The 117,401-nt window shown below is 41.8% G+C and overlaps 8 protein-coding genes across 12 annotated transcripts; 2 read left to right on the forward strand and 6 right to left on the reverse strand.

The window, feature by feature from the left end:
• Positions 1-3,522: 3,522 nt before the first annotated feature.
• tada3l (transcriptional adaptor 3 (NGG1 homolog, yeast)-like) lies at positions 3,523-7,602 on the reverse strand. The gene is made up of 9 exons (XM_030729203.1): positions 7,449-7,602; positions 6,923-7,166; positions 6,546-6,793; positions 6,259-6,364; positions 5,966-6,101; positions 5,745-5,848; positions 5,523-5,629; positions 4,694-4,885; positions 3,523-4,590 (listed from the first exon to the last, which is right to left on the reverse strand). The coding sequence occupies exons 2-9, from the start codon at positions 7,130-7,132 to the stop codon at positions 4,398-4,400; spliced, it is 1,296 nt and encodes a 431-aa protein (XP_030585063.1). The 5' UTR covers positions 7,133-7,166; positions 7,449-7,602; the 3' UTR covers positions 3,523-4,397.
• A 343-nt stretch (positions 7,603-7,945) lies between these two features.
• On the forward strand, positions 7,946-10,670 carry arpc4l (actin related protein 2/3 complex, subunit 4, like). Its single transcript, XM_030729204.1, has 6 exons — positions 7,946-8,098; positions 8,739-8,857; positions 9,165-9,276; positions 9,368-9,463; positions 9,877-10,047; positions 10,126-10,670. The coding sequence occupies exons 1-6, from the start codon at positions 8,096-8,098 to the stop codon at positions 10,129-10,131; spliced, it is 507 nt and encodes a 168-aa protein (XP_030585064.1). The 5' UTR covers positions 7,946-8,095; the 3' UTR covers positions 10,132-10,670.
• Positions 10,671-15,117: 4,447 nt separating this feature from the next.
• On the reverse strand, positions 15,118-29,347 carry LOC115780083 (6-phosphofructo-2-kinase/fructose-2,6-bisphosphatase 4-like). 4 transcript variants are annotated; one of them, XM_030729054.1, is made up of 14 exons: positions 29,177-29,347; positions 22,294-22,410; positions 22,053-22,149; positions 21,895-21,961; positions 21,719-21,793; positions 21,585-21,641; positions 21,370-21,491; positions 21,056-21,263; positions 20,798-20,944; positions 20,601-20,705; positions 19,760-19,889; positions 18,542-18,604; positions 18,381-18,445; positions 15,118-16,148 (listed from the first exon to the last, which is right to left on the reverse strand). In XM_030729054.1, the coding sequence occupies exons 1-14, from the start codon at positions 29,229-29,231 to the stop codon at positions 16,089-16,091; spliced, it is 1,368 nt and encodes a 455-aa protein (XP_030584914.1). In that variant the 5' UTR covers positions 29,232-29,347; the 3' UTR covers positions 15,118-16,088. The 4 variants fall into 4 exon arrangements, with proteins under 4 accessions (XP_030584914.1, XP_030584912.1, XP_030584913.1 ...); XM_030729052.1 differs by lacking the exon at positions 29,177-29,347 and adding an exon at positions 23,464-23,791; XM_030729053.1 differs by lacking the exon at positions 15,118-16,148 and adding an exon at positions 17,622-17,729.
• Positions 29,348-32,765: 3,418 nt separating this feature from the next.
• On the reverse strand, positions 32,766-47,022 carry mapkapk3 (MAPK activated protein kinase 3). The gene is made up of 10 exons (XM_030729257.1): positions 46,714-47,022; positions 41,371-41,510; positions 38,277-38,341; positions 37,987-38,066; positions 37,752-37,878; positions 37,499-37,574; positions 37,256-37,380; positions 35,719-35,804; positions 35,554-35,634; positions 32,766-33,347 (listed from the first exon to the last, which is right to left on the reverse strand). Exons 1-10 carry the CDS (start codon positions 47,020-47,022, stop codon positions 33,192-33,194), a joined length of 1,245 nt encoding a protein of 414 aa, XP_030585117.1. The 3' UTR covers positions 32,766-33,191.
• Positions 47,023-47,755: 733 nt separating this feature from the next.
• LOC115780317 (dynein heavy chain 1, axonemal-like) lies at positions 47,756-83,714 on the reverse strand. Its single transcript, XM_030729445.1, has 78 exons — positions 83,596-83,714; positions 82,477-82,647; positions 82,291-82,372; positions 81,969-82,152; positions 81,597-81,747; positions 81,401-81,515; positions 79,370-79,540; positions 79,002-79,257; positions 78,710-78,867; positions 78,387-78,598; positions 77,297-77,595; positions 76,992-77,142; positions 74,992-75,188; positions 74,633-74,855; positions 74,405-74,524; positions 74,232-74,314; positions 73,998-74,139; positions 72,650-72,805; positions 72,338-72,536; positions 71,974-72,227; positions 71,533-71,745; positions 71,262-71,426; positions 71,049-71,170; positions 70,745-70,850; positions 70,487-70,666; positions 70,269-70,409; positions 70,003-70,166; positions 69,785-69,898; positions 69,512-69,700; positions 69,305-69,410; positions 68,915-69,028; positions 68,677-68,826; positions 68,462-68,548; positions 68,170-68,356; positions 68,001-68,092; positions 67,771-67,925; positions 67,505-67,682; positions 67,221-67,415; positions 67,002-67,121; positions 65,332-65,490; positions 65,121-65,219; positions 64,893-65,033; positions 64,622-64,782; positions 64,358-64,515; positions 63,937-64,110; positions 63,373-63,551; positions 62,902-63,132; positions 62,613-62,809; positions 62,275-62,410; positions 61,928-62,136; positions 61,663-61,834; positions 60,345-60,536; positions 60,132-60,242; positions 59,693-59,878; positions 59,395-59,586; positions 59,097-59,264; positions 58,779-58,970; positions 57,322-57,453; positions 57,085-57,210; positions 56,759-56,878; positions 54,944-55,093; positions 54,682-54,842; positions 54,255-54,480; positions 53,915-54,110; positions 53,648-53,799; positions 53,359-53,555; positions 53,100-53,244; positions 52,815-52,973; positions 52,146-52,277; positions 51,799-51,969; positions 51,475-51,654; positions 51,119-51,295; positions 50,335-50,505; positions 50,058-50,188; positions 49,304-49,448; positions 48,802-49,008; positions 48,369-48,603; positions 47,756-47,999 (listed from the first exon to the last, which is right to left on the reverse strand). The coding sequence occupies exons 2-78, from the start codon at positions 82,645-82,647 to the stop codon at positions 47,878-47,880; spliced, it is 12,594 nt and encodes a 4,197-aa protein (XP_030585305.1). The 5' UTR covers positions 83,596-83,714; the 3' UTR covers positions 47,756-47,877.
• A 10,390-nt stretch (positions 83,715-94,104) lies between these two features.
• On the forward strand, positions 94,105-100,029 carry LOC115780486 (netrin-4). Of its 2 annotated transcripts, none has more exons than XM_030729696.1 (10): positions 94,105-94,563; positions 95,184-95,674; positions 95,751-96,062; positions 96,698-96,824; positions 97,282-97,470; positions 97,645-97,861; positions 97,941-98,068; positions 98,159-98,227; positions 98,342-98,512; positions 98,624-100,029. In XM_030729696.1, exons 1-10 carry the CDS (start codon positions 94,485-94,487, stop codon positions 98,758-98,760), a joined length of 1,920 nt encoding a protein of 639 aa, XP_030585556.1. In that variant the 5' UTR covers positions 94,105-94,484; the 3' UTR covers positions 98,761-100,029. The 2 variants fall into 2 exon arrangements, with proteins under 2 accessions (XP_030585556.1, XP_030585557.1); XM_030729697.1 differs by lacking the exon at positions 94,105-94,563 and having other exon boundaries at positions 95,181-95,311; positions 95,385-95,674.
• A 1,180-nt stretch (positions 100,030-101,209) lies between these two features.
• On the reverse strand, positions 101,210-105,641 carry LOC115780739 (mitochondrial intermembrane space import and assembly protein 40-like). Its single transcript, XM_030730119.1, is given in 7 exon segments — positions 101,210-101,496; positions 101,499-101,559; positions 101,561-101,631; positions 101,634-101,693; positions 103,740-103,820; positions 103,823-103,837; positions 105,620-105,641. Coding segments are annotated over 7 exon segments (444 nt in total). The 3' UTR covers positions 101,210-101,362.
• Positions 105,642-107,314: 1,673 nt separating this feature from the next.
• LOC115780609 (protein transport protein Sec61 subunit alpha-like 1) lies at positions 107,315-111,882 on the reverse strand. The gene is made up of 12 exons (XM_030729887.1): positions 111,729-111,882; positions 110,797-110,864; positions 110,633-110,698; positions 110,463-110,541; positions 110,114-110,245; positions 109,854-109,963; positions 109,459-109,612; positions 109,199-109,359; positions 108,893-109,090; positions 108,556-108,747; positions 108,397-108,473; positions 107,315-108,309 (listed from the first exon to the last, which is right to left on the reverse strand). Exons 1-12 carry the CDS (start codon positions 111,733-111,735, stop codon positions 108,123-108,125), a joined length of 1,431 nt encoding a protein of 476 aa, XP_030585747.1. The 5' UTR covers positions 111,736-111,882; the 3' UTR covers positions 107,315-108,122.
• Between the last annotated feature and the right edge of the window lie 5,519 nt (positions 111,883-117,401).

Below are 117,401 nucleotides of genomic sequence, written 5' to 3' on the forward strand. Positions count from 1 at the left end.
GGAAACAACAGAGGGAAAGATGGGGAGAGCGGTGGGTGGTGAGACAAGCATTTTTCATTGTGTCTACTTTGCTCCTCAACAACTATCAGTGACACTGCCGGTGATGTCCTCTCGCTGCTGCACAGTCTCGCAGCTCGGAGGAAGACCTAAGAAAGCGGTACGTTTGTTTTATCCAAGCCCACTAAGAAGGAGAGTGGCAGTTCTCTGAATCCCATCTCTATAACGTGGGTCTCCCTATTCCAGAAGCTTTTGTAGTAAATCTCATTGAAAATATGTGCAAATATATCGATACCTGCATACCTCAAAACATATTCCAAGAGCTTTGACTGCTGCTGTTCATGTTTACTGCCAAAGATTTTACCTAGTCCCTCAGAGAAGAGACTCTGAGTATTACCGGAACATTATAGTGAATTGTCTTGTAGGTCTTGCAATAAGAAATACCCTCACAACTTACTGTAAGAGCAGCTTCTTTTGTGGTAGATTGCTCATATTCTACAAAATATCCTGAAGGAATTACAGGAGGCTGGAAAAGGAGCCCAGGAATATTTATTTCTACTTCACCAATGAGCAGACAGGAGCCCAGACAGGTGCTACTGGTGGTGGTGGGGATCAGGGCAGAAGACAGTGATTTGCATATAAGCTACCAAACTCCGGAGTCACACACACACACACACACACACACACACAAAAATCAACTGCCATGCAAATGGGAAGCAAATAAGATTCAAATCAGGCCGAGTTAAAGGAGTGGACAAAAAGAAGAGCGCATAGGAGAGTTTTGTGTACTGGTATGCAGAACACAGGGGCTATTTGCACCACACACCATCCAATTGCTTTTGCTTCTGGCCTTGAGCTAGAAGGTCTTTCCATTTCTACCACAAGAGCAGCAGCAGCCCTCTCGGGAAGGACAAACCATGACATCAGAACAGTGGAAGGAGCACTGGAGACAATAGTTCTCTGTGCAGGAGAAGGGCCGAGGCGTGGCCTGGCTGGACAGAGGCTCTTCTCAGTGGACCAGCCAGCCTCAGCAGCTGTCTCAACCTCTGTCTGTATCGCTGTCTCACACACACACACACACACACACACACACACACACACACACACACACACACACACACACACACACACACACACACACACACACACACAATTTCAATTCAGCATGAAAGCTGACATAGCATTAGGACAAAGGATCAACAGATTTATGTTAAAACCCTCAAGCCCTATGTATTTTTCCCTGTGCCTGTGTGTGTGAGTGTGTGTCTTTGTGTGTGTGTGTGTCAGCCTGTCTCTGTGCATCCTCAGTTCCAGCTAAGGAACGCAGGAACGGAGGTGGAGTAGGAGAGCCCCAGAGAAAGAAACATAGTTTGTACACAGTGGCAAAACAAAGAGGCAATGGAGAGAACACCCTCCTCTGATCTGGGGTGATAGTAGTGTGGATGAGTGTGCGTGTGTTCACATGTAAACACATGTTACACTGCACAAAGTCTGCTCACATAACAGAAATATCTTTATTAGAGTCTGTCTGACCGATGATGTGCAGCAGATGCATATCTCGTGCCAAAGTTATTTACCCACACCCTCCAGTGGCGAGCCCTCTTCTTCAAAGAGCCATAAAACTTTACGGGCCATGACAGAGTGGAGTGAAGAAGCTCACCACGTAGCTGAATTTCACACGGGGAGATGGGGAGAATTGCCGAGCGGAGCTTAGACTGAAGCGGGAGCCTCGCTGATCCGGTGAGCCTCGGGGACACACCACCTGGGTTGTCAAAAGGAGTCTAAATAGCCTTTAAAAAAGAAGAAGAAGGGGGGAAAAAAGCAGCTCAATATGTGATGTGCAAACAGAGGACGAGCATCATTGAGCATGTATGAGCAAAACCCACCTGCCCTTCAGTTTAGGTCTAATGACAACAAATGCAACAAAAGACCCGTGTGATACGCCCAGCCTCGAGGGGCCACCACAGCAATCTATTCAGCCTCTCCTTCACCTGTGGGGACTCAATGGGTTTGCATGTTATTAAAAGCTTTCATACGCAACTGCTGATGGCATTATGAATTTACATGGAGGACTGTTTGCACCATTGTTAGAAACTCCAGCTCGCTGCAACCTCTTACTGACCATGAATTCTTGTTTTTCTCTCTCTCTCTTTTTATCAGTATACCATTTTCTGATTGTATCTTCTAACCTGTATTAATGTTGTCAGTTTCCATTGACGGTCTTGCCATTACAGTATCTACACACAGACACACACACAAGTAAAACATACACATATAAGGAAAAAAGCCATGTTTTAAGATCTGAAATCAACCTAAACATGTTGACGATTTTGAGGTTTTATCTGCAGTGCTACAGTGTTTTTGAATGCTTTGTAACAGCAGAATCAAAACAGTTTCACTGCTTTGATCCCGACTTGACTGACTGACCAAGTTATAGCAATTTCATCAGGAAGTATGTGATATCATAAAATCATACATGCCTAGCAGATTAAAAGTCACCCAGGGGGGCAGCATGATGAATGCTAATCATATTTTATAGAAGTTTATTAGTTTGACAGACAAGTGTCACCTTCAATGTGCAGTTTTTCCTAAAAAAAAAAAAAAAAGCCTAAGTTTGAAAGTCACACGGACAATTCCTTTCTTGGCACAGAGAATTTTTAACAAGAAAGAAAAAGAATCACAGAAAATTTGTGTGAAACTGCTCACAAGTCCTGAAAGGTCTGCACGGCTGGGGACTTTTCAGAAGGTATTTTCAGAATCCAGATGGGTGAACAGCAGTTTGGTAGTTGTTGCTGTGGCCATGCGACAGTTTGGTTTCTTGCTGGTGAAATTTCTTTGGGTAACTGTTACTCTGTAGGATGAACTGATTGACCCTCATACACGGCTGCACACTAAACCACACTCTGACTTTATTCCCAAATCAAGATCTGTGAGGATCTTTAAGCGAAAAATGGAGATATGCAATGACACACACAGTGTGTCAGTTAATTTGACCACAGGATACTAGATTTGTATGTACATCAGAAGGCACAGACTGCCATCTAGTGGCGCTTCAGCACCCAGTTATTGGAAAAGTGAACTACTTTTTACTTGAAATGTGCTCCAAGAAACAAAAAAGGAAATCCTTCCACCCAGGCTGCAGGAAATCTAGACTGGCAATGTGTCCTAGTAATAACAAAAAAAAAAGTCTGTGAGTTGCCTCTTAATTACTGCTATTGCTGGAACAATATGACTGCACAGTATTCTGCTGCCCACTGGGGGCATGTGGGGAAAATCTCTTCATTTGACCTTTGAAGCAAATTTCAAGCCTTCTTTATGATGGATGTGACCACCTCTTCAACCATAATGCATCATGTAATGCGACTGCTGAGTATTCTCAGTATTCTCTAAGCAGAAGCTCGCACTATTAGTGCATCATTAGTGATCAAAGTCAGTCTGGCTTGAAAACATCTGCCAGCCAACACAGAACCAGCTCGCAAACAATTAGGACATAAAGAGAGCAACACAACTAATAAACAGATCTGACAGTGTTTATTATTTTAATAAGCAGCAATGGTCCATGTCCCCCCCCCCCCCCGGTGGAGTCATTGTTAGCACTGAAGGAAGAGATGTTGCTGCACACACTGCAACTTACTGTCTGTTTTTTGTTTTGTACACATACAAAAACTGTCCTTAAATGGTACTGATGCATTCTTTACACAACATTACAATGATAGACAAAATTTAAAATAAAAAAAAACATAAAAAATGAGCCGACAAAGAAAACATTTCAAACAGAGGTATAAAAGTCAATGATGCGTACTGAATGTTACTGAGCTGATGAGCACTTTGCTGTACATCACATAAAAAAAAACAAAAAAAAAAACACTATGATGCAAACGTCTCTACTCAAATCATGCAGAGCTGCAGTAAACGGTCTCTTACATCACCGGCCCCTTTCAGACGTGCACTCCTCTCCATTTATACGCTGGAATCTGAATGTGTGGTTTCATGTGTCAGTGAGGACCCTGGACTGCAGCAGCAGCGTAACAAGGTCAGGCTGAGTAGCAAAAGTGTGACTGTTTGCTGCAGCGTTAACATAAAGAGGATGACTATGCAATGCATCTTTGTGAGTCGCTCAGCCCACCAGACTCGAGAATACCATGCAATAACAGCTACATAACATTTTATACCACCTTCATTTCTACTTTGCAGTAAGAATGAACTATTTTTCTTTGATGCATTTTGACTATTTCCAATTCCCAAAAGTGAGCGCAGTGCGTATTCTATCATGAAGCCGAGGCGTCCAGATGCTGTCAGATTAATAGACAGGGCCTGCCTGAAAGGGGCTACTGATGCAACTTAGCTGACTGCTGTTGCAGCTGTGTGTTAACTTGAAGATGCTTCTTCCAATTTTTCCTCTATCCATCCAATAATTTGAGGATGCTTTCCCGCTCTTTCAGCACTTTCCAGGCCTGATCTTTCTCCTTCTTTGTTGGGGTACGTTTTTTCTGCCTGGCTGCCATGATTCGCCGAAATGCCTCCATCACTTCGTTGTCAGCCACCCTGACTCTCTGCCTTAACTCCTGCTTGCGCATCTCTTCTTTCGCCAACCTGCGACAAAACAGCAAATCAAGACTTTCACGCGACCAGCTTATCTAAGATCTTTGACAGACATACAGTTGCACTTAGGTGGCAAATACAACCACTTGCTCACCGGAGCAGCTCCTGCTTTCGGCCTCGGTTGTGAGCACTCAAAGCTTTGAGTTCTGCTTGTCTCTTCTGCAGCTCTGCAAGCACCTCATCCTCAGAGTCTCCTCCTGGTCCAGGTCGCTCCTCAGAGTCCAGCAGCCCCTGGGCTACCAGCTCCTCTTTGATTCGCGCCTCTAAGGAACGTGTATGAGGAACGCTAAAGAGGGCAAAGAATATATGTAGATCAGGTCGATGCTACCTGATACATACACAACACCACAACAAGAACCAAAAATACCCCCGGCCTCCTGAACACATAATTTTAGTTCTAGAACACATAATTACAGGTCTCAGTAGATCCTAATGGGGTGTAAATGAGCCTCAATGACTTTATTCACCATATCAATTCAAAAGCAAAAGGCTAAGTAAGAACCAGGAATAAGAAATGAAACAAAATAAACCATAAAGACTGGTTTAAATTTACCGCCACTGTCACTTTCTGTGGTGTAAATTTGAACATCGTAGGTCTCATAGTTCTTGAGTGATCATGTTGAAAGTTGGCCACACGCCCAGCGGGGTGACAACAATACCCCATCAGTCTAGGAAATATACATTTAAAATGTTTCTTACCTTAATTCTACAAGCATTGGATGTCTTTAAATATGATAGAAATAAACATGTATGTTTGTATGTTTTGTGTGCCAAAATAGCCTAAAACAGGCAGACCATGGGTTTTTTTATCCTGAGGTTCCTGAGCTCTGTGGTTTGAGTTTAAAAATGGATGCTATTGCAGGAGGTTCTGTATTTATATTGGTTCCTCTGATAACATGTATGTGATGCTGCAAACACTATACCTAAAAGCTTTTCCTTGGCTCCGAGGTGAAGTCCCAGCACCATCGTTAGCATCCTTTCCTGAAATGTCTGGTATAGGAGAATCCTCCATGGGGGATATAATGTTCTCCTGAAAGAAACCATGCTAATGTATTTGTATTTCATTTGTATTTTTGCACGCCATGATGCATTATTGGAAGACTTATCAGTTAGTAAAAGTTGGGTCACAAAATAATGAGTCTGACCTCTACAAGAGCCTGCAGCAGACGCTGCGTGAGAGGACCAAAGGGACAGCCGTCTTCTGGAGATTCATGTTGGGAGTCTGACTTTTTCAGCAGCGAGTCCACATCTACAGTAGGCGAAGATAAAGGTGAGTGTTAAGGTGGATTTACGATTGTACAAGACCAACAGCAAACTGGTTCATGCACAGTCATATTTAGGTGCAGTCTGTCATCTTTCCACTCACCTTTTGCATCCAGTTCAGACAGCGGCCCTCCCATGAGGCTCTTCTTCTTGTCGTTGGCTCGTGCTCCTTCCCTCTGCTCCTCCAGAAGATCCTCTTGAGCCCACCGCTGAGAGTAGTGTTTCCCCAATGCTGGAATCTACAGTCAGCACAAATCAGCAACAAATCTCAATATATATATATATATATATATATATATATATATATATATATATATATATATATATATGTATATATATATATATATTTTTTTAACAGTCTTAAACTTATCACGTACCTAGCGTTTTATGTCATACCTTGAAGTAGTCCGCTTCATCCTCTGGTGGTTTCAGAAGCTCTTCTAACAATCGTATTTCTTCATTTGTTATATCTGCACAATATGGCTCCACTGATGCCCAGAATCTGAAAACAAAAATATTACAAATACAAGAACAAAGTGAGTTTTACTCCCTAAAGTGCATGTCTGAGAATGACTTACTAATGAGTTGAAAAACATAGTTTTTAAAAACTTAAAAAAAAAAGAAACATTATCACCAAAAAGCTAATTAATCTAAACAGATATTATTTGTGAGCTGTTGCTGACCTGTTGGGAGCATCATTCTTTGGAGTGCGGGGAATGTCTTGTGGGTCGTCTGTAAATTCATACTCTTGTACTTTTGGCTGCAGGTTTTTTGATTTGGGTCTGCCGGGACCTGGGCCTGGCCCATGACCTCCTTTGCCATCCAATTTCTGCTTCTTTGGTTTGTGGCGAGATGAGGCAGCAGGGTCTGGCTCTTTTCCCAGCTTCAGAAAGCGCTTATCTCCCTTCTTGTCTTGCCAGTCTGTGAGGATCTAAGATGAATGGACGAAAAAAAATAACCGAAGCAAAGTAACCAGTAGTATTTTTGAATTCTGTATCTTTAATACACAATCTCAGTTGCATATAGCTGATTAGGGATGAAAACCTTAGCTTGCTCCTACCTGTCTCTGCTCTTCCAATGCTCGGAGGCGGCGGCTAGCTGAGGACAGCAGTGTCTCCAGCTCCAGCTGCAGGGTATCCAGTTCTTCAATACCAATGCCATCATCCTCTGAGCGGCCCAGCACAGCAGTGTAGCGGGGACATACCTTGACATGCTCAACGGGCTTAAAGTCGTAGTATTTCAGTGGGGGGCAGTCCTTCAGCTCACTCATGATGTTTTGTAGCAAAGACCTGGCAGTGAGTTTACTGACACAAGACAATAAACATCGTGGTCATTAGACGATTAGATGATTAGACTATCACACACAAACACGTACGTACGGCCGCACGCACAGTCAGGTCTGCTTTAAAGAGCGCAGGCTCGCTGGGCCCGAAACGCTGGAGATTACGTTTAAATTCTAACAAGAGTCACTTTTGTATTCATGATTTTCGCGCAGACTCTTTAAATTGGAGTATTTTAAGCCAACAGGAAACAGACATGATGCACAAATTATAATGTTTACCATGTTTAAGAGCAGCGCTAGTTACCTTCAGTGAATGGCGTCCATAATGGTTGAAATCATTGTGGTTAGGAGGGGTGTGTGAAAATTATTTATTATTCAATTTTATGCATTATAACGATTTTAAGAACGAAATTATAATAATAATTAAATGTCACAAAATCCGGCTTAGCATTTTAAATCGTAAAAGCAAACAAAAAACTTGATGAACTGAATACATAGAGCCCGTGGGGGTCCTCTACTACAATGGTATCACCGGAACAAACCATTTTGTGTCTGGGTTCTGTCTAATAAACAAATTGTTTGTTGCCGGAGTTAGACGGCGTGTTATGTGTCCTTTAATATTATTAATTGACATTTAACTCAAAAGCCTCTCACAAAAGGTCAAACCAACTCGTCAGACAGCGGCCGAATTGAAAAATTGAATAGTATGTCCCCTCCTCACAGTGCGGAATAGGAACACCCGATGGTGTACTCGTTTTACTCAAAACACACTCCACCTGGGCGGAGAAATAAACGCGAACGGTAGCATTTACGTTGTAAGGCGGAAAAACTCTTCATCTGACTAAGGGTTACATCAAAACAAACGCACCCTAGGTTTTCTCGACTATGTAGGATTTACGGAAGAGTCGTGCCAGGCGTGGCTGAGGAACTTCCGTCTTTTACAGCTCAAAAATGGTAAGTCTACAGCGCAACACTTATCTTTATATTTTATTATTTAGCTGTTTACCCCAACTAACCACGGCGACGTTCAAGTTAAGATTAGCTAGCTAGCTGTGTGTTCCTTTTAGACGTGGTTTCTGGTCGGCTGCAGCAAAATGAGAGGACGGGCATCCTTGATACGGTTTGCAGAAAGCAGAGTGACTGAGCTGAGCTGGCTTTTCTTCTCGTTTCTTTTTCTGCTCGTTACTGTGATTGGTAGCTCCCCCAAAGCTTTGTTCTTAAACGGTGGGAAAGCAGCGTATATTGCTGGCATAAACATAGTAAATAATTTAGATGAGCTGCAAAGCATCACATCCCCTCCTGCATTCATTTCCTAGAAAGATCTACATACAGTTACACAGCATTAGTTTGATGCTTGTTGATTTTGCCTAAGATGACAGATAATTATTTTACATTCAGGTGAAAAGGTGACAAAATACATGCAGGTTAATGAGACTTGCACACAGAACATTTTTATGCTTAAAGGGCGGACCCTGCTGGTTGATTCACCTTTATTAAACTGGAAGGATCTCATTGCATGTATCCTGATCTAAATAATAATACTTTATCGGCAGCGACCCTCCCAGGTATTGACCTTTATCACTTTTCTCCTCAGACAGCGACTCTTCGCCCCTACTTAAACGCTGTGAGGGCAACCTTGCAGGCAGCCCTCTGTCTGGAGAACTTCTCCTCTCAGGTGGTGGAGCGCCACAACAAGCCAGAGGTGGAGGTCAGGTATGTTTAGCAACACAGTACTCAGTTGAGTGTCCCCCCCACCCCCCGTGTTTCCTCATGTTTCTCCTGCCCTTACGATGTGTGTGTTATCATCAGCTGCTGGCAGACAAGTTTAATCATGTGCAAACTTGCATAAGAAAATCTAGGAGGGAAGAAAAATGACTGCAAGCAAGGGCAAGGCTTTAAAGTTGGACTGCAAGGACTTGCCTCCGCCTGTTCACAGGTGTCTTCCCCATTCAGTGTTGCGGGGTCTCAAGGATAACACTGAGTTTCACTGTGTTTAGTAGGGCTGCTTTTGTTGTTACAGGAGCAGCAAGGAGCTGCTGCTTCAGCCGGTGGTGATCAGCCGTAATGACAAGGAAAAGGTTCTCATCGAGGGATCCATCAACTCTGTCAGAGTCAGCATTGCTGTCAAGCAGGTCAATAAAACTTAACATGGTTCTAACTGTTTTGTTTTTTTTGGTTCTGAGTTTTCAGAATATTCTAATACTCTCTAAAAACTGACTGCAGGCTGATGAGATCGAGAAGATCCTTTGCCACAAGTTCATGCGCTTCATGATGATGAGAGCAGAGAACTTCTTCATTCTGAGGAGGAAACCAGTAGAGGTAAGGGATAGTGTGGGGTAATCTGGTGTAGAATAACGTAAAAGGAGGCGACGAAAGAGAAGTCAGGGCTTATGAACAGTATCAGAGGAAGAATAAAAATAGAAAACGAGGAAGTGCGTGAGCTTTTTAAATGAGTAATGAAGTTCTTCATGCATGCATCGTGCAGACAATAAATACCTGAACATTGAAGATTTGTGGATGTAGTGAAGGAGGACATGCAGAGGGATAGTGCAACAGAGGAGGATGCTAGGGACAGGGTGAGATGGAGGCAGATGATCTGCTGTGGTGACCTCTAGAGGGAGCAGCTGAAAGAAGAAGAAGATGACAATGAATATCTCAATAATTACAATTCAACAAATTGTGCTTTTTTTTTTTTTTCTTCCTCTTTTCTCTCCCTTGCACTCTCATTTCAGGGATATGATATTAGCTTCTTGATCACCAACTTCCACACGGAGCAGATGTACAAACACAAGTTGGTGGACTTTGTCATCCACTTCATGGAGGAGATCGACAAGGAGATCAGTGAGATGAAACTTTCTGTTAACGCCAGAGCCCGTATTGTTGCTGAAGAATTCCTCAAGAATGTGAGTAACTTGTTCTCTTCCATAGTGGCTCCAGTTTTAATATTGCGTCGTGTTAATTTGATCTCGTCTTCTTTACAGTTCTGATGGAAGTGTCGTCCTTTGTTAAATGCCACACTGGGAATGCTCCAAGTGCCACTCAGCACAGGAGTGGAGAATTAAAGGAGTAAGCAACAAACCCCAGAGGAGAGGAGAGAAACGTGACCAATCTGGCTTTGATTCCCTTTACACCCAAGTGTGTTCCTGTACTTATGAATATCAACAACTGTATATAATGAAATATTTACAGTTTCATTTTCAGCCACTTAGAACAAATCCCCAAACAAAGGCGGGTCCTTAAAGTATTAATCAAGTTGGTAGCCATGAGTACAGGAGCACTGAGACTGTGCTGTTCCAAATAAAATGACCAGGGTTTTGTATTTTGTCTGTGTGAGTCTGTATGTGTCTGTCACTGTCATTTTAAATTTGTCTCCAAAATTTCTCTGTTCAGGACATACGTGTTTGTGGAAGAGTGGCATTGAGTCACACACACACACACACACACACACAGAAAGAGCTCACTGTAAAGAAACTACCATCATTCATGCAAGAAAATATGAAAAGATAATAAAACTCAGTTGTTTATACCTGTTGGTGTGTGAAAGCTCTCCTTTTCACTGTGCTGTTCCTATAAATTGATTTACTCTGTTTCAGAGGAAGTTGATCTTAGTCGCCACTTTGACCACATTTTTGCCTTATGTGTATCTGCTGTGTGTCGTTTGTGCTGCGAGGAAGGGGAAGTGCAGGCAGGGTGTGAATCGTTTTTATCTGATGGTGTTTTACGACTTCATCTAAATCACTCACTCAAATCAAGAGTGCACTGAGATGAAAGTGGCGTTTTCAGAAAAACCTTAAATATATATATTTTTTAAATCCACTTCTATTTGAGCAGCTGTATTTGCTACACACAAACACCCCGCACAAAAGCTGTGACTCGCGGAGGTTGGTACTGCCGTGAGATGAGGTGAGGAAGCTTCTGTGTCTCCATCCTGGTTCACAAGTCCTTGGAGGAGGAATACGCAGCACAGCCTAATTAATGTTACAATGGCAGGATAGATTTGTAAGCAATTTCACTCCAGCTTATCATAAATTTCTAACTTCACACGTCATGTTTGGCTGTACAGTACTGTGCAAAAGTCTTGAGCCACCTCTCATTTCCCTTTTGCTGGGAAAATGTGGAATACGTGCAGCAATTTATTGAAACATGCAAACACATGGAAATACATTGTATAAAGCAGAAACAGAGCTTGAAAGTCTATTTAGTGAGACCATCTTTATTCTTCAACACAGCCCGAACTCTGAGGCAGCTTTCTTTTCTTTAAGTAGTCTTCGGGAATCGCTCTCCAGGCTTCTTGGAGGTCATTCAAAGCTCTTCTTTGGATGTTGGCTGCAATTTGTTCTGTTCTCTGTCAAGATGATCCCACACTGCTTCAATTATGCTTTTTTTTTTGTCCTCCACTTGTCCAGTACAATCCATGCCAAGATGTCAGTTTTTTTGGCTGATAGCACTTTAGGAATCACCTCGTTGGTGCATAAAATATTTTATGCCTGTCAAATTGTGTTATCTTCTTTAGATTCAGCTAAAGAAATGGGAAGAAATTACTTTTTTTTGCAACAGGCTGCTAGTGACAAAGTGCCTAAAGATTCAATTTAAAACTGGTTCTCTAGTAAGTAGTCTCTTATGTGTGGCCACAACACTGGTTCACCGCTTGAGTTTGGTGCCTTTTTATGCTTGAATGATTCATAGATCAGTGTTTAGTGTCTTCATCAAAACAAGCATTCCTCTTAAAATGATGAGGTACAAAGACTGGACTGAAAATGAGTGAAAAACCGGCCGATGTCCAAAGGAAAAAAACTGAAAGACCTTCAGAAAGCCTGGAGAACTATTCAATTCAATTCAATTCAATTTTATTTATATAGCGCCAAATCACAACAAACTGTCGCCTCAAGGCGCTTTGTATTGTGGGTAAAGACCCTACAATAATACAGAGAAAACCCAACAGTCAAAACGACCCCCTATGAGCAGCACTTGGCGACAGTGGAAAGGAAAAACTCCCTTTTAACAGGAAGAAACCTCCAGCAGAACCAGGCTCAGGGAGGGGCAGTCATCTGCTGCAACCGGTTGGGCTGAGGGGAGAGAAAAGACATGCTGTGGAAGAGACCCAGAGATTAATATCAATTAATGATTAAATGCAGAGTGGAGTATAAACAAAGTAAATAAGGTGAATGAGAAGAAACAGTGCATTATGTGAACCCCCCCAGCAGACTAGGCCTATAGCAGCATAACTAAGGGATGGTTCAGGGTCACCTGATCCAGTCCTAACTATAAGCTTCATCATAAAGGAAAGTTTTAAGCCTAATCTTAAAAATAGAAAGGGTGTCTGTCTCCCGAATCCAAGCTGGAAGCTGGTTCCACAGAAGAGGCGCCTGAAAGCTGAAGGCTCTGCCTCCCATTCTACTCTTAAGTATCCTAGGAACCACAAGTAAGCCAGCAGTCTGAGAGCGAAGTACTCTGTTGGGGTGATATGGTACTATGAGGTCTTTGAGATAAGATGGTGCCTGATTATTCAAGACCTTGTATGTGAGGAGAAGAATTTTAAATTCTATTCTAGATTTAACAGGGAGCCAATGAAGAGAAGCCAATATGGGAGAAATATGCTCTCTCTTTCTAGTCCCTGTCAGTACTCTAGCTGCAGCATTTTGGATCAGCTGAAGGCTTTTCAGGGAGCTTTTAGGACAGCCTGATAATAATGAATTACAATAGTCCACCCTAGAAGTAATAAATGCATGAATGAGCTTTTCAGCATCACTCTGAGAAAGGATGTTTCTAATTTTAGAAATATTGCGCAAATGCAAAAAAGCGGTCCTACATATTTGTTTAATATGTGCATTGAAGGACATATCCTGGTCAAAAATGACTCCAAGATTTCTCACAGTGTTACTGGAGGCCAAAGTAATGCCATCCAGAGTAAGTATCTGGTTAGACACCATGTTTCTAAGATTTGTGGGGCCGAGAACAAGAATTTCAGTTTTATCTGAATTTAGAAGCAGGAAATTAGAGGTCATCCAGGCCTTAATATCTTTAAGACATTCCTGCAGTTTAACTAATTGATGTGTGTCATCTGGCTTCATTGATAGGTAAAGCTGAGTATCATCTGCGTAACAATGAAAATTGATGCAGTGCTTTCTAATAATACTGCCTAAGGGAAGCATGTATAATGTAAATAAAATTGGTCCTAGCACAGAACCCTGTGGAACTCCATAATTAACCTTAGTGTGTGAAGAAGACTCCCCATTTACATGAATAAATTGGAGTCTATGAGATAAATATGATTCAAACCACTGCAGTGCAGTACCTTTAATACCTATAGCAAGCTCTAATCTCTGTAATAAAATGTTATGGTCAACAGTATCAAAAGCTGCACTGAGGTCCAACAGGACAAGAACAGAGATGAGTCCACTGTCAGAGGCTCTAAGAAGATCATTTGTAACCTTCACTAATGCTGTTTCTGTACTGTGATGAATTCTGAAACCTGACTGAAACTCTTCAAATAAACCGTTCCTCTGCAGATGATCAGTTAGCTGTTTTACAACTACTCTTTCAAGAATCTTTGAGAGAAAAGGAAGGTTGGAGATTGGCCTATAATTAGCTAAGACAGCTGGGTCAAGTGATGGCTTTTTAAGCAGAGGTTTAATTACAGCCACCTTGAAGGTCTGTGGTACATAGCCAACTAATAAAGACAGATTGATCATTTTTAAGATTGAAGCATCAATAATTGGAAAGACTTCTTTGAACAGTCTAGTAGGAATGGGATCTAATAAACATGTTGCTGGTTTGGAGGAAGTAACTATTGAAGTTAACTCAGAAAGATCAACTGGAGCAAAAGAGTCAAAACAAATACCAGCAGTGCTGAAAGCAGCCGAACATGAAGAATAATCTTTGAGGTGGTTATGAATAATTTTTTCTCTAATGTCTAAAATTTTATTTGTAAAGAAATCCATGAAGTCACTACTAGTTAAAGTGAAAGGAATACTCGGCTCTACAGAGCTCTGACTCTTTGTCAGCCTGGCTACAGTGCTGAAAACAAACCTGGGGTTGTTCTTATTTTCTTCAATTAATGATGAATAGTAAGATGTCCTAGCTTTACGGAGGGCTTTTTTATAGAGCAACAAACTCTTTTTCCAGGCTAAATGAGCATCTTCTAATTTAGTTAGACGCCATTCCCTCTCCAGCTTTCGGGTTATCTGCTTTAAGCTGTGCGTTTGTGAATTATACCACGGAGTCAGGCACTTCTGATTTGAAGCTTTCCTTTTCAGAGGAGCCACAGTATCCAAAGTTATACGCAGTGAGGATGTAAAACTATTGACGAGATAATCGACCTCTAAATTAAAAAAAAACATTACAAGTCTGACTCCTTGGAAGCAAAGTATAAAGAAATGGGGGGGATGATACAAGACTTTTGCACAGTTCTGTATTGAGACAGCTTCCAATGGAACAGAAACAAAGCTGCTTTCTGAAGTCTTCCTTTACCAGCACCATCAGTTGGCACATTCTGAATTAATCCACCAAAAGCACAGTTGCGATACAGCATTTCAACATCCTCCACGTGCTCTAGAAACAGGGTGCAGCTGCTCCGGCCACCGTGGCTAACTAAACCTCCCGATCATTAAGTAGTACACTCGGTATCACTAATTGTTAAAAAGGCCTACAGAAATAGTAATTACAAACAAAAACCATATTGATAAATGCCACCTAATTTGGTAGAAAAACCGATTTGTTAGTTTTTTTGAATGAAAATGCTATAAAGCTTCCAAAATGTGAATATTTGCTGGCTGACTGACAGCAAACCAAATACCATTTGAGTGTTAGACAGCTGGTCACACAGAAAAAGATTCTGAAAAATGTCAAAATGTAACTGACAAGTTTTCATGCCTCTTCATAAACCAAATCACATTATCAAGAAATAACTGCAACATGAACCAATACTGCAGACCCGTCACAAAAACCTGAAGTCAGAGGACACATCAGACAGGTGGGCTTAAAAAAATAACATCTTTATTATAGTGGAGCTGGGATGTACATTTTGAAATTGTGACCCATATCAACACCAACAACTTTAAGTTAATATTGTGGGGCTGGGTTTTTTTTTTGTTTTTTTTTTGCATTTCTAATATTGTGATGTGTTCTTCACACAAACAAGTGATGAAAGCACGTGCTGTGATTTCACTGAAGCCCCGTATATGGAATCATCATTTACATAAAACATGTGTTTCAGCTGACGCTATACAAGAAGATATTCTACATCACATAGCTCAAGAAAGCTATTACACCACCCAGCCATAAAAAAAATGAAATGGTTATTTGTTTACCATAAAAAAAAAAAAAAAAGACTCAGTCCTTTAATCTATCACTGAATCAGCACTATTAAAATAGCAAGCCGTTTTCTGAGCAGGTTTGCAGCCTACAAATTGCACATGATCACTGATGACGGCGTCACATCCGACAATGATTGCACATTGCTGTTGCATATCAAATGTGTAGCAGGGAAAAAAAATAAATAAATCACAGGATTAATACTTCCAAGACATCTCACAGTAACTTTCAGTGTTAGTGCTACTGCTGTGCAAAATCAACACAATGCAACCACACTGAGTACAGTAACAAGCAGGCAGGAATCTGCTGCGTGAGCCAAGTGTTTAACTCCCCGCTGTGCAAGACAATAGTTTGATTCATAAATAATCTGGACCGACTATGCCGAGTACCCCGCTTCCAAATGTGAACCCTGAGGCCCGGACGCTCGTGTGTTCTGGTGAGTGCCTCAAAAACGCTTCAATAAGGGGTCACAGGGAAAGGTGTGTGTGTGTGTGGTGCTGGTGGTGAAGGAGACACATTAACCAGATGGTCACCAGTGTGAGAAGGTTATGCACATTGGAAAGGTAAGAAAACCCAAGGAAGGGGAAAAGATCCAACTTCAGTGTCACTGGGTTCCAGCCAGCACAAGTTATCAGAGATGAGGAGGGACCGTCTGCAGGGCGTCTTCAGAGGTACGATGGACATTCACGTTCTGGAAGAAGGAAGGCAGCAGCGTCAGTGTCCTGAGCACATATACACATGAACATTACATCCACTTTGATTGGGAAACACCAAAGCAATGACTCTTCTTTTACTGGGGTGAAAAAAAAGCCTAATTTTTTTTTTTTCCCCTGTCAGTGGCTGTGAATGTGGTTGGCTGCTGCTGTTGGGATTTCTACATGAGCTGAGCATCCACTGGCACACACAAGCTTTTCACCCGGGCACCATCTAGAGAGCCACATCACCATGACAGTCGCTAGTGTGAGCAGACTGCCAAATAACTGGTGTCTGGAAGTTGGTCGCTGCATGCTTCTCTGAGACCAACGTTCATTTCCAACCTTTGCAGCAGTGCATAAGATTAAGCTACAGTGCACCCAATAACTGCTTACACTGTAACACAAAGCATTTGTTACTACTTTGCCCTCACGTTAAATGTGACTTATTTCCTTCCTTGTTTCATTTACTTTTAAACGAAGAGCCTGTGAACGGCACAAGTGAGCGTTTTGTTTGGCTGTTTTTTTATTCACCCCAGTGGAGTCTTTGCATATGAATGAACGGGAAACTCTCCAAGTCTCCGGTTTGCACAGCAGAATGAGGGCATTTCATCTGTGCACAGAGGAGATATGAAGGAAACGCCGACCTTTGACCTCCATTTGGTATCAGTAAGAAACATCCAGGTCAGCGTTCTACACCCATTTTATGTTTTTACTAACTCATTAATATCAAACAGTGAAGCAGCTTTCTAAAATGAAGCACAGGAAGAGTGTGGTAAAGGTACATGAACTGGAGTGTAGTTTATTTAAAAACAGTAAACAGAAATAGCTTCCTCTTAATTCTGATCAGTGGTAAGAAAAACAGTGTGACAACCTTCACATTGTTTAACAAGAGATGAGTAATTTCATTCTTCCAGGGTCTTCATTAGACAGTGTTAAGACATATTAAACTAAAACACAGTTTATGTTTATGTGCAAATATAGAGAAACTGCACAACTTGGTTTTGTGCTAAGCTTAGAGTTTCCCCACTCCTACCGACAAAAATATAAAGTGATGGCATACTATTAAATGTTCAAGTTGTTAAAAATCAGTTCAACAGACAGAAGAAAATGAACAACATGTATTCACTGATTGCATCTTGCAAAGGTGCTGGAGTGTCGCTGTTTCACAGCCGGGAGTACAGCATCAGTTCAAAAACACTTTCATCTTCTTTTTGTCTCTTTTTTTTAAATTCATTCTCCAAAAACAGAAGAATGTGCACACGTCACAAGATCCGTGACAGGATTAATAAATGAAAAAGTACAAACTGGATTCCAGTCAATTACCACCATCATCACGTCTTATAATACAAGTGAAAGAAGAACAGAAGACATGAAGAGTGGAAAGAGACTCGGTCAGGGATTTTTCTCAAGGTACTTTGTGCGTCTGAAGGGTTCTGTGTGGTTAATGAAGGCTAAAAGGAGGAAGGGGGGGGGGGGGGGATCATGGGGTGGGGGTGTTGGGAGGGGAGGGTACTGCCTCATTGGTGAGATGGCACTGTTAGCAAAGCTTCCTCTGACATCCGCGACACTTCTACGTTCTGTTTGATAAGGAAGAAAAAACAGACAAAGAGGAGGAGGAATCAAAACACAAGGGAGACATGAAATCCACTGCGCACAAACCAGGTCAAAGACTTGGAACAATGTATCAAGCTTAGGTTTTAAATATGATTTTCACAGGGAGAAACCATATGTGTGTTGTTCAGCTGTGTGCTAGCAGTGCGAGTCAAGAAGAAATGAAACTGCTGTATGCATATATTTATATTTTTGCTAATCTAGTGCAAAATTAAAAGAAAAAAAAAATCTGAGGCCTCTATCATATCACATAATTCATGCAGAGCATATAGATTCAGTGTTGTAATATTTCTTATTTATCACTGTTCAGAATCAAGCTGTCTTTAAAAAATTTTTTTAAAAAAAGCTAAAATAGTCCGCTCAGATCAGAGGAATATTTACCTTAAGGGCGTGAGGAAGAATGTGAGAAGCAGTTAGTCATTGTTTCTGTTAATCTGTAATCAACACTTGATCTGCCACAAGAACCTGCTCTGCACCGATTATGAAAACACAGCAATCAGAATACAGAAATATTCCAACAGCAGCACTGTGAGCCCTCTTACCTGCATAAAAGCAGGCTGTGCGGTGTGTCTGCTTAATGTGTGGATGTGTGTGTCTGTGTGTGTCATTATACCCACCGCCGGCCTTTCTCTGTGTGTGTTCACCGCGTCCACGTTTAGGCTGATGGACTCCACTTTACAGCCTAAGCGTGCAGAAAGAGGGTTTGTGGGATTAGTTTAGGTGGCAGCAGATGTATATTTAGTTTGCACGATGCTCAATAACAGGAGAGCGGGCCTACCGTAGGCCACCGGCGTCAGCTTCAGCACCGTGTGCAGCGGGCACTTCAGATACGGCAGCTCCTCTGTATGGAAAGATCAGTTCATTAAAGCACCAGAACAAGCAGGAAGATCCTACCTTACTGTGTGCTGCATACCTGGTAACATGTAAAGCTCTATATAAATATATACAGTGTTTTGTGGTGGGAACAGGTACTCATGCATGTGGCATGTTAAAGTAGGCACATGCACACTTCCTTACGATTCACAAGGTGCTCCTCTGCAAGCACTTTATGATGAATAAAGAATAGATTAATATCATCAGCTCGCTCCACTTTCTTTTCATGCAGATGGACTCCACTGGAGAGGCAGCTGAATGATATTGAGGAGCAAGAGCAACCCGGGCGCTTTGCCAGTAGGGAAACGCACAGCAGAGAGAGCTGGGGATATCTGGTTAACGTCAACTGAACTTTCAAGAGCGAGGGGGATTATCCACCAATAACCCGATCGTGGATGATGTTCTTTTGGAAGGTTGAAAGAAAAAAAAAAAAAAAAAAAAAAAAAAGAGTCGCCAAATACACTAGGGCAGTTATTAATATTCCTACAGTTCAGTGTGAGTGGGAGATACTGACATAGTGAAGAATTCTGAAAGGGCAGAATTAATGAAATAAAAGACAAATCTATTTTTGTGACAGTAATCTGGTCTCCAAAACAGAAATGAGGTCAGTCGGCCACACACACACACGTCTCCATCTGATCGCTCTAAAAATGTATGTCAGAGCTTTCCACTCACTCATCCAGAATAGAATTTAAAATTCTTCTTCTCACATACAAGGTCTTGAATAATCAGGCCTCATCTTATCTTAAAGACCTCATAGTATGTATCACCCCAACAGAGAACTTCGTTCTCAGACTGCTGGCTTGTGGTTCCTAGGATACTTAAGAGTAGAATGGGAGGCAGAGTCATTTTAACTGTTGGGTTTTCTCTGCATTTATTGTAGGGTCCTTGCCTTACATTATAAAGCACCTTGAGGTGACTGTTGTGATTTGGCACTACATAAATAAAACTGAAATGAATTGAACCACGTCAGTGCACGACCTTATTCAGAACAAGGTCAAAATACTTTATTACATTTGCAACATGTGGGATTGTTATGACCTTCATCCTTCATCAAGTGTCCTAAAATTATTTTTCATCTCACACCTCACGGGCTCCTTGAGGTTTAAGTTCCAGGACTGACCTGCGGTCTTATCCAGAAAGTATGCCAACAGGCAGCGCATGACAGCTTGATGACAGATGACCAGCACGTTCTCCTGCCTCTCCAGCTCCATGATGACCGGCTCCAACCGCTGCACCAGGTCCTCATAGGACTGAGTCGCACAAGACAATGAAAAAGGCAAAAAAAATAAATATCAATCAATCAATCACACACATGGAAACCATAGTGCTATCCCCAAAACAATATAAAAAAGTGAATGTATAAATTTAAACTTCCACTTGACATTCTTTACGCAGGCCTCAGAGTAATAAACTCACAGGTAAACACGACGACATCTGAGCAAGTGGAAAATCCACACAGGTTGTCTAGACTAACAGTGGCTTTAACATCATTTGCTAAAGAATGACGTCACTGCCCGACTGGGCAGCCAGCTAATGCCCATATCCATCTTCCTGTTGCAGATTAATGGAGAGGTAATGGAATGAAGTAAAGGTGAGAACAGACCAGCAGGCATTCAGGTCCACAGTAAACAACCTGAACACATATATTTGTCACACTCTCAAACACACACATAGAGGCTTAAACAGACAAGCAGACTAATGTTGAAGCCTTTGTTTACTGTGATCTAGTCTTTAGCCAAATCTGTCTGAGGAGCTGCTGAGGCTCATTAGCAGAGAGCAGCTGCCAGAAGCCATCGGGATGAAGTTAGATTGTGCTTGTGGCTATCAGGGAGGGAAAGAGCACTTCATTACATCCACAAAAGGAAAATCCTCTCTGAATTAGCCAGTTCCAAAATTCAAAATGGAGGCTGTCTGTAAGCATGTTATTTCAGTGTTCAACATGTTAAAAAGCAGCCACTGACCTCTCCTTTTGGATACCGATAGCGATATTTGTCTTGGTCTCTTAGTGCAAACTCCAGAGGGTAGCTTTCCTGGATCTCCTCATACATCAACTCCTCACACACCCCCTAAAATGCACACACACAGGTTAAAACTCCAATTGAGAAGCACAAAAAGGTAGTCAACGCTGGTGCTTGGAAGCCAAGAGAGCACTACCTACAGCATCAATCTCATTGAGGACCTTCCACTGCTCATAGGGCGCATTGAGGGCTTCAGCCGTCTGGATGGTTCTCTTCATCTGACTAGTCCAGACCTTCAGGTCGCTGATGTTCTGCTCTTGGATGAACTGGCTCAGCTTCTTAGCAAACTGCAAAGAAGAGAAAAGGATTTTTTTTTTTTTTATAATAGCTCAGGCAGTCAGGAGGAAGATGGCCAATGGTTTAGAAGACATTTTTCTTGGATTGTAAACATGCTGTACCTCCTTCCCTCTAGTTGTGAGGCCGGAGTCTCCTCCAATACGACCCTTGACGTTTAGCTCGCTCTCCCCGTGACGGCACAGATAGATCGAGCGGGGTGTGATGTGGATGTTCATGAGGTAGTACACAATCCGGCTCTGAATGTGGTCCAACACTCTATTCACTAAATACCGCTGACCCACGTCCATGATTTTAATGTAGGAAAGATCTCTGAGAAGAGAACGTAGATAAATATAATAAGAAAATGTGCTTCTAAGCTGGTTACTCCCATATTTTTGCACTTGGGACATCGCACCGTCACCAGCCTCCACCTCACCTGTCCAGAACCTCATCCAACGTCTCATATGAGTTTTCATAACACTTAATCCTCTTCATGAAATCTTCCACTGCTTCTTCTGTGTTGCAGTTCGTATAGTCCGGGCTGCCCAGCTTCACTTGCTAAAGCAGAGCAACAGTAGAGGAGTGAGCCCTACAAAGACAGACGTGTCATGTCCTAATGAGTCAGAATAGTCCCAACAAACAGACACTCACCACTATGTTCTCCTGTATGACATCGGGGTCTTCACACACAGACTCCACAAAGAACACCTGAGGGAGAGAAGAGGCTCAGCGTGACTGTCAACAGAAGCCGAACCCTCACTCTGAGCTGTGACCCAGCAGGTTACCTTAAAGCCATTCTGCTCGGCAAACTGGAGGATGGTGTCCCTTCTTTCTCTGGTAGTGTTTGTTGCATCAAAGACCTGTAGTAACACACAAATGGTGCACGCTTTTTCAGGGCTGCACCCCATATCTGAACTGCAGGAAACATCTCAGCCTGTGTAACAACTAACATATGACTCACCGCAACCTGGCCTCCTCCTTCTGTGAGGTAGTGTCGCACATCGTTCAAGGCTGCTGAAGCACACTGTCTGTAACAATCACAGATAATCAGCCATAAATATCATATGGTTAGTGATGAAATAACCTGTTAGGATAGCATGATGCCAAAACCACCCTCACCTCCTGATCTTTAACCCCTCCTCATTGTCCGGACGGAAGAACTCAAAAGACTTGTAGATCTTTACAAACTCTCTTCTGTACTGTCCAACATTGAACTCTAAAGGGAGAAAAATGGAGGCAAAAATAATTTCTTTGAATTGCCCTCAATTCCCCCTAACTGATGTTTCTGCTCTTGTGGCTTGTTTTACTAAAGTCTAACAGAGTCCGTTCACTGAAGCTGATAATCCCATGGGGCGAGTACCTCTGGTGGGCACTCCTATCCAGTTGAGATAGCGCGTCAGCTTCTTGGAGATGTAGGTCTTCCCTCTGGCTGGAAGGCCCACAGTAACAATGAGGGTGGGACAGTTGGTCATACATACTGAAATGAAACAGACCAAAGAAGCTTCAGTCCTGTCTGATCACTTATGATACACATGAAATACATATGTCACAGATCAGTGTAAAAACAGTCAAGTTTGTCAACAACAGGCTTTTGGGATTAATAAAGTATATCTGTATATTTTCTTTATGTTCAAAGCTGCAGAGATTGACTCCACCTGTTTCAAAATCTGCCAATGTTTTATCTTTCATATTACACAATTTATAAAGATGTAATTTCAACACTAGATTGGCATTATCAGAATGTGCGTGCGTGCGTGTGTATTCCTGTTATCTTTCATATTGATAAAGTCTCTGTGAGAGGCAGAAGTATAACAGAGGTCACAGCGGCTGCAACATGTGTCTGGGGAGTTGTGAAAGAACACTTCTACTGCACAAGACGTCTACACAAAGTCAGCAGCTCGTTTCCACACTGAGCCACAGCGCACACAGGTGACTGGGTCAGAGAGCAGTCACCCAACCTGTGCTCCGTGCCTCACTCCACTACACCACATGCTCATCATTTCACCGGGATTTTAAACTTTGCTCATTCCAAAATCCTCTCTGACTCAGGCCAGAATGAGCAGACCCTGACAATACTGCGAAGTGACCAATGTGCGCGCTGATTAAGCGCAGCAATACATCCACACGGCCAATCACGCACATGACTGCGGGATACAATTCCTGTTTACACCCGGTGCTCGACTTGGTACAAAGTAACAATGAGAGGGACATCCCTCGTACCAGTCCTTTCTCCTCGATGCGAGCACCCTACGTCTGCAGTGAGCATCATGTGAATGCTTACATAAGCGTGTGAGCCAAATGGCTGCAGCTACAGAAAGACATCTGGACTCAGCGAACTGCGCTCTCGGTAACGTTAGCCGCCACACATATGAATGCGTACTGACCCAGCGTTCATTATTCACGGTGGGCTGGCAGCCTCGACAGACACACAAACAAGGCGCCGGCAAAACAATTACGCATATCTGTTTATACATAACAGCAGTACATTAATGCCTCGTGTAGCTGACTATTGTCGCCACGTCATACGCACCCTTCCTTTGAGAAATGTGTTTTTCAGGAAGGCCGTTTTTATACGGCATCCAAATCTTCTTCAGGGGGTTTTGTGTGAGTTCCCGCGGAATTGATGGTGCTTTGTCCTCCATTCCGTCTTGCGCCGAGGTTGAGGCAGCCGCAGCGGGAACAGGAACACGGGGCCTCTTCCCGTGATGCTGCTCTGAAGGTGACCGGTGTTTCATCCGCGCGGTTGTGAGGCGGTGGAGACCGCGCGACCGTTTTCTTTCTCTCGCTCAGTGCCACTTGTCACGTGACCTGATCTGCCGATACTGAAAACTGACGGGTGGCCGTAAGGACCACAACATAGGCGCAAAACAATTTACCGCTAGTGACATATGCTGTGCGCACCCACAAAACACAGTCGCTGCGTAACTAGCAATTCCGTGAATTTTTGGACTATTACTATCTGCATAACAGCTTTAAGCTCAACAATACACTGCTCAACACTTTGAAAACACATCAGATCTCAATAGGGAAAAATCATACTGGATATCTATACTGAATTGGACTGGGTAATGCATTAGGAACAAAAGGCTGCCCCTTCTTTTGATGGATATTAAAATTATCAACCGTCTGAGGGCTGAATTCAAAGACACCCAGAAAATTAAATTGAAAAAAAAAAAAAAAAAAAAAAACATGCAGCAGGCTAGTCCATTTTGCTGAAATTTCATTGCAGCAACTCAAAATGGTACTCAGTAGTTTGCATGGCCCCCAGATATTTATATGCATGCCTGACAACATCGGGGCACCCTCCTAATGAGACGATGGAGGGTGTCCAGGCAGATCTCCTCCCAGATCTGGGAGAGGGCATTACTCCTGGACAGTCTGAGGTGAAACTTGTCAGTGTCAGATGGGCTGAAACATAACGCCCCAGAGGTGTTCTGTTGAATTTAGGTCAGGCAAGTGTGGGGGCCAGTCAATGGTATCAATTCCTTCATCCTCCGGGAACAGCCTGCATACTCTCTGCACATGAGGCTGGGCATTGTCATGCGCCAGGAGGAACCTGGGACCCACTGCACCAGTGTAGGGTCTGACAAATCTTGTCCAAGGATTTCATCCTGATACCTAATGGCAGTCAGGGTGTCATTGCCTAGCCTGTAGAGGTCTGTGTATAGATATGCCCCCCCCAGACCATCACTGACCCAGCACCAAACCGGTTGTGCTGAACGATGTTAGTAGGGGGAGCATAACATTCTCCATGGCTTCTCCAGACCCTTTCACGTCTGTCACATGTGCTCAGGCTGAACCTGCTCTCATCTGTGAAAAGCACAATGTGCCAGTTGTGGACCTGCCAATTCTGGTGCCGAGCAGTGAGCACAGGGCCCACCAGAGGATGTGTGAATGTCTCTGACATTCACACCAGTGGTCTGCTGGAGGTCATTTTGTAGGGCTTTGGCAGAACTGATCCTGTTCCTCCTTCCACAAAGCAGCAGATACTGGTCCTGCTGATGGGTTAAGGACCTTCTACGGCCCTGTCCAGCTCTCCTAGATTAACTGCCTGTCTCCTGGAATCTCCTTCATGCTTTTGAGACTGTGCTGGGATACAGCAAACCTTCTGGCAATGGCACGTATTGATGTGCCATCCTGGAGGAGTTGGACTACCTGTGAAACCTCTGTAGGGTCCAGGTATCACCTCTTGCCACCAGTAGTGACACTGACCCTGGCCAAATGCAAAACTAGTGAAAAAAACAGTCAGAAAAGAAAAGGAGGGAAAAATGTCAGTGGCCTCCACCTTTAAAACGATTCCTGTTTTGGGGGTTGTCTCATTGTTGCCCCTTTAGTGCACCTGTTGTTAACTTCATTAACACCAAACTAGCTGAAACTGATTAACAACCCCCTCTGCTACTTAACTGACCAGATCAATATCCCAGAGGTTTAACTGACGTGATGCTGTACTGTGATTAAAAAGTGTTCCTTTAATTTTTTGAGCAGTATATTTCTGTGATGTCTTGATTTTAACAGTCCTCCTTTGACCATGCAAGATGATATCATTTGAGTTTAAGTGTTGACTCTGACATTATTTTTTCCAATCATTCTATTATTGATTTTCTTGCTTTGGGTCATTGTTGCACCACCCAACATCTCCTAAGCTTTACATAATGGAGGGCTGCTTTAACATTCTCCTGTAAAACACTGATACAGTTTTAAATTCATTATTCCTCCAGTAATTGGCACAGAGGCCCAGACATAGCAAAGCAGCCTCAAAACATGATGACCCCCCTCACCATGCTTCACTGTTGGGCTGAAGTTTGACACATGCATTGCTCCACAAGTTCTGCTCTCATTTCATCTGTCCACAGTGTCTCAAAAATGATGTGGAACATCAGTGGGGTCTTTTGCAAACTTAGGTACTGCAATGTTTGGCTTCCATTAATTTTAATATTGGTTAAAACATTTGTTTCTTTCAAAGTGTGCTTCTTCAGATATGGCCCTTATTCAGCATTTTTCCTAAAATGTACACATGAACAAAGCTTTAAGAAAGCTATAGAGATTTCTGCAATGTTTCTGAGATGCATTTTTTTTTTTTTTTTGCCTATTTCAGAATTGTATGTTGTGCTCCCGATGTGAACTTTGCAGGACACCCAATCCTCAGGAGTGCAGCATCAGTCCTGAATGTTCTTTAGTTCTACAGAGTTTGCCTTATTGTGGACTAATAAATGCACAGGTCTTTAGAAAAGCTTTGGGTACCTTTATAACAATTTGTGAAAGGTCCTGTAAAAGCTATTGTGACTGAGGCATGCTTCACACCAACCAGTATTTCTTGAGATGAGCGTGCCTTGTCAGCACAAATTTTGTTTGCCTTTATTTATATGGAAGGCAATCTAACCCGCACTTCCAGTTTCACTTCCTTAGCTGGAACTTTTGAATCCAAGGTAGCGTTTGGAAAATTCATACCCCAGAGGTCCAGGTTATATTGTGCGTGTGTTTGTAAAGGTCAAGTGTTTGTGTGTTGATTATTTAGTCATGTTGTCTTTCTTTATAAATGAGACTTAGATGATGACCAGGACACATTTTATAAGTAATCAGTGCAGAAAATACAGCAATTACAAACCCTTATTTTAGACTGCAAATACATACACCTACATCTAATACAACAAAGAAATAACAAGGAGTTACACACATGCATGATGATTTGGAGACGCCACAATACGGTTTAACACATAAAACCACGTTTGTATTTCAAGTGGAATCTCAGTGGAGTACTGATAAGGAAAGAGCACCTTTCTAGACATCAAGTATGTAAAAGTCATGATTTCTTTCTTCTTCTTCTTTTAAGGTCTTGAACTTCTATATAAAGACCATGAAAAAAAAACATTAAAGCAAAACTAAAAATCCTGCTTTAAATGGAAATAAACAGACCTTTTTTTTTTTGTTGCCACATTTCAGTTCCTCTCATCACTGTGTAACCTCACAAACACATTTTCAGCATAGTTCTTCCAACCTTTGACCTGAGCAGGGGTCTAATCAGCAAAAAAAAAAACACTGTGTGCGTGAGTGTGTGCGGAATGTGTGTGTGTATGCAATATCTTTAGGAGACCACATTTTTTAGTTTTTGTCTAAAGACTGCATTACATGACTACAGTGGCTCGCTGTAATTGTTGGTTGAGTCTTGATTATAGGTTTAGTTTTCCTGATTCACAGAAATGAGTTTTCAACATGTAATGTTAACCTTCAAAATAACAGTAAATAGGCCTGGCCCAGTCATGTCATGCATTAGCAGAGTTAGACTAGTTTCTGCTCCACCTCCTGACTCCTGAAGGTGTGGAGCAACAGGATGACGCTGTGTTTTATGTGGAATTAGAAACCTCACCACTGCTTTGAGTTTCGACTCAGCATTTCAGCTTACTTCACCTATTCTCGTACTCACAAGCAGACCACCCTAAAAAAAAAAAAAAAAAGCCACAGAAAATGTGCAAACAATAACAATAATATCTGAACTCTATTTAGCTATTTTTTGTTTTGAGGTTCTTCTGCTGTGTATGCAGGTTTACCGTCATAGCTCGATGGCTTAGAAACTTGACTCAAACCAGTACGTCCCCCGTGTGTCAATCACATAGTGATTTAACAAGCATTTTGCATGGTGAATGAACTTTTTCTACATGCACATGCATTTTTCTCCCCGACAATGTCCATGAGATGGCAGTATTACCCCCCACCGCTCCTCTGTATGTGAAACAACCCAGGTTTGCAATCTGTCAGTATATTAAACTTTCAATAAAACTCTTCAAAATACATTTAAAATTTTTTACAATTTATTTTTTAGATTAATTAGTACAAATCCTTTATATCTGTCCATTAATATGGTGTCCACCTCAGCTGAACAAAGTAATGCAGTCAAGTGCAACACCCCTGCAGTGGGCACAGAAATTACAAAAAGAAATTGATCTCCAGCACACAGACACTGTGTGAACAAAAACTAAACACAGAAAGCTTTACAAAGGCAGAACTTACACAGAGCTGATGCACTGGATTAAAGGCTGACATCACTGCCCAGGTGCACTTTACACTCTCGGATTTTGCTCTTGTGTTTTTGCTTTATCTGATATTCTGATTTCTAAGCTCAGAGTCAGTCGCGATGGTGCAGCAACAGTGCCTGTGACCTACATATGTTGTGATGGAGGATTTCTAATTAAATAGGTCCTACACGCTCAATTTCCCTGTCTGCATAGTAGACTGTATATATGTCAGGTTCGTCAGGTCCACAAAGAAATGGCACAGTAACTCGTGCCTTATTTTTAGATTTTCAGTTGTCACGTAAATATACTGCCCTGCAAAGTTTTGACACAAACTGTGACGCACACTGTCGATCAGCTGCGTAAAAGTCGGTTAGGCAATATTAAATGAGAACACCTGCATAAAGCTGTGCACAGCCTACGAGAAAACAGCCACAGACAATACTCCACAGACAGTTATGCGCTTACCATAAAGTAAGTCACATATTTGTCAGCCGTGCCTTAAAAGCCCAACATGAGAACACGATCAGGAAGCGGAGCAGAGCTCGGCTCCTCCTCCCAGCAGCTGTCAGGCTCTGATTGCAGCTAACTGCCTGTAGCCTGTAACATACTGGACAAGTCATCTCCCAATATAGTAGTGTATGTTAACATTACACCTTGTAGTAAAGTCGACGTTGGCCATGCAGGGGGAGAGCCGTCAGGTTTAAGAAGACGCGAGCGTCCGGCTGTAGTTACAGGGAGGAAAGCGTGAGCTGGACAATCACAACAAACAGTCATAAAACGCCAACCATCAGCCCCGCTCCGACAGCATGACAGGATCAGTGTATGGAAATGCCAACAATAACAGCCCCGATGATAACACAGAAATAACCCGGGAGATCTGACGCACGCGCACACACGCACACGCACACACACACACCAAACCGTCACAGTGTTTATTTAAGATATTATTAGAGCAGCAGCCCTAAAACATCCGCTCGGCTCTTCATCCTCTGTGTAGCTGCTGCTGCTCCAAATAAGGCAGCCAACTATTAAAAAAAACAAAGACTGTCGCCAGCTGATGTTATGTAGGGTAAAGGTGAAAGCGTCAGCACGCCAACAGGCACATCGACTCTTGTTTACGTCTTTAAGGACTGCCCGACCTGCCCCTCGCCGTGCTGCGCTGTCTATTAAAGGAGCGCAATCTAAAGTGCTGAACGAACGCATCCGAACAGCGTTTAAATGGACGCCTCTTACCCGCTCTGTCCTGGTTCTGCGAGAGCTTGGACCTGCTGGAGCAGCCTCTCATCATGGGCGTCTGTCTGATGGAGCGCAGTGCCTGGCGGTGTGTACGTGCGTCCAACAGCTGCCAGCGCCACCGATGCTCACTGTACACACCCCCGCTGCGTGTGCGTGTGTATGCGGGACCTGGAGTCAGGAGGAAGGCTTTGGACAAAAATGGTAGTAACGAAGGAGCAGCCTACCTGCCCTCTGCACCCTCCTACAACCCCTACACCCCACCCATCTATAGGCAGTCGGCCCAGCCCTTACGGGGCTTGACTTTTGCTGTTTTCGCGTGACATTTATGCTTTTACAGATTTAAAATGCACACACTGCAAAATAAATAAATAAATAAATAAAAATTAAATTGTACGGGTCTCCACAGTTCATACCATAACAATAAAAATTGATAACTCATCCAGTTCATGCTTGAACATGCTGTAATATCTTGTTAACCTACTTAAACAATGCAAAAATGAAGAATCATATCACTTATGATCAATCCAAATCCTGAATATTTGACAAAGTTCAAAAACTTTCCAGGAGTAGTCAAACTTGCAGAACCTGTTTTCTGTAGGAATCTTATCCTATTCTGAGAGTTTATCACCAGAATTGGATAAGCGGAAGAGGATGGATGGATGGAAATAAGTACTTTTTTGGTCACCATTAATCAGAACATAATGATTTAAATATCTGTAAATGTTTCTACAGCTTTGTCTGAGGTGTGTATTAGAGTTGTAGTAAAGAATTCTCTGAACTCACATACAAAGCTATGAAATGAAGCACTCATGCACTGAGCTACCTAGCACTGTGACCCTCTGGAGATAATGTAAGCATCATGTGACCTGCCTGTAAGGACTTGAGGCTATTTTGGTGGCAGTGATGATACCCTCACCAGCAGCCTATAATACTGACGATGATGAGAATAATTGTGAAGTAGGGCCTGCAACTGCAGATCTGTGAATTAATGAAGACAGCCGCACATACAAACACGCACAAAAGATGAGAAAGGAAGACACTGGGGAAATGATGTGGTCTACACAGAGGAACACGTAGAAGTGGAAACGGCTGGGGCTCAGGAGGCCTCAGACAACACAGGCTATTCATGACAGAGAGGAGGAAAACAGTGGAAAGTCACGTAGCTCTCCATCGACCTTCAGCACATTCTACCCTAAAGGCTAAAGAGATCAAACCTCCACCCTACCCACCCCATGCTCCTCCTGTCAGCCTCGCACCCAAGCCCTCTCAAAGTATACTAGTTAAACCAGTTTTGTGCTGCCACTGAGCCTGAGCCTAAGCTGAGATGCCATTTCTTAAAAAAACATTAAGCCCATCCCACTTCATGGCACATGGTATTTAAGGCTGAGAGAACTTTAATTTGGGCAGTACTGAGAGAGATACTGTATGTCTTCTATTGCTTTTTGGCTGTAGCAAAACTACAGTAACAGTAGTATTAATGAATCAATCAAAGACGCCATTTCTGATCCCTGGACTCCTGAGTAATCTGGGATGCAGGCATGCTTTTTATGTTATTCTCATGCTTTTGGTGTTTGCAATCCTCTGAGCACAGGCGGATCCCTTTTATTTGCGGAATTACGCAAAAAAAAAAAAAAGGAAGTGTGAAAGACACTGTTATGTCAACATCATATTAGTAATTCAGACATGGTGGTATGTCATGATTGGACTTGTCTCTGTAATATGGCTGACTAACAAAGAAACAATACCTTAGTGAGGGAAAACGTAATTGTGCTGTAAAATTCCATTCAAGGAAAGCTCAGACTTTGTTTTATTCTCAGAGCCTCTAAACTTTTTATGTTCAGAGAGCCTCAGAGAAGAGCCGTGCAGTCATGCTGTAATTATGGCAACATCGCGCATCTAAAACCAGAAAAGCCAAGCAGCTTTTTCTGCTCAGCTTCCTTCCATACGCACTAGGATCACGCGATCAAAGTGGGGTAAAGGTTGCTACATAAACATGACAATGTTGACCTTTTGCAGTTGAATGGCACGTCAGATGGCTGCGTCCCACAGAAGTACTCCACTGCTCCTATTTATAGCAGCCTGACAAAACCTGAAAGACACGACCAAAAAAAAAAAAAGTTGCCACATCCGCAGAAAACATGTTTTAAAAAGGGTTACGTTTAAAAGTGTATTTAGAACCACTGCATGGATAATTCAGCATCTCTGCAGAGTGGATTCACCTAACATAAGAGGTTTCCTGCCATGTCCTGCTGAGGTTGTATTGCAAAGCAAAACTGTAGCTACTATTTACTGGAAGCACCTCCCCACCACAATGACACACAAGAAATTTCTCAGGGAAAGTGACACAACTTGTCTGTGAAACACACCAAACTGTTACCCCACTGCAGCTTACTAAAGAAACACTCATCAGGCCTAACACTAAGGCCACTGACAGGTGAAGTGAATAACACTGAATATCTCTTCATCATGGCACCTGTTAGTGGGTGGGATGTATTAGTGAGCAAATGAACATCTTGTCCTCAAAGTTGATGAGGAGGAAAAATGGGTAAGCGTAAGGATATAAGTCCAAGGAAGGAACACTGGTGAACCAGTGACACAGTCATAGGCAGCCAAGGCTCACTGATGCAGGAAGGTTGGCTCCTTTGGTTTGATCCAACAGGTGAGCCTCTGTGGCTTAAACTGCTAAATAAGTTAATGGTGGTTCTGACAGAAAGGTGTCAGAATACACAGTGCACTGCAGTTTGTTGTGTATGGGGCTGCATAGCAGCAGACCAGTGAGGGTGCCCGTGCTGTCACCCTCCTATAGAACCAACAATGAGCACATAAACATCAGAACTGGAGCACAGAGCGATGGAAGAAGGTGGCCTGGTCTGATAAATCGTGATTTCTTTTACGTCACGTGGATGGGGAACACCTGGAACCAGGACGCACTATGGGAACAAGGCAAGCCGGCACAGGCAGTGTGATGCTTTGGGCAATGTTCTGCTGGGAAACCCTGGGTCCTGCCATCCATGTGGATTTTACCTTGACATGTACCACCTACCTAAGCATTGTTGCAGCCCATGTACACCCTTTCATGGAAATGGCATTCCCTGATGGCTGTGGTCTCTATCAGCAGGATAATCCACCCTACCACAAACCAAAAATGGTTCAGGAATGGTTTGAGAAGCACAACAACGAGTTTGAGGTGTTGACTTGGCCTCCAAATTACCCAGCTCTCAATTCAATCGAGCATCTGTGGGATGTGCTGGACAAACATAGAGGACCAATCTTGAAACTTACAGGACTTAAAGGATCTGTTGCTAACATCTTGGTGCAGATACCACAGCACACCTTCAGGCGTCTAGTGGAGACCATGCCTCAACGGGTCAGGGCTGGTTAGGCAGCAAAAGGAGGACCAACACAATATTAGACAGGCTGTGTGCTGTCTCTCAGCACTCCATTCATGGGACACAAGGCTGATCTGCAGCAGTGATGCTAAGTAAAATATTTTACCTGACTGGTGCTTCATTAAAAAAATAGTCCTTCACATTGAACAGAGGCAAGATTTTATTAATAATAACGTCAATATTAGACTTTGCTTGAATCCTAAAACAAAGGCAACAAAATAAAGATCATATTAAGACAACACAGACAATAATGAGCATTTTAGTTTCACATTATGTCCACAGTTGGTTTCTCTGTGTGCCATCTGCACACATCTGCATAGTTACACCATAAAACAGGTAATCCAGCATTCAAATACGCAACACATACCACTACAAATACCTCATTTCTACACACAGGTTCTCTTACAAACAGGCAGACCCCAAATTTACATTAGTACATAAAATAATCAAAAACAGAGAGCCCTGCGGTGAAAACAAATATGATATCATGTCTCCATGTCCCAAAAATATCCAGCTTTAACGCCAGTGTTCTTATTGTCTCTTATTTCAGAGCACACTTGCTTGAAGTCGAGTCTCTCAGAAGTCTAAAGCAGCTCTTGAATCTTCCACCGAAGTTGTTATTTTCACTGACTTTGGCAAACGGTGGATCCACCCTTGGCCCCTGCAGCGGCCTTCTTGCGCCTTTTGTTGAGCAGAGGGTTGCTGGAGGTGTCAAGATCTTTGATTTTCACCTGGTCATAGTCCACACGCATGGTCGCCAAAGCGCTGGTCATCTCTTCCTGTGAGACACAATGATTAATATTTTTATTGATATCTTCGGACACAGAACAACGTTGTTTACATATACCAGGGCGCAATGATGTCGAGCATGAACATATTGTATACACCATTAACTTAAGGCTGCGTGTTTTCAAGAGAAGAGAACATTAACAGAATACCTCCAAAAAGTAATAATAATAATAAATTAAAAAAGAGAAAAAATAATTAATTGAAAAAAAAAAAAAAAGATTATAAGATTGCAGAACGAGCTTCCACCTCGGTCGCAAACATCTACCGTATTTGGGAAAATCTGCACCAGTCTGGTTTTCAGTAATGACATCTGAATGCCCCATTGAACTGGATCAAACTCAGGCGGGCACATATAGAGGTTTTGTGAATGATTTTCAGGGCTGTTTCCCACCAGTGGTCATCAAAAACCAACCCTAGTTCACGCTCCCAAGCTTTCTTAGTGTTTGTAATTAAACACTCATCATATGATTGAATCGAGTTATAAATCCTTGAATTTAGCGACATTTGGAAGCGACGCCTGGAAGTATCTAAAAAGATGAGAAGGTGGAAGATGGAATTCGGAAGCGAGATCTGTGTTCCTCGGAGATACAAGGCAGAGCGTTGTGTCGAATGATTTAGCAGGTGCTCATGGCGTTTCAAAATAAGGCTGCAAAATATTACTTTTTACTAATGACAATTAACAAAAAACTTCTAGGCTGCTCTTCAGCCTGCTAGTCTGGCTCTCAAGGTAACAAAATTCACCTGCCAGTGCTCTAAAACTCATGAATTTACACGATTTATCTTCTTTTTATTTTCCAAACAAAACACAAAGTGTAAAAAGGAGAAATTGAGGTTTTAGTGAGGAATCTTTGCTGCAGTATGTCTCAGCAGGGTACAGGCACAGGTGATAGCCAAAAAAACTCTGAGGACATAAACCCCAGTGAGCCTGCATTTTTTTTATGTTCACATATCAAGATTGATATGGCTAAAAACAAACAAACAAACAAATGGAGATGGCATGCAACATTAACCAGGGAAGCTTTGGAAGTGCCGATAAGCTGAATTTATTACTGCAGGATGGTCTCAGGCTGTTTCCAGGCTTTATTCCACACTAAGATAATCAGAGCTGACTTTTATCCTTCCATTTGTCATTTTTCACATCTCTCAGCAGGAAAACAAATGAGGAGGTTTCCTATAATGTTCGCTATAAAGGCTTCTGCACAGTGCACAGAAAATAAACAAATGTAGAAATATTTTTATGATTTTAAAGAAGCCAGAACAGGCCTCAGTGAAAACTCTTCATCCTTTTTGCATTTATTTTGAATAAATGTCAGCATAAAGGCCGCACCCCCCTTTGACTCGTTGCTTTTTGATAAACTTTTTTTCTTTTCCATGAGTGCAATCTGACATTTTTACGCAATGCCGCAGCACCCATTGGAGAAATGAACAGCGGCGTATTGTGTACGTATCATTTCGCTGAACGGCCTTTTCATACCTTATCACGTTAAACCCGTTTATTCAGCTGTTGTGAAGGAATGCGCAATTCGACGTGCTACTAAAAAATTGCATGTGACTGACATTTTGTACAGCATTGTTGAATGAACTTGATATGAGGAAAAAAATGGTGTTTTCTTTTCTTGACTGGAAATCAGAGTTTGGAGGAACGTCAAAGGGGACGCTAAGCTTAGGTGTGCGTGTGTTAAAAATTAACCTGTAACTCATACAGTCGTACGGACTGTGACCGCTTCTTCTCCCTGCTGGCTGTGGGGAGATAATCGAGATATAAGGACACAAGGAAAGCAGTGCTCTATATGGACAGCCTCACATGCCACTCATTATAATCATTAAAGGGCCTGTTTAATGATTTTTACACATGAAAACCTGCTTACAGGCCATAACAGTATTTGTTGTTGCATACGTCCTCTGTGACCTGAACTTTTTTATTGATATGACTGTAAGTGGCCTTTAGATGTATTTCAACTTGGACATAGAGGCTTCAAATTTCAGGAGAAAGCCTTACAGAAAACAACAGGACAGACTGGGACATTCTGGAAAATGAACAATCCAATATTTTTGGAGCTTACCTCACGCCGGTCTATAAACCACTGTGCCATTTACTGAAACCCTACTGCAAACTGTAAGTTTTAGTAGCCCATCATTAATGAGCTGTAATGCCAACATGTGGCCAGAGGGGGACAATGTTGCAGTGTTTCTGACCTTCACATCCTCCCACATCTCTCTGTCTTCTGTCAGGACCCGTGTGGTGTGCAGCGGCGTGGAAGGAACCATCATGGACTGCTGCCGAGCCAAAACACACACACCGATGAAGACATATGCAAACAGATGCAGGAGACAGCACACGAGGCGTGTACGGGTGCTTACATTGATCCAGGGGTGGTTCATAAACTGAGTGATGGTCATTCTCTCGTTTGGGTCTGTCTTCAGTAGCTGGTGGATCAAATCTTTTGCTGGGAGACACAAAGAAATGCAAAGATAACAAAATGTGATATTTCAAGCCGACTTTGATGTGCTGTTTACATTTTAAACTTATGAACACTGTTTAGATACGTTTTGATCATATTATGCCTTGTGTCTTTTCATCTGTTTATAATCACGTCACATGACAATATTTCACCTCTCTTCATTAGCCATATTGCGCTAAAGTCTTGAGCCGACATTCATTTTTTTCCCCATTTTTTTCCAGGAAAATGGGAATTAGAGGCAGCGATTTATTTAAACATGTACAACATACATGAAAATCCAGCATATACGGCTGACAAGCAGTTTGACGGCCTGGTGAGGCCAGTTCCTTGTTATTCCATGTCCAATTAATTAAAAGATTTGGAGTTGAACTTGTATTTGGCAGCAGCTCATTGGAGCTTTTGATATGAGACTCAATGAGAGGTCAGTGCAAGTGAAGGAGGCCATCATCAGGCTGAAAAAGCAAAATAAACCTGTCAGAGCGACAGCAGAAACTTGAGTAGAAGCCAAATCATCAATATGGTGGATTCTTTTAAAAAAGAGTGAATGCACCGACCAGCTCAGCAACACCAAAAGGCCTGAAAGACGAAAGACAACTGAAGTGGATGATTGCAGATTTCCATCATTAAGAAAAACCTCTTCACAACATCTAAGCAAGTCAAGAACACTCTCGAGGAGGCAGGCGTATGAAGTGCACAGGGTTTACAACAAGGTTCAAGCCCTGGCTTACACTCAAGAACTGAGCTCAGATTAAATATGCCAGAAAAATCTGGTTCCAGAACGATGGAGAATGATGAAAAGTATGGAGGACATAATCATCATTTAATGAATACTACATCATCTGTCAAACATGACGGAGGCAGTGTTGTATCATGGGCATGGACATGACTGCCGCTGGGTCACTAGTGTTTATTGAGGATTTCACTGCTGGTAGAAATAGCAGGATGGATTCTGAAGTGTACAGAGTTACACTCTCTGCTCAACCCAAGAGTTTCTCAAGGCAGAGAAATGGGATAGTTTTCAATGTCCAAGTCACTTGCCTGATTTCAGCTCAACAGAGCATGCATTATTAAACAGAAAACTGAATTCAGACAGACCAACAATCAAGCAACAAGTAAAGGCTGCAGTAAAGGCCCAGCAGAGACATCTTAAGGGAGGAAAAACAGCATTTGGTGATGTCCAGGGGTTCTAGACCTCAGGCAGTACTTGATTAATGATTAAAAACAATCCTTATATTTAAAAATGATGTTAGTTTGTCCAATTGCTTTTGAGCCAACTGAAAACACACACACACACACACACACACACACACACACACACACACACACACACACACACACACACACACACACACACACACACACACACACACGTTTTGCTGTTTGTCAGAGACTCTGTTCAATCTGTTTGTGTTTGTGCTTTATTTTGAGTTCCTCACCTTCCTGTGACACCTCCGACCACTCGGGCTTAGGGAATTCATACTGGCCCATCCTAATCCTCCTCTTCATCCCAGGAGAAATGGCTTGGCCTGTGTTCGAGTAAAATGGAGGGAAGCCGCACAATCTGCAGACACAAACGTGGCGAGACCATCACAACGTTTTAAAATCCAAATGCAGAATGCATCATACACAAACATCTGTGGCGACATCAGTGCTGCCCTCCACACAAATAGAGTACTCACAGGATGTACATGATGACGCCCAGAGACCACATGTCACATGACTTGTCATACTTCTCTGGACCCAGAACCTCAGGAGCTTATCAATAGGAATACACACACACAGAGACACACACAAAGACAACATACAAATGGAGATTAGGGCAGAGGCAAAAATGGGCTCGGCAGCTTATTGTTTTCATTTTGAAATGTCTGGCTCATCTGTCAGGATGGCAAAAAACAGAAAATCTCAGGGGAATAAAGTAAAGCATCTTACCCACATAGTACGGGGTATAACAAGGGGTCTGCAAGGGATTGTGCAGTGTGGTCTCTTTTGCAAAGCCAAAGTCTGTCAGTTTGAGGATTGCATTTCTCTCTTTGCATGTGTACAACAGGTTCTCTGGCTGGAGGTGGAAGCAGCAGATGAAAACAAATACATCAAACTTTCACTAAACTACCCGCACGCGATCGCGCACGTCGTGATTTCAGCACTGAGCGTCATCTCTGCATACCTTGATGTCTCTGTGTGCAATGTTAATGTTGTGGAGAAACTCGATGGCCGTGCCGATGTCCTTCATAATCTCAGATGCCTCTGGGAGGAAAGAAGCAAACATTCTCTCTCAAACCAGAAGCAATTCCAGCATTAAAACAATAGGAGGCACAAACGGAAGAGAGATTACAACGTTAACGACAGAGAGCGCAGCATTGGTTCAGTCAAAGCAGTGAAAGTGGGCTTGCTTTAGTTAACACATCTGATCCATGACATGTGTCTTCTGTGTTCAGCTCCTCCAACAGGCCTCACCTTTTTCAGTGAACGCCTGGTCTCCTCTCACCTGGATTCTGCTGAACAGCTCTCCTCCCTCCATGCTGGACACAGCCATGAGACAGGGAGAACACAGTGATCAGTGTATTTGTATTAAAGACTGGTAAGCACATTTCAGCTATTACACTTGTGATATATCATATTTGTAAATTGCACATTAACATCATTAAACATCCACTTGCTTTTACTCCTCAATTTTTCAATCAGTAATGAAAAAAAGGGTAATTTCAAAATGGTGAAGTGTCCTGTCATGAGCAGGGTTTTTCCTGTATGCAACAAAAAAAGGTTTTGGTCTTCCCCCAAAGAACACCATAAATATTATAAAAACTTTTTTTTTTAAAGGGGGGTTTCTTGGGTGCCGGGGTGGGTCAGTGGTGGAGCAAGCGACCGTGTTTGCCACGAGGCTGGAAGCAGGCAGCGCAGGTTCGAGTCCCAGCCTGTCACTCTTTCCTGCATGTCTTCCCCCACCTTCCTGTCATATCTACACTGTCAATAAAGTCAGTGTGGCCAAAAAAAAAAAAGTGTTTTTTTTTTTTTTGCTTAATTATTCTAAATCTATTAATGCTAGCAAACTATTTACTCATGCCATATAGATGACATATAAGCCATTAATAAGAATAATGTTTTGGGGCTGCTAGTTTGTGGCTGGCATAGTTTTAAGTCTTGACTTCATTGTGGAGCTCCCGTCACTCTGTCCAACCCTCTGACCTTCTGGAAAATGGTTAAAGAAATATAAGATACACACACACACACACACAGCTTTTTGGGCAAGTGACTATTTTTGGTCATTTCTACTTTATATACGATCCCCATCCCGCGCCTCAGTGAGGTTAAGAAGCAAGAAGAAACGGCCTCATGTTGTATAAAGTTATAATGTGTATGTTGTAATATTCCAAGAAGTGATGTAATGAGTCTGTTGTAATGTTCTAAAATATATGTTCCTTTCACCGTGTATGTGTTTGTCTTGTACTGGCTGATTCTTAACTGTGTGACAGCAAAGGAACAAAAAACAAAACAAAAAATGAAATGATAAAAATACTGAGTAAAAGTGAAACTAAAAAAATGGGAAGAACGCACCAAATTCTTACTAAAAAGAACAGGGTTTATATTAAATGAGTATGTCATAGTTAGTCTTGTAGCATGTGTGATTTAATAACACAGCATGTTTATAACAGCATACACGTATGGTTTCAGCTGAGTAATGTTCAGAGCCTCTCACCACCATAAATATCAGCGTCTTGAACCAGATAATTGTGCTTCTCATGTCACACTTTCATTACACGTCACACAAAATCACCCTTCACCTTCACTTCTATGGAAAAATGTGTTGTCATGTCTTCTCAGTTGCATTAAGTAAGCGCGTGGTTCTTGTGGTTCACAGATGGAATGATAGGTGAGGGAGAAGTGGGAGTGACTGTGTGCTAAACTATCTGCACTGGACCGTGCAGCCGCCTTCCTCTGACCCTCGCTACATACAGGAAGCGGCGGCCATTCTCTCAGTGCGCGTGCTGACAACGTCGCTTCGCACATATAACAAATACCCGCCGTGTCGGGCGATGCAATGTGGTGATGACACTCTAATGTCAGTATTAGAAATGTTGCCTACAAATGCTGGAATACCAGAATAGCTGGGTACTCACCCAGTTTGTAAGGCAACACACACACACACATGCACGCACGCACACGCACACACACACACACACACACACACACACACACACACACACACACAGGGTTATGCATATATTAATCTTAACCATTGCTAGTTTCTAGACCCCAACCTTCTTCAACCTTACAACATGCATTCACCACATGGAGAGACAACATTTTTGTCCTTTTAAGGAAGACATTTCCCCACAACATGAGTAATACCTGAACCACACACACACACACACACACACACACACACACACACACACACACACACACACACACACACACACACACACACACACACAAACAGACACACTGTTTAGCAATGCTGCTGAATTCCTTACAAACAGTTTATTGTGACACATGAAGCCCAGATGGAATTCTGTCTCTATGTTACCATCCGAGCGGCAATAGCACCTCTTAAAACTGACCTTTAACTTGCATAAAGTTAAAGGTTGCTAACACTCAATGGTACAGACCTTATTATTATGTAATAATGCATTTGCTACATATGACATGCAAATGCAGCCACTTGACAGGAAGCAGCTGGCGAGCGCAGGTTGTTACTAATCACACCTAAATAAGACTGCCTCGTTAACGGCACCGGTAACACCTGTTTTATTTTGCGTCAGAATGGCTGCGCTGAAAATGGCCTCACATCTACATAATGTCTGAGAAAATGGCTTCACTGAAATATGATATAATCGCTGACCCAGGATAAGAGCCACAGATGACATAAGCGTGTGTCCAGCTCTAATCTTACAGCGCGTCAGGAAAAAAAAAACTAATGCTGTCATTTGACCATCTATCAGATGGCATCTTAGACCTGTGTTTAGCCAGTCTAACACTTTCAGCTTGGGTTACTGTTATCTGTGCAGTTAGAGTGTCACAGCAGTGTTGACTTGTGGTGTTGACAGTATCTTGTTGGAAAAAACATGCGGGCATGTTGTAAATCTTTATTCACTACTGAACCTTCTTTTCTTTGTTTGTCATGAAGCGCATCTAAAAACCACCAGTAAAAACCTGTAAAAATGATGCAGGGCTACTTTGACCCGCTCTTTCCTAATCTGTAAAGGTGTAACTGTGACACAATTTTATGCTGTCATTCATTCAAAAGGCGCTTGCAGTCAAATAAAATTCACACCATCTTGTTAGAACTCTTTGCTCCTAGTCAGAGCTGTGACTTATGGGAATCTGTACCCACTCTGAGCTCTGTTTTTTTTTCCCACTTTCCTGACATTAAAACAGTGATTCATTGATTCATCCCACAGAATAAAAATCTCTTTAATGTCATGTTTTCAACAAACTAGAAAAAAAGACTTGCTTTAAGTTTCAAGACATAGTTTTTTTTTATATAAATGGTCAAGCTTTGAAAAGGGTGTGCTAACGGGTCGGTGAGATGGTGAAATATGAATCGTACCACTCCATGATGATGAGCAGACACTTCTTCCCATGATACATGTTCTCATACAGGCTCAGGATGCGAACGATGTACGGCCCTCCTGACACCCGCCAGTGAAGCTCCACCTCTCGTCTTGCTTTGGGACTATCATAGAGAATCTAGGCACAGAGACACAGAGAGAAAGATAGACACACATTCTTTATTTGGACGTCTTTGGAAACCTGCATAATGCAACATATTTATATTAATGGATGTGCCAAGCTAACAAATAGATAAATCAATACTAAATACGGTTGTGGACCAAGAACGTGCATCCTCTTTACATGTCCGGACATAATAACAATCATCTGGTGCACAGCAGGGCTTAAGATGAGGTAAATACAACGTCAAATGAACTGAAAACGTGACATATTTCACCGTGTCATTATTTATTTGACAACAACTCAGCCAAAATGCAGAAGCAGTGTCTGCAAAACTAAGCACGCCCTTACTGCCTACAAAGGAATTAAGAGGGTAAGTAGCAGCCAGATGATGCTAATCAAATGTACTCGATAAACTGATCATCAGCAACCGTGAGCACCTCTATAAAAACAGACGTTTTGGCAGGTTGCTGGTTTGGAGCATTCAGGAATGTGTTAATGCAACACCAAGGAGGAACGATATCAGCAGTGATCTTAAAGAAGCACTTGTTGCTGCTCATCAGTCTGGTATTAATCTGATAAGGATTATAAGGCCATTTCCAAATAAACTGAAGTCCATTATTCTACAGTGAGAAAGATTATTCAAGACAGCAGCCAATCTTCTCAGGAGTGGACGTCCCAGCAAATCTACCCCAAGTTCAGACCTTCTCAGACTCTACAGGCCAACATTCAGGACAGTACAATTAGAAAACGACTGAACAAGTGTGGCTTGTTTGGAAGGGTTGCCAGGAGAAAACCTCTTCTCTCTAAAAAGAACATGGCAGCATGACTTAGATTTGCAAAGCTGCATCTGAACAAACTGCAAAACTTCTGTAACAAAGTGGAGATGTTTGGCCATAATGCACGACACCATATTTGGTGAAAACCTAGAACAGCACATCAGCACAAACACCTCATACCAACTGTAACTGTAACAGGAACGATGGTGGAGGGGTGGTGACTTGGGCTTGTTTTACAGCCACAGGAACTGGGTACCTTGCGGTCTCTGAGTCAACCATGAACTCCTCTGTATACCGAAGCTTGGCCTAAATTGGTTCATTTAACAGGACAATGATCTCAAGCACAGCAGCAAATCTACAACAGAATGACTGAAAAAGAAAAGATTCAGGGTGCTGCAGTGACCCAGTCAATGCCCAGAGCTCAAAACCTGACTGAAATGCTGTGGTGGGACTTTGAGAGAGCTGTGCAAAAATGAAGGTAACACTGTAAAGAAGAGCGGGCCAAAATTCCTCCACAATAATGTGAGAGACTGATCAAGTCATACAGAAAATGCTTACATCATGTTATTGTTGCTAAAGATGGTTCTACAAGTTACTGAATCATGAGGTGTTCTTGGTCTGTCACACACTACTTCTGCATTTTGGCTTAGTTTTTGTTTAATAAATAATGACAAGTTGCATTATGTCATGTTGTTGTTGTTCCTCTGAAGTTGTACTTAAAATTTTTTGAACCTGTAAAGGATCAGATGGTTTTTTCTCATGTCCTGTTCCCTGAGAATGGAACAAGGGTGTACTTTCTTTTCAAAATGTGGACCGTTAATTTCAGCTCTAATGTCAGTATTAGAAATGTTGCCTACAAATGCTGGAATACCAGAATAGATGGGTACTCACCCAGTTTGTAAGGCAACACACACACAAACACACACGTATACAGCAGGTGGGAGACTTTGACATAGCACACAGTCAAGGGGTATTTTTGGATGTGACAGTGATGGAGTGATCTCCTGCTGTTCACAAGGCCAGTCTGCTTACAGACTGAGCCTGGAATACTCACGCACAAGCACAAGCACACACACACACACACACACACACACACACACACACACACACACACACACACACACACACACACACACACACACATACACATACACACACACACACACACACACGCACAGAGGTTGATTTGCTGGTGTAAGACAGACACACACACACACACATAAATCTACAGCATGTTACAGCTGACTTTCACAAAGTGAGAAAAGGATCTAGTTAAACAAATTTTTCTTGGAAACTCCAAATGCCGGAAAAAACAGCTCATCCGTGTAGCGCCTTTTTTTCTTTTTTGCTTACTAATGTCAAAGAGGAAGCGAAGAGTTCAGAGGACTGCAGCATGTTAAAAGAAGAAGTTGAGGGTTTCCGGTGTCTGATCTGCTACTATATGCGTCCCATTTTGTTCACCCTCACCCACTTGCATTGACTTTAAGCAAAGCAGTGGGCAGATTTGCTTTTGCTATGTAATTTACAGCTTAATGACTCCAATCAAGAGCGGATAGTTTATGAGCTGGTTTCCTTAATTTCCTGCAGTGAGCCCGAATCTGCCCTAATAAAAAGGGATCGTGTAGATTAAACACACTCACTGCAGGAAAACAGTAAACGGGACACAGCCCAAGGAGTCAGCGAGTGAGACAGTTAATCTTCAAAAGGATTTTGTTCTTATTTGAAAGGCCACATAAACCAGTCAACGATGACTCGACACTCAGACGTATCAGATCTGTGTCAGGGGAAGCTTAAGAAACACTGAGACACACACCTTTAGCTGATAACGCCCACTGAGTTTAACCACACGTTACCTCTCACACAAACCTTGCTTAACACACACACACACGCACACTTTAATTGCTCTAACATGTTTACACTCTATTAAATATTAGTAATTTCAGAGTGCTGGTCTGTATATCTTCATAAAAATGTAGTTTATCTTTACAACTTCTGCCAATAAAGATCTGCTCGCAAAGGCTACAGCAAAGCGGGAAAGTTATAAGCAGGAGTGTGTGTAAATGCTACATGACCAGAAAACATCACAGATTTCATTTTTCCAAAGTGGTACACTGACTGACTGATGCTGACAATCCTAGAATCACAGTTTTTTTTTCTTTTATGATGATAAAAAAAAAAACTCACTCAAAAGATGACAACCTTTGGACTCAAGCAGAAAAACACCATATACATTTTTGTATATGGAAAGTTTAAGCAAGATAGTAAAAACATAAAGTTCCTCTGTGCTGTAAAGGCACAGAGAGAGCAGAGTGATCCCAACAAGACACATCGAGCTTGGTTGGTGAGGTTTAAAACCCTCAGGTCATCCAGAGACCTCTGAGACTGATTCATTTGTTTAACTTGTTGGAGGGAGTCTAAACAAAGGTCATTTTTTCCCACACAGCCTTTAACCACACCAGTGGGCATTTCCTTTATGGTTTGGTCAATTTACACACTGAAAGACATTCATGTGTGCACAAGTGTGCTGTAGGGATAACCACAGGCTCCAGACTCACTGATAAGATTTTAACTATGAATGAAACAGACCTGCGGGTCATACAGCGTAACCTGAAAAGGCACAATGTATGGAACAATCACCGGCCAGATTTGTGCTTCTGTCTTAATGAGAGAGCTCACAAACCCAACCAAACAGCGCAGGTCTCTCTCTCCCTCAACCGCTGTCATTAAGTAAGAAAAACAATCAAGATAACTTTAACCGGATTACATTAAAAGGATGGTTTTGTTCGAGCTCTGCTGCAAAATAGATTAAAGCCATATCCATCCATTACATTTAGCACCGAGAGCAACACTTAATTAAAAACCCAATGGGCCGGCCCCAACTCTGCATCAGATCAGCCGTCATAATTTAGCTTGACATAAAAAAATTAAAATTAGCTTAAATGGCACATCATCCATAACAAAAAATCCGTCACTATGCTCCGCATAATCCCACTCATAAGTAAAGAAGCACACACCAAAAGAAAAACTGCAGCAGCTACAACAGAAAAGACAGACTGTAACATCAGAAGTGTCTCTTTTGTCGTCTCGAACACCTTTTAACAGGATTTTCAGAGAGCAGAAGACGGTCAGAGGCTTAATGTGGTGCGTTTGTGATGGTCCTTTTCCACTTGGGTCACAGTGATCTGCTGAAAGCTTTCCCTTATGGAATAACGTGGTGCAGTGAGACAGCACACACACACACACACACACACGCACAGACACACACTCAAAAAGCCCTTTTAAGAGAACCAGTTTTTTGCGTTTCAGTTCTCTTATTACTTCTGAGAAAAGCAAAAACTTGCTGGATTCAGTTCAGCAAGTTGCCTGAAGATTTTTTTCAGCAATATGAGTCTTTTTGTTTTCAGTAATTCTTTCTGCAGTTATTTCTGAGCAGTAATTGTGTTATTTTCCGGTCCCACCCTAACATGTAATTGTAATTTTCAATTTCCTTCTGATGTTTATCCCTCCTTTTCAAATGTTTGCCTTACTTTCAATCCCAGAGTTGGAGTAAACTCTCCCTTTGACACTGCTGCCTGCTTTGGCAGCTCAGATCCAGATGGATTACTGTAAGCCAGTAAATCTCTCTCTGGGTCTGTGAAGCAGTGGTGACAGGTGACAGCCTGACGACCTGTGCATGTGTGCAGATGCGTGTGAAGGTTTCCACCGCTCCCAGAATAAAGTGTCACCATCAAAATCCGCGTCCCTTTGAAGCAGTGCAACACATAGTTCATGGCTGGGTGACCACACACCCATTAACTTGCATCTGACTGCAATAGGCTGACCTTCCAGGAAACGCCACGAGCCATGATTATATCCAGCCTGCAGACATGTACATGTGAGCTCAAAGCATGTACAGTACATGTCAAACCCAGTATGATCAGCAGGTATAAAACCATCATTACACATGCATGGGCCATATATGAGAACACAAACACTGGTTTCACTGTGAGGAAAATTTTACGTCCATAGAGGTCAAAGTTCTTGATTGTTATCTACGCAAGTTTCCACTCATATATTTTAAACCCACAGGAGAGCTCCTAGATTCATATTCTCAGACCGTTTGGTACTTAATGACCTGTATTAGGTTATCATCAAATTTAGAGAATCAACATGTGATATAAACAAACACACAGACCCACCACCAAAATCCAACATAATAGACTGACGCCTGTTGTTCCAAATAGACTGACCAATCAGAATAGCGGGCAGCTGTGTTTTAATATCTAAACAAATTGAAAGATGAATTTGTATCAGTAACGTTTGCACCTAAAGCAAGTGTTTGTTCTTTCAGCTGGGATGATCTGGATCTATCGTTTAAAAAGCTAAAGAGTCTGCAGTTACGCTGTGAGGGTGTCAGTGTCAGTTTAAGACATAGTCCTGTAAGTGTCTGATGACTTCAATACCTTCAGCGCGCACTTCTCTCCAGTTTTCTTATTAAAACACTCCAGGACTTTGCCGTTGATCCCCAAGCCCAGAACCTGGCTGGAGACCCTATAATCGTCCGTTACTGCGTTTCGTTTTATGTCCAATTTGGGATAAGCGGGCATGGGGAAGTGTGTGGACTCGGCGTCCTTCTGGTCGGCGGCTGGGGGCTCTGCCGGCTGCTGCTGCTGCTGTTTGTCCCGGGGCCGGGGAGCCGGGGAGTCCGACTCTGCCTCGGCAGCACTTGGCGGTTGGGGAGCTTGTTCCTTTCCTTTTCCATTTTGCAGCATGTTTCACACCGACTTGTCGTCAACAGCGGTGCTCAGAAGGAGAAAGTGTGAGTAACTCTCCGGATTACTGCGATGACTCCTGCCGTCCTCCGGTAAACGCGTAAAGCTGAGACCTCTAACGCATCTGCCGGTCCTGTAAGGACCCCACGCAGTGATTCCACTGGATCTTCAGAGTTTTATAATTCACTCAATTTGGTGAAACAACACAACAGTTTTCTTTCATTAAGGCTCTGTAAACGTCACCGATCTCGGGCGGCTCTGCGCAAATTAATCAATTAAAATAAATTAATTAATTAAAAATCATTCTTATTTGGGGGAGAAAAAGCAGTGGCGACGATAATCTGTTGATCTCGGTTTCCCGTTGATCTTGAGTCCTCCAGCTGCATTCACATGGCCAGACACTGTCACAGTAGTTTAAGCGCCACCCTCCTTCAGTCAAGTCCTATTTCTCAAATGACCTATGCGGCCGCCTTAAAGGAGCAGGACGCATATTCAAAAAAACAGTGATCACTGTGGGGGGGCATAAACTGTAGAGGTGAAGCTAGGTAAATGTAATAACAGTATATCTGGCTGTGCAATAAAACAAATACAAAAAAACCGCAGAGATTACTTTCTGTTTATAACCACTGCAACAGGATCCAATTACCAAGTGATTTTGTGAAGTTAAATAAGCACAGAAGAGAATGCTGTTTTAATAATGCTTGTGAAAAGCAGTTTATTAATTAAACAGATTAAGGAAGAGTTTCAAATAACTAATTTCTGGTGCCACAGGGTGCAAATAGAAACCTTGTTTTTTTTTTGATTGGTGTGTTTTTGCATGTGGTTTTGCAAGTACATGAAAAAGTGTGCATGTGCTCAGTAGTCCAGTGCACAGATGAGTGCAACACCCCGTTTGATCCAGTGCTTCTGAGTGTGACGTGTTGGCAGCTCCACCGCGATCACATAGTTGGTAGAGTGGCCGGTAGTAGACAGAGTCCCTGCGAAAGCACACAGAGCAGTTCAGTGACTGAAAGAGGGAACTGTGTTAAACTGTTTCAGTTTTTTCACCGTTACACTGAGCGAAGAGTTTGTGAGTAGTCTAAGGTGCCAGCCCAAGACGTTGGCTTTGTGCGGTGGAAAATACTGAGCTGCACTTTCAGATGCTTCATGAAATTGGACACTCCACTGGAGTCTATTTTGGGTGAGTAATAAAACCAGCAAACAGAGATGCACACAAACGTATGACGGCACACCTACTGACAGAGATCGTAACTTGAGCAACAGTCTCACAAACATGGAATTTTTTACTAACTAATTTTTTCTCTAACTAATCTGAATCCCCTCACTCATTTCCTGTATATACTGACCGGCTCGTGTGAGCGTCTTGTAGATAGGGCATATATAGACCCCTGAGGTCGCAGGTTTTCGGTTGGGTTTGGGGATCAGCCAGATGACGGCCATTTGAGTGTAGAGCTCCTTGGGCCTGGACTCTGTGAGATGACCTGCCTTGTTATCCCAGCAAGCCCCCTCCAGGAATAGACCATGAATGTAGCAGCCTGTGTCTGGCATTTCTGTTATCTTTGACACTGACTTCACTATTACCTGAAAAATAAGGTATTACAAAAAAAAAAAAGAGGGTCAAGACCAGTGGAAACCATCTGCAACCTAAGGTTTCAAAGTGATTACAAATATAACAAAAGACAGTAACAGTTTATACACATACAGATTTGAATCAGCTTTCTAAATCTGTAGGGCTATTCTTTAAAATATCACTGCTAGTGAGGCAGCCTACGGTCTGACCTCAAAGTCAAATCCAATTGTGTCAATTGAGGTGCTGGAGCGACGGGCGTAATTCTGCAGGGTGCCAGTGAGAAAAGCCTGTGGGAAAAAGAAGCCGCTAATCCAGAAGACAGGTGGAATGCCATTAGAGATCCATCCCTGCAGGAAATTGATCCTCTGAAGTAGGTCTGATACCCAGGAGGCCAGAGGCTTCAGAGATGGGTAGGCCTGGAGAAAGAGAGCAGGTGAGGCAAAATGTCGCATAGGACGTACGCTCTGTGCATTCTCAGAAAGAGGAGGACAGAAACGTCACCAAAGTTTATTAGATTTTCTCCCCAGTTTCAAATATTCAAGTCTCAACTGTACGCAATCCAGCGATACAGAAAAACAGTTAATAAAAGGTTGATTCTCGAAAACACACCTTTCTGTTACTGGAATTGAAACAGAGGAGAAAGCATTCAGATGTGTAGCCCATTCTCCAAAGTGCATCACATGTAAAGTAACAGTTGTGTGTGTGCCTTGCCTTGGCTTTCCACATATCAGGCACCACATTGTTGAATAAGCTGCGTGCCATGAGCTCCAGTTTAGATGACATCACCACGAAACCTTTCAAAGCTTTCACAATATCACCGAGACTCCGAGAGATGACCTCCAGCAGCTTGTTATATCTGAAAGATAAAAAAAAAAAAAAATTCCTACTTACTAAAGCACTAATAACTATATGGTTACACTTTTCAGTGCAAACATAATGACTGGAATTATATATTAAACTTTTCAGAAAACCACTAATTGGTGTCAGTTGATGAGAGGCTGCCAGATGAGGTTGATTAATTTCTTTTTGTACATAACTGCTGCTAAACAGATAAGCATACACCTTGCAGATGGATGATGAAATGATGCTGTATGTTTTATTTTTTCTGGATTGTTCTTGAATATAACATAAAACCTTACTTAATGGAAAGTTTAAGTTTTACTATCCCATAGGAACAACAAACAAACTGAATTTTTGTTGATTGATACGAACGACTCTGGAGATACTATGTTAGATTCTGAGATTTCAAGCTTCCAGATTCACTGTGGACAAACTGCAGACATCAGCTACCTCAGCTCATATAAAAATATGATTACAAAGTTATTGTTTTTTTTTGCAGTAAATGTTGACATCTAGTTGAGTGGTATTCCTCTTAAAACCCTTTTTAAAACTTTACAGCAGAGTGAAATCACATTTTTTTGTAATCCATGTCATTTGCTGCCATATAGTTACAGCTTAATGTTACCTGATGACCTCCTGGACAAGTACAGTGTTCATGGACTCCTCATACAGGACCGGGTACTTTTCCACCACTTCTGGAATGTTGAAAGAAGGAGGGATCTTTTTGACAATGACTGCTACTATCTCCTCCACTATCTATAACACAGAAAGAGACACAGATCACAGACAGCACATCACATGCCCTGCACCTATCAAGCTCTATTTAATTAGTAAGCAATCAATAGCATGGTGCAAGTGGTATTAATAAAAACATCAAAAGAGAAGTGAATCTGTATCTGCACCTCTTCAAGAGTTTTACCCCCAGCAGTTGCCACTCGGGGCTGGAGATGAACCACAGCTTCCAGCAAGGCGAAGGCCTCATTCTGAGCAAAGCTGATGTTCGCGTTGTCATGGAGACCAAAGATCTCAGGTGTGTCATTGATGGGCAAACCACGAATGTATGCCAAATAACCCTAGGGTCAGAATTGCCATGACAACAAGTCACTCAGGAAGTCAGTGTTTGACATGATCTGAGTTAACATCTTACAGCAGATTTAAGAAAATATCTTTATTGGACTGCATTTATAGTCCAAGCTTAAATCACAAGCTTTTAGACTTCTCCACAATCTGTACAATGTCACAATCTGTACTCACAGCCTCTCTTGTTATATTCCCTTGTTTGTGAATGGCAGCGAGAAGAGAGAAAACAGTTTCGGTTGTTGTAAACTTGTTAAAGAACAAACTCACACAAAGGGAGACATACTGTGGCATTGCAGTAAATCCTGTGGTAGATATTTTAACTTCTCTGATCCGTGGCAACCTTTTCTGCTCTTTATGGTTGATTTGTATTTGAAGGTTGTGTGACTCATGTCCTACAGGACTGACGTTTCCCCCAGGCTTGCCAAACTGACCCTTACTTACAAAAAATTGTTACAAGTGCAACATTATGTATAGTAAACAGAGAGTTATCCTTTAATTCCCAGGCCAAAAACCCCGCACATAGTTTAACAACAAATGTAGACAAAGGTCACACATCACTCTCATCTACTTATCACATTCTTTTAAATGCTCCTGTGTTTATCTAACCTCGATATTCAGGTTTGTGTCTATTTGCTGGTACACTCCAGACGAAGAGTAGACATGATTACGACTGAGAACAGCAGGACAATAGAAGTCCTCTAGCACGCTGAGCAGGCATCGTCTGTCCCAGTCATCTGTCACACGGCCACCATAATTAATCTCCCCTGCAGTGTATTTTAGAACCTGGACAGGTGGAGGACAGCAATGGGAGACAGACAAATGAACATGCTCAGCACAGGCATATGGACATGCATATTCTCTACCTAAGACCAAAACTTAGTTTTCCTTCTACATGGTCTGTGTTTCTGCTTATGGCTTATACATCAACTCTCTATAGGAAACATTTCACTATCATATTCCACCTTGTACGGGATGTCCTGGTACTCATCCAGGAACATTTTGAGTTGGCTGATACAGATGTTCAGGTCACCATCAGTAAACTCATAGGGAATGTTGAAGCCCAAAGGGCCAAACTTTCGTCTCTCCAAAGCAATGCCGTGGAACATACAGAGCGATAGCAGCAAAGACTTGAAGTCTGCTTTCTAGACAGGAAGGAAGAGAGGAACCACCCATAGCAAATCAATGAACTACATGACAATGCTTTACTATATCTTCTCAAAGCAAAACAGCAGGAGTTAAATATGGGGAGCAGAGCAGAGTCACTGACAAAGAGTTGAGAGACAGACCTTGGTGGAGGAGGAGAGAAAATCATTAGTGAGCCTCATGTAGGCTTTCTGTAGGTTGGCCTTGATGCCCCTCGGAGGTTCAATGGTCATCTTGGATCCATTCTGCAGAACAGACACTGGGAACTTATTGCTGGGAAGACTTGTGAGCCACAGGCGAAAGTCCATGTGTACCTGCGCAGGAAAAGACAGGGTTCCCTTTTACTGTAAAGGAAGCACTCAAATCTGTAAAAGTGATTAGAAAGCTCTGTTCTGGGCCAGTCTAACATACACACACTGAGGATCTGTTTCGTACTGTATTTTGCATCTGGTTTACATTTGTGCCCTTCTGCATATGCTCTTGTTGTCACCTTTAGTGGGTCGATGTTTTCAATAAGTCTCTCCAGTGTAGGCATCCAGCTGGGTGCCAGATGACAGTTCTGGAAAAAGACCCAGTGACCATTTTCCATGGCATCGTGCATCATGCTCTCAGCCCAGGGGCCCTGAATCATACAAATGACAGCATTTCCAATAGGTTTAATCCTTATTAAAGAAGCTGGTCTTATAAGTAATATTTTGACTGTGGGTCTCAATGCATCTCCCTACAGTGAGAAGGATTAGGAGCACTCAATTCAGCGCAGACAGAAATTGAGAAAGGGGTGATACAAAAGCCCGGCATGAGCCAAGATTCTAACTCACGTAATTGCAGGTAATGTGATGCTAATGTATATTGAACGGCCACAGGGAGAGTGTGCTGCTAGAAGAACGTAGCCAGCAAGGTTTAAAGTTTGTGAATACTGAGTCTGGATTTATCGTACAAGCTGCACACGTGGTTGCTTTTTAAGCTCATTTATGGCCCCTGGAGTACATTGTCCTGGAATGGTCATAAATAGTGAAAACAATTAGCACACAAGTATCCATTCTCACCAGGACAAATGACAGTGGCCTGGTTTGGTGTGAAAATGATTTAGAGCAGGTCCTTTGGCTCAGAGAACGCATAAGAGAGAGTGAGAATTCCCAGGTACCATCCCAACACTGACCTGGCCTTGGCCTAGAGAGATGGCACTCATTTTCTTGGAGAACTGCATGACATCAGCAAACTTGTAGAGGTCAGCAGCAGGGTCAGTGCCAGGGGAGAGAACAAAGATCAAGGGAGTAGAGGAAGATGACTCTTTAAAAACAGCAGACAGGTCTGACGTCTGCAAAAGATGGAGAGAGAAACAAGCCATAAATGCTGTTGTCATATACTGTCATATCTTTGTGTCACTGCTCAAAATTGGGTTTTACCATGAACTTGAAAACAGGAGGGAGAAGAAGGACTCTACCTGAGGCTCAATGAAGCGGCGTCCAAGCTGAGCAGAGACAAAATCCTGCAGACCTTGAATGAGGCAGTCAGCCCTCAGACACCGCAGGACCAACAGCTTCTGGAATGAGTCCAGCATGGTGTTCCACGCTCCTGGGAGAGGCTTCCTGTAGGCAAATATACAGACACAAGCACACCTTGTTAGATGTTGACAGCATCTGCAAAGTACAAATGAAAACACAAAGTGTGCATGTGTTAACACGGTGTTTGGCTTTACATGCCTGTGAGGCTGGGAGCTGTCAAAAATTTTCTTGAAGCCCTCCTGATGTTCTGGAAAGCTTTCTGCTAGGTTGCTAAAGTTTTTCAGAGTGCTGAGGCCTAAAATGTCCTGCCAGGCACGCTCTGATAGCCAGCTAACTGGTGGGTTGTTCAGCTCTCTGACAGGCATTCCTCCAGACAGCAGGTAGCGCCACTCAGCCTGTCAAAGACAACACAGTGTCAACAAGCGTACTTGGATTAAATACAGACTGCTTAAAGAACATGGCAGAATCCCTTTACTCAATTACTCACCATATCAATTTTGTTGTCGTTCATCATGATACGAGTACACAGAAGAAACGCAAACATGAGTTTGTGTTTCTCAAACAAGCTGCGGCATATATTGCTGTACAGGCTGAAGGTAAAAAATTCAATGATGTTCCTGATTCTCTCCTTCACTGTATCTGTGTGAACCATGTCAAGAAACACCTGGTTACGTCTGGTTTTCTTATGTGCACATCATAAAACATATCTTCACACACATAGTTCTGTATATAATCTTGGAACTAATCTTGCTACCTGCTCGTTCAGAGTTGGCAATGGCAGACAAAAAGATGCCCAGGAACCACTCCAGAGAGTACTGGTACATTGGGTCAACATTGGAAAGATCTGATACGCAGAAGAAGAGGATCTGTGCACGCACAGCCACAGGGACATACTCCAGACGGGCCGTATCAATGTCCTGCTCTGTCTTTTCTGCTGCCATCACTTTAGCCTGCCAAGAACCAGAAAATGCATAAAAAATAGAGCAAAGGTAGCTTATAAGTTTAATGATGCATTACCAAAATTTTGTAAACAAACTTTTAAAGGAAATTATATAAACATTTCAATGTTCTATAAAGCTCTTCCACTGTCTGACCTTGATTTCTCCAGCTTTGATCTTAGAAGCCTCCAACACTTGGACGAGCTCCTCGTTGTCCACGGGGTTACCCTCCGTGGAGCTGAGACGGAACAATATCTCGTCCTCGATTTCTTTCAGCTCCTGCTTCATCTTGGCATTGCTGGTGATTAGCTGGTTCTTTGTAACCTCTAAGACTTGCTGCTCTTCAGCCACCACCGTCCCCAACAACTGGTCTTGAAGACCTCTGAATATACAGAGAATGCACAGTCACAAAAACTCAGACATTATGAATAACTTTCATTAACAGAAACAGCTTTACAGGAGCCAGGACAGTTACATTAACATCAGTAACATATTTTTTCTTGCCTGATCCTGCCAACCTTATCAGTGACGGGGATGAATAAATTGTAATCACTGTAGATACTAAAATTAAAATGTGTGTTACCTGGGTGACAGGGTGAAGTTAATGAGCGTGACTTTGGCAGAAATCTCTGGAGAGTAGTGTGGGTTTGGCAACTTGGTGGTGAGGTACATCTTGAAAGTCTCATGGTAGTTGATGACTGAATCACCCAGCTTCAGAAATGTACGGCCTTGCTGCTTAAAAGTCTTAATAGTCATAAATGTAAGATAAGCATAGTGATGTGTTAAAAATGTGAGTAACACTGAAATAAAAATGCACTGTCTGCAATAGGTGTACAGGTAATCACCTGTTGTAACAGGACAGGTTCTAGTACAGGATCAAGCTCTTCTCCCACATTCTCTAAGAGGCAGGGTTTACCAAAACAAATTGCATTTTCAAGCCTGCGCAGGAAGTCCCGGTCACTGAGTTTCACAACCTCCAACCTATTGTCCCTTTCCTGGGTAACCACAGGAAACATTTATAGGTAAGCAAGAAATAAAAACTCACTTTAGGGATACATGTGTTCATAACACACTGCTCAAAACATTAAAGGAACACTTTGAAAACAAATCAGATCTCAAACAGAAAAAAAAAATCATGCTGGATATCTATGCTGATATGGACTGGGTGTTAACAATGAAAGGATGCAACATTGTTGGAAATGAAAATCATCAACCTACAGAGGGCTGAATGACACCCCAAAAATCAAAGTGAAAAACTGATGCAGCAGGTTAGTCCATTTTGCTGAAAATTCATTCCACCAACTCAGTAGTTTGCATGGTCCCCACGTGCCTGTGTGCATGCCTGACAACACTGGGGGATGCTCCTAATGTGACGATGGATGGTGTCCTGGAGGATCTCCTCCCAGATCTGGTCTAGGGCATCTCTGAACTCTTAGACAGTCTAAGGTGCAACCTTCATCCTCCAGGAACAGCCTGCATATTCTCAGCACATGAAGCCGGACATTGCTGTGCACCAGGAGGAACCCAGGACCCACTGCACCAATGTAGGGTCTGACAATGGGTCCAAGAATTTCATCCTGATACCGAATGGCAGTCAGGGTGTCATTGCCTAACCTGTAGAGATCAGTGCGTCCCTTCGTGAATATGCCTCCCCAGTCCATCACTGACCCACCACCAAACCAGTCATGCTGAACAGGCAGGATAACATTCTCTACTGCTTCTCCAGACCCTTCTACTTCTGCCCCATGTGCTCAGGATTAACCTGTTCTAATCTGTGAAAAACACAGGGTGCCAGTGATGGATCAGCACATTCTGGTATTTTATGGCAAATGCCAGTCAGGCTCCACAGTGCCAGGCAGTGAGCAAAGGGCCCACTAGAGGACACTGGGCACTCAGGCCACTCTCATGAAGTCTGTTTCTGATTGTTTGGTCAGAAACATTCACAGCAGTGGATTGCTAGAGGTCATTTTTTAGGGCGCTTCCACAAAGGAGCAGATACCAGTGAAGCTGGTGGCTTGACCTTCTACAGTCCTGTCCAGCTCTCCTAGAGTAACTATCTGTCTCCTGGACTCTCCTCCATGCTCTTGAGACTGTGCTAGGAGACACAGCAAACCTTCTGGCAATGGCACGTATTGATGTGCTGTCCTGGAAAAATTTGACTACCTGTGCAACCTCTGTAGGGTCCAAGTATCACCTCATGATACTAGTAGTGACACTGACCTTAGCCAAATGCAAAACAGAAAAGATGAGGAAGGAATAAAATGTCAATGCCCTCCACCTGTAAAACCATTCTTGTTTTGGGGGGGGTGTCTCATTGTTACCCCCTCTAGTGCACCTGTTGTTAATTTCATTAACACCAAAACAGGTGAAACTGATTAACAACCCCCTCTGCTACTTAACTGACCAGATCACAATCCCAGAAGTTTAATTCACTTGATGCTGTACTCTGATTAAAAGGTGTTCCTTTAATTTTTTTGAGCAGGATATTTTTGCAGTTTGTTGCATATCACTGCAGGTACTGTGATGTTGTTAACATATTAAACATGTGCACTGGATACTTTATAATAACAATGCTTGATCCTACAATTACATACTATATACATTCAAATCTCGCAGACGTGCTCTGTAGTTACGGCATGATCACCACAGTTTGACCTCACCATGCTTTTGATCCATTTGTTGGCTTGTCCCTGAGGATCAATGAAGAGGGCCCAGCGCAAAGAGTACTGAGCAATCACACCATTCTCCACAGAAAGGTTGTCCTTGGGCAACCCTGCTATCTATGCACATGGAAATTAAAAATAATATGAATACAATAAAGGAAAACAAAACAAGGCATAAAAAGTAAATTTAATGCTGAAAAGGTACAAAAATCAGTTAAGTCAATCACATAAAAAAATTCTAAAACAGAATTTGAAAGAAAAAACAGTCTCATTTTAAAAGCAGTTGTAATCTGCTTAAGGTCAGCCTATGAACTGCCTCCAACCTGCCAGGAGCGGATCTTGACTGGTTCGCCCAGAGTGCTGATCAGGTTGGGTTCATCAGTGTGTGGAATACTCAGCTCTTTGAAACCTTGCAGCATATTTTTAGCCATGGCTGCCCGGTACTCTCCCTAAAACCAATAACAACAATGACAACAAAAGTAGTGGACATGTTACAATGAGAAATATGGACAGATACAGTATATTATGTGTAGTGCAACAGTTTATTATGATAAACATACAGTGAAGGGTCCCAGGTATGCAACATATCCTGCAGACAGAAGCATGTCACCAGCTACGTTATTGACTTTGTAATCCAAATGTTGCACCGTCTCCGTCCAACGCACTTTTTCATCCGCCAGTCCACCGATAAGCTGGAGAAGATCAAAAATGATTACCGACATTTAAGAACACATAGTAGTTGGTACAGTGAATGTTTCTCTTTGCTTTCTGTCATATAATTGTTTAAAATTTTTTATGTACACTATATGTTATAAACAGTGACGTGCAGTCAGGGGAGGCAGGTGAGGCACGGCCTCACCTGTCATCGTGGAAATATAAAATTAAAAAATAAATTAAATGGTTATATTCATTCAGTGATTTGTATTTTAAAGTTCTTTTCGATTTAACTACACCATTTTTAGATTAGTTTTTTCAAAATCGCTGAATTTTCGCATTTGCCGGTCAAATACTAAGAGACGAACGGTGAGGCACCAGCCCGGCGAGCCGCACCACGGATTGCGCAATCCGTGGTGCGGCTCAGTATAGTCATTGCCAATGACTACTAACTGTGCTGGCATGCTATGCAGTGAGACCGGATTACTTTCCCTTTGCATGTGGCTATTAAAATGTTCTAACACTTTTACTATATGAACTAAATTTCCATATTTTAGCTGGTGTATATAATGCACAGTTTTTTTTTTTGTTTTTTTCATTAACAACTGTATGTGTGTGTAATGCATTCTTGTGTTGAGCGATCATGAAACTGCTGCGAAGAGACACTAGGTGAGGCACGCAGTTCTCGTGCCTCATGGTAGGGGGCGCTGGTGATCCCAGGGACTCTACGACTCCTCGGCGGCAAGCTACCATAAACAGTTAGCAAGGCCAGTTAGTTTTTCCTGTTGCTTGGCCTTATGTTCAACATGGAAGATTACATAACTCAACTGAAAGAATTTTCTAAACTGGACTTTCAATCGAAGCAGAAGATAATAATTAAAGGAAGACCAACACCGGAGCTAAAAGGTTTGCTTCAGACTATGTTAATGTTAAACAAAACAACTGTTGCCAATCAAATGGTGAATAAGCTATATGTTTGTAAATCTGATGTGATGACGTCAGTGCCTCACCAGTCACGACCCTCACCGCACGTCACTGGTTATAAACCAACTTAGCATATATACATGAACAACTGCATTAGCCTGTAAGTCAGAGTTCCTGTGTTATGTGTACATAATATATTTATATTATATATTTCTGTTTTAACTTTAGGTTTGATTTAATGCAGCAAACATCCAATATATCAACTATTTGATGTTTGGCACTTACATGTAAACATGTAAACATGAATATGTAGTTTCTAACTCCAATTTACCTGTTATCTGTAAAGTTTTAACAAAGCCTTTGTTTATTGTTTCTGATTGTTTCTCTTGTCTGTTTGGGTTGTGGCTGTAAAGCTGATTTTTCCTTCTGGGTGTCTGACCTTGTCTGCTCTAATGAGGCGAGCCTCACACAGTTGATACTTGTTGTCCAGCTCTTCTTTCTTAGCCAGACAGTCCTGGTACTTGGCCTGCAAAGTGGCAATGCCAGCTTCCACTCCTGCCAGTTTCTCTTTGGCCTTATCCAGAATCTGCTGGGTTACTGCTAAATCCTCTTGGGCTTCCTCGAGAGCTAGCTGTACACATAGTTACACTTTTACTGTACTGATGACTCTGTCATTTGAAAGACATGTTACTACAGCTACTGTATGTCATGCATGGATAACCAACACAGTATCTTAAATGGGGACTTCAGTTTTTACCCGTTTAGGTTTCACAGCCTTGGCCACAAAGTGATATGCATGCATGGCTCGGACCCACTGGCAAATGGAGGTGCAAGCTCCGGAAATCTTGGCAATGGAAGCTGGCTGAAATTCCTCATTATCTATATACGGCTGGACTAAGCTAATCACATTCGCTGGGATGTTATCCTGCAGTATTGGAGGGAGAAAAAGCTGCTTTTATCTCAAAAATCTCAGACCAGGAACATCACTGAAACTTAAAGCATTAACTCAAATCTGAGAAAAACAAAAATAAAGTTCTCAGCAACATCCACTACACCTTATCATATTTGAAGAGACTTTCCAGAAACTTTCCGGGATCTTGGAGCAGACCCTTCCCAGGTTCCCAGTAGTCATCAATCTTGGTGCCAGGTTTCTCCCCAGGTACCTTTTTGGGTTTGATGCCCTTCATAATGCACACTGCCTCAATAACCAGCCTCACCCCTTGAGGAGGTCGCTGCATGGCTCGCACCTATTTAAAAAAAGAAAACCCCAAAAACAAAGAACATACATATGCTGTACATCTACATATAACCTAGTGATGCATATATTAGCCAGTCATTATCAAAATCCCTGACCTCAGTGACATCATTCTTGTTAAGTGACTTGAGGCTGGCAAGGGCAGCATCCAAGGCTGGCAGAGCCTCGTCTAAGTCTCTCTGGGCATCTGCTGCGATGGTTGCTGCAAAACCGGCCTTCTCTGAAGCTTTTGCTTCCTCTTCTTGCACTGACTTGCGGGTCTCCTCTGCAACCACTGTGTCTTTCTAATGATACAGAATCAATTACAACACAGTGTGTATGGTGTGTACAGTGACAACATACACAGCTCATGCAAATATATGAAAGATATGTGAAAAAAAGAAAAGAAAAGCTGAACAAAAGAAATTGGCCGCAAGCAAGCACAAAAAGCTTGCTTTTAAAATGTACAGCTGGGACATTCATTCATATCGGTGTCGAGTGTTGAGTGAATCAAACTGTTAAGTGAGTCAAACTATTCTAACACTATTGTTTTCTTACTTTAATGGTCTCCATGGTGACTTTAGTGTCCTTAGTGGCTTCCTCCAAAAGAGGTCTCATAGTCTCCAGCTCCTCTTGCATTTTACTCACATCTCCAGCTGTGCGAAGAAGCTACAGAGACACCATATAACATATATTCAGCTAAGACTTTTCATTAAATGCACCAATTTAAACCATGAACCATTAATTTTTTGTTATTATCCAATGCCTTGCCTTGTCCACACCAGTATTCATGCGTTGACAAGCACCAGACAGCTCCTGTTTTTTGCATACAATGAGAGCTGAGAAGATTTTGAACAGTTCCAGGTAGCTTTTAGGTGTGACATAGTTGCGTCGAGACAGCTCAGCCATGTACTGATCACTCTTCCTGGCCACCATCTGGTGAATCCTCACACACATTGTTGTCTGCAGAAAGAAATCAATTACGAAGGGATTGTGAAAAAAAATCATTTAGTCTGATTTGTTTTGTTTTGTTTTTGCTTTTCACACAGCCAGTGATTTCACCTTACACAATCAAAGTATAAAATTGTGCTGCAGAGACCTGGAAGCTGCTGTTGTTGGCCTATCCATCAGCATAGAACTCCTGCTGCTGTAAATGCTTTCAAAACTCTATGACTATGTATATTAATGTGTTAGAAACTTTTGAAATCACTCTAAATTCAAATCAGTAGGACAAGTGCAGATGCTGGCTCAGTAAAACAGAAACAGTTTGACAGCAATTTTTCAGATTTCTATTACTATACATTTTTTCTAATGTTTCCAAACAATTAATTTCCATCTGTTAGGTCTGAACCATTTTCTGTACAGTTCCACACAAACAAGGATTTTAGAACAGATGAAGAACTTTCTTAACTTATTTGATCACTTATCCTAAAAAAGAAAACATAAAGACAGATGCTGATATAAGTGAGAATGACTAGTAAACCAAACATACTATTTTAACTACATCTTGAACTCAACACCCTTAGCAAACTGGTTTCAACCTTAGGGTCATTCCATATGAAGCCAAAATCCTTCCCGGGTCACCGACTCAGATTTGAGTGAAAATTATTTTGAAAGTACCTCTATGTGTATAATGAACACATGCAAAATTATCGGCCTCAGCTCCAAAGGGTTTCTGAGATATGCCCCTCCAAAATTTATGATGCCAGATTCTGAAAGTATGGCCCAAAATTACCCAGGACACCAATTTTCAGGCTAAGCATATTATTCTTGTGGGAGATGTTGCCTGTTGAAATATTAGAAAATTGAAAATCATGATTCACGAGTTTAAATATAGGACAAGGCACCCAAAGTTTGGAGGGCCATATCTCAGAAACCCTTTGGAGCTGAGGCCGATATTTTTGCATGTGTTCATTATACACATAGAGGTACTTTCAAAATAATTTTCACTCAAATCTGAGTCGGTGAGCTGCTGACCCATTGGTTGAGTTCATATGGAATGACCCCTTAGTCACATATCTACTTGCAAAATGGTACTTCCTGGCTTTGGCAACCTGCACACACAGACACAAACACACAGGCTCCTCACCAGCCCACTCATGACAGTTGTGCTGGCTTCCAGCTCGGGTATCTCTTTAAGAAATGAGGTGGCCACATCCAGGAGAGCCTCCTCCGGCCAGGTGCTGAACCAGTCTATGGTACAACATGTCACCAGCGAGGGAAACTGCCTCAGCCGTGCACGAAACACCTCACCAATGGGACTGCAGAGGAAAACATGAAGATTAGAAATATGAGAAGCGGGAAAGGGAAATTAAACATACCAGAGATGGACATTAAAAATCAGCATTTTTAACCTCATGCAGAGAACGGTGTGAATGTTGCTGCGGACTCTCCTGATGTAGGCAGCCATAAGGTTGGTTTTAGTTGGCTGCTGGCCCAGGTCTCGCACCACTGGCTTCATTCCCGTCAGGATACTCTCCTGCTCGTCTGATGTATACAGGTTAGGAACATCTCCACTGTTCAAAATGTTGTTGATATCCTCCAGGAATGACTCACTCTTAATCTGGTGATTGGACATTTAACTTTTAACAGTGAGTTTAAAATTGTATCCAGGTGTTTTGCAGGAAGTAGCGGCACATATCTGTGTATACAGTTTGCTTCCGCTTCTTAAACAGGAATGTCAGATGGTAAGAATGTATACCTGTGTGTCTACAAAGAGGAAGGTGATCTGCTGGTTCTGGAGGCCTGCACTGAACATGATTCTTTTAATATCTTCTCTCCACTCAGTTTGGCCATAGTTCTTAGAGAGCTCAATCTGGAAACACTTATATTTTGACCTGAATATGGAGAAATGCTTTGTGAAAGCTGGGCCACAACATGATTGGAGCACATTTTGTATGTAACTACTTCTACCTCAACTATCCTTAAATAAATAAATAATGCAACTTTCGTGTAAAATACAAGCAACTAAAGGTTGATAATCCTAAAGCACTGTATCTACAGCTCATATCATGACAGCTATTATTACAGAAATCTCACATATAAGAGGCCAGCTTAGTGAGTGACTGGCGTCCACTGCCACCCACTCCAAGCAGCAGGACATTGCCCAGGGGCTGCTGCAAGATCCGTCTGATACGACACACATGCTCAATGGCATCCATAAAGAGCACAAGCTTCATCTTGGTCATGCTGTTCTGATTGTAGTCTTCCATGTAATCCTTCATTACCTTTACCAACTAGACAATTTAATATAAAGAAACACAATATAAATCTTGGCTTGGAAAAAGTGTGACCCACTTATTTTTAAGATTGGAATAACACCACTCACCTTCTCCTTGTCATCTATGAGTTTATAGACTTTGTGGTCGGCTCCAGGAGCCATGAAATCGCCATACAAAAGAGGATGGCAGGGCACAACCTCTTCAAAGCTGCAGCCAAACTCTTCAATGCAGTCTTTCAGGAGCCTGTTGAACCACTCTTTGTCCTTAGCACACACCAGACGATCCTGGAAAATCCGGCAGCTTTCATGGTACCACAGCTGCAGCAGCTGTATTTTATCCTAAAGCAAACAAACAAAAATAAAGCTAACTTTGGATTTGAGATTTTAAAATAATCTCACCCATCTGAATGTGGTGTAATGTAATGAATTTACTTGTTTCACTGGCTGCACATCAATGTATAAAATCAAGGTCCTGATATGACATTAGTTTAGGACAGGATATTCCCACAATCACACAACACATCACAATCACAGTGATGTGATTATTTAATAATAATTACCTCATTGTGTTGGACCTACCTCTATCATGCTAGCCTCGGCCATGAGGATGCCCTGAAAGACCTTGGATAGGTCCCTGAGATTGAAAGTGTAATGGGATTTGGCCGGAGTTGGGAGCAGCTGGGAGGTAATGGTAGAGTAGACTCGAATAGTGGCGTCTACAAGAGACTCATTCAGTGGCTGGATTGTTTGTACAGGTTCTGATAGAAAAAAGAGAGCGAGATCGAGAGGCAGAGAGAAATGAGGAAAAACATTAAATTGGAATAGTTTCACAAAGTACTGGTGCAAAGTTGTTGTTTTCAGGAATCATATGAGCTCTTGTACCTGATCAAGAATTCAAAAACACTCCTCTTGTATTAAAGAAACACAAGTATAAAACTGAGTTTTAAGCAACATTTCTATTTTCTGTATCCCTTAATTACTGCCTGGCCCCCTTTTACTCATATATCCATGTGAAAGAGAACAAATAATAAATCAGAAGGTTTTTTAAAAAAAAAAAAAAAAAAGCTAATAAAGGTATTCTCAATCCTGCATCCACTAACCGAACGTTAAAATGTGTTCATAAATTGAAGCAGCCCTGCTTACCCATCCAACTTCCTAGGATGGTAGAAAAGATCTTTTTCTTGCCAGCATCATCCATTTCAGTAAAGGAAAGGAAGTTGAAGTGACGTGTCAAACGCTGACTTATGGGGTTTCGCCCTCCACCTGGGGGTCCCATGGCACAGGCAAAATTGATATCCACTAATTTCTTGAAAGTCCCTGTGTTTAAAAAAAAAATAAATAAAAAAAATAAAAGAACCACAATATTGTGACTGCTTCATTTCTGATCCAAAAATACTGAAATAAAACACACATTTTAGTGTTGGAACATTAATGATTAATATTGTAGGAATACCGTTAGATGAGAAAATTGTGCATTGAAACTCAATTGGTCAAATGTTTATATCAAAATATTCATAATACAATTCAACAGGGTAAGAACATGAAATCCGCTGAATGCTCTCACCTATCTGACTCCTGTCGTACCAGCCTCCGTGGTCCATCCACTGCCTCAGCAGTTCAATCGGAGGCTGAGCACCATAGGTCTCCAACATGGGCATGTTTAGGTCATCAATAAAAAAGACAAAGTACTTCCCTACTGGAGGTCCAAACACACCTTTCCACCTGAGACACAAGCACATGCACCAATCAAAGGGCGAGGGTCGGAGATATTGTTGCCTTGCAGAAAACATCTAGTTGGTCAAATCTGGTATTTAACAGATTACCGTACCTTTTGTCTAGTTTGCTGTCAATGTAATCTTGAGTCTGATTGGCTGAAGTGCGGGCAGAGAATATGAGGAAGTGTGTGATGTATTCAGCGGGCATGTTTTTTAACAACTTGTCTGACATGGTCAGAGTCTTTCCTGTGCCAGTTGGCCCAATACACAGCACCTGGTAACACATACACACACATTAAACAGTTTATACAGTTTTAATTTTTTAACCTTAATTTCCAACAAAAAATCTTAAAATTCACTTCAGTCAAAGGTAACTGTACTCACAGGTTTCTTATTGGTCAAAAGCATATCCAACAGGAAAGACATTCTCACTGTGTTAGCAGTTGGAACAATAATGTCAGAATAATTTGTTTCTGGTGTGATTACAACACTCTCTGCATATTTCATCCAGCTGACCCACTGGACCTACAGTACAGAAAAAAATGACAGACTGAGCAAATATGCACCTGAGAGTTTAATCTGTCAGCCATGTAAAAATTTCTATTCTTTTACTTTTCCTTCCTCATCTTCCTCGTCATCATCTTGATTACTTATTCCATCATTGAGCCTGTAGTCATGTACCAAGCCTTCCTCTGGAAAACACAACATGATCTGAAAGAGAAATGCATTTACAATATTGAAATAAACTGCTGACAAAAATTCATATAAATTATAATCAAAATAAACAGTATCTGGGATCCCAAAGCAAAGATGGTGATCTGACCTTCTCTTCTGCCATTTTGTTTCTGAGCCAGGCACTGAAGCGCTGGCAGCTAGCTGCATCTCCTGTGGCTCCTACACTCCACACCAGAGAGAAGAAGAACCAGGGCTCGATCAGCTCCTTCAGACGGTTCAGTTTCTTTTGAGGTGGTGGCCTCCCGCTCTAAAAGATGATGAAAGATGTTTTTTTTCCCAATTTTTGGCCACAGTGCAGTAGAGAGACAGGAAATGGGGGAAAGATATGGGGGAAGACACGTGGGCGACAGGCCAGGACTCAAACCTGCAATGCCCACTTTTGCAACACAGTATAAGCATATGGTCACCGGCTTCACCGCTAAGCTACCCAGGCACCCCAATGAAAGATTTGTAAGAAGAGCAAAAGTACATAAAAAGCATTTTCATCATTTTAAAGGTGAAAATGTTTTTGAATAATCAAGAAATATGATGCAAATATTATTAACAGAAAAGCAATAGGTATCGTAGTGTGCAAAAGTCTTGAGCAAACCCTTGTTTCTCTGTAGTTGGTTTCCAAGGACCCAGACTCTTGCTCTCTGCAGGCTTTCTGAAGGTCTTTCAAAGTTTTTTCCTTGAACTTGGGCTGCTTTTTTTTCAGTCCAGTCCCTGTACCTGACCATTTTTAAAGGAATGTTTTCTTGTTTGTTAAGTTACTTAACTTTGAGCACTGAATCATTCAAGTGTAAAAAAAAGGCACCTATCCCTTGCCAGACTTTTCATATTATGTCCCAAAAAACTTGAGGAAACTGGACAAGTGAAGGGCAAAAGACATGGCAGGCCTAAAAAAAAAAAGAGCTACAACAGTTGAGCAGCATCTGAAAATAATATAGATAAAAAAATAATGATAATAAAAAAATCCAGCAAAGATCTGATACACGACCTGAGAGATGCATCTGGCCCTTCAGTTGATGCATCTACTGTTCGTTGAAACCTCAGTGGAAGGGTGGCTCTCAAGAAGCTGCTCTTACATTCAAAAGGCCAAATTGCACAAGAACTGGACTGAAAGTCACTGGAAACAGATATTACTCTTACATACTACAATAATATCCTGACAAAGAATGGAACAAAATGAAGCCAACATCCAAAGAAGAGTTTTGGAATGAAGCCTGGAGAACTATTCCTGAACACTGCTCAAAGAAATGACAGGAAAGCTGCCTCAGAGAGATCAGGCGGTCAGAGCAAATATTGACTTTCAAGTTCATTACAATTGTACAAACTGTTTTTGCTTTATATAATGTTTCCATTTTAATAAAAATTTTAATATCATTAAAATGTGCACACATAATACATTACTGCACCTATTTTCCTAGCAAAATATAAAGAAATAAGGGGTGGCTAAAGACTTTTGCACTGTACTGTTTAATCCAACAAACCCAGCATTTTTCAGTGTCAGATTATTTTCTATATTGTATGATTATACATGACCAAATATGTTGATAACTGTATATTTATATTAATGCAAACAGCATTACATTTTTTAAGGAAACCAGATTTGTTCATCTCTTTCCAAGCAGATGGAAGAACTTCAATAAAGCACTCAGTATTTACCACATGCAGCTGTAACAGTGCTCTATTCTTCAGTTCATCTGTCCAATGACTGGATGTGAGATTTTGTTTTTTACAGTCTTTGATTCGGACACAGAGAAGATTCACACAAACCTCTTTGACATGGAAGGGACTGAAAAAGCAGTCCAGCAGTTTAAGCAGACTGCAGGTGAGGTTGCTGTCCAGAGATGTGATGACCTCCTTCACTGATGTGCGGACAAATGTAATGGAGTCCTGAATAAAATACAGAGAAAGTGCATAGATTTTAGTCATTCTATTCCAGCTAAAAGCTTTAAGGCTGTACTGTCTCAGTCATGCTGATTACTCTTTCACCTGCAGGAACCTGGCAAACAGTGAGCTGAGCTCCTCTTTGTATGGTTTCAGGGCTTTCGGTATCTGCCTCAGCCAGCACTCTGTGAAAGGGGTAAGGCCCAAAATACTGGGCTCCAAGTAGACCATACCACAGCGAGACACTGTCGCTGGAGATGCCACTGCCAGGTCCTGCACTTCAAACATCATGGTCATCACCTACTCAAGAAAGATGCAAAACAAAATTGGAGAAGAGACAACAGACTGACTGAAAGTCCGAGGTTGAGAAAACTAAACCTTCATCTTACATCAGTGAGCTTTATGATTTCGCCAGAGCTAAGACACAGCTTTTTGTTGTCATCCAGCACAGTGTTCATGTTCTCAATCCACACAGCATCCACTGGGCCGTCAAACATGTACCACTTTTTCTTCTGGTCCATAGATGCTACCCCTCCACGAATAAGACATGAGAGGATACCGTCTGTCCTACAGGGGTGGAGAAAAAGCCAAAATGTTGGTGTCTTTTTTTTTTTTTTATCTTTTCTATAAATGGTTTAAAAAGAGGCATTCTTACCACTCATGTGTGAGCAAGTCATACTCTCCATAAAGTTGTCCCATGGTAATAGACTTTGGGTTGAGGACATATATCTCAACAGCTTCATAGACACCGCCGCTCATGGAGGGCTGGCCCTCCAGAGCTGTTATTGCTGCACCTAGAGTCTCATAACACTAAAATGCACAGTGATAATTGAGGTACAACAACACAAAAATAATAAACATTATAATGACATAGAAATTACTCACCTTGGTTTTACCTGATCCAGAAGGTCCCACCAACATCAGGCCATGTCTCACCACAGTGGTTTCATACAGCTGAATGCACTTATTAATATACCCTGGAATTCCCACACACTACTGTTATCTACTCACTCAAAATATTAAGATGAAAGCTTAAACATTTGGAAACACTGACCATCCACATCTTTGAGGTTGTTTGCGGTGCAGACACGACGGATGGACTCTTCCAGTGGGCCGTAATTGATCGGCTCCTGTTTGATCTTAGGAAAAAGATCGGACACAATGCCACTGAAGAGCTTCAGGTCGTCCTGTAAAAACTTTGGTACATTCACATCTTGAATAGCCCGAAGACAAATCAACTCCTGCAAGACAGATTGCACAATAATGTAATTTTAAAATTTGCCATCAAAAGCGTCTTCGTGGCTCACACAGCTACTTCAAGACACACAAAAGAAAAATAATGGCACCTCATTCATGCTGGGATTTTCCCTTTTCAGGTTTCCAGCAGCTGAGATCACAGTCTTCACAGCTCTCATACCAAAATCATAATGATCCTTGAGAGGAAAAAAGGCCAAAGTCAACACAATGAGTTCAACCATCTGTAACATTGTGACTGTTTTTTTCAACACGTGCACTACAAAGTACATCTCACTATAGGCTGTATCCTTCTCTGAGTCCATACCTGAGAGCTCAGTTGCTCAGAGGAGAGCTTGAAAGTTGTGGTGATCTTATTGGATAGAACTTTGGCATCACTGAAGCCAAATGAGTACAAGGAGATTTCAGCTATCATTGCATAGTTGGGGACCATCATGGCCACAGGACGAAACAGGGCCTGTAGAAGATATGATCTAATTTTTTGAACCTCATCAGCTTATCCTCAGTGTTATACAGTTACTGCAGTCCAAGCAATCACGTCAAACCTTGAGATTGTCGGGCAGTTCTGTGCGGCCAGCATAACCAGGATTCATAGTGATGAATACAGCACAAGAAGGGACAAGAGGGATCTCCACCCCCTCAAATACAAATCTCTCTGCCTAAAAACATAACATGAACACGCGTGCGCGCACACACACACACACACACACACACACACATATGAAAAGCTATTTTACTAAAAGCTTTAAACAATATTTATGTATAAAGCACTGTACAATACACTAATGCTCCCATGTTAGCCGTATTAAACTCAAATATAAACAATATGAAATGTATGCAACCATATCTTTTTTTTTTTTTTTTTAATGAAATGCAAAAGAAAGCTTTAAATATTTATTGTAAGAATGTGAATTTTCAGTGAATCAGCTTCTCACCCTTTGCTGCTGGGCCTTTTGTATAGTGGTGATCTGTTGCGCCACCACAGACAACACCTCAACATCAATACGATTAAACTCGTCAAAGCACGCCCAGGCACCCGAGCTGCAAAATGTAAGCCAGATAAGGAATCACAAATGTACGATTCCACGTTCTGGAACAGGTGAAAGCAAAACCAACACTGTTTCATGCTAACAGGCTGTTACCTGGCCAGCCCTTTGAGAAATTTGCCCATTGCAATGAAGTCCAGCTGATCAGAGCAGTTGAAAACTACCGTCTGGATGGCCAGAGCCTTTCCAAGATCTTTAGTAGTTTCTGTCTTTCCTGTGCCTGCTGGACCAGCGGGTGCCCCTCCAAACTTCAGGTGCAGAGCTCCTGTTAGGGTCAAGTAGCATCTAAAAGAGCCAGATTAGTGTTCAAATGGGTGTATGATATTCAGTTAAAATCATGGTAGAGTAACCATTAGGCTTAACACCTACCTGTCAGTGAGGGGAGTAATGACCAGGCGTCCAGAGTTACCAAGGTACTCATACCCATACAAAAATTCTGCATTCACTGCACGGATGTACAAATCACCTCTCGCCCAGTAATACCTACAAACACCAGCCGATCAATGTAACACTTATCCTGCATCCACAATATACAATATTTCACATTTACACTGCATATATGCAGAACAACAAAATAAACAGATAACCTAAGTTGGCTGATCCACTCAAAGTCATTGATGCTTGAGACCTCCTGCTCCACCATTTTGGCTGCTACATCCTTAGCATGGACTTCTATAACAATAAGGGCAGAGAGCACAGCTCGCTGCATCTTGGAGAGCTTCCCTCGCACAAGCTGCACCAAGTCACCCAACTTCACAAATAACAGATAGAAGGTTGTTATACCGTTCACTATGAGCAATAAATAATAAAATGGTTATATTTTTTACTGCCTAGTCTAATATTATGTCCACACCTGTGTCTGTAGCTGGGGATAAAGACGGGTGGCCAAGTCTCCCTGTTCCAAAGCTTTTGACACTTCAGCAGTCCAGAAGACCTGACAGCCAGCTATCACCACTTGACCCGGCCATGATAACACCCACTCTACACGTGATTGCTGAGAAAGGAGAGCATATAACATCTTGCTAAAATGCTTATTACATATGAAAAACAATAAAAGTCAGGTTCATGTACCTCAGGGTAGTCTTTGAGTGAGCGGTCAATGTTATCCCTCAAAGTTGCTTTCATAGATTTCTCCACATCCCTCAGCCAGTCCTCCACATTACCAGTCGGACGCACTGGAAGGAACAGTTTTACTTCCTCCCCTTCTGCAGAGTACATGTGCGTGATCTGCAGGTCTGACTGAAACTGAAGCTAAGAACCGACAGAAGTCTTAGTCGCAGTGAACGCACGTTCTCTTTCCTTAACATGTAACAGTGAGCCAAAGCAAACCTGTGCAATGTTCTCAAAGCATTTACGCAGGTGTGGCTGAACAGCAGTGGGATCTTTGGTTTGGGACAGAATCTCCAGGAGCTCATCATCTGACAGGAAGTAAAACCTGCAAACAAATATTAATGGTGTAGCACATTAAACACAGTTACTTTACGTAGTGCCGCAACTCTGCTCATTTATAGCAGGAAAAGGCTGTTTTTTTTGGGGGGGGGGGGGGTGTCTCACTGTTTGAGACATGAGTTGTTAAGACGTGAAATTTAAAGAGGAAAAAAATGTTTTTAAGGACACTTTTCCCGTGACTTACCTGGGGAATAACACTCGTTTTGTCTCCAAGTACTCACTGAGACCCTTCTGCACCTCTTCCAAAAGAGTGTTGCAGTTCTTAAGTTCTGTTAGTAGACGAGCATCTGGACACAGCTCAATGACCTGGAAACAATCGCAAAAACAATCATATATACACACGAACACCAGTATTATCAAATTTTGTGTCACATGGAACTCTAAACCTCTCTCTGACCTTTTTATTATTAAAGGCACTTTTCATAATATGTCTCCATTTTTGTTCTATTTGCTGGTATCTTTTTCCTTCCTCGGGCAGCTGCTGGTTGATGTCATCAGAACTGAAGATGGGTTCTAGGTACAGCCAGGAACGCTGACATATCAGCCATTCTTCCAGCACATCCTGTATCCACCAAAAGAGGGCAGCAGCACAACATGAGACATCACACAACAATGCTGCAAGTCGCAAGACTTCCAGAGCTGATAGATTTCTGCGTGCGTGTGTGTACCTGAGTCAGTCTGAGCTTGCTCTCCCAGTTGCTGATCCGTGCCTCAAAAGTTTTTTTGAAGGGTGAGAAGGACATGCTCTGCATCATGACAATGTGGTCATCAAGCAGCTGGGATGCTTCGACTGGGTTTGTTAAAATGTAGGTTCCCGTGTCCTTGTAGGGCAAAACATCAACAACTACTGTCGACCAGTCTTGTTCCATCTTTTCCAGGGCCTGGGTGAAAATGTATGCAAAGCGGAAGCAGCACCAGTTTTTGTGAAAATATTCACACACACTGACAGCGTAGATTGGCAAAGTGAGTGGTTACCACTACTTTAAAACAGCAGGAGCACCCCTATCTGAGCTTTTATATTTATTTTATGATAAAAATAAGCAACATCACACCAATCTTTACAAACCCTATTCAAAACACTTTAGACTAGGATTCTCATTCAGCAGTACCTGCTCAATGGTGTATTCTTTCCCAGCCACTTCGGCCACTTGAGCTATGTCATCCACAAAGTTCTGTAGGCCAAGCTCCAGGCAGCGGGACAAGGTCAAGTTGGCTTTGGGCTTGACTGTAATTTGAATTCTTTCTGAAAGTATTTCCCAGTGGCGGCTCTTCATCCCTGGGTTTCTTAGTCCCTGGATTAGAGGGACATAAGGCCGGAAGTCCTCAATCTTGGTGCGAATTAGATTTGCCACCATTTGGCAGTCTAGAGTCATGTAAGGCACCAAGAGCAGCCCGTTAAACAACAAGTCAGTCACATTTTCAAAGGGAAACATAACTTTGTCAAGTTTAAATGGTAATACGCGTGTCACCTACCAGGAATGTCCTTGAACTGTTTAATACATTTGTTCACGGTCTTGTAGGCTTCAGTGACATTTCGCTCAAGCTGCTCAGGATCAATGGAAGACAGCGGGTCATGGAGCCAGCTTTCACTCCAATGCAGCCAATCAGACGTGGTGGTCCACAGATCTCTATAAGGCTGGAAGTCTTTTACAAGCTTCTGCAGATGATCGTACTGTCATATACATTCACACCCACAACAAATTGATACTCTTTAGTTTTTGAAACCCTCTGGAATGAATTAATCACACAAAAATGATTTAACATGATCCACTTGGTTTCACTTACATTTGTGACAGGCATACTGAACAAGCGTTCTCTGCTGTTGTAAGTTTGGGCCATAGTCTGGCACTCCTTAAGTTGCTTGCTTCTAAGCCTGACCTCGTTGGCCATCTCATGGGCATGATCAATGTCTCCACGGCTAGCAAACCCTGCAACGATCATCTAGAAATGCAGATTAGATAACAGACTGAGTAATTTAGAAACAACATCAATGTAATTAGTAGCTCTGCCATATAGTGGAAGCATGGTGCACTGTGTTGAATAAAGCAAAATTCAATTCAATTTTATTTATATAGCAAAAATACAGCACTTTAAATTGTAAGACTCTACAAAATTCAAGAGAAAACTCCAACAATCAGACAACCCCCTATGAGCAAGCACTTGGTGACAGTGGGAAGGAAAAACTCCCTTTTAACAGGAAGAAACCTCTGGCAGAACCAGGCTCAGGGAGGGGCAGCCATCTGCTGAAACCAGTTGGTGGTAAGGGGAAAGCGGAAAAATCAGAGGGAGACAGGACAAAAGAAACACTAAGTGAGAGCCAGAGTTTAATAATAACTAATAAATGCAGAGTGGTGTATAAACACATGGACAGTGAGAAAAGGAGAGTGAAAAAGAAACAGTGCATCATGGGAAGCTTCCCAGCAGCCTATTGCTGCACAGAGAGTTTCTGTCTCACTAATCTAAATTGAAATCTAGTTTTACAGGAGTGGGGCCTGAAAGCTGAAGGCTCTGTCTCCCATTCTACTTTTAAATAGCCTAGGAACCACAAGAGCTGGCTTAAGTGCTTTTGTGATAATATTGTACTATTAATTCTTTAAGATAAGTTGGAGCCTGATTATTCAAGACCTTTTATGTGAGGAGAAGGATTTTAAATTCAGTTAACAGGGAGCTAATGAAGAAAAGCCAGTATGGGAGAAAGATGCTTTTTTCTAGTCCCTGTCAATGCTCTAGCTGCAGCAGCTTGGATCAACTGAAGGCTTGTCAGGGAGTTTTTAGAACACCCTGATAATAATGACTTACAATAGTTCTGCCTGGAAGTAAAAAAAATGCATGAATTAGTTTGTCAGCATCACTCTGACACAGAATGTTTCTAATTTATCAATATTGTGCAAATAAAAGAAGGCACTGGTACATATTTGTTTGGCGTGTGTGCATGACTGTTTAAGGACATATCCTGGTCAAAAATTCATCACAGTGTTACTGGAGGCAAGGTAATGACATCCGGAGTAAGCATCTAGTTAGACGCCATGTTTCTGAGATTTGTGGGGCCAAGTGCAATAACCTCAGTTTTATCTGAATTCAGAAGTAAAAAATTAGAAGTCATCCTGGAAAAAAACTTGTCAGTTGAGTAGACCTGCAGATTGTTTAAACGCTCCTCAAAGTTGTTCTGGTCAGTTAGCTGGGTCTTGCGGAAGGACTCCTCATCCTCCAAGTGCTGGGTGGCTGCTGCTTTCATCTGGTTGATTATCTTATTTGGCCATGCAATTGCTGTCCACCTGCACAGATAAATCCCTATACTGTAAATCCCACAAGGTATCCAATGATCTAAAACCAATTCCCTTTTAATTGATGATAATTATACACTTACTTTTTGTTGACATCATTGTCTGGAATACAGTGGAAAAATTCTTCTATGAGCTCATAGTCTGATAATGTCTTGCCAAGATGTTCCTGTTGACAGATTAGAAAAAGAAGGATAGATTCATAAATTAATTCTTCATTTAATATGTACTACAGAAGCACCCACTTCATCCATTCAACCTTGTAACTCTTAAGCTGTTGTGGGATTTGTTTCATCCACTCCCTCTTTTCACTCAGGTCCTCGACGTTATGGGGTTTTTCACGTAGCTTTCTGTCAATGATGTCACATTCTTCACATGCCTAAACATAAAAAATAACCAAAATTCAATGAGAAAAGCAATAAAAATGTAGGATGTATGTAAAAGATAATAATTTATGTGCAAAATAGAATAAAATACATAGCCTTACCTTGTCAATCTGTATACGTAGCTTCAGAGCAAAGTGGTATAGCAGTGCCGTAGCTAAACTCTTTTTTTTCTTTGTGAGAGACTTGCATACAGCATCAACACGAACAAGAAATGGACCAATCACTAAAGAGGATGGCAAGGACTGTTCAATTATTTCCATTTCTTTGAGCTGCTGCTCCACCTCTTTTTTCAGTTCTTGTGATGAGCCTTCTGCATTCTGAGATCTGGTAGCCAAATGACAAACAAAAAAAAAACATGAGTTCATGTAATAAAGAATGCATCCTAAATAGACCATAAATCCCACTGACCCAAATCTTACACTTGTGAAAACTGGATACATAATTTCAAACACAAACTTACGTGAGAATGTAAGTTTCTATGTCCAAATTATGTAGCTCCACGTATTTCTCATATTCAGCAGCATAAGCCCTGAGAGGTATGGTTGCTTGGATTAGAACACTGCGGATCTTCTCTCTCAGCTCACTGACTTCTGGTTCCCCCAAATGCACAGATTCAAGCAAAGGCTCTCCAACCATCAGCAACTTCTGCAACACAAACTGGTACGGGCACGAGCAAAACAGTTGAAATATCGTCATTTTCAAAATCCATGACCACAGGAGTGTACAGTACTGTTAAAAAAAAAGGTCTTGAGTCACCCCTCATTTCTTTATATTTTTCTTACAAGGAGCCAGAGCGTCCTGTAATTTTTCAAAGTGGTATTGAGCAATAGCTCTCCAGGCTTTCTGAAGGTCTTTCAAAGTTTTCACTCATTTTCAGTGCTTATACGTGACCATTTTCAGAGGAATGGGTTTTTATGGTTTTTAAGCCCCTTAACACTGACTTATGAATCATTCAAACATAAAAAATACATTTAACTCAAGTGATGACCCAGTGTTGTGTCACCACATAACAATGTAGCAAAGAACCATTTTTAAATTATATCTTTAGGTATTGACTAAGAGCCTGTCGCAAAACCACAAAAAATTCTAAAGATAACACATGTTAACATTCATAAATGAGTATCTTTGCATCTACACGATGGTTCTCAAAGAGCTATGACAAACCTGACATGGTGTCCCTGAAGAATTTAAGGAAAATGGCACTACCTCCTTTAAGCGACCTGGAGAAACTGCTTTATGAAGGGAACTCGCCTTGTTTTATTTCAAAGATGTATTTTGTCTTAATGTGCTGCTTCAAAGCCAGGGTTACACAAGTCAAGGGAGAGGTGGGAGACCGACTTACATGTAGCAATTGATCCAGAATTATGGTCTGAATTATGTCAAAAATGTGTAAATGTAACCATTAGTAGTAGGTACAGGTTGACCCATTATAATTTTCTCCATCAAACCTATATTACGCCACAAAAAATACATAAATATAAACCAGAGTTATCACATCTGTGTTTTAGATGTGGCATTGAAGAGGGTTCATTCCTGCATACCACATGGAATTGCATAAAGGTAAGCACATTCTGGCAATACTTGTCTGAAATTATATCAAAACGTATAGGGATTTCATTTCCATCTGATCCCCAAATATGCTCATTAGGAGACTTTATAAATCGTGGTACACAATTAGGAAAATGTCAACAGAAGTTTCTGGAATTGCTCTATATGTTGCCAGAAAGTGTATAGCTATTACATGGAGGTCTTACTCCCAACTCCCTATTTCCAGGTGGTTCTCAGAGATGAATAGCTGTGTTCCACTCGAAAAGATTACCTACTGTCTTAGAAGTGATTATAAAACCTTTGCTAAGATTTGGCAGCCTTATTTGACTTATGTGGGCACTATGCTAGTGCCTCTATTAGATTCTACATATTACATTTTATAATGCTGTCAGTCCAGTCACCATGGTATTGTCTTGCTTTCCTGGAGATCTCTTTTTTTTTGTGTGTGTGTGATGTGGGTTGGGAAGGGAAGGTATATTGATATATTGTCTATGTTTGTTAATGTTTTGTAACGTAAAAACTTATAAATAAAGTAAGAAAAAAAAAGAATTTAAGGAAATTGGATAAGTGGAGGACAAAAGAAGATATGGCGGGCCTAAAACTCTAACTACAGCAGCACCAACATCCAAAGAAGAGATTTGGATGTCCTTCAAGAGGCCTGGAGAACTATTCCTGAAGACTACTTCTTTACAATTGTACAGCTGTACTCTGTTTTGGTCTTTATTATTATTATTACTATGTTATTTCTAATTATGTTGCAGCATTTCAATTGCTGCACTTACTTACCATTTTCCTAACAAAATCCAAGGACACAAGGGATGGCTTAAGACTTATGCACAGTACTGCATTATGAAATTTTCAATGCATTCTCATTTGCAATTCATGGTGTGTGACCCAGCAGATTTGATTTACCCTATCAAGCAGTGGTACGCTACGTGTGGAAATAATGGCCTTATCGAACAGGTTCACCATGGATGTCGAAAAATTCTCCAAGGGAGTGCTGTAATGAACCCCAGTCTTATTCAGAACCAAGTCCACCAAGAAAAGAGGATTTTTCTTTGGCCTAGACATGGATAATGATGACATATTAATGACAAAAATAATTCACCATTAAAAACTCCACAAAAGCAGCCTCTGTGTATGTATATTGAATTCCAAATTATATTAAGACAATGGAAAAGGAAAAAGGAAAGTTGTGCAAATGCATTCTGTCCTACATGTAGGGGCTAGTGTTCAGGTTGTTCCCCCAGACCAGGTCCTGGGGACATGTCAGCACACTGTGGCAGGCGTCCATCACCACCTTTGTAAGTCTGGCAAGTGAGTCCTGCACAAGGAAGCGCAGGGAGTCCTGCATGTTGTAGTGCACCACAGCCAGGAGTTTAGTCAGCTTGGAAACCTTGTAGATGTCCCAACAAGTCTCATTTATGTTGTACGCGCCCTTGCCCACATTCCTAAGGTTGTACCGGATGCTGTTGCTCAGCTTGGTGATCCAGGTGTCCCTAAGAAACAATTTTATCTGGATAAGGAAGAAGAGATTTTTTTTTATTTGTGTGAGTTTCAGGTTTATTCTTTGTCTTTGTCTTTCTGGTCATTCCCTGCTAGTGATAATCAGCAACAGAATTCATTCACTGTTAAATTTAAATAAATTTGAACTATATTTCCTTTTCTCCTGTACCGCTGTGACTGGGATTTTGTTTTAAGCTGTTGCTGATAATCTTCTGGGAAAGGTTTGACCACATATAAGCCACATTTGCTACATGTGTAGTTATCGCCATACAATCAAACAGTAAATTCAAATCTTTACCTAAAAGAAACAAACACTTCAGTGCTTTAAGATCTAGTCTGATTTTGGTAAAGATGAAATGAATGTTCTCATATTAGCTTATTAACTATGTACACTACCTTATTTACATGTTTTTTTTTTTCCATTTTTGGCCACAGCGGCTTTTTTGTGACCGTGGAGAGAGACAGGAAATGGGGGAAAGATACAGGGGAAGACACACGGGCAAATCGGCGCCGGGCCGGGACACGACACGAACCCAGGCCGCCCGCACCGCAACGCGGCATGTGTATGTGGTCGCCAGCTTCACCACTAAGCCACCCAGGCGCCCAACTTACTTACATGGTTAATGCACGTTTCTGTTTGACTCTCAGATTACTTCAAACCTTCTATCAGTTTCTGAAGTCAGAACAAGAGAGCGGCAGTTTTCCTTAATGAAAGCATTTAAATTGTTCGTGTCTGCTGATGCATAATCCAAATAATAAGACCCATGTTTTTACCCCAATACCCTCTCAGTGCTACAGTACCTGAGTGTGGATCTGAGACTGGACAGCTTCAAATTTCTCCAGTGGAAGCGGTTTAATCAGTTTCACGTTGAATAGCCTCATGTTTTCTACTTGTTTGCACTCACACCAAATTTCAGACAACGCACAGATCACCTCTGGCTTAGTTAGCATTGACCTGAAGATAAATGCAGCTCGATTCTCCCCATAGGCAGAGTAAGGAACTGCTACATGTCCTGCATAGATAAAAGAAACCAGTCTTTTGATTCTGAAGGTGTTAGCTGATGCTACATTCCTTTAATTGGAACTGGACTGAACACAAAAGTATAAAAGGCTAAATGTCTTACTTTTTGGTGGTACATGCTCAGGGGTCTTCTGTGGCAGGGTGATATGTGAAAACTCTTCAGGGTAGCTCATCACTACTTTGTCAAAGATCAAGCGGTTCATTGTACGGTCATACTCCAATCTGACCTCCTTCTCCAAGCCCGCAACACACTCCTCTAAACTGCACACATAATCTTGCCTTTATTCATGCTGTTAGTTAGTTAACACTTAAACTCAGAGGGATCTAACTTAAAAAAGCAGATCATAATAAGCAAGGAGAAAACTGCAGCAGTACTAAGACATCAAATTACTCACTTTTTCAGTTTAAGACCAGGCGCTGACAGGGCATGTCTTTTGATACTCTGGAGACTGCCAGTATTGAGAGATGGTGTTCTCCTACAGATGGGCATGCAGTCCACAGATAAGTGGTAGAGAAGAAGAGCCTCTGTTTCCTTCCTGTACTGCAGGGCAAACTGGATCCGCTCAACAAAGATACGTGGGTCTTCAGCACAGAATAGCAGTCTGATCCTGGGTACCCAGTACTTGCTGCCCGCAACTAAAGAGTTTGTGCCTACACAGCAGAGGGTGACAGATCAGTGACGTAGTCAGTAACAGCAAAGACAGAGACAAAGAAAAATTATGAGACAATTCTGTTACTAGAGTTCAAAGACATATAAACTAACCGGGGAATGTACTCGTTTTGTGTTCATCATTCATAACAGGACTTCCTTTTTCATCTGTCTCTCTGCTGTCATGGTGGACCTTCTGTACCAGATACTGACATTTCTCCTTGGAGTAATCAAGAACTCCAACTAAGTGCCAGCTGTACTTCAGAGGTGTGCTTGAAGGGTCATCTGCAAAAGAACAGAAAAGAATATCATGTTACATAAAGGAGATGTAAACCACAGATATGCACTCAAGGGATTTAATAACGCACCAATATCTTTATTTGTAAATTTGTAAAAATGTAGTTTGTGTTGTATGCAAATGACCACTCATAATTGATTCTGATTATCTTAAACTGAATATCCTAACCTAATCAGTGGCAAATCAACCATAAAAGGACCAAAGAAAGCTGAAAAACATAAGCACCATACATTGTTGAGGTGACATAGCTGCAGGTCACAAGACACAATCAGTCATTAGTGTGCCTCTCATCTGCACTGATTATGGCAGCAACATGCCTCCTCGTGGACAGGCACAACCTCTGGATGCAATCCTGTGGGATAGTAGCCCACTCTTCACTCAGTGCTGCCCAGAGTTGCTGCTGAGTTTGTGGAAGAAAATTATGCTGCCCCACTCTGTCACTCAACAACAACTACACAGGTTTTTCCATAGGATTGAGATCAGGGCTCGTTGCTCTGGCAACTTGTCTGGTGGTCCGACCTGCCTCCAGCATTCCAACGGCCCAATCCCAGCTAAACTGCGCCTCATAGTTACATTCTCACAAATGTAATTATGGCGGTAGGGTGTGGTTCGGGGCATGGCTGCAAAGGAGAGGTGGATCAGTGGGTTCTGAGATCTCTGCCGCCACCCTTTTTGTTCAGAGGTTCTGACTATAGGCTCTGGCACTGTCCTACCTGACTTTTGTGCTGCTTTTTAATGTTGCAATGAAATTAAAGTCAAAATTAAGCAGAAGGCACGTGCAAAGTTGCTACAATATTTTACTTTGTGTGTTTAAATTGGTATTTACAATAAACAATCCTTCTTTTGAGCTGATGCTAAACTTAGCTAATGTTAGCTTACAATATGTTTGATAAACAATAACAAAATGAACATCTTAATCTTACTATAATACACAAAATCTGTGCATGTACGTGTGTGTGTGTGTGTGTGAGTGTGCGTGTGTTTGTTTCTTTGGACCACCAAGCTCCCCCTACAACATCAGGAATTGAGCAACCAAACTTGTCACAGGAGCACGTCTTAGGCACCTGAAGGTTCTTACCTATATCAAACATTATGAAATTAACATGCTAAAATGACCTGTTCTTAGCATTTATGCACCTATAACACCTTATAAAAGCATACTATCGTTTGAATTCCATAACAGTATTATCTCATTTATATCCACAAAAGCTAAATTATATATATTATGACATTATGGTGTTACCTAGTAACCACCTAGCAATGACTAAAATGACCCCTTTTTTACATTTATGCACCTACAACACCTTACGAAAACATCAAATCATTTTCATTTTACAGCTAAGACCACCAACAGGCCAAACAACACTGTAGCATGGACATGTACTAGATAAAATAATTTATCAGAAGGATAGGCTCCAGCCCCCCCGCGACCCTGAAAAGGATCAGCAGAAGAAAATAGATGGATGTGAATATTATTTGTTAATCTGTCAACCAGAGATTGAGTTGTATATGTTATTGTGCTAAGGAGTCCTAAATTACCTAAGTTATGTGTCCAAGCGTTAAATCTGTTTCGTGACACTAACAAGTACAGTAGCAGTTAACGTGCATATGTACCTAAACTGTAGCTACAAAAGCATTTAAAGCAGAACAGCATTGCTGAGATGGGCTTATTTAGTGTGCAGAATACCAGAAGTTAGGACATATTCATGGCCAGCAGTACTAAGTAGAAGAGACTGGACCAAAATGGGCCTACACAGACCTAGGAGGCCAAGTTCCAACTCCAACAGCAGCAATACAGCATCTACATGTACATATTTATGATACTTTACCAGGAGCAATTTCATCACCTGTAGGCAGCAGGGCTTTTCCAGGAACAGGTTTTTGATCAGGCGATCCTTCAGCATTACCTAAAGCTAGCCAGTCTTCTGGAGTCCGGCAGTCATACTCCTCATTGTCAAATACCTCAATAAAAAACAAACAAAAGATTAGTGTCTTATGTTGTAAAAAGGAAAAAAAAAAAAAAAAAGCTGGTAACAGACTCACCTCCAATGGGAGGAAGGGAGAAACAGGACTGTCTGGTGTGGTCACATGCTCATCATCATTTTCCAAAAGACTTGGCAACAGGAGATCAGAATCTATGCCCTTTTGAGCCAAGAGCTCTTCAACATGTAAATTTAAGTATTCCCGTCGACGTCTGTTAAAAACACAGTATAAAAATGAATAGTTAATTCACAGCAGTACTTGTGTCTCTATTAAAAGCTTCTGTAGAATAAAGAAAACTGAACATGTATTGCATGCTATATGAGATGTATCCTACTCCCTCAAAGGTGACCAGTGAATCTGGTCTTGCGGTATTCAAAATAGCCCTGACTACAGAAGAAGATGCCATATGTAGTGCACATAAACAGTACATACCTCTCTATCGCTAATTTGCGGGGTATCATGCCTGGATGGATTTCGTAGGCTATTTGGACTTTGGGTTTATCTCCACCCTGACAAAAGTATGAAGTCTGTGAGGAAAATGAATTATGTGGTACATGTGGTACATGGTAATCCTTCGCAGCACAGCTGAGCTGATCGGGTGGAGTCTTGATGATTCCTAGTGAAAAAAAAAAAACAGAAGGAAGATTTTACAAATAGCACAAAAATTTTATTTTCTAGGAGAACTTTTATAATGCAATAGTAAAATGTCAGAAATATTGATTTAAAATGACTAAAAGTGTCATGTACTGCTCACCCTTTAGTGTGTTAGAATGACCTGACTTCAGCATGGATTGCCCCTGTGAAGTCGGCTGGGGCTTTGGTGTGGATGTACAAGTCTGAAGCATACGCATAAACAGTCACTCAGAGCAAAACAGCAGCAGCCCACTATTTTGCAGGCATAGAACAACTATTTAATTAGAGGAGCCAAATGAGCCCTTACCTGGAATTTGAGGGTAGAAATGATATCAGAGTATATTCCCTTGTGTTCTGTCATATAGAATTTTTCGACTGGCAGGAATTTGTATCTCTGACTTCGAGTTGGAGTCTTCGGCTCTGGGGGATTTCTGGGGGGGTGAGGCACTCCGAAACCAGGAAATCCTTCGTCGTCCATCTTTATGTAGGATAAAAATAATGTACCTGTGAACTTCATTGTTCACTGGGTTTAGTCACCTGCTTCTTTAAGGATATGCTTTAACAAATGTTAAATGTAGGGTGATTAAAATATGGATGTGAAGCTTATGTGCTACTGATTTAGGCACTACTAATGCAGCTTATATTGCGAAAAGGAGAAAGGGAACTTGACATTACTTAACCCTGAATACACCTGTTGTGTCAAAAAGTGATTCTGTGTTTTTTTATGTGTAATATCATTGCTTATATTGGTAAATAGACTGCAGTCAACAGGATTTATGAAGAGCTTATATATAAAATAAAGAAATGACCTGTTTTGCAAGTATCTTTATGACTCTATGTTATTGTACCAACATTATAATTAATCCACTTCTTTTTGGCCACTTCATTTATATTTAAAGAACTGTGATTTTAAAACCCTCTTGGCCAGATCTCTCTTAAAAGTACTTTTTAAAAATGTCAGTGACAGTTTTTACCCTGATAAATAACGAATATCTAAAAGTCACTTTGACAAAAACTGATTGCAGTTTCTACTTTGTGACTGGAATGTTGTTTCTGGCTCAAAATGACTTGATTAATTCATGAGGGATATATCTAACATATATTTCACAGACTCTGGGCCAAAAGGACATTTAACAGTTTAAATACAGCCAATCTTTTTTTTTTTTTTTTTTTGGCAAATATAGAAAACTCACTTTTTGGCAGAAAATCACTTTTTGGCACAACGCCGGTACATTTTGACCGACTTTAGCTGCCAAACAATAGTGACCAAGTGATAGAAGTCTTGTAACCGACTGGCTGTTATAAAATGAGCTGGGTGCTTAGGGTTAGCATTCAGAATTTGTGTTTGCCTTTTCAGCATAAAACTAACAAGCAGCATCTGGTAATGTAACTCTGTAAGCGAAAGGAAACAACAAGTACGACATACCGTATTTTTAATTCACTTGCTTCTTCCGTGTGTCGCCCACATAGCTAAACTACTGCAGAGCTGAACTCTTTTAATGACTCTCAGTTTCTGAGTGGAAGTTAACTGCAGTTAGCGTCGCGTGACTGACGCGGTAACGGTTGTCACGGGGACGAGCAGGCCAGCAGAGGGTTGCAGAGTAACAGCTGCAGGGTAACACAGACCGGCGTGTTTGGTATCCTTTTATTTCAGCACTAACAGCCCAGAGATTCGTGCTACATTTTGACACGATATATATTCTCAAAATCTCTGTTATTTAGGATACACTGCTGCCTCATTTTCTTTGTAGTATTTTCCAGCATTAGGCAGGCTAACATCCATTTGACCATAATGAAAAGTCTTCCCTTCAAATGTGTTGGGTAAAAGCCAGACCTTCAGAAAAGTGCATTCCCTGCAGAGTCAGTCAAAATATGGGACATTGTCTCAAGATGTGGGCCAGGGGGACAAGGAATAAAAATGCAGTCCCACATAAATAGGGACATCTGGTCATCCTATCTGCAACTATACACAGAATTAATTTACTTATGTCAAACACAACAGGTTCCATTGTTACAACCTGCCCTACTACTGTCTTAAGCTGCAATACAACCATTTTTCTTCATTTATTGTAACAATAAGGTGCTTCTATTGGCCAAAAAAAAAAAGGAAGAGGACAGGGAGAAGGTGTGTTAGGAAACAGCAAGAGAGAAGGAAAGTAGGAGTGTGGAGGTGAGAGTAGGGACTATGTAGGGACTATTGACTGACTAGTAAAAGGAGAGAGATGGCTGATATGATGGAGAATAGGAAGGGAGCTATATTGTCTGTGCAAGAGACCAGGTGGAAGAAGAGCAAGGCCAGGAGCATCTGAGGTGGATTAAAACTGTTCTTCCAGGGTGTAGATAAGAAGAGAAATGGAGTAGGGGTAATCTTGAAGGAAGAGTACGTAAGTAGTGTTGTAGAGGTGAAGAGAGCATCAGACAGGATCATGAGTTTGAAGCTGGAAATCGAAGGTGTGATGTCGAATGCTGTCAGTGTGTATGGCCCACAGGTTGGATGTCAGAAAAGAAAGAGAAATTCTGGAATAAGCTGGATGAAGTGGTAGAGAGTGTCCCCAGAGAGCGTAGAGAGAGTAAAGAGTGACAGTGAAAGAGAAGGTTTACAAGATAGTGAGATCTGCAGTGATGTATGTTTTGGAGAGTGTGGCACTAACAAAATGACAGGAGGCAGAGCTGGAGGTGGCAGAGCTGAAGATGCTCAGATTTTCGTTGGGAGTGACCAGGATGGACAAGATTAGAAATGAAAATATATTATTTGGACAATGAAATATGTTTTTGGATATGTTCAGAGGAGGGATAGTGGATGTAGTCTCTGGAGCTTGAAAAAGGCGACTGGACTTCTTTTTGTTTCTTGAAGACGTTTCACCTCTCATCCGAAAGGCTTCTTCAGTTCTCAACCAAATGGTGGAGAGACCCAGGTATTTAAACCCCTGTGGGCGTAGTCCCCTGGAGGTGGTTATGACCCTCTATTGATCATGTGCGTGAACACATGTGCGGGAGTATGAAAGGGACTCAAGAAAGCTAGCGGACTACAGGAACCACCTTCGTTTCAACTTGAGATGCAGACAGTCCAGACTGGTTCCCAAGAGTTTGCACCTTGGGTCCACAGTAAAAGGACATAGAGCTGACCAAATTCTATGGAGAGCACAGAACCACCTTTTAAGTGAAAGGATAAGACAGGTCCATTTCACCATAGATGCACTCCAGAACAAAATCCACCAGACGCAGCAGAAACTCTCATCACTCTTACCTCACATCATCGCAGAAGAAGTTTCTACATTTGTGGACAAAGCCCAGCTCGCACAACACATCAAAGGCAAGGAAAGACAACTACGTAAATTTCAAACTCTGCAAACCAAGGCATACCATTCATCTGTTAACAAACAGGACGACACGATAAGCAATGGAAACCAAGGAAAGTGGGTGAAGAACCTATCAGACAGGGTCCTCACCAAACCAGAAGAAAATGTGCTAGCCAAAGGACTCAACTTTGCCATAGCCCCACAACAGCTTCCTATAGTAGACCTCATCACAGCAACAGAAACCGCTATAAGAAATAACAAACTTTCTCATCCTGTAGCAGAACAGATCAGGATGAAAGTTTCAGCCACTCTTTCCAGTGCAAGACTTCCTCCATCCAACCTCACCATTCAGGAGAAGAAGGCCATCACAGCCCTAAGCAAGGATCAAAACATCACCATACTGCCAGCCGACAAGGGGAGGTGCACGGTTGTGCTGAATTCATCGGATTACCACAACAAAATTACTACACTCCTCAGTGACAACAATACTTATGAGGTCTTGAGACGTGATCCCACAAGCAACTACAAGAAAAAAGTTGTTTGCTGCCTGCAACAACTTGAAAAGGAAAAAGCCATTGACCGCCCCACTTACTACCGCCTGTACCCTGGAGAAGCCACTCCATGCATTTATGGACTCCCAAAGATCCACAAAGAAGGAGTCCCACTTCGACCCATTATCAGCAGTATAAACTCGGTCACCTACAACATTTCCAAACACCTCGCCACCATCTTATCACCGCTTGTTGGCATCACACCCCACCACATTGAAAACTCTACAGATTTTACTAACAAGGTCCAGAATCTTGTACTGGATCCAGATGAAACCATGGTGTCCTTTGATGTGGTTTCACTTTTCACTTGCATACCTACAACTGAGGCAGTGGAGACCGTCAGAAGACGACTACAGGAAGACGATTCCTTACTGAACAGAACCAGCTTCACCCCAGATCAGATTTGTGCACTTTTAGATCTCTGCCTTACCACAACATATTTTAAATACAATGATGGATTCTACAGACAGAAGCATGGATGTGCCATGGGCTCCCCAGTGTCTCCCATTGTAGCCAACCTTTACATGGAGGAAGTGGAAAGTAAAGCTCTTGGTTCTTTCAAAGGGATGGCACCTAGCCACTGGTACAGATATGTAGATGACACCTGGGTCAAAATCAAAACCCAAGAAGTAGAAGCCTTCACTCGTCACATTAACTCAGTGGATAAATACATACGTTTTACCAGGGAGGACACCAGAGATAACAAGTTACCATTCCTGGACTGTGCGGTGCTTATCGAGGAAGATGGAAGCCTCAACATTGAAGTTTACCGGAAGCCCACACACACAGACCAGTATCTCCTCTTTGACTCCCACCACCCTCTGGAACACAAACTTGGGGTGATCAGGACCCTACAACACCGTGCGGAAAGTGTTCCCTCTAAGGCAGAAGGGAAGCATAAGGAACACACACACATTAAGAAAGCCCTCAAAACATGTGGTTACCCCAACTGGGCCTTCATCAAATCAGCTAAGATGCACAGGAATGAAGGCCAAACACAAACTACAGAGAATGGGAAGGACAAGAGGAACAACATTGTCATCCCATATGTGGCAGGCTTGTCAGAGAAACTCAGAAGAATTTTCTCCAAGCATGACATCTCAGTATACTTCAAACCAAGTCACACCCTAAGACAAAAACTGGTTCATCCCAAGGACAAACCCGCCAAACACAAGATCAGTGATGTAGTGTATGCTGTTCAGTGCAGTGAAGAGTGCTCGGACCTCTACATTGGTGAAACCAAACAGCCTCTTCACAAACGAATGGCACAACATAGAAGAGCCACCTCGACAGGACAAGATTCAGCAGTACATCTGCATCTGAAGGAAAAAGGGCACTCTTTTGAGGATGCCAATGTTCACATTTTGGACAGGGAAAACAGATGGTTTGAAAGAGGAGTGAAAGAAGCCATCTATGTCCACTGTGAACAACCATCATTGAACAGAGGAGGTGGATTACGTCACCAACTTTCCCCTGCTTACAGTGCTGTCCTGAGCTCCCTTCCCAGACGTCTCAGCCCCCATTCACACCTTTGTTCCAGTGACCTCAATAGGCCACAGGAAACAATGGAGCGGAGTCCTAAATTGGTTTCAACTGAAACCACTGATTAAATATGACCCACGCCCCCTTCACACCTGGGCACATGTGTTCACGCACATGATCAATAGAGGGTCATAACCACCTCCAGGGGACTACGCCCACAGGGGTTTAAATACCTGGGTCTCTCCACCATTTGGTTGAGAACTGAAGAAGCCTTTCGGATGAGAGGTGAAACGTCTTCAAGAAACAAAAAGAAGTCCAGTCGCCTTTTTCAAGCTCCAGAGACTACTATGACCTGGATGACTGAGAATCTACACAGAGATAGTGGATGTATTGTTTAATGTGTTTAATGTAATGGCTATAATGATAACCTAATTCAACTGGCACTCACCCTCTCTTGAGCCTAAATCTTTTCCACTCACACTTATGTCTGCAAAGGTGAAAACCCCTTTAAAAACACATGATTTCCAGACTCCTAAGTCAAAATGGCATCACTGTTCTGCCTGTTCCCCAGGGTAGATAACAGGTATCACCCACACAGGATGGGTTTCAATACAGTTCAGTTTGAATGAGTTGTCAGGCTGTAAGAGGTTCTGTGTCTCGCAGTAGCTAGGTTTTAGAGGTGATTTATGTTACTGTACTCAGCTCTGTGAGGTTTCTGAACAAAATTCGTTATGATAGAGTAAAACAAAGACTAAACGCCAGATACTCACACTGACTTGATATGGGTGCTATGGATGTTGCAATTGTGTGGCACACATATCAGTATGAATCAGTTTATTTAAGATGGGCCCGCTAAAAGGTCTTTTTTGTCACTGTCTTAGTCTGGTTAGAGCTCAGGCTCCAAAATGATGATCTCACACAAAGAGGAAATTAAAATAAAAAACTTCCCCAAGGACATAAACAACCCACATCTAATGACATTATCATATCAGAGTGTTCTCGGCACTTAAATCATCCTGACCACAGCAGTTTATTAATGATTAACACATGCCAGAGCTATTGATTACATCAGCAAGGAGATCCGGTCTACAGAGGTTCCAAAGAAAACCACACAAGAACCGCAAGTCTCTGATGAGGTGGTGGTCCTCAAAACAGAGTTGCCTACCAACGTTTGGCTGACAGTCCTGTAGCCATCTTTGGAGCCAGGAGCCCGCCATGGAAATGGGACTTGATTGGACAGATGTGGCCTTCAGCTCTAGATGAGTGGAACTGATTAAACTCTAAAAAGCTTTGTTACAGCCTTGATCCACCCTGTATTCCTCTTTCTCTCCCAGTAGGCCTCATTGCTCACTCCAGCAGCCTAGCAGCAGATGACTGACAAGAGATCAGATGTTAAAGGACATCAAGATCAGCCACTTGCATAATCACCCAGAGACATAATCTATCCTCATCTCTTTTCATCCAGTCCACTTCACTGCCACCTCCCTACTACACTGACAGTGCTGTCATGTTGGGAGCATCATGCCTTTGTGAATATACTTGCTTTTTTTATGCTAATGACATCAGCATGGGCTGCTAACTTTAGCTCCTCCTGAAGGCCAGATGTTGGTTAATAGGATCAAACACTGCCTATTCCTCTCTCGCTGTGGCATTGCTGGGCAAGCCAGGGAGGCTTAATGGTTGCACATATTCCCACATACCTCTTTTCTTATGCAGAAACCACAAATCCAACCACAAAAGTGGGCACACACCCTTGTGTTAGTGTGATTTTTTTTTGCCATTTGCACACTTCAGTGGAAACACAAAACTATACTATAGGCTTCCCAGGAAAGTATCATTAAATATCCTGAGAGTATAGACAATAAATGCCAGTAGGGATTATTTATTTGCACATTTCGAGCTCAAACTCCTGTAAAAACACTAAGAATCATTTATGTAGAACTTACAAATGCATGCACATCCCCGCGCCCCATTTCAAAGATTTTTTTCTCATTTAAAGGGCATCTGATGTGGGAGATAAACACCACTGTGGTCAATGAATGTCATGAGTGTCGGTTCATAAATGAAAAAGCAGCACCATGCGGGCAGCAAATGTCACATTAATATTGATGTGTTTTGTGACCATACATTTTACGGGGGCAAAGCAGATGCGAGCAGCACGTGCATGACTTGGCACCTACCCAGATTTCATTTTTGACAATGTCTGCACGTATGAGGTTCTGTTGTTTAACGGTGACCTTTGTGCTTAACTCTACATTGAAGTTGCTATCATGAGTTGGATGACTCACAGGTGGACTTGGTATGCCAATAAAAACACGTTTAATGAGTTGAGAAGGGCCTCAAAGCAACAAAGTGGCCTGGAGCCGGCAACCTATGTCCTGGGACCTGAAGCAGCTGCCTTTGATTTTTTTTTTCCTCTCGTTTCTAAGTGTGACTTCTGAGGGGGGACAAAATAAAATACTCCAAGCTAAAAATCCATTTGGGTTTATTTAAGCATAAGCATTCATTTGTGTCTGATTGCGTCTAACTGATCCCAAACTCTTAGCATTAGTGTCACTTTCTGTTAATCATGTATCACTGCTTCGTTACTCAGTTTTCTTTGATTAGCTGTTTACTATTTATGTCACATTTTCATGCCAAACTATTTTCTTTGAATTTACTGAAGTTGTTTGAAATGTGTTTTATCAAGCTGGGAGCGCAACTCGGAGCTGGAAGAATAAGAAAGGAGTGAATGGAATCCGCAACACATGTAGTGTGCGATAGTGTGTGTGTGTGTGCAGGCATTGTTTATGTGGGTGGGCAAAATAAAGAGTTATCAAGTGACTGCATCTGTGTTTGCACACACGAGTGTTCATGCATATGCCCGTGTGTCAGAGTGACAGTGTGTGAGCGAACTGACATCAGGAAACAGTGAGCTTCTTAGTAGATTATCATAAACAGATATACTTAAAAAAAAAAAAATCAGAGACCCCACATTGAGGGGACAGCATATGGATTGTGTACTTGCATGTGAGCACGTGTTGGGGGGGGGGGGGGGGGGGGGGGGGGGGGGGGGGGTGTTTTTTCTAACAGTAAACAGAATCTTCATTTATTAAAAAGCCATCACCATTCAATTGCTGCCTCTTCAAGTGAGCCATGCTTTAGCAATCCAAGGGACCCCCCCCGCCACCCCCATTAAGAATTAATAAAGAATATATGGGAACAGTTCTGGGTTGCTTCTAGTAAGGTTACACATATGTAAGATTATGGCCATAACACATCTGTGAACATCACATCACCCACAAGTTCACAGATGCACACATTATTGTTTTGGCAGCGTGCCCCTGGGCTTCCCAGAGGACTTTATTTGTCATTCTGCCTCATCTGGCGTCTATCAGTTTCTGGCCCGACAACTTAATCTGTGTCATTCATTCTCTCACATCAAAGAGGCACCGTGTAATCTGAACCTATGATGTTTGAATGTAAGCATGCACATCGTCTCACACACATGCAAAGTAGATGTGCAAATGCACCAGCTAGCAGTCTGCCTGTAATCTGTCTGAGTGCTTGATTAATATCCCTGTGTGACATGAGGATCATTACAATAAACATCAGCAGAGATGTCTCTTTGAAAGCTTTCCACACCAGTTATCATCCTCACAGCGATAACAAATTAAAGCAATAGACTGACTCAGTCCTGCAATCCTGGGGACACACAGCTCTGATCTCTTAATTAGATTTGAACCATAGATCTTTCAACTACATTTTAATTGATGTTTTCAGAATAAAGCATTTTAAAAGCTATTATTGTATATTCTTAAAGAGTGAATGTTGGTAGGATTTACTGGGCATATCCATCCCGTTTATAGTAGTTCGTCATGCAAAGCATAGAAAAGAAAAGAAATCTGACTCAAAGTTAAAAAATTTCAGTGTGCCAATTAATCCTGACCCGAGTGCTTAACTTAAGCACACCGTGGTTTTTACTGGTTGCCCTTGCAGCCAGCGGATAACGTCATATGAAGTCCTACGGCGTGTTGCCATAGCAAAATGTCCACAACAAAATGGAAATGTTTCAAATTAGGCTGGAAAAAAAATAAAAAATCAAAGCTTGATCATGTTGGCCTTGGAAGCCCATGTGCAGTAAAGTCAGGAAAGTAAGGAAGGAGCTTAATCCTCTTCATCCCTGGAGATCCAAATGAGCTGACATGTAGAACACAAAGAAAACATGAAGGGAGAAGGAGATGCAGAAGTGTGCACTACATGTACTTGACATGCACATGCTTGAACAGCCTGGACAAACACTAAGGGAGGGAGGTGGGGGTCCCTGTTCCTCTCACCCTGGCTCTCTAACCCCCCGGCCCCCGTTAAGTCCTGTAAATGAGAGAAAGAGGAGCAATTAGAGAAGCAGTCATGTGGCGGATAGGAGATCCCCATGACCTTTTCAGGCTGGTATTTGACCTCTCACAGCAGGAAACTTTGATGAAAATGCATCTTGAACATTGAGAGAATGTATTTGCTTGGAAAAAAAAAAAAGAGTGGCGCTCATGATGGAAACAGTGAAATGCATTTTTTTTTAATATCTTTGTTTATATATTGACATTTTCCCATTCATCCTTCCGACAAACATACCAAGACTATAGCAGAATGTCAATTTTTATTGTCAAAACATTATTTGTGTAAATACGCACAGATATCACTTCATCTCTATCTGTCGTGGGTTTATCTTTGTTCACTCTTTTGTCCTTTCAGCTGTCTTTCCTCCTGCTTTCCACTCTAACACCAGCTAATGCCTGGCAGGCCTGCATGCGATAAAGCCTGAGAAGCTGGTCTCCATCTTCACACATCTCACGGTTTCTCCTTTTGTTTCACTCCAGTATGCTAAGAATAGTTTTATGGGAGATTAGGGCAATGCCGTTTATGAGGGATTTGCTGTTATCTGGTAGTGCTGGTGGCACACAGACACATTGTAGTTTATGACTGCTTTAGCCCAATTTAGAGTCAGATCTGTATTAACAGGACATGTGGAACTGATATTCACATCTTTTCATGGGTGTCCCTGTGAGGACCCGTGTGGATTCGTGCGTTTAAGGAGGATGGGTAATGGATATAACAGAAAGTCAAATGACATGGTCCAGCTGGTTCTAGTGGAAGTTCATACTGTAACTGAATGTTATCTTTTTTTTTTTTCTTCTGTTGAAAAAGGCTCTAAAATTGTAGGTTTGAGGTAAAAGTTTGCAGCAGAGCCATAAAACATTTTAAAGAGCAGCAAGCAATCACCTCTGCAAGTAAATTACATTTAACTGCTCGCTTTGGCTTCAAAATGCAAAACACATTGGTGGGGTCTTTGCAGTTTTATAGGTAGACGTATTTATTGCAATGCCATGGCTCCCAATTTAAAATGTCACACGCAGTCAGGTGGGGTAGGGGTACTCTGTCAGTCATTTTGAAGGAGACAGATGAAGCAGTCACAAATCATGTGCACTTTGGTTGATTTATTCAGCTGTTTTTGATAGAGGTCCATATTGAGACTAAGGTCTCTATATTTGTATTAAAAAATAAATAAATTATTTAAAGTGTTGATGTTTGAATTTCCAGTTTTATTTTGAAGTGGGGATAAATAATATATCTAAATAATGTCTTCTTGAAAATTCTGACAGAAAGAATAGGACTAAGACAAGAACATAATAATGAATAAAAAATGTACTTTCAAGGGCTACTGTTGATTGTAGTTAATATGAAAATCAACTGTAACTTTCCTAAAGGTAACAAAATAATACAGGTCATCATCATCACTGGTCCATACTTGTCTTTTGTAATTCTATTTTTGATTTTCAAGGAAAACCAGGCAGACAGTCCTGTAAACATGTTTTTATGTCACTGGAAACATTTATGGAAACCAATACAATTCTTTGCATCTATTCCAATTTTCTGAGCTCCCTGTATTTGAAGTTAAGCCATAAAACTGAGTAGACACTGTGTTTATTGTTCCAGTTTGTTCTGTGTGTGTGAGTGCGTGTGTGCCAGAAAGGAAAAATACATCAAGCTCAGCAAGAGGACTTTATGGTTCCTGTGGGTGAAAATAATTCAAAAACGTGCTGCTATGTCCCAGACCATGTGTTTATTTTCCATGGTTAAAAATGAAAAATGTCACTGTAATAAATCCAGGCAGCCAGCCTTATTGAAGAATTGTCCTCTTCTTCTCCATCTCATTTGCATTAAACACCAAGCTGGCACATTTTGTTGCCACTTTGTCCATCAAGTTGCAAATAACTGCACAGAGGACTGTTTTTGCCTCCATGCCCGGATGTCTTCCTGCTAGAATTCAAAAAGCCCGGAAGTCTTGGAATTAATGCAGCTGAAAAACAAGAGGGCAGAAGCAGATAAAGTAATTAACCAACCCAATTAAGGTAAATGAGGAGAGATATGGATAAAAGACTGGCAGATTGTTTAAAAAATACAACGGGGCTGTTTTTTTGTTTGTGTGTGTGTGTGTGTGTGTGTGTGTGTGTGTGTGTGTGTGTGTGTGTGTGTGTGTGTGTGTGTGTGTGTGCGCGCGTGTGTGGGCGGAGGGGATCCATAAATAGAGCGCACACGGCTCTCTGTGCATAAATGCATGGAGCCTTGGACTTGGCTGGTGCACACAGATGTCGGGTTGGCTGCATATGTAGTTGAGTTTGTTTGCAGAGGAATATTGCATTTGAATGCGCAAAATGGAAGATATGAAAGCTCTATCACGTGAAAATTAACAATAATTAGCAGACTGACTTATTATTTGCTGCACATAAGGATGAATTGAGCTTCAGGCGTCTACATTGTTCTTGGAAGGACGTCGGGGGGGAATACTTGATGTTGGAGTCATCCGGACACTTTGCGTAATTAGCAAAAGAAATGAGTTTGACTGTTAATTAAGGCACAAATAATGTTGGGACTCTTCTTTGGAAGAAAGCGCGTGTCGCACCGTGTATGTTGTAAACACAACAGAAACAAGGACAACGCTGTCTAATATGCTCGGGACACCTCGACTTCTGGTGCTGGTGGCGCTCGGTTGGCTATTTTTATTTGTGACGCGCAGCAGCGAAGCAGGTGAGGCGCATCATCGGTTTGTGTTCATGCGCTTATTTCTAAATCAGCACCGTCATTGTCCGCATTTTATTTTCGGGTTGTGTTTTAATTGACTGAATTACTGTAAAGAAGGTCATTTTTTTTATGACACTGAAGACCTCACTCAGTCAAAATATAGTTCATTTTTAGGGGCCAGTGAAATTAAATTTCATGTTTTTGATGTGCGAAATAAGCAAAAGTCATACTTGCTCCTGATACATTTGATAGCTTTGTGTCCTTACGTTACATGTAACTTGAATCTTAACGGTGTTCAGTCGGCGAAAGGACAGGATTCTGTGACAGCAGCACAGTGGTCAGACAGATTAAATATTCATGGAAAACGCAATATGCAGCACTTTGACTTTGTCCATGATGTCATGTGTGGGAAAATGTACTGATATCTTGGACATCACCAGATAATATATATATATATATATATATATATATATATATATATATATATATATATATATATATATATATATATATATATATATATATATATATATATATATATATATATAAAAAATCTGTAATACTCAGTTATGGCTTCATTGAATAAACATATTCCACTTTCACTGACTCCCATTCCTCTGCCTCAGTTTCTAGCAGCATGGGCCGTGCCTGTAGTCCACCCATAGGGAACCTGGCAAGCGGCAGGACCCTGTTCACCCTCTCAAGCTGCTGTGGGAACAGCACACTACAACATCCTCTGTGCCCCCAACCTTCCGTGAGTCCCCACGCCTGCTCTCAGGATCCTCACCCAGCTGTTCACATGACTGATGACCCTTTCTTGCATCCAGATACCTGGTGGGCATCAGGTGGAGGTACTACTGTGGGTGGGCAGCAGGATGAGATACGTTTGGACCTGGAAACCAAATTCTGTCTGTCTCACATGGTTTTGGTGTTCAGGTCACCCCGGCCTGCTGCCATGGCCATTGAACGTTCAGTGGACTTTGGAAAAACCTGGGAAGCTGTCAAAGTCTTTGCATACAACTGCAGCGTAGATTTTGGTTTGCCTGATGACTTTGATCAGCCAGGGTCACTGTGTACATCCCGTTATACTGACGCTACACCCTGCACGGGCGGAGAGGTAGACAATATTTAGATATGATGTGTTGTCAGAATGTTTATTTCAGTACACTTTAAAGCTCTGTTTCTCCTTCTAGGTTATATTACGTACTCTAGAACCCAGCAGTGTTATAACACTTGACCCCTACAGTCCAGAGGCCCTCTCTCGCCTGACCATCACAAATCTCCGCATCAGACTGCTAAAATCCCAGACCTGTGGCCCAAGTCTGACAGAATGGAGAAGCTCCACAGCCTCAGGCCTGACCCCCCCATCCAGTTCAAAAAGCTCTGCTTCAGCACCTTATGCTATTTATACTTTACTAGCAAGAGGGACCTGTCTGTGTCATGGGCATGCTGAGTATTGTGTTCCACACAACCATGTACACAAGAAGATAGATGACAGTAACATGGTGAGTATTTTATCTTGTGTGAATATTCTTGCATCAAAAGAAAAGACAAAATACTGGTGCATTCATTTTTACATTGGTTTTATTACACACTCAGAACAGAGGTGTAAAGATATTAGGTCCAGGTATAAATGTAGTAACTGAAATTCTAATAAACAATCTTTTTAAATAGCTTGAGTTACACTTTACATCACCTGCCTGGATGTACACTGTCCCCCAAAAATAAACATTTTGGAACTTGGAACGCTTGGGAAAAAAATGGGGCGAAAAAAGTAATTTGATTCAATTCAATTTTATTTATATGACCCTAGCCAAATGCAAAACTAGTGAAAAAACAAAAAAGATGAGGAGGGAAAAAATGTCAGTGGCCTCCACCTGTAAAACCATTCCTGTTTTGTTGCCCCTCTAGTGCACCAGTTGTTAATTTCATGAACACTGAAGCAGCTGAAACAACCCCCTCTGCTACTTAACTGACCAGATCAATATCCCAGAGGTTTAACTGACTTGATGCTAAACTCTGATTAAAAAGCGTTCCTTTAGTTTTTTGAGCAGCGTACTTTATGTTTGTCTCTGGACAGCAGGTGTAGCAAAAATTAATGTAGATGAAGTAACTAAGCATACACAGGTGTGTCTTCCAGGTGTTTGGTAGGTGTCTGTGTACTCACAACACAGCAGGAGATCACTGTGAAAAGTGTGCCCCACTCTACAATGATCGACCCTGGAGGCCTGCCAATGGCAGCAGTGGGGAGGCCAACCCATGCCAGAGTAAGTGACCACCACCAGGACTGCACAGCTGTTACATCAGTGAGTTTTCACTTTACTGACAAAGCAGGAAAAAAGATTTTAAAGTGTGGAGGAAAGATGTAAATAGTTAGTGGCACAGGTGGCAGAATGCAGATTGTCCACTAATTGCAGAGTTGGTGGTGCAATCCCCGGCTCCTCCTGTGAACAAAGAATTCTTGGCCAAGATCCTGAACCCAGTGTTGCTCCAGATGGGAGGCTAGTCCCTTGCATGGATGTGTGTGTGCGCGAATGAGAGAGGCAACAGTGCAGTCCAAACACTTTACATTGAATACACAGTTCCTGGCTTGGTTGCTATATTTGTATATCAGACCCTGGCAGTGTGTCACCTGTTCACGTTTCTCTCTCTTCCCTGCCCTAATGTCCTGATATTGTCTCATCTCTCTGATCGCTGTGATGTCACACATCTTCACGACTGAAGAGTGTGAGTGTCACGGCCACGCAGATAGCTGTCACTTCTCTCAGCGGGCATGGCTTTCCTCCGGCAGACTCAGTGGGGGTGTTTGTGAGGACTGCCAGCACAACACCGCCGGGCGTAGGTGCCATCGCTGTCGCCACGGCTACCACCGCCGCCCGTCCCTGCCCCTCAGCTCCCCCCACACATGCATACGTAAGAGGCACAAGGCAGAGGGGTGACTTACTGTGGCTTTGGCTTGGGTGATGTGATATGTCTATAGCTGTTCTTAGTCAAAGTTATTTGATGTAGGGGAAGCTTACAAATGTCCTATAGCACCATCTGCTGGCATTTTTATACTCAGCTCTGTATCTTGTGTTTGCTGCACAGGCTGCTGGTGTGATCCTCTGGGATCTTTGCCTCCTCTACCTGGAAAGGAGGGACCCTGGTGCCACCCTAGGAGTGGCAAGTGCCTCTGTAAATCTGGTGTGGGGGGCACAAGCTGCAGCCACTGTCTGCCTGGCTACTGGGGCTTTGGAGGGGAGGGATGCAAACGTTGTGCATGCCCTCACCAATGCGATCCATTCACTGGCCAATGTCTCCACAGGTGGACACACCTTTTTCACTAATGAGATGAAATTTAATGGACTATGGGTAGTTGGTAATAATTTATTCTGCCTTCACAGCTACACAAATAAGCAAATGTTAAATGTGCCCATTGGTGGAAAAATCCCTGACTTGGATCATATATTCTCAACTGAAGAAGAGGTACTACTGTCAAAGACGCTTGCAGTCTCTGCTCTGCAATACACAGGTGATGTTAATCCCCATTATGAAAATAATAATGCTTCAACCATTTCCTACCATCTAAATATACAGAGTATAACTCAATTTCTACACACAGGGAAGTGTAGCTGTAAGGAGAAAAAGCTGATAAGTGCATCTGAACTCTGCAAGACCAAACCTGATTATGGTAAGCAACAAAAGGTGCAGTTTTCACTTGTTTAAAAACCCGCTGCATAAATCTGCAGTTTGGTTTATGCTTCAAAACGCCTTCCCTATCTTCTTTCTTTATGGCCTCTTACAGTAATCAAGGCCAATGTGCTGTCTGCTCACGACAAAGGAAGCTATGCAGAAGTTCATGTCAAAGTTCACAAGGTCCTTCGATCAGGTCAGAGGACGCTGCACTTAGGAACCACCAGCGTCTATCCTCTGTCCTGGACCAGCCGTGGCTGCACCTGCCCTATATTAAACCCAGGTAAAAATGTTTCAAACATATCTTTAAAAGACACCAGCAAAACAAAATATTATTCACTATCAAAAAAAACCAAAACAATAAAGGGACTAATTCATTAGATTTTTCTCCCAGGTATGGAGTACTTGCTTGCAGGAAAAGAGGAGACTGGAACAGGCCGTTTGCTGGTCACCATGCAGAGTGTTGTGGTTCCATGGACACCTCATCTAGGTCTGTTTATATCAAGGAGCCTGAGAAATGGATGCCCATGAGCCATATGATCCAAAAAGGCAGGATACACTTCAGAGGTTTTCTACAAGATACTCAAGAGTGAGTGAACAATTCAGAAAGTGGGATGAAAATCCAAGAGTCAAACTTTTGGGTTGAGGCCACATAACTGAAGTACCCACAACATGTGTGGGCAGGAGAGTGAATGGATGTTAAGTGTTGTACTTGGTGCTCGAGACCTAACTTGCATAAAAAGTTGTTCATTTTTTTTGTTTTGTTTTTCCTTACAGCCAGTTCCATTTTGGATCTGGATAGAAACTGTAAAAATACCTTGAACTGTTAAGCTAACAAATCCCCCTATAATACTACACCTCCTCTTAGTTAATTAGCAGAAAAATAAGTGCAAAATATTGCACTTAACTTCATCAGCTACATCTGCTCATAAAGTAAATATTTAATCAGCCAACCACATTGCATGGACTCAATGAATTTATGGTCCGGATGATCTGCTGCAATGAGTAAGAAAGGTGACTTAAGTGACTCTGAATGTGATGTGGTTGTTGGAGCCAGGTGAGCTTAAATTAGACTACAGAAGAATGGAAAAACATTGTCTGGTATGATGAGCCAGATGATAGGGTCACAATTTGACTTGAACCCATGGATCCATAATCCTTTGTATTCTGAGGTGTACTGGTGTGTCTGTGTGACGGGCAGGTTATTGATAACCCTTAGTACCATTTGAGCATCATTTAAAGGGGACATATCACGCAAAATCCACTTTTTTAGCCCTTAAATACATTTTTTGTGTACTGTGAGTTTTTAGGAGTGCAGAAAATTTAAATTTATTCTCTCCCAGTGCTGCGTAGATATCTTTATATTCTTTTTGGGTCATATTTTTCAGTCTGTTCAGTTTTCTCTATTCCCGTTATGTTTTCTTGTCTATTACGTCACAGTATTGCTGTGGAACTGCTAAACAAGGTCATCAACTTCTGGCTAACCAATTTCGTGAATCCTCCATTTTTTATTTTTTGTAGTCCAGTCCAGTTGAGTTGAGTTGAGTTTTGCTGAAGTTGCAAGTAGAGGAGTCAAAATGTTCGGTTGTTGGGTGTATTACCCACACGTACGTACCACACGTAACGGCATCAGAGCTGCTTCGAAGTGCCTGTTTCTCTGCCGGTAGAGAATCGTATCACTGCTATCAAACTACAAAAATGGCCAAACGGGGTGGAGTGGAATGCTCAGTGACCTGGAGGGGGGCGGGGCGTGAGCACCAAAACGAGCTGCTCTAAGCCACGCCTTAGAACAGGTGTAAATAAGGGTCTGTGGAGCTACAATAATGAGGAATTCAAACCAAAGCATTGCAGTTCTACTTTTATAGACCACAAGTGAATGATTTACATATGAAAAGGAAGGATTTAAAAGCATGATCTGTCCCCTTTAAATGCCACAAGCTGCCAGAGCATTGTTGCTGACCATCTGCCCTGTTTTAAGAACTCAGTTTACACATCATCTACTATCTACTTTAGGCAGGACGGCATGTCGTGTCACAAAGTTCATATCATCTCAGACTGGTTTCATGACAATCAGGCTGGAGTAAGTGGGGTAAAGCGCTCCATAGTCACCAGAGCAGTCAAATGTAACATCATGAAGGTGCGGCTTCACCAACCTGCAACAGCCACATAAAACTAGGATGTCAATATGAAGGTAAAACTCAGGAATGTTTCCAGCACCTTGTTGAATCTGAACCTTGAAGAATGAGTTATGAAGACAACTCTAACCTGTTGACTGTTTATAAATGTAACTGTTTATCCCATAAAAACAAAAAAAAAAAAAAAACTGTTATGTTGGTTTTTTTTTCTCTTAGAAAAAAAAAAAAAAAGCAAAACAGAAACATCAGACAATCATTTTAATCTGGATATTTTGAGAAAAACCACTGAGTGCTGACCACAGCATTCAACTGAAGACTCTCAGAAGGTTAAGACAACAAAAACATTGATTGCGTTCACAGGTGAATATGACAGGCCAGACAGAAAGCCAACAACAGTGATGACCAATCCAAGTTATAGATAGAGACCCATTAGGTTTCTACAAGATGCCAACAAGTCAGTTAGAAACAGAACATCTAAACTGCACAGATGCTCAATAGCTTCCTGCTGATTAACTCTGCTTTGGTCTCAAGTGATGGAAAGCAAATTGAAGTGCTGAAAAAGTGTCTGAGGTAAATAAAGCTCAGTGTCTTGTGAATCAAAAGATCTACAGATTACAGATTTCTTAATTAGAGTTGGATCAATGTTTATGTGTACTCCTGAACGACTGACCTCTGGACACCATTACAAATGCTGACTAACAGCTCTTCTGACCGGCGTGAGAACAATTATGTATTGCATAAAATGAGTATTTCAGCTAATGTCCCTGATGCAAATCGCTTGGCCCACTGTCAATAATCAGATAATTCATTTTTATTTTTTTTTAAGTGCCCACCTAACAAGCAGCACACACACACACCTCTCTGAAACTCTTCTCCTGATGGCCTGTTAATTTCCCATTAGTGTCAGAACTGTGTCAACAGTCCCACTCTGAAGATTTGAGCAGGAGAAGAGACCAATCAGAGCTCCTCGGCGGACAGTCTTTTAAACTGATCTGACCCTAGCTGGCAGTCTGGCCGTCTGAAGGTGAAGTGCTGTCAGAGGAGACAGCTGAAGTGACCGCAGTAGAGTCACTCTCAGACGATAAGGCAGCATTGTCAGATGGGGCGGCAGACTCGTCTTTATCTTCCTCCTGGGATAAAGCTCAGGGTACTTCTGCATGCACTCCTGCATGTTACGGAAGTAGTCGATGCACTCGGGAGCCCTTCACTTCCTCCTTACTGTAGTGGAAACACGAGAAGGCCTCCTTAAACTGAGAGCCGCACGGTCGCTGGCCATCCCCCCCAGACACGGGCAGTTCCAGTTTATGTTTCCATTGGGCAGGATTAGGCCTAAAGTAACCAGGAGAGTGGCAGGTTAGCAGAAAACCTTTATGATTTCACGAAAAGAAATCTGCTCTGTAGTGTGAGGAGTGGGATCCTGCATGGAAACTCTTTTCTGTGGCTACCAAGAACACCAGTACGTCTAAGTGAGATCTCGGCGTGTACTGAGTCACCAAAATCTGACTGAACCACAAAGTCTCAACTTTTAACTGGTATGTTACTAATGACTCAGTCTTGATTTAAAAAAAAAAAAAAAAAAGCTCACCTTTGGATCATAACTATTTATTAAGAACAAAAACACTAAGTTTGCTTAATTAGTCACAAATATTCAGTGCTATAAAGACAGGGCTCAGTGAGGGTCTAACGGTCTTTGTCTGGGATGGAGATTAGTTTATGGCGGGAAGCTTCACATCAGTTAGTCATTAAAGAAATAAAAACACGTACTACAATCAGCTTCTTCATTGAAAATGAACAGTTTCTGGTAATGTAAAGCTTATGGTTTATGTGGTTTCTAGGCAACTAAACCAAGTATACAGCTAGCACAATGATATAAATGATCATTTATATAACTACATAGTTTTAGTTTAGTTTTAGGAACTAATGAATGTTTCAGTTCTGTTTCTTTAATTCTTTTAACCACATCCATCAGCACTGGACAAAAGTTTTGAGTCACCCTTCATTTCTTTGCATTTTGATAGGAAAATGGGAACAGATGCAGCCATTTATTGAAATGTGCAAACATATATAGAAATAAAGCATATAAGGTAAAGTAGAGTTACTACAGTTGTAATGAGCGTCAAAAGTCAGTGTTTGGTATGAGCACCTTTATTCTTCTACACAGCCTGAACTCTCTGAGGCAGCTTTCTTGTCATTTCTTTAAGCAGTCTTCAGGAACAGCTCTCCAGCTTCTCGGAGGTCATTCAAAGCTCTTCTTTGGATGTTGGGGCCTTTCTTCTGTTTCTTCTGTGTGTTAGGGATCACTGTCATGCTGAAAAATGAAACTGTTGCCAATCAGATGCTTTCTCATGGTACTTTTTCTGTGTGTTCATAATTCCATCACTTTTGACAAGCTCTCCAATACCGCTGACTGAATGCAGCCCCAACCATTTCGAATTTCAAACTTTGAGTCCAGCTCTTGTGGCATACTTCAGCCTTTTCTGCCCGTTCCCTTCCTTAAGAATGGCTCCTGACAGCCATCCTAGACCAATTCTGATGAGGCTTCAGTGAACTGAACCATCTGGGCAAAATACATCACACAGGTCCTGTGTTTCCTCTTCTTTAAGGACATGAGTTTTAGATACGTTCATTGCTGTAGATGTTTGTTGCTTTGTTTTTTTAGGCCTGACACTTATTTTGTCCTCCAGTTGTCCAGCTTTTCAATTTTTTTTTTTTTTTTTTAACACAGATACACTACATGTCATGCTGAGATATACCAGGTTTTGGCTATAGCTCTTTGGGAATCAATTTTTGTGCAAAATACAGTTTTATGCCTGTCAACTCTGTTTATATTTGGGATTTTTCAAAAAGAAATGGGAATAAATTATGTGTTTCTGAGACAGGCTGCTAGGAACAAAGTGCCTAAAGACACAATTTAAAATTGGTTCTTTGCCAAGTTGTCTGTTATGTGTAGATACAACACTCGTTCATCCCTTGATTTAGATACTCTTTTTTTTAAATCCTTGAATGATTCTCAGTTCAGTTTAAATGGCTAAACAAAAAAAAGGAAAGAAAGAAAACAAGTCTGGCTTCTTGGAAGCAAATATAAAGAAATGAGGGTGGCTTAAGATGTTTGCACAGTACTGTACCTTACTAATAAGAAGCTACTTTCAGCTGCACCCTTATTCACAAAGGGTCACAACAGCAGGTAGCTCTGCATGTTGATTTGGCAGAATTTTTTACATCGGATGCCTTCCGGGATCGACCCAGGATCTTTCATTTGGTGGGCAAATGTGTAAACCACTAAACTATGGAGACTTTAAAAAAAACAAACAAAACAAAACTGTTCATTACTAAATAACTCAAATAATTGTTTTGGGAACCACAACAATGACTAACCCTGCTCCTCGTAAGGATCGTTGGGGTCATCTGCGATCAGCTCGGCGTTGCTGGGTGTCTCATGGTCTTCCTTTGTCACAAGATGATGCGATCTTTACCTTAAATTAAAACAAGATAAAACCCAAAACATGAGCAAATCAGTTACTGTGACTGTTGGTGCTAATTTATAATCTTTCATTGCTGTAACAAGTAGACAGTTTGCTGTGACTCCTGTGAAACTTCACAAAACAGTTCTTCTGTGCAGTAAAACAGAGGTGCACATTGCACTTGATACACATCGCTGTTGGTTGTTCCTGTGCATCTTCACTTGTTGTCACTATTGTGATTCCTTTTGTATCCGAGTCCTGACACAGCAGGAATACTCGGATGACACCTGCCCATTGTGGCTTGTATCAGGAATGGAAAGTAATCTGAATAAGGAATCTTGTTAAAGCCTTCAGTGACTGGACTCACAAAAACCACCTCATACTGAACACCTTTTACTGAAGGAATAGATTTCTGAAGAGTGAGACCCCCTCTACAGCCTGTGAAAGTTTGTTGGTGGACAGTAGAGGTGGTAACAAAAAATAAATATCTAGGTTTACACCTAGATAACAAACTAGACGGAATACAGATGAAAATGTTCTATCAGTCTGTAAGGACAGTGGACAAACTAGTGAGAAGCTGACTGTAATGACCTTTATGAACAAAAAACTGGAAAGATCTTCTCTCTCTCTCTTTCTCTGCTGGAAAACAGGAGATCCAGAAAATCATTGTACCCACAACCATCAGGCTTTTCAGTTCTCACATAAATAGCAGAATGAGCTATGCCAACCGTGAATTCCATCTGGGATCAATGAAGTGTTCTTATCTTATATAGGTTGGCCAGTGGGATGTTATTTTGTCCAAGCAACAATCCTGATTTGGAATGGAAGCCATGAGTCTCCTGCGTCTTTCTCTCCTCCTCATACTTTTGAGGTTTCGCCCTCTGTGTCTTGCTTTCCTTCTTGTTTTTTTTGGATTGCACAGACTTTGTGCATTTGCGATTTTGAAATGCATAGAAGGCGGCATGTGGGTCGCTTTTTACTCATCCCTTCCTCAGTGCCAGTCCCGTCTGCAGAGCATGCCAGAGGTCACCGCTGCCATGTCCTATCAAATGAAAGACAAGGGCGGTGGTACCACTTTTTGAGGATCAGGCCTATCGGTCTCCTTCAAGAAGTGCTCCTTATCGCGCAACGCTGCCCTTAGGCAACGAAAAGAAAAACTGAATTCCTGAACATGCAAATTAAAAAAAAAAAAACTTTATAAAACCTCACAAAAACCCTTACTACAACTTCATAGACACACCTGTATTTTTTATTTATAATTTGTGTCATTTTAAATATGATTACAAGGGCAAATTTTCTTACCTTCTTCTCACACCATGTGGTCCTTGTGACCATGTGTCAGAAAAGGATGTCCTGCCTTCAAATCAGGCTTGATAGTGACTCCCACATCTTATTAGACTGATACTTTTTAGGACACTGACTGGCTGGCAGGCATCATTTAAGCTCACGTGTACCGGGCATGGGGCTGTGCTGTAGAGGGTTAAACCCATGACAACACCAACAGCCACTGCTAGCTGTTAAACAGCACCGCTGATCTGGCTCACGTACCCCCCACTGCAGGAATCACAGTACATACAGTCTTAACAAAACAAAACAAAAAAAAAAAGTACTACCGTCTACTTCAAAGCTGCGTTTACTACAGCAGGAGGCTGACCGGCTTCCTAACGTACCAACCAAACGGCAAATTCTCGTTGGGTTGTACGACGTTAGCATAGCTGGAAGGTGGTGGTGGGCCCCGGCTCGGTGACATTGCTCAGCGTGGACGGAAAATGAATGAAAGAAGATCAAAATTACCTTCCTGTCTGCAGTACGACATGTCCGCTGATGCTTCGGTTCGTAAGGCCTCGTCCTCCGGGATGCAAAGGTGACCAGCGCGAGGAAGATTATCCAACAAATGATACGGGTTTCATTGACAGGCTGCCCGGCATCCAACCGCCCCCGCAAACCCCGCGACCTGTCCATAAGCGGGCGCACAATAATGACGTCACACCAGCAGGTTAGCTCCTGATCCGGAAGGTCGGTGGTTTGACTTCCACGGTCTTGTGCGAAATTCTGTTCCCCCTGTGTCGGCAGCGCGCACTGCAGCCAGAGCGGCGTATCCGACAGTCTTCACGGAGCTTGCTGATCGATTCTCGGTATTAAAACGACACGTAAAAGACTTGCTGCTAAATTAATTTGTTCCCATGTTATGGAGGGGGGGCAGGATATTTGGATGGCTGAAATATTTGGTTCCCCCCCCCCGTGTAAATTTGGCAAATAAAGAGCAAATCTTTTCATATTCACAGGTGTTGCTGTCCTTGATGAGAGGGTAAGCACTGTAAAAGACTTTTACCGAGAAATCGATCAGAAGCGCCGCGAAGACCGTCGGCTACGCCCCTCTGGCTGTTCGCTGCCGACACAGGGGGAACAGATTTTCAAGACTGCTCCAGTCTGCATCAAGTAGCCTTAGGCAAGATACTGAACCCCGCATTACTCTTGGATGAGTTGATCGGAGTGTGAACGTGAAAAAAAAAAAAGTGCGGGTATGACTGGGTGAATGAGGCGTGCTGTATAAAATGCTTTGAGTCCATTTACAAAACATGATCATATATTATAAATAAATGGAACATCTGAATTTGCTAGTTCTATTATAATAAGTTCTGGTCTTAAATTGATCACAGTTTCTGAGTTTAGCATGATGAACGCATCAGACTGTTTTCAGGGAGATGATCCATTTCTGCCCCATCAGCGCGCATGAAAACCTACGACCTAAAAGCAAAAAGGGCTCAAGAGTTTACGTCAAGAGCTGGTTGTGTACATGTGTCTATGGGACGACACAGAAACGTAGAATACAAATTTAGGTTTAGACGTTCCTGAACATCTGTTATACAGTATTACAGCTGATTCACTTACAAGCATCATTTTAACTATATTAAATATGGGAAATGTTTATGAAACAAACATCCATTAAATGAAGAAGTTATAAGGGGAAAACTTTTAAGAGTAACCGAGTCACACTTAGTGCTCATCTGGGTTCTCCCTGCACCTGTGGGGGTTTTAAGCAGGTACACCACTTTCCTCCCACAGCCCACACACATGCTCCTTAGGGTAACTGGTGGCTGTAGATGTGCATACAAGTGTGTGTGGTTGTTTCTCATGGTTAGCTCTGTGACAGACAATCAACCTGTGGGTGCAACTCTTGTCTTGCCATATCAGCTGAAAGAAGATTAAAGAAATATATGTGGAGCAAATTTATCTCAAACCTCAGAGTGACCTCTAGAGGAAGCCACACATCACAGCACCCAACAAAGCTCAACTACAGTTAAGTCATTACACCACTTTTAGTTGTTGTGTCACTAATATGTGGTAAGAACATTTGCTACTGTGTAAAAAAAAAAAAAAAAAAAAAAAAAAAAAAAACAGGAATCAAAACAATTCAAGTCTGTTGGAAAACAAATCTTATTTTTTTAATAACACAATTATGTCTGTTACATAAAGTAAAAAAAAAATGAGACCCCTTTTTCCATCCCTATCAAACCCACCCTCATCCCGACCATCTCGGCAGTTTTGTGCAGCGATTCAGTCTGGGAATAAAAAGAGCATGACGACACAGACAAACACTTTCCTTTGAGGATCCAGAGACAAGAGGACAAACACTGTGCCTTAAATCAGACCAGAGTGAATACAAACATAGTCCATGAGATTTAAAATCAAAGTAAAGATAAACTGTTTTTCTGAGATTACAGAAACCTTATCAGTACAAGCATATTTTATCTGTACTTCCCACATCCTATTACAGAAACCTCAACGATTGCTAGACGATGAACATGATGGCTTTCTTTCAGTTCCTCCTGAAACGTCCAGGCACAGTGCTTTCAGCTTGAAATAAGCATCATCATGCTGTCTTAAGTGTTCCTTGAACATGCTGCAATGAACAATGCCTGAGGTCAGTCAAAGACAGCACCTCGCATTTTTTTAGGCATTCTTCAGCTGATAAGACAGTCAGTGGGGATTCAGGCAGCCTGCAGAGAGATGGTAACGGCTACTGAAGAGAGGAGAAAAAAAAAAAAAAAAAGAACTAAAGAGTCACAATACTATGCTCAACCCTGGGCGTAACCAAAAGAGTTATCTCAGCATTGACACGCAGTATGGTGGAGAGCAAAGATGATGGCATAAAATTACCTCTCCCAGCTGCTAAATACACTGATTGTACAAATTGCAAAAACAATGCAACATAAAAAATATATGGATGGGGATGGATTTTTTTTGTGTCTGACGTGTGCTGCAAAAAAAAAAAAAAAAAAAAAATTAGTGTTTTCTAGAAGAGCAGTGCTGACATGCTGCCAACTTCACTCTGCTCCTTCACGAAGATCTCAAAGTACTGGTAGATGATGGTCACAGCCAGCAGGATTCCTGTACCCGAGCCGATGGCACCCAGGAAGTCCGCCATGACCGAAAGCCCTCCTATACAGAGCCCACCGAATGCAGCAGCTGTGGGGATGTACCTGCAGATAAAAATTAGAAATAAAGACTTCTACGTGCTGCAAACATTAAGCCTGTGAGTGCATTTCCAAGGTTTCTTTTCTTTGTACCTGTTAAGTTCATGCACCATGGAGGTCTCTCTGTGTCCTCTCATCACCATCTGCTGCTCCTTGAGCTGCTTCGCCACCTGAGACGCACAAAATGAAACATCAGTGGACATTTTTAATACGGGACTCTGACATAACGTGTGTGCACGAAGACACACTTACATCTTTGGCAGAAGATCCTGAGACCTCAATCCAGGTCTTGGAGAAGAAGGCACAGGAGCCGAGCATGAACACGATGTAGATGACGGCGTGAACGGGATCATCAAGAACCGAGCCAAATGACTCTGGTGGAGAAAGGTAGTAGCAGAGACCGCCCACTGGGTAGGCCCGAGCAGGTCCTCCACTTGAGGTGTCCTAAACACAAAGATTGTATTTGCATTGAATAGACTGGAGATGAGTCATGAATCTTCTTAATAAAGTCACATTTGTACTCATTCGCTTAGTCTCCTGCTTCATACCTATGCTGCCATGACTGGGACTGAATGTACTATATACTTACAGACCAGGTTCCCAGCAGGTTGACCAGGAAGTTGCCACTGAAACGTGTTGAGAGCATCTGAGAAATCACGTACAGATTGGAGACCAGAGCAGATTGGAGGATGATGGGGATGTTGGAGGTGTAGAACAATTTAATGGGGTAGGTGTTGTACTGCCCACGATAGCGTGCTGACTTGATGGGCAAGTCCACTCTGAAGCCCTGAAGAAGAAACAAATATTTTAATACAAGCTCTGCAATCCATATTCCTCTAAGTTTAATTAAAAAAAAATAAAATAAAAAATCAGGTGAGATGCAACAGTAAGTCACCTGGAAGTATATGACCACTGCAAACACAAAAACAGTGGCGATGAGGTTCATGAGGTTGGGCAGGTTCTGCCTGTAGAAGGCTTCTCTGAGGGCACGCACTTTGTCTGTACGGGTGGCCAGCAGATGGAAGAGTGCGATGATGGCTCCCTCAAACTCAGTACCTGGAAAAAACCCAAAGATTAAGTCAGTGTAATATAGATATACAGAAGCACTGTTTTAATAACTCAGCTTTAAAACCCTTTGGTTCCCAGCGCGGATACCTCTGCCAGTGTTGACAGTTGTAGGGCTGAAGGCCTTCCAGACAATGGTCTCACAGATATTGGTTGCGATGAAAAGAGAAATACCAGATCCCAGACCATAGCCCTTCTGGAGGAGCTCGTCCAGTAGCAAGACTATCAGACCTGCAACAAAGAGCTGGAGACAAATGCAGGAGGTTTGTACTATGATAGGACAGGTAGATATCAGCAATACTTTAGATAATTTCACAATGTATGTAGACTTTATGTAATAAAAGAAATACTGCTCATAAATAGTTCAACATTCTTTTTGATAAATGCTTATTTTGTAGGTAAGTAGGTCTAAAGGTTAAAACAATTGGTAGATTAAGTGCTTGATATTTTTTAATATGGACTTAGCAGTGGTGATTTCTATTAACCTGGATGATGATGAGCAAGCATATCCCAGCACCCATCTCTGAAGGGTCTCCATACATGCCAGTCATGACATACACAATAGCCTGTCCAATGGTGATGATCATTCCAAACACTGCAAAAGTACATAAAAAAATATGAAACAGGCACAACTGAAATATGAGCTGTTATGAAAGCGCAAGCTTCAAAAGTAAGACATCTTTAAAGCTTCAAAAAGACAGCTTCTGAAAATATAAACTGTCTGATGAGTAATAATAACACCTACATTTCTGAGCTCCATTGAAGAGGGCTCTGTCCTTGGGAGTGTCTCCAACTTCAATGATCTTGGCACCAGCCAGCAGCTGCATGATCAGGCCTGAAGTGACGATGGGTGAGATACCCAGCTCCATCAGAGTACCTGAACAACAAAGAGGGTACTGCTAATCAAACAGTCAGCATCACCAATACCAAAAACAATGTAAGAGGGCCTATAACCGTTGACCCTTGACTCGTGACATGTGATAAAAGATCATGTCCTGTGTGATTAGACAATAGGATCAGATTATCTCTCCTAGGTGAAGCCACAGTTGACATAAAGAAACGTTCTGTGGAAACCAGTTTAATATATCAAGCACCTCTGTTGGAGGCGAGGATTACTCTCATCCAGTAGAAGGGATCTGCTGAATCTGATGACATGATGCCAAAGAGAGGGATCTGGACAAGAAAAAGAGATAAAACACTGTGAAACAACACACTACAACCAAAAACACAACCAGCAGGCAGGCTGTCATCTACAGATACCAACCTGGCAGCACACCAGAAAGATGAATAGCGTGATGGCAGTCCATAGTACTTTTTCTCTAAATTGAATCTGCAAGATTTAAAAAAAGAGAGAGAGACAATGAGCTGTCATTCCCTTCCACTCAAAGCATAATGTGTTAAAAAAAAAAAAAAAAGCTCAAAGCTTACCTTTCTTTCTGGTTTCTGGATTTCTGGCAAGACTGCACAGAACGGTTTGATGACCTCCAAAAATTTAACTGTAAAGACAGTGTTTAAAAGTTTTAAAATTGTATTTATATATAAATTTTTTTTTTTAGTTTATTTTTTTTCCCACCAAACCACATATCCAGCAGCTCTCCTGGGTGTTATCAACAGCATCTGAGCTTTTGTTCATCTTTACTCAGGTCAACTTTGATGCTACGTCATCACTAACCACCAGCTAAACAGCTGCCAGAAAAACTAAACAAGCCAGTCGTGAACACGCTAAGACGCAGCAACATGGATGCAGAAACGTGAGCACAGCTGGGAGGAACTAATATTAGGTGTGTGCTCACTTTTAAACCGTATACGGCTCTCTGCCTTTTGTGTGTCACTGATCCGCTCCGCCAATCAATGAAACTGACTGACAGACAGCCATTTCACACACACGCTTCAGTTCTTTATTTAAGCCACACAACCAGACAAATTTCACTCAGAAAACGAACTAAATGCCATCTTAAAAGTGAAGAGAAAGCAGAGACGCCTGCGCCGTATACGGTTATTCATTTAGCGTGATGCTAACTAGCGTTCATTCACAAAACAAGTTAGCAATCATTTTACAAAATGAAGCTTTGACGCACACTTCACGGAGAAACACGAGAGGTTAGGTTTTGTATCTGCGCGTGACATAAATCACCACAATGTTACCTTATCGTAGCGAAAAACAACTAGGCTGTAACCCTGCTCCCGTTATGAGCTAGCTCAAAGTGCCACATAACCTGGCCAAGGTTAGCCAATTAGCTTCCCAGACGAGAGCCGAGCGCCCTTTAATGTTTGAGATTTCATTTGTTTTTTTAAAAAGGACAGCAGGTATCTTAGAACATCCACTACACGCATAAAGACAAGAAAAAGATAGCACGTACTCCCCATGGTGCCCGAAGTCCGACTCTTGCCGTGTTTGTGTTGTCCGCTTGAGTGCTGTGCGGTGTCAGTGTGGCTCCATCAGCCGCTCCGGGAGGAAAGAGGGAGCCGTAGAGACACGTCACCAGACAAGCCGCTGCCCACGTCACTGCTCCGGGCTTCACAGAGCCAGCGTAGAGCGCGCTGCACGCCACTCACCGCCCGGTCTGCGAGCGTGATTACTCAGAGCTAATGAACCGATATTATTTCGGGAAAAGCGTGATTTTAACTTTTAATATTTAGAATCTAATCGCGATAACACACAGTCCTCCCGTCCTACAGAGGGCGCCGAAAACCTCCGGTTTGCGTCATTTTCCTCTTCTGTTGAGAAGACTGCACGTTAGAAGCGCTTTGCTGCCCTCGGCTGCCCTGGATGTCCACACGTTCTGAAACAGTCAGCAATTGGTAGTATTTGACATGTTTCAGGGTTGACTCAGTCAAGCCACTGTACGTTTATACTTGCCCACCTACATTTTCAGTCTGCCCACCCAACTACAGTGGGCTAGAACCGGGCCTGTATTAAAAACAGATTTATTTCGCAGTGGTATCACAGAAATAATTCCTTCTAGTTGACAATTCTTTTTCCTGTCTTGTCAGCTTCTTCATTTCTACAAGCACAGAGACCCTAAAAAAATAATAATAAAAAATTATGTCTATATTAGATTTGGTATGGCCCTACTTTTTCTATCCTGTTCCAGTCATAGTATTTGTACATATACAATGAACTGGGCTCCAGTTTTTTTACATTTTTTTTAGCTCTTAATTTACTTAACAGAATAGACAAACAACAGAAACATGACACAGACAATAACAACACATATAGCATATTTATATTTATATGTGCAATGGTGCAGAATGCAAAGATGTTGAAACAGATTATGGAATAAACAAAGAATGGATAACAGATTACTATGTTTACAGTATATGCATGAGAAATTAGCACTATTATGTATAGTCTATAGATGTGTACAATGATATATAGATATGTACCCGCAGACATCACTGTCCATTGTAGCCTGTTCTTGTCCTCTTTTCTGGCTGGTCCAAGCCATACAGTGATGGATGTGCAGAGAACAGACTGGATTATTGCAGTGTAGCAGTGGATCAGCAGCTCCTGAGGCAGGCTGAACTTTCTGAGCTGTCGCACAAAGTACATCCTCTGCAGGGCCTTTTTGATGACATCAGTGCGACAGGTCTGTAGTCATTTAACTCCGTAACAGAGGGTTTCTTGGGGACCAGGATGATTGTGGAGTGCTTGAAACAGGATGGGATGACACGGCTCCGGGGATCTGTTGAAGATGAGTGTGAAGATGGGGCCACGTGGTCAGCACAGGCTTTGAGGCAGAGGGTGACACACCATCTGGACCTGGTGCCTCCCCTGGTCTTTTGTCTCCTGAAGAGTTGTTGGACATCCTCTTAACACTGTGCTGTGGCTGGAAAGGGTGAGGGGTGAGAAAATGGGATTGTCGAACCTGCAGTAAAACACAATTTGTTGGCCAATTGATGGTTCTCCACAGTGTGGTGTGTGTGTGTGTGTGTGTGTGTGGGGGGGGGGGGGTCTCCTGTGGGTGTATCCTCTCCACACCGATGCAGGGTCATTAGCTGAAAACCTTTTTTATCAGGACATGATAATCCGGTCATTAGTAGGTCTTAAACTTCAGATGTTCTATAAAACATGACACACACCGCTATTTATTTAAAAAGAAGCCAAAATGCAGAACTAATTGATTAATTTGATTATTATTTGAATAATTAATTCATCATCAAGTGTGAGCACCTCTATAAAAGCAAAAGTGTCACACTTAGGCTGAGTGGCTGGCAGAGGTGGACCCAAGTGCAAGACACATGAGGCAAAGCTAAAGTTTTAAGGAAGTTTTAATGCTGAAGCTCTTTAACAAAATCCAAGGTGAGACAAAAACTATGATGACATACTTATAGAACAAAAGGGGAACACATACAACAGTGCAACAAAGAACAATGAAAAACTGAGGGCTTAAATACACACCAGGAAATTAGGGAGAGTGGAAACATCAGGGAATAACAGGTGAATCAAATGAAACTAATAACACAGAGGAAGCAGATCCAAACACAAAGCCCAGGGAACACGGGACTGTCAAAATAAAACAGCAAGTAACTAAATATGGTACACGCAGACTTGACACATAAGGAGACTGGCACACAGAGGGAACCTAAACACCAAACACAAGGAAACAATGGGAAGGGAACTAAACACAAAGAGACAGACACAGGTACACAGACACGGGAAGACAAGGATGAAGGGAACCCAGAATAACACAAATAGCTGCAACCAAAAACAGAATACACAACACCAACCTGAGAATCTAAACTGTAAGGAGAAAAACTAAGAAACACAACCAGGGAGACAACAAAGAACAGAACTTCACAGGAAACACAAAAACAGTGGGCCAATGGCCCAGGACCATGACAAAAAGTTTTGGCAGTTTGCTGATTTGGAGCATGCAAGGTGTGTGTTAATACAGTGCCAAGAAGGATAGTCATCAGCAATGAACTTCCCATCAGTCTGGGAAGGATTATAAAGTCATTTCCAAACAATCTGCCAGTTGTTCTACGATTGGACATCCCAACAAATTCACTCAAAGGTGAGGTGCAAAATTGCAAAAAACTCACATCTCAGACTCTACAGGCCTCAGCCAGCATGTTAAATTTTAAAGGTCATGACAGTATAATTAGAAAAAGACTGAACAAATATGGCCTGTTTGGAAGGGTTGTCTCAGGAGAAAGCCTCTTATCTCTAAAAAGGTCATGGTTGGGCGCCTGGGTGGCTTCGTGGTGAAGCCGGCGACCACATGTTTAAACACTGACTTGGCCAGTTCTCTCACAGAATTGAATTCTGCTAAAATTACTTTTGATCAAAGTTTTACAGACATTGAATTTGTATTATTTAAATATTTGGAAACTGCTCTGTGTGCTTGCCAGGTCACCTTTTGGTGCTGTGGTATAATGATGAATGAAATAGCCATCCATCCATAAATGCATATAAATATATACATATGTTTTTAACCACAAAGAAGACCACAGGGCTAACAGAGAGATTTTTTTTGATGCTTTTATCTGCTTAAGAGTTTGAATGAATTAAAGAGCTCAATAATTAAACTGTCACTGCATACATGAAGAAAATGATTTAACAATCTCCTGGTCAAAACAGTGGAAAAGCCAAGAAGAGGAGCAGTTCTGGCAAACGGTGTTCAGCACGCTCCAATTAAGGCATTTATTGATGACCTAACAATAACTGCAAGATCAATCCCAGAGGGTCGGTGAATTCTGGAACATTTATGGAAGGTCATTACAGGTGCCAGGATGCAATTCAAGTCATTGAAGTCCAGGAGCCTTGTGTTAAGAAAAGGACGTATCCAGGATCAGTTCCACTTCAAATTTGGGGAAGAACTCATCCCCACTGTCAGGAAGAGACCATCACAGCTCAAGCTGAATGACCGAGAGAGCGCGAAGGAGATGCCTGAACTGAAGGTCATATATTACATAAATGTTCCATTATCAGAATAAGAGTGGCCCCTGAAGAGCAAATACTATTTTAAAGAGATACTTTCCATTTCAGAGTGTTCAAGTGTGAGGTTTAGGCATACAAATATAATGTTTAGTCACTTTTGAAAGTGCTGTGGAAATTGCATAAAGCACGTAGTTCTAACATAATTATTAGACATGAAACAATCTTAATTTTTTTAAGCATCAGTTCTCACCACTAGAGCTCAGTGTTGCTTTAGCTGTGATGTTTAGCCTTGCTCAGCATGTCTGTGCGTGTGTAATGATTTTTGTTGGTTTTGCTGCGGTGACGAGTATTTAAATGTCCTTCACATTTAAATTCATTGATTCAGAGCTGAATTTCTGTGCAAATGTCATCACTTTGTTATTCTTGGTGAACTCTTCATCAGTGTTGAATGGTGGCAAGCACTGACCCATAAACGCAAACAACAGCACAATGCTGACTGGAGCTTTCAGCCAGTCAGCATTGTGTGTGTCAAATTCTGATCGGTCTGATCAGAATTTGACACACACACACACACACACACACACACACACACACACACACACACACACACACACACACACACACACACACACACTGTGGAGAATGGTTGGGAGCCTGCTCATCTGCCCTCAGATAAAGAGATATTTGTTCATGTGGTTACATAATGACCACAGAGCTGTGAGCTAACACTTAGGTGAGGACAAGCGAATTCCACACAGCCCGACTCCGGTCTCTGCTTTTCACAGTACTTTGAATTCTCTGTTCAACTCCAAGTTACAGTTTTTTCCTGTCAGTCATGTGGAAACTTTGATCTGCTATACACCAGTTATTACAAGTTTATGTGCGTTTACTTCAGAGTGAATCATGTGTATTTTTTTAATGGAAAACAAATGAATCAGAGATTAAACTTTCAATTCTCTAATGATCGAAGAAAGGTAGCAGCCTAAAATGGGATTAGAAAAATCCAAACAAATTAAGCAGACACGGTAGTAAGTAAAAGTGTGTACCTGTGGAGGATACTGAGTCTGCCTGCAGCCTTCAATTATGTAACACATGAAACCCCAAACCATGGCAAAGAGGCTCACCACACTGTTTTACATTTTAAATTTGCATCGTGCCTCAGGTTCAGGTGCTCAAAGTCAAAGCTATCCTCTGGTCTGTACCCAGGAGTTCATTAAATTAAACGTGATGAGATTTCCTGTTTTGCTAAAAGCAAAACGCTCCCATTAGGGGAAACAGTGCCTCACTAAAAATATGCTTTAACTCTTCAAATAAGACCAATTATATTCCACTGACTCATTTTACTGACTTTTAAATGCCATGACAGAAGTAACTACAAAGTAAATATTCAGGCGTGTCAGTGTAGAAAGCAAGTCACCAAAGAAAATTTGGACAAGATGATTCTATGATGAAGAATAATATTTAAATTATTTTATTTTCATAAATAACATATTGACGCCCTAAAACACATCTGCACAAACCTCATTTTGCACAGTATTTTAATCATATAGACAGGCCTTTAATAAAAATATTAGGTAATTTTAGGACTGCAGGTATGGATTTTTGCCATTATTGGATAAACTACCGTTACTTTCCTCATGTGGTGTCTATTAAAAACATTATAATTAATTATACTTTTTGAACCTTTATTTAACCAGCAAGTGAAGCTTTTTTGCAAGAGTGCCCTCCAGCATGCCTTCAAGTGGCAGGAGAATCTAGAGCTCTCTGAGAAAACTCACACAAGCATGGAGAGAACATACAAACTCCACACAGAAGAGTCCTACCTGGGTTTGAACCCAGGACCTTTGTTGTGAGGCAACAGTTCTAGCTACTGGCCCGCTGCAGGCTCATAAACCACATTACTGTGTTTGAACAGCTTTCAAAACCTCCACATTTTTAGTTTTTCATCATAAACATTAAAACTCTTTCTTTCAATAACAAGAATAATTTGGTAAGAATAAAAATGTTCTGGCATTTCTTTGACCAATATGCCAATACTTAAAATCTGCATTACAGTAAATTAGAGGTCAGAGGTGATGTGTGTCATCTGGCTTCATGGATAGATAACCTGGGTATCATCTGCATAGCAATGAAAATGCATGCCATGCTT

The sequence above is a fragment of the Archocentrus centrarchus genome, chromosome 5 (assembly GCF_007364275.1).
Source record: "Archocentrus centrarchus isolate MPI-CPG fArcCen1 chromosome 5, fArcCen1, whole genome shotgun sequence".
Taxonomy (NCBI): Eukaryota; Metazoa; Chordata; class Actinopteri; order Cichliformes; family Cichlidae; genus Archocentrus; species Archocentrus centrarchus.

What these genes read in the sequence shown, in the direction of transcription:
- tada3l (XM_030729203.1), bottom strand. Translation starts at nt 7,132, where the DNA reads ATGAGTGAGCTGAAGGACTGCCCCCCACTGAAATACTACGACTTTAAG. An exon ending in GTCTGAACTGGATGCAAAAG is followed by an intron (nt 5,849 to 5,965) that starts GTGAGTGGAAAG and finishes CGCCTACTGTAG; the next exon opens with ATGTGGACTCGCTGCTGAAA. An exon ending in CGAAAGCAGGAGCTGCTCCG is followed by an intron (nt 4,591 to 4,693) that starts GTGAGCAAGTGG and finishes GTTTTGTCGCAG; the next exon opens with GTTGGCGAAAGAAGAGATGC.
- arpc4l (XM_030729204.1), top strand. An exon ending in AAGCCAGAGGTGGAGGTCAG is followed by an intron (nt 8,858 to 9,164) that starts GTATGTTTAGCA and finishes TTGTTGTTACAG; the next exon opens with GAGCAGCAAGGAGCTGCTGC. An exon ending in TCAGCATTGCTGTCAAGCAG is followed by an intron (nt 9,277 to 9,367) that starts GTCAATAAAACT and finishes AACTGACTGCAG; the next exon opens with GCTGATGAGATCGAGAAGAT.
- LOC115780083 (XM_030729052.1), bottom strand. Translation starts at nt 23,668, where the DNA reads ATGAAACACCGGTCACCTTCAGAGCAGCATCACGGGAAGAGGCCCCGT. An exon ending in AAGGAGGAGGCCAGGTTGCG is followed by an intron (nt 21,794 to 21,894) that starts GTGAGTCATATG and finishes GTGTTACTACAG; the next exon opens with GTCTTTGATGCAACAAACAC. An exon ending in TCATACAGGAGAACATAGTG is followed by an intron (nt 21,492 to 21,584) that starts GTGAGTGTCTGT and finishes GCTCTGCTTTAG; the next exon opens with CAAGTGAAGCTGGGCAGCCC.
- mapkapk3 (XM_030729257.1), bottom strand. Translation starts at nt 47,022, where the DNA reads ATGCTGCAAAATGGAAAAGGAAAGGAACAAGCTCCCCAACCGCCAAGT. An exon ending in GAGAGAAGTGCGCGCTGAAG is followed by an intron (nt 41,511 to 46,713) that starts GTATTGAAGTCA and finishes CTCTGTGCCTAG; the next exon opens with ATTCTCTATGATAGTCCCAA. An exon ending in TTGCACACAGAGACATCAAG is followed by an intron (nt 37,879 to 37,986) that starts GTATGCAGAGAT and finishes TTCCACCTCCAG; the next exon opens with CCAGAGAACCTGTTGTACAC.
- LOC115780317 (XM_030729445.1), bottom strand. Translation starts at nt 82,647, where the DNA reads ATGGACGACGAAGGATTTCCTGGTTTCGGAGTGCCTCACCCCCCCAGA. An exon ending in TCACCATGGAGACCATTAAA is followed by an intron (nt 59,879 to 60,131) that starts GTAAGAAAACAA and finishes CTGTATCATTAG; the next exon opens with AAAGACACAGTGGTTGCAGA. An exon ending in GCCTCATTAGAGCAGACAAG is followed by an intron (nt 57,454 to 58,778) that starts GTCAGACACCCA and finishes GATCTTCTCCAG; the next exon opens with CTTATCGGTGGACTGGCGGA.
- LOC115780486 (XM_030729696.1), top strand. Translation starts at nt 94,485, where the DNA reads ATGCTCGGGACACCTCGACTTCTGGTGCTGGTGGCGCTCGGTTGGCTA. An exon ending in ACTGGCCAATGTCTCCACAG is followed by an intron (nt 97,862 to 97,940) that starts GTGGACACACCT and finishes CTGCCTTCACAG; the next exon opens with CTACACAAATAAGCAAATGT. An exon ending in CTCTGCTCTGCAATACACAG is followed by an intron (nt 98,069 to 98,158) that starts GTGATGTTAATC and finishes TTCTACACACAG; the next exon opens with GGAAGTGTAGCTGTAAGGAG.
- LOC115780609 (XM_030729887.1), bottom strand. An exon ending in TCCAGAAACCAGAAAGAAAG is followed by an intron (nt 110,699 to 110,796) that starts GTAAGCTTTGAG and finishes TAAATCTTGCAG; the next exon opens with ATTCAATTTAGAGAAAAAGT. An exon ending in CAGGATCTTCTGCCAAAGAT is followed by an intron (nt 108,474 to 108,555) that starts GTAAGTGTGTCT and finishes TGTGCGTCTCAG; the next exon opens with GTGGCGAAGCAGCTCAAGGA.